The sequence below is a fragment of the Crotalus tigris genome, unplaced genomic scaffold (genome assembly GCF_016545835.1).
Source record: "Crotalus tigris isolate CLP2741 ecotype Arizona unplaced genomic scaffold, ASM1654583v1 scf7180000017771.5222438, whole genome shotgun sequence".
Taxonomy (NCBI): domain Eukaryota; kingdom Metazoa; phylum Chordata; class Lepidosauria; order Squamata; family Viperidae; genus Crotalus; species Crotalus tigris.
In genome coordinates, this window is record NW_024096622.1 from 3,504,620 (window position 1) to 3,625,044 (window position 120,425).

The following is a 120,425-nucleotide window of genomic DNA, read 5'->3' on the forward strand; positions in this document are numbered from 1 at the left end:
AGCTAAAACTTAAATACTTTGGACAGGTAGGCCAGTGAGTCCAACCCTCTACTCAGTTCAGGAATTCAAATTAAAGCACCATGGATAAATGGCTATGCACTCTCTGCTTGAACATATCCAATGTAGGAAGTCCATTGTCTGTCCCAGTAATTGGATCCAATGGTAGGATTTTTTTCCTTAACATTGGATTGAAATTTGTAAGCTAAACCAAATATTCTGTATCTTGTACTCTGGAACAATAGAGAACAAGTCTTCATCTTTTCTGTGTGTCTTTTTTTTTCAGGGATTTGAAGAGTGTTGCCACATCCAGTCTTATTTTCTCAAGGCTAAGCATATCCAGCTCTTTCAATCTTTTTTTTCCCAATAACCTATTTGCTAGTTTTCTGATCATCCTCATTTCTCTTCCCTAAATCTGTTACAATTTCTCTGATTGTTTCTTGTAGTATGGTGCCCCAAACTGGGCATAATAGCTAAAATAGGTCTGACCAAATTAACAAAGTGGATTTATTCCTTCCCATATTTTGGAAACTATTGGTACAGTTTCTATTGATACAGCTTAAAATTGCACTTTTCTTGCAGCAACATCACATAGCTGACTTATACTCAGGTTGTAATCAACTACTATTAGTTTTTTCACATATATTTTCACATGTATTATTACTAAAGCCAGATGTGTCAATCCTATGCACTTGTTTTTTATTTGCATTTGCCTCTACTAAATTTTATATTACTTTCAGCCCTTTTCTAGCCCATCAAAATTTTTCTGAACCTTATTTTTCTCCAGTACAGGAGATGGATAATCCACGGATGGGTTTTCTCTGTCTGCCTGCTCTTGAGACCAAGTAGCCAAAGCTTGACACGCCCCCACTTCCTGTGGAGTCCATTCTTAACTTGGTCTCTGCTCGAAGAAGACTCGTTTTGGCGTGGCTCTCAGCTTATCAGGTTAGACAAGAAATCCATTGATTGATTATCCCTTGATAATTGGCTTCCCCTTCCAAAAAAATTGCCACCTATAGGAATTTAACCACAAAATTTTCTGGGGATCAGTCCTGATCTCAAACCTAAAATTAAAAAGGGGATTGGTGGGGAGGGAAATTTCCCCACAGATATCAGCCAGCCCCAGGGCTCTGGGGGGTGAAAAGGGGGGGGGAAGAAGGCATCAGCAGAGACTACTTGCTGAACCTTTTCCCCAACCACTAAGTTTTCCTTGGGATCATACCTGATCCTATATTAAAATTGAAAAAGGGGGTATGGGGGGGGAACTCCCCACGGATCCCAGTCAGCCCCAGGGCTCTGGGGGTGGAAAAGGGGAGGGAAAAAGGCATCAGCAGAGACCACTTGCTGAGCTTTTCTCCCCAACCTTCCAAGGGATTTTTTCCTCAAATTGGGGGAAAAAATAACAATCTCCAGGTCCGGATTCAAACTTGAATTCGGATCATCGGAGATTCCCTAGCAGCCCAGGGCAACCGCGGGCGCCATTTTAGTTGCCGTTTTCAGACAACAAAGGCAATCCCTGACTGGGATTCCCTTAAAACGTCATCAGCGCGCCAAATTTAAATCCCCGGGCACAAGCAGCTTCTGGGAGGCTGTGGAGCTTATTTTCAGAGGGAAACAAAGCACAGGAAGGGAGTAAGCCCCAACCAAGAAACGGAGGCTAGAGAACCCTCCTGGGATCCGCAAAGCCCTTTTTCAGGGAGAAACGAGCTGTGGCTGCCATCTCTTGCCAGAGAAAGGCAAACCGAGCTTAAGGAAGCTCTACATCATATCTGGAATCACTGATAGAGGCGGAATAGGAGCACACAACCAGCGCTCCACCCCCGATACACACATATAATAATAGGACAAAATATAATAATAATAAAAATAGATACATAAATTTTAAAAATAATAATAATAATAATAAAAAAAAAATTTTTTTTAAAGCTAAAAATTAAGCGACTGCAGGGCCAACAGGCCTAAAGACAGAACACACAATATTATCATCATCACCATTATTGTTGTTGTTGTTATTATTATTATTATTATTATTATTTTATTGTTGTTGTCCCTATTATTAGTATAATAGTAATAGTATTAATAAGAATAAATTCCGCTCTAGGTGACCGCCATTTGATACCTGCTGTGTATTAAGTCAGGCCTACAGACCCTTTTGAGGTCACCACTGATATTTTTTGCCTCCCTTTTCCTTTTTCTACTGGTGCACGTTGCCTGGTCACCTAAGGCCTCCGGGCGGAACCCAAAGAGTGGTTCCAAACGTGCCTTCAGTACCTCCCTCAGCTACCGTGACCTTAGCCCAGAGAGAATTTTTTTGTTGTGGTCGGGTGATCAGGGGAACAGTCCTGGTACTTGTTCCAATTTCGCTCCTGCCAATACTTGCCTGCCTGAGCGTCTTCTCAGTTTTTCTGGGACTGCTCAAGCGGAATGGAGGGACCCTCGTTGCCTCATCCATGAGCACGACCCCTCCATCTCCCAATTACGGCTGCAACACACCTTCTGACCAGAAGGCGGCAGGCAAGTGCAAAGCGAAGACAAAACACTCGCTCAAGAGGCCCTCCAAGTTGGCGGAAAAGCAAGCCAGCCGTAGGCACCAGGCCCTGGAGAAGGAGTTCTCCAGAGCGCAGAGGCAGGCCCAATTGGAATTGGTTCAAATAGCGGCCACCGAGATGGAATTACCATTGGGTCCATCCACATCAACCCAGAGCGCGTGGTCCATTCCAGGAACACCGCAACCACTGGATCCGCCATCTACATCAGCCCAACAAACAACCACGGCGGCAGGCACAACCACTGAGTCCAACTCTCCACCTGCGGTCACCACACCCAAAGGTAATGACATAGGGGACATCTGGGCAGATGGACGGCTAGAGGCCCTATTAACCAAAGTGGTGGACCGAGCCCTAGCACAGCGCTCCGCCCACCACGACCAGGGGCCCTCCATCTCAGCCATGCCACACTCGGAACTCCCCTCAGAGTCCTCAGGCATTCAGGAACCCGTCTCCCCGGCCCAGTCCTCCATGAGTGGTTATTCTTCACCACAAGAGGAGGATCAACCTGGGATCTCTATGTCAGAGGATGAGGAACTTCCCCCTGAGCCCCCCTCAGGGGGATTATTTAATCCCAACCGCTTCCTCACGATACTACGCAAGGCCACAGCCATTGCGGACATGGGGACGGATCAGTTTTCTCAGCCGCAAGCGACACCGGCCACCACATCCAGACCCGTATTCGTAGAAAAGGTGACAACGCAACACCATATACCTTGCCCCGCCATTTTCCTGAAAGGGATCAAGAAGCCATGGGACTCTCCCGCTTCCTTCCCATCAGTGAGTGGTACGGACAAAAAATTATACAGCACTGCCACAGACCTCAATGAGGCCTTAGAAATTCCTAAAGTAGATGAAGCCTGGACCCCCTTGGTCTCCCAGACAGCCATGGCTGGGGACCTAGTGGAGGCCCTTAAGGCAGATGACAAAAAGTGGGAACAAGCCTTTCGCAAAACCCACCAGACAGCGGCATGGGCCATCAAAGCAGCCACCTCGGCCTCCTTTTTTGTCCGGGCCACCCTCATCTGGTTGCAACAACTACAAACCATAGTTCCTATGGAGGACATACGAACACACCAGGACCTGGCTAAGATGGTAGCAGCCACGGAATACGCTGCAGACGCAACGTTCCAATCGGCCATTTTTTCATCCAGATCCATAGCATCCAACATAATTGCCAGGAGAATGCTATGGCTAAAACACTGGCAAGCTGACACCAAGGCTAAGTGGCGGCTAGCGACCGCCCCTTACTCAAGCAACGGTCTGTTTGGGGAGGCCTTGGACCCCTATCTTGTAGAGAACAAAGACAAGCGGAAGGTCATGGCACACTTGAACAAAAGGTCAGACAAACGTACCACACCTTACTTTCGTAGGCAGTCCTTTCGCCAACCGACAACCACGCCTATCAGTCAGGCACCCAAGCCATTCACTCCCAGGCAGAACAAACCGTACGGCCGCCCCTACGACAGACCGGGGTTCCAGCCCAGACAACAAAACCAGTCGAGACGACCCTTTCGTGGAACGGGTCGTCCGTACCGGAAGACAAAATGACTCCTACATAGACCTACCCATTGGAGGAAGACTAGCTCACTTCTTCCACCAGTGGGAGCAGACCTCCACGGACAACTGGGTACTACAAACCATCCAGTCCGGGCTGTCCCTGGAGTTCCTGGTCACACCCCCAGACCGACTCATCAACTGCTCGGTCTCCAGGAACCCCACCAAACGCAAACTCATGCAGGAGGCCATCCAACACCTGTTGGACATTCAAGCCATAGAACCGGTCCCAGCGGAATACAGAGGCAGAGGATTTTACTCCATCCTCTTCGTGGTTCCAAAGACTTCAGGAGGATGGAGGGCAATCCTGGACCTAAAAAACCTCAACCGCTACATCACATACAAAAAATTCAAGATGCAATCCCTTCAGTCCATCCTGGGAAGCATCAGAGAAGGAGACTTCCTGGCATCGATAGACCTCACGGAAGCCTACCTTCACATCCCCATCCACCCAAACCACCGCCGGTTCCTACGTTTCTGTTACGGGGGAAAACACTTCCAATACAGAGCTCTCCCCTTCGGTCTATCTTCGGCACCCAGGGTATTTACCAAGATACTAGCAGCGGTAGCCGCCAAACTGAGAAAAATCCCAATACGCGTCCAATGTTACCTAGACGACATACTAATCCAAGCAACATCCCTACAGACAGCTCAGGCGGACGTAAGGACCGTCATTCGCGTCCTCCAATTACACGGATTCTCAGTAAACTTTCAGAAGAGCCAGACAGTTCCCTCGTCCAGGCTGCTGCATCTGGGGGCCATGATAGACACAACCAACTGTATGGTCTATCTCTCCCAAGACCGGGTGGCCGGCATCAGGGAACTGGCTCGCTGGGTTCACAGGCAACGTTCAGTTCCGATACTAACACTTTCCCAATTATTGGGCAAGATGGTATCGGCCATAGCCATTGTACCCTGGGCCAGGCTCCACCTACGGGAACTACAGTGGTTTCTGCTCCCTTACCAACGGCAGAACACCAGCGCATCCAACCACCTAGTCAGGGTCACGGCACAAATCCGCAGGGCGCTACGCTGGTGGTGCTCTCGGGCCGTGACCAAGGGGTCACCCTTCAAGGAACCAGTCAGAGTTACCATCACTACAGACGCCAGTCTGTATGGTTGGGGAGCCCATCTGGACTCCCAGTTTGTACAGGGACGTTGGTCCGCCACGGATTTGAGAAACAACATCAACTGGCTAGAACTCAGGGCTATCCACCTAGGCTTGCAACAATTCAAAGACAGAATCAGAGGCCACCACGTTCTAGTCCTAACAGACAACGTAGCAGCCAAGGCGCACATCAATCGGCAGGGGGGGACCAGATCAAAAACCCTGATGACAGAGTCACGACTCCTATTCAGCTGGGTAGAGCCCAATCTGAAGTCACTAAAAGCGGAACACATATCGGGGGTCAACAACCAGCAAGCGGACTTCCTAAGCCGCACCACAGTGGACCCTTCGGAGTGGGGGCTACACCCGAACTTGTTCCTAGACATCTCCCGCAAGTTCGGGTACCCGATCCTCGATCTGTTCGCATCATCAGACAATGCCCAGCTCCCCAGATTTTACTCTCGTTACTTCAACCCGCGAGCAGAGGGGACGGACGCTCTGAGAACTCAGTGGCCTCAGGGTCTGCTTTATGCCTTTCCCCCACTACCACTCATACCGGCGGTCATCCGAAAGCTGATTCAGGAGCGGGCAGAAGTGATCCTAGTAGCACCATATTGGCCACAGAGACCGTGGTTCGCCGACCTGATGAACCTGTCTCAGTCGCCCCCATGGAACATTCCCCCTCATCAAGTGTCCCTACACCAGGGAACCATCAGTCACCCGGAACCCCAATGGTTACAACTGACCGCCTGGCACTTGAGCGCCAGATAATGGCACAGGAATTATTCTCTCCTGGGGCCATTACCATAATTCAAGCTTCACGCCATCCGGCAATAAACCGCATTTATGAGTCCACTTGGAAAATTTTTTGCCTTTGGTGCAGGGAACGGCAGTTTGACTTACACAAACTCTACATCCCTCAGATAGTAGATTACCTCTTGGAGGGACTAGACAGAGGCCTCGCCCCCGCGACCATCCGCAGGCAAGTGGCGGCCTTGTCCACCCTCCTCACCTGCACGGATTCGGTTCCCTTAGCTCACCACCCCAGGATCCGCGCCTTTATCAAGGGCGCCTATAACACCAGACCTCCAGTAATTCACAGGTACCCGTCCTGGGAACTACCGCGAGTCCTTCACGCACTCACTCGGTCACCATTTGAACCATTGGCGACCGTTTCCTTGCGACACCTGTCGCTAAAGGTGGCGTTCCTGATTGCCATCACATCGGCCAGACGAATTTCGGAACTGGCCGCACTGTCAGTCAGAAACGACCTATGCATTTTCCACAAGGACAGGGTGGTCCTTAGGTTAGATCCTGCCTTCATACCGAAGGTGAATTCACTCTTTCACAGGACACAGGAAGTAATTCTCCCAAACTTCTGTCCAAATCCAACACATGACCGGGAGCGGCAGTGGCATACATTGGACGTCCGCAGAGCCTTGCGGCGTTATATAAAGCGTACAGAACCCTTCCGCAAATCGGAGGCCCTATTTGTGTCCTTCCAAGCGGGCACCTTGGGGCGGAAAGTTTCCGCGGGCACCATTGGAAGGTGGATCCGAAGCTGTATCGCAGAAGCTTACAATGTATCATCCCTGCCGCCCCCAAGTCATCTCACAGCCCATTCCACCCGAAGCGCTGCAACTTCGGCGGCATGGGCTACCCAGGCGTCAATCGAGGAAGTTTGCAGGGCCGCGACATGGTCCTCGCCTTCCCCGTTTATACGACACTACAAGATAGACCGCTTTGCATCGGCGGACGCCTCCTTTGGTAGGAGGGTCCTCCAGCAAGTTGTCTCAGAGATCAATCTACCGGCCTTATCTGTTTCCCACCCCTTGGGACAGTGAGGCTTTGGTACGTCCCATCCGTGGATTATCCATCTCCTGTACTGGAGAAGGGGCGTTGGTCTTACCTGAACGCCTTTTCTCAGTACGGAGATGGATAATCCACACCCACCCCAAGGCCAGCAGGCCGCTAGTAGGGAGCTGAGAGCCAATACCTCGTCAATCATCAGCCAATTCGCCCTCGTTAAGAATGGACTCCACAGGAAGTGGGGGCGTGTCAAGCTTTGGCTACTTGGTCTCAAGAGCAGGCAGACAGAGAAAACCCATCCGTGGATTATCCATTTCCGTACTGAGAAAAGGCGTTCAGGTAAGACCAACGCCCCTTCTCATTAGCTATTATGCCACTTGCAAATCTTATAAGAATTCCTCCCATCTCATTAATAAAATATTGAAGAATGGAGGATCCACAGCTTAACTTTGTGGTGCCCTATTAATATATCCACCTTTCTCATATCATGCAGACCACTTTCTATCATATTGCAATCATAATGTTATGGGAATATTCTATTAATTATTTTGTTGAAATCCAGATATAGGATTTGTGTGTGTGTGTATGTGTGTGTTTGTACACACAGAGAGTATATTTCCCACAACCCATTAAAGAAGTTGCTACATTAAAAATGGTATAAAGTTAAGCTGGCAAGATGTATGTTTAAAAAATGCAGGTTGACATCTAGTAGTAACTGCAATATTTTCAAGGTGCGAATCTTATCGTTTGCCTTAGAATAGTCTAGTATTAATAGAAAATTTATTGTTCTTTTGTACCTCAAATCCTTCTTAGATTTATCATTATTTAGATATAGATAGAACTGTATATTTCATTACTTTCTCTGATACCATTAGCAAAGATTGACAGGTTGATCTTTATAGCTTTAAGTGATTGTTCCATTCATGCTGAAGTCTATCTGGCTGTGCCTAAGGCGAAGTAAGGCTTTCCCTTCCTGCCAGCCAGTTTAGTATACAGTATGTAATCTCTGCAACTTCCTCATTCCAGGATCATGGGAAAGGAGACAGTGGTATTTAAATTCCATGTTTATCAGTATCAGAAATAGAGAGTTGGTTGTTACTACTCCAATTACTACTCCAATTATTTTAGTGTGTTAGCAAGAGTCACAATAAAAGAATCTATTTTGACACTAAACTTTGTGGTTTTTTCATATAAGTTAAACTAAATGATGTTGAAATAAATTCCAGGAACCTCTTCACACAGTTTATTCAGCTCCTCAAATAACCCTTAATTTTTTTAAAAAAACTTAAGTTTCAGTGTTTGGTGTATGCAGAGATAAGGCATACATTTAAATTTATCCACAACAGACTGAGCTATTTCTTAATAGAAATACATTTTTAGAGTAGGTGGGGGCTTAGCTATTTTTTAAAAAAAAATATACAACGTCGGGAACTTTAAACTGTCTTGAAATGAAACTTTAATGCCAAAGAATAAAGAAAAACTAATTGGGTAGCCTGATGATGGTGTTCCAGGACTGCAGATGCGCATTATGGGTGATCTGGAGGTTATGACCACTAGTTCAGGAACTGTTCAAGTTTGCAATAATGCTGAATGATGGGGAGTTATGACTATTCCTTAGAGTTCCAGTCATTGCAGTATCCCCACGATCACATGATCACGATTTCAACATTCCCTGTTGGCTTCCCACAAACAAAATCAAAGGGAAAACTGGCAGGAAGTTGAAAGTCACTGACATGAGATCCTTGTTTAACAACTGCAACCAGGACTGCTAGAACTGCCATTGCTAGGTGGATGCAGTTACATGGCATTGAACTTTACAACCGTCTCACTTGGCAAATGGCAATTTGAGTCCCAATTGCCATTGTCACTTGAACACTACCTGTATAGGAGTTGAATAAGCTCAAAAGCTCACTATTCACGGTCATTTTTAAGAACTAGTTCTAAATAGCTATATAGCTATTGCAATTACTATGTGTACAGTAATTCACTACATTTACAGGAAGTTTCCTTTAACGATGGTTGGTCATTTAGTCTAATGTAGTTTGACAACATTATGTTTTGTTTCTGAGACTGCAATCTATCAGCTTCTTATCCTCTCCCCCCCCCCCCCCCCGTAGAAAATAATTGGTTGAATATCATATATTTGGCTTGGCAAGTCACAGATTTTACTGACCTAGTTTAGATAAATCCATCCAATCTTTTTCTATCAAAGTTCACTGTGGATTATCATGGAGTTAAATCCATGTAATTAGTCAGTACCTGAACCCCAATATCACTAGTTAAAACATCCCATTTCCCTTGCATTGAATCTCTCTTTACAGTGTGTCTTAGCATATGGCTTATTAGAGGGGAAAATAATAAAACCTTTACTTGTTACATAAGAACTTTTATTTCATTGGTATCAAGAGATATAGTAGAAAATCAGCAAAATAAAAAAGCATGAACATCATGGAAGAAACAAAGGCATGGAAAAATCAGTTAGATTTCAGTGATAACTATTTAAGCTGACTTGCATATTTTTATGGCTATGAAAATATTTTTTAGATCTTTGTTCCAGTATTTTGGTTACAAAAAATACATTCTTCTTTATCCATCCTTTTTTAATGAATAACGTGGTGCTTTATAAAAGTGGGGATTTGCCTTTAATTTTATATTGTTATTTATACACTCAGAAATTAACAACAGTTATAAGGCAATAAACATATAGTAAACATAGAATAAAAATCCATAATATAAAATTAAAAATTACACAGTGAAAGCAAATATAACAATAATAAACCAATGTTATTATCTCATTCTCTATAGATTTTTCAAAACAATTTAGTTTTGAAAAACTTACAGAAATGTGGTAGCATAACCTATGATAATGTTAGGGTTAAATTAAAAAGTTTAAACAAGGTTTTCAAAAAAGCATACTTTCTTAGGTTTTTACATTCTGGATACGTCTGCTTACCGAATTTCTCATATACCTCTTGTCTTCTTACACCTTCTTTTCATTTCATGTTCTGCTTTATATGCCATCATTCCATTTTTGTCAAATTAAGCTTGGAAACTGCACTGAAGGCTAGAAATTTGGAGGTAGCAGGATTTTCAAAAACTGGAATTTCCCATATGTTCTGGTTAATCTTACAGGTTTGGTCTGTTAGTACAGTGCTTATAAGGGTCTACAGAAAGATGTAACCCAAAGTTGAAGAAAAGTTGATATAAAATCATAAGCTCAGTTGTGGTCATGAGATATTCAATTAACAACTACACTGCTTAACAGCCAAGTTGCCAGGACCAATTATAGTTGTTAAGCAAGGACTATCTGTACACAAACTTACAACCAGAAACTATATACTTAAAAAAGGAATTAAAAAATACTATAGTTGACACTACATATTATAAATTAATTACCTACAATATAAGGCATTACATCACATTTGTAAAATTAATTAATTCTTTACTTATATGATATAGAGAATGGCAACCTTTCTCTCAAACTCTATTCCAAAGAAGTACATTATGCTAGGGATGAATCATTTTAGCCCATCTTATTCCATGTATGTTAACATAGAAACTAGGCTAATAGATTTTGTTTGAAATGAATGTTTATGCTTGCTAGAGAGAAATAGCAAAACAGTCTTTAGAATGACAAGATTTACTGTCTAATAAATCCTATTGCATTGTGCTTATTTGCAGGCATGTGGGTTTGAAGGAAAAAATATATGCAAATAATGATTCAAAGTAGTATATTAATCCATTAACAATCTCTTGAGCACAATATTCAGTGTTAGCTAATCTGACTCATAATGCTATCCCCGTGGATTCAGGGAAGATTCTTTGGGGGGATTGAAAGGTGTTGGTGTGCATGTTTGTGAGTGTAGAAACAGGGTCAAGTCCAGGGCGAGAGCCAGAAACAGCTGGGACAGGAGAAGGGATTCAAATTCCTCTTGACTTCTTGGTGGCAGATAGAGCTTTGCAAAGTAACCAAAGTGAAACCTTACTTGTTGCTTCAGAACATCTCTAGCCAATCCGGCTGGTAGGTGGCAACAGAAGTATTTCTAGTGTTTTTCTTACTTTGGTGCTGGGCTGAGATTTCTCTGTGTCTGCATCTGTGTGCAAGTGTACGTAGATAGAGGGTATCTGTTACTTTGAAGAACTTAATTTTGCTCCTCTGCAATGTCAGGTTGGTCCAAAATAAAGCAGAAGTCATCTAGGATTTGATTGTGGATCAGAAAGTTTACTTGATTTTTCTAACAGATATGTTCACGGGAGATAGACAGCTAGTATGTGTCCACCTTCTCCTGCCTGGATACTCTGTAGGAAGTAGTGTGACTATGATCCATATAAACAGCTTATCAGGGTGCTTGTGAGAGACCTGGTTCATACTGAGGTTGCACAGTTGGAGATAGATTTGGGATTTTGTTGTCTTATCAGCTGTATACTTGTGTAATGGAATACCTGATTGAACTGACAGTTCTCCTGGCCTTGAAATTAGTGCTGGAGACCTCTATAGTTATGATGTTTTGCGATGTTAACATCCACATTGGGATTGGTTTGTTTGTGCAATGACAATGCATCTGTCCCAGTTGGGAATAGGGCCAACACAATACGAATATCTTATCAATAATTTTGTTTTTATCAGAGGAGTATTCCGTAAGTGGGGACACCTCAGGTTTTCCTGTTGTTATGATTGAATAACCTCTGCAGGGAGATTGGTCTAACTAGGTCTAGGATGTCCTGTCATTAAAAGTTTTTGCGTCAAATTGGATTCTATGAAAACTAGGAAGTGTTTGTGACTGAATTCACTAGAGATTTGTTGATGCCATGATTGGTATCTGGAATAGGAACCTCAGAAAGGCTGTTAACACAATTGTACTAAATGCTCTCTCTGAACCACTTCAAAGCTAGCCCTATGGTACCAGGGCCATCTGATTTTTAATTTCTTAATTCCAATAAAGGAGAATATTTGTAGCTCAGGGTTGAAATGAATGGTCCTTGGTGCTCTCTGAGCTTTGTTGTTTTCTTGCAGATATTTCATTATCCAAACTAGGTAAATCATCAGTGCACTGATGGTGTTAACCTAGTTTGGGTAGTGAAACATCTGCAAGAAAACAGAAAAGCTCAGAGAGCACCGAGGACCCCTAATTTCTTGATTGTTTGAGAAATTGTAAACTGCTGAAAGACTATGGAATTTATTGTTATAACAAGTTAAATAAATTTCAAGATAAGAGTTTTAAAATTTATGTTTGAACATTGTATTCAAAGCAATTAAAAGCTTGGATATGTTGAGAAAAAAATGTTTTTACTGGAATGTTGGAAACAGTATTAGGTAATAGGCAATAAGTTAACATTTCAATTTAAAAAAAAATAATCACCTGAAATGCCAACATCATAACTGCCAATCTGTCTCAAGTGGAAAGTTTTAAACATGGAAAAGGGTTCTAGCCCATTTCTCTTATAAGTATATTCAGAGTTCCAATCTTCCTTTATTCTCATTTCTCCCCACACAAACTATTTGCCATAAAAACTCTCTGCATGCATAGAGGCTCTTCAACAATTGAGGAGCCTGATTTTCCAGAATCCGCATTTATATGAACAGCATCGGTCAATAGAAGTTATTGCTGTAAACACTCACCTTCTTTTTTTTGCCTAGACCAGTGGTCCAAAAAAGAATGATTACCGGTAGATGATATTACAATAACTTCCCCATTTTCTTCCCTCTAGTGCAGCTACTTGCTTACTTCTGAATATAAGAAACCTTCCCTCTTACCTCCAATTCACAAGTAGGCATCTAGCAAAAATCTTTTTTTAAAATAATATTTTATACTACTTTTCATTAAAATAATGAAGAAGTAATAATAACAATAATAATACCATCAAACATCCACATCTGCCTATCCCAGGTCCTTGGTAAGAACTCGATAGGTAGACAAAAATGCCAAATCCAGTCTGAACATCTGGCTGACTGTGCAATGATCAATAATAATAATAAAGTTGGAAGGGACCTTGGAGGTCATCTAGTCCAGCCCCCTGCTCAGGCAGGAAATTCTATACCATTTCAGACAAATGGCTGTCCAATCTCTTCTTTTGAAGCTCTGCTTTTGTAAATACAATACACATTTAATATTTTAGCAATTATATGTAACACTCATCCCTAGTCAATAGTCTACAAATTATTTCTGTTTCAGTTTTTCAATGTAAAATTTTAGAATGTACTCATTTCATCCTGAGTACGTTCTGCTGAAATTTTGTCATGTTCTCTATTTCACACTATGATAATCAAATTAATTTCATTAATGAAATTCTAAATTCTGTTATTAATGCAGTTCTTGTGTTTTTAATTTTTTGAAAAAAAATGTTTTAAAAGCACAGGGCCTTTTACAACAGCCACTTTTTATAAGGATCTATCTTGTCAAATCATATACATGGAATTATCTAATGTGATAAACAATTTTATTAGAAACCTGTTTCCAGAACAATTTTAAGTGTACAATAACTTGACAAAGCAAAATGCTAGAAGAGGGGGGGAAAGATGAAAATTATTGGATTACAACCAGGAAATTCACTGTGAAGATCTGAACAAAGGCAAAGGTCTAGAGCAAAACTCTTATGAGTGATTTTGTGGAGTTAGATATACATTTAGAGCATAAACAATGTGAAAAGAAATCAATGTGGAAAAGCAACATCAACATGAACATTAAGCATCACTGTTGAATTATGAACTTTTTAGTTGAGGTAGTACTTTTAATATGCTATGGATTCAAAAGGATAATAAAGGTAATGTAAAAGAGGTGTAAATCCCTTCCCCCATAACATGAAGTTTCACAAACAATAATAAGAGCACGTGTATATTGCAATTTTATTTCTTCTGCTCAAACAAAACAGCGTTAGCACTTAAGAAATTTTAAAATGACACAATATGGTAAAAATAGCAGAGAATTAACTGAGAAACTCAAAAAGAAGTAAAATTAAATGCATGAAATTGTAACATTCATTAATGTTTCATCTTCAGTTTTGATTGACACTTGATGCTTGCAAACCTTTTAAACAATGAACTTTTTTTTTCATGACAACTCTGAAGAGATTTCAGCACCAGCTCTAAGATTTGTACATTCAGTTTGTATTCAATTGACTTATTAGCCATTTGTGTATGATAGGACAGGTTTATCACAGATCAGATCACAGTGTTGAGGAAAGCATTGCCTTCCTGGAATTAAAAGTGATCCCCTAAACCATATTCAGCTTAAGGCATCTACTTACAAAAAGCACAGGAACCATCATTACATTTTCAAAGAAGAATTATTAAAAGAATCTAATAACCTGTAGCTAATTTTACTTACAGAATTATCTGGCAATGGCATAATTGTCACTATTACAGCCTGATTTAACAGTTTAATTAGACTGAGATTCCTGAAATGGTTCAGTTCAGGATCATGTTAACTATGCATGTTGAACGACAAGGTCTCAGTTTCATTTTTTTCTTTTTCCCTTTACACAGAACTCATTAATTTTAGACCAAGGCACAAAACGTTTAGTGCATTAACCAGTTTCATTCACAATATAGTAACTTAATGTTTTTACCTTTGAACCACTTACATGTTTAAGATTCTGCGAGCCCATATTTGAATTTTCTTTACAAACAAAATCAAACATGATTTCTGACAGGAATAAGCATTTTAGCTTATACTGTTTAAACATACATTACTTTCGAAAGATGAAAATGCCTCCTCTTAATTTCAAGCAATTATTTGCTTTGAGATTTAAATGCCTTCAATTAAAGAATGTGAAAAAAAATAATTTAAAGTCATGGCCACTGATTACATGTTATAAGCCATATTTCTGTCTTATACAAAGAGGGAAAACAAGACTGTTTGTCTGAAAACAGCCAAAATGGGCTGTTCATTTGCTTTGGTGTACAATACTCAGAGAGGATATGCTAGTTAAAGCTTTGTTGTGAACTAAACTGGATATTAACTGAGTAAATTAAGAAAGCAAGTAATTAAACTCCAACATTATTTTGAAATCAGCATAGATCATAAAATCAGTATTCCACTACTGCAACATGGTGAATTTAAGATGTAATCAGGAATACATATATTTTTTTCCAAATCACAAAACAGATTACACACAAAAGTTTAAAAAATTGTAATGCAAATGTATAAATGGGGAAGGAGATAAAACTGGATATGTAATATTTTTCCCTCTAAAACTAGATTGCTACATCAATTCTTAAGACCTTTTTCCATTTTTTCTTTTCATTTTTTTTCTTTTTTCCACATATCAATATTTAATTGTGAAATAAAATCCAATGCATGGTGATAAAAATAGAAGAACCCAAAAAATACCAAGGGAGTAATACTTTTCCCCCCAATCCCATTTCTTCCCACTTTACTGATACTGATCACTTACAAATTCAGGTTAAAACAAACTTTGTTAAAGTCAGTGATGGAGAAGAGTAGAAAAATAACACATGATTTATTTATTTTAGGATCATACCAAAACTTAATTCAATGAACAAATGCAGGTAGCCAATGTGAAAATAATATGCTATTACTTTTCACTGCCTGTTTTAAAAAATTCTTCTAAGTATTATCTTGACGCTTAATGCTTAACTTTATATCAAGCTGAAAAAAGAAGCAAAAAGCAGGTTTTCAAGAACTGCTACTGAAACATTACTAAGTTTGAAATACAAATGAAATGATACAAAAAGTATTAAGTACCTGGTTCTATTTAACATGTTTACTGATAAATCACATTTTCCTTATTATTACACATGCATGCAATATAAGGAAAAATAGTGCAGCAATTAATACAAATTGTTTAAATAAAAAAGTTGCCCCAATTCCCAACCCAACACCTCCCCAAGTTTTGCCTGGGCATTAACTAGGCCTTATTGTAAAAAGGCTATTTCATATTTGTGGCATGCAAGAATGGTTTAAATTAAAAGCCAACTCTGTGGTTATTTATGTTACAAAAATGTCTGCATGCATAAATCTTAAAAGCTCAAAAACCTATGGTAAGTCTATAACAATCTAACAATTTACATTTGATCATATTGATTTGTATTCAGGAGAAGTCTCAGATTTGGTAAAGCATATCATTTTAGGAAGGCATCTATATCTTCATAATCTGGGCAGCATTTGCATTTTTCTTTAAAAAAAACTTCATGAAGGCTAATCAGAGAGGCTTGCTTATCCAAAGAATCCAATATTCAATATACCATGATATCCTGGATCTCTCATTCATCAATATTGGGTCTTACAGTATCTATGCTGTGAATTGAAGTCATGCTTTGTTTTTAATCAAGGAAATATCTAATGTGATAGGAAGACTACCTGAGGTACAATTGTTTATCAATCTCACTTGCTAAATTCTCTACTAAAAAAACCTCTCTGAAAAGCCTCCTTAAGTTTTTCTCCTTTTTAAAATTTAATACACTGTAAATATGCAGCTTCAATATTGATATGAAACATTTCAATGCACCTGCCTAACAGGCTTATGATTTTCTGCATAAATCATTGCCACAATTTAAGACTATTTTCCATCTTGTTGAAAGTCAGAAAACAGCAGCAAAAGGAAATAGTGTATCACCATGTTGTTGTCTGAAAGTTCAGAATCTTGTTTTCTCCTTCTTCCAAGAATATTTTTCCATTATCTTCCAGCAGCTCACAAAATGTAGCTGATTTTGTGCAAGACCAGTGGTCCAAACATATTAGTCCTAATCTTTCTACACTGTATTCGACTTGTTCAGTTCTTGTCGAATTGCTGATTTGAGCAATGGGAGAGGAAAAAAACAGTCTGTTAATTGGTGAAGAAAGATGTGAATGGATACTTTTGAAAAACTTGTCCATTAAGATATTAAAACTGATAACACCACAATATTACTGTATTATAGCGTGTGATTCACAATATTTACATGTTTGATTTATTGTAAATACAAAATGAAGTGGGAAGATTGTAGAACACTGTATTTGGACAAATAGCACTGTTTATTTTAGAGATTATGATCAAACTGAATTTTGATGAAATTTAACAAAAACATAAAAACAACCATTCATGATACATAGTAAAGTAAACTGAATAGAAGAGGCATGAAAACATGAGAGGTAAATTTAGGGTTATGTTGCCTAAGAATAATTATAACTATATATGGGAGAAAGATTTTAGGGAATCTATTTATTTGCTATTACTATTCATGGGTATCAGTGATGGAAATCCAACCGATTACTATTGTTGCTTCTGCTGGCCTTAGTGTGGCTGCAATATAGTAAAATATAAAATGATCAGTTAAAAAGATCATTTGAGGGGAAGGATTGTCTGTAAAATCCAAGTTATGTAAGTGATGAAAATGTACATAATCATCTTTTGGGTAATCTACACAAATTTCATATAAATTACAGTACAAATATATTGCCTGATTTGCCACAAATTGCATTTTTCCATTATTTCAGAATGAAGCCGAAATCTAATATTCTATCCATCACATTCAAAGCCATAATTGAGGTGTTTTTGTACTGCATCCCTTGTCTATCTTTCTATCGTTTGGGGTGTGTGTGTCAAATAATGACTTGTTTCTCCCTGAATTTTCTTTGAATTTTTATGATGTTATTTACTTTTATCTATAATAAATTGTACTTGAAATTATTTATATTTAACATGTCACTTCATGTGAGATATGTGGTCATATAAATTTGACAAAATAGATTATTACTGTATATTAATAAGTTTCCATTATATTGTTTTCTTGTTGTTAAGCTACAAGATATGAAGATATGGTTTCAAAAATCAGCTAAGAAATGAAGTTATTAAATAAAATGACTGATACAAAGCTTAGCGAGTTCCTACTGGAACTGAAAAATCATTACCTGAGCCATTCAAATCATAAAAACTGAAATTATAGTGAAAGACTAGGAAGAAAAAATGAGACAAATGGAATTTTCAATCTTCTAATGCATTCCTAGAATTGCATAGGAACCTCCCTCCACCAAATAATCACAAATTTCTATACTTACCATCAATTAATTCTTCTTTTAGTTTTGTTAATTCCTTCCTCATTTCCTCTAAAATATCCTGTGATAATAGAATAAGGCTAACTTTATTTTTTTCAAACATATTCTGAACAAAAATAGTGTCTGTTTCTTAATGTAAAGTAAATTCATTAAAATGTATTAAAATTAAAGTTTCAACATTCTCCTTACTTTTATAAAGGATTCATATGCCAACAAACGTGTAGGTTCACATGCCCAAATTGCACAAATGTTGATATCTAGTTAAAACATTTTTTAAGTCTTTGGTGTTGGGGGCAATGTTTCTGTAGATCTTACAATATAACATTTTAGGAGTACATAGTTCAAATTCTTGGTTATTCACTAATAATTGTAACATATTTTCATATTTTTTATCACAAGCACGCTGATTCAATACAAAAATAAAATGCTTAATTTAAAAGTGGACAATAGAAAATATCTACCTGTTTCAATCTGTCATAGTCTAGTCCTTCAGACTGTACTCCATTAGTATTTGGTTGCCCAGAAGATGCAGATTTTGGTCTAAAAACAAAAACAGTATAAATTATGACATTTCCATACTGCTCATCATGATTGTAATTTTTCCAAAGAACTGAACAGTTTCTTAATGCATATTTGAAATTGGACATGTTAACCAGGGATTAGAGGGATTGAGGTACACAATAGATGGACGGCTAAAGGTCAATTTTCCCAGTTGCAACTAAAATAAGCTATGTAAAATTGGTTATGTTATAAAAATAGAAATAAAAATAAGTCTGCAAGAAAATCTACAAAATTTGAATAAATCTTCAAGAAGGGCTTCATTCCAAAATTTCCAATGTTTCAATAGCTGGTTTCCAAGAAAACCAAAAGCATGTTTTTCCTTTCCATACCTTAGCACATCACAAGGGATATTTTCTATGATTTAAAAAATATAAAAGACAAAACAGCAAAGATGCTTTATTCCTTTTCTTAACTTTATGGTTCTGAATATACAAGCTACTAGTCAAATCTAACTTAAAACTCTTCTATTCCAGTCATTTGTGGGTAATATAAATTGCTTTTAAAATAAGTGTTAAATACCTTGAGATAATAGGTGATTTGCTTCCATTCATTGTATTTGTTCTTTCCCAAGGCTTTCTTGTTAATTCTACAGGAAATAAAATGTCTGAATTTTAGCCTTATATGCACTGGATAACTCTAAAACAGTGGTTCTCAACCTTTTTAATGCCGCGACCCCCCAACCGGTCGTAAGTCAAGGACTACTCAACTGGTGCAGCACTATTTGCAGAATGGGACTTTTGGTGGGCTCAGCAGGGCAGAGACAGCCTGGACAATTCCTATTGGCTTTTGAAAGCCAATAGAATTAGACTCTATTCAAGAGAGTCTATTCTATTGGCTTTCAAAAGCCAATAGAATAAAAGGGTAGCACAGCTAAGGAAAAGGGGGGGGGAGAAATGGTGGACTGCGTTTGGCGACCCCTGTGAAATGGTCGTTCGACCCCAAATGGGGCCCGACCCACAGGTTGAGAACCACTGCTCTAAAAGAATTACCACGCTTAAAGAGAATAATGTTTTGTACTACTTTGAATAAATCACTACTTGGTAGAACAAATGTAAGCCAAACCAAAAAAACTTTGGTTGTTCCAAGCTTTGAACAAAGCAAAATCCAGATGAACAAGAAGAGCAAGACTGATTTGTGTCTTCCTATTTCTTCTATTAACTGTCCCCATTATGGCATATCCCAATGGTCCACTGGCCCCCATTTACCCAGCAACTTATCTTTTTACTCTCTCTTCAACTACTTATTCCAGCAACTAATCTTTTTACCCTCTCTTCAACTGCTTATTCCAGTGTCCCAGAACCTTGTATTATATCAATCTGCCTTCTGCCCTCTCACACTGTTAATGACTCTGGACAGCTAACACCAGGTAAGAACACCATACAAAATAAAAACAAAAATAAATATATAAAACTGATAATGACTACCAAGGTAGTCAATTAAAAGCAACCATGAGCTCCTAACCGACTCCTAATCCCTATGCCTGTAAAGTCTTTAAAGCTTTTTGGAAAACCATCAGGCTAGGGCAAGTCTAAACATGGAGGGAGGGGTGTCCATAGGGCAAGCACAGGGACAGAAAACTCCTGCTTTCTGGGTTTGCAGGATGATATTTTTCAATGAAGGAATTTGCAGTGTGTTTCTAGTGAAATGGGTAGAAACAATTGGGGAGAGGAGGTCCTACAAATAACCTTGCCCCATCCCATGTCACAGGAAGCTTTATAGGTGACAACAAATGCCTTGAATTGCTCTTGGAACCATTCTGAGAACCAGTGGAATGTACCTTGTTTTTCCTCATTCTCCTCCAACTGTCAACTTTGAAAATGAGCCTGGCTGCAGCCATTTTCCTTACTCATTTTCAGTTGACACATAGCACGGAGGGAGGGGGGTTTACCAGGTGCTTCGCTAGACTAAACAGATTTTCTCTCTTGGGAACCAAGGTCATTGGCTGCTCCTGGGACTGCAGGCTGGGCATTTTGTGAAAAGCCTGCCAGGGAGATATATTGGGGGATGTAGTAGCTTGCATAGCTTATGGGGTGGGATTATTTAACTTTGTATTGGGGATTGTTACATGTCTATTCAGACTTGGTTTCATTTTTGATGTGCCGATACTTTGTATCAATAAACAATTTTTTTGAGGAACTTGCAAGCCTCGGAGTTTTGCTTTATTTGTCTCTGTCGGAACCATGACATTAAACCAAGTCTCCTAAAAACTTCATTTTTGGGGGTGCTGGGCCCCAACCGCCTACCCACTCACTTTTGGGAGAGCGGTAAAGACTCAGTGAAGACTCGAGATGGAGGAGAAAGTTGAAACCGTTGCTAGCGGCAATGGGACTCAGGCTATCAGAGCGCAGGCTGGCGCTCCAGCCATCTAGGAGGCGTCACTGGCAGGGGCTTGGCCAAAAACCAGGTTGATCCAACCTGAGAAATTGGTACCGCAGACAGGAACTACAGCCTTAGTGGACCTCTTCCAAGCCGAGGCTGCCCCTCAGCGCAGGAGCACTCTTGTAACCTCTGGAGAGGAGCTTTTATTGCTGCCGTCCCAGGGTTGTCTGTGGACAGCAAGAAAGGAAAGAGCTTGATGGGATGGGATGACTCTGGAGAGTGGAGATTTCAGAGTCCACAGCCCCTTGCTCGAACAGCTGAAGGAGAAGTTCAGCCGGCTGGAGGTAAAAGATATGATTCTTGTTGCCCAGAAGGTGGGTGCCCTGGAGAGAAATGCCAAAAACTACTCATCTCTCCCTCCCCCTCGCCGGAGTTCCAGCCCAACTGCTGAAGCCCGTGCTGCTTCTCCCACCTCCCCACCAGCTATGATACCGAGCCCTGTATCCCAGCTAAGCCTGTTGCCATGGCCTCAGGATGCCAGTCCTGGAGCCCAGCCAAGAAAAGTCCGGAGAGTGGTTTGACCACGTCCCCAGGATCAGCAAGCCACCCAAGCCCAGCAGCAGGCGCAGGTGGCCCCAAGATTTGAGCCACCCCCAGCAAGCCCACCTTCAATGGGAATCCCAAGAAGTTGACCTTTTTCCTAAACCAGGTGTGGGCTCATTTGGATCTCTATGCTTATGCCTATCTGGATGGGGCTATGATGGTGAATGCTGTGGCGCTGAATTTAGAGGGGGAAGCGGCTGACTGGGTGACCAACCTCCATGATGAAGGGGCTCCTGAATTGCACGACATTATTCATGGAGCAACTGAGGGGTCATCCCAAGTCCTGATGACCGAGAAAGAAATCTACCGCCTGAGGCAAAGAGGTCGCCCCACAAAGGAGTACGTCTGTGAATTCAGAAGAGTTGCTAATTGGCTGGGGCAGTGGCCTGAATGGGTCACTGGTCAATTACTTCCAACGGGCTAGATCGTGACTTGCTTCAAGCCTGCATCATTCGAGGTTTTTCTATTACGCGAGTGTTACCATATGGCAGTGGTGCTAGACATCGAACTGAACCGCCCCAAAAAGTCAAGCACCACTGAGCCCAAACCACCGTACATCCAAGAGAAACTATGGCCAATGTCCCAAGCCTGTGCCTCCCAAGCCAGGGCTCCCATCAAGTGCTACCAGCGCAGTCAGGTGGGTCATCATGCAGTGGAGCACCCCGCTCCTCACCCTCAACCCAGCATGCCAGTTGCTGCCACAAAACCACAAAGAGCTCCCAGAGGGGGAAGAGAAAAACCAACTGGGCACATCAAGGCCCAGGCGTCATTTGTTGGAGGGAGGGAAATACTTTTGAGGTATGGACTGATCACAAGAATTTGAAGGCTCTCCAGACCCCCAGCAAATTATCCCCCAAGCAAGTTCAGTGGGCTCAATACTTTAACCATTTTAGTTTCACTTTAAAATATTTTCCTGGAGGCAAGAACCTTTTGGCTGATGCCTTGTCTAGAACGCTCCAATTCAAGAGCAACCGAGAGGAAGTAATTAATTCCTCTGCCGCAATCTACTTCCCAATAACAACCAGATTGCACACACCGAGACCCTCTGCTGGTCCTGGCAATCGATCGCTAAAGGAATTGAAGGAGAACTTAAGAGACTGATTCCTGGTTTAAAGATAACAAATCTATATTGACTTTAAGGGGGGTATTCGCTTGGAAAGATTCTAAGTTATATCTCCCAGAAGGTCTCAGACTCCAGGTGTTGCAACGGAGTCATGACGTTATGCAAGCTGGTCACTTTGGATTTTTAAAAACATTGCATCTAGTGCGCAGGCAGTTCTGGTGGCCGAGAATGAAAAAGGACATTGAGAGTTATGTAAAAAGTTGTGCCACTTGTGCTACCATGGAGAAGCATCCTGGAAAATCACCAGGTTTATTGCAGCAAGTGGCCGACCCCTCTCAGCCTTGGGAGGAAATAGCCATGGATTTTATAGTAGAATTACCTGAGAGCAAGAAAAACACTGTGATATCGGCTTTGATTGATCTATTTTCCAAACAGGCTCATTTCATTGCTTCCTCAGGACTTCCCTCTGCCCAGAAGCTAACCAATATTTCTGAAGCACATATGCCAACTCCATGGTGCTGCAAAGAGAATTATTTCTGACAGAGGGGTCCAGTTTACTGAAAGTTCTGGAAGGAGTTTGTTAAACTGATTGGGTCCTCCCAGGGGCTTTCATCTGCTTTTCATCCAAATACTAATAGAGCTGCTGAGAAAGCTAACACAATGGTGGAACAGTACCTCAGATGTTATATAAATTACCAACAGTCTAATTGGGCTGACCTTTTACCTTTTGCAGAGGTAGCTTACAATAATACTGTGCACAGTAGCACTGGTCTCACACCATTCAAAATAGTGACGGGTCAAGATTTTGTGCCCATGCCTGAGTTCCCACAGGAACCTCCTACTTCTCAGACTTTGGACCAATGGGTGACATCTTTCCAGGGGGGTTGGGTGAACATGAAGAAGGCATTGACCAAAGTTACCATTTACAAGGAGCAAGCAGACAATGACGTTCCCCTCAAAAATCTTTTTATGTTGAACAATTAGTTTATCTTTCAACTAAATATCTACAATTAAAGTTGCCCAGCAAAAAAATGGGCCCAAAATTCTTTGGTCCTTTCCCCATTATCAGAATCATAAACCCTGTGATGGTGGAGTTAAAACTTCCACGATTGTTGGGGAAAGTTCACCTAGTGTTTTATTGCAGTCTTTTGAAACCTATGTCAGAATCTACTTTAAGACCTATTCCAAAAGAGCCACCTGGTCCAATGGTGATAGAAGAAGAGACGCATTATGAGATAAAAGTATTCTTGATTCTAGGCTGTACAAGGGAAAGTTACAATACCTTGTCCAGTGGAAAGTTTACCCCCTTTCAGAGGCTACATAGGTGAAATGTACAAATGTAAAGGTGGATAGATTGATAAAAAAGTTTTATGATAAATACCCTCACAAGCCTTGAGGGGATACCTAATCTGATTTTTGTTTCCCCTGCAGACTCTTTTTTTCTGAAGAGGAGCAGACTGTCAACTTTGAAAATGAGCATGACTGCAGCCGTTTTCCCTACTTATTTTCAGATGACACATAGCACAAAGGGAGGGGGGTTTAGCAAGTGCTTCACTAGACTAAACAGATTTTCTCCTGTGGGAAGGCTGCTCCTGGGACTGCAGGCTGGGTGTTTCGTGAAAAGCCCGCCAAGAAGATGTATTGGGGGACGTAGTAGTTTGCATAGCTTTAGGGGTGGGATTAACTTTGTATTGGGGATTGTTACGTATCTATTCAGACTTAGTTTCACTTTTGACATGCCGATACTTTGTATCAATAAACATGTTCTTTGAGGAACTTGCAAGTCTTGGAATTCTATTTTATTTGTCTCTGTCTGTTGGAACCATGACATCAACCATTTCTCTTCAGATAAAACCATCCTCCTTTATTCCATTCCTCTTCCTTTTAACTTTTTTCTGTTCCCCATATACATTTCTGCTCAGATCAAAAAGCCTTGTTTTTTGCATTGATTCAACCAGACCTTTTTATTCATGAAACGGCCCAAAACCTCTGAAGCATGCAGACTTCATGGCTTGAGGCCAGTATTTGAAGGACCACTCTCCCTCATTAGTACAACTAGTCCAGCAGATCGGAAGGCAGGATATGTTACAGGACCCATTTATTAATGATGTATATCTGGTGGGACCATGGAAAAGGATCTTCTTGCTGGTTGCCCCTTTTCTATCGAAATATAATCCCCCCTGAGATATGATTGGCCCCCAACTTATTTCTTTTCTGAAAGGCCCTGAAGACATGGTTTTGTCCTTAGCCCGGGGACCAGGAATGGAGATTGAGTCAATTAAGTGTTGATTTCATTTTGTTGCTGCTGCCATTGGTAGTGAGGGAGGGGTATGGGGGAGTTATGTTGTGGATTTTTTATGTAAACCATCTGGAGTCTAAATAAAATAAATAAATTTTGGGAATGGGCTGCCAATCCAGTTGTTCTGTAGATTAAATGATTCATGCACTGAATGTTTGATAAATCCATTATTAGAAACCTTTTAATAAACACTTTAAATATATAAATGCACTGAATTAAAAGGAATACAGATTATGATTCTGTTTTCTTAAACCAAAAGGATACAGAGCTATATATTTTTTCTTAAATGAACCATATTAAAAATAAGCAAAAATCTCTTCAACTTCAAAATTATTTACCACAATTTATGTCACATATTTCAATACTGTACAAGAGAAAGTTATCAGCTATGCAAACTCATGTTACACAATTTATACAACTTACCGGGTGTGCTTGTTGAAGGAGGCTTGGGAACTAAAGGCTCTGGTTCTTCCTGCTCAATAAGATAAAAATATAATATTTTACAAATCTGCTTAAATTTGTGACTAAAGGAAAAACACCTAATTCCAAAACCAACATGAAAATCATAATTCTAAAATCTCAAGCTCTATTAAGTTTGAAATATTTTTCAATTACACAGATTAATTTCTATGATTATTTAATTGCAGAATGTCATATAATTTGCCAGGGTATTTTCAACTTACACTTTTTTCTTCTTTTGTTTCTGTTTCTGATGACCCCTTCTCAGCAATTCTTCTCCTTCAGGTAAGGATAAAAGAGTATTTGGTTACCATCTGCCAATATCTGACTCTCTTATTCATCTGTTCTAACATAAATTCTGATAAGAAAAATGATAAAACAGGAAGTCTTGGTGATATCACTTTTAGTTCTGTGAAAATTTTGTTGGGTCCCAGTTTTGTGTAGGGATTAAAGGCACTAGGAGGTAGTGTGTTCTAATCCTGCCTTATGCAAACCAGCTGGATTACTTTGGGCTAGTATGTCAGCCTTAGGAAGAACACAATGACAACTACTTCCAAAAATAGCTTCCCAAAAATATTACACTAATTACTCCAGATAGTCATCAAGAATCACAAGTTTGTTCAAAGGTGCATACATTTAAAAAATACTAGTTAAATTCTTACCTTCTTGCAAGTAGAGCACTCATTTCTTCCATTAATCCACTTCCTCCAAGTGGCAGTGGCCCATTTCCACGACTAGTATCTGTTTTGGGTGAAGCAGAATTTGTTGCTCCACTTGGAATAGGAGAATCTTCATTCTATATGTGTGCAAAAAAGCAGTGATAATGGTAGCATTATTATTAAGAACATAGTGACACTAAAGTATATGGGAAAGATACTGTCAAGCTGCCCATTTATTTATTTATACACAGAGAGAGGGGGGGGGAGAGAGAGACTAAACATACTATATTTAACATGGAGAGTTTTATAGACACTTCTTGCCATTTTTGTGAAAATCTAAAACTAAGATTTTTAAACTGAATTTAAAAACTTGAATTTGAATTGTACTTACCCTTGATACTTTTCTGAGTTTGGCTCCAGCAAGAGCAGCAGCCAGTCCTGTTAAAGGTCGATAATCTTCATACATCATTCCCATGGAAAAGCCAGTAGCAGGGAGAGGAGGAGCAGGAGGTGGAAGAGGAACCTGAGTAGGAAGGGGAGGAGGTGGTGGTGGAGGTGGCCCTAAAGATGGAAGAGGTGGAGGAGGTGGTGGTCCAGGAGGAGGTGGAACTGCTGATGGGGACTGAACAGAGCCAGATGGGAGGGGGGGAGGGGGAGGGGGTGCAGGTGGTCCTTGTGTAACACCTGTTGAAAAATACATACATACAGAAACCAAATACAGAAATTGAGATACCAAGTAAAATCCAAAAGAACTAATTCTCTAGTGCTTCAAATGAAAAAAAAAAAACTGTATATATCCTAATGTGGCTTTCATTAGGAAACCAGTCAGTGTCATTTCAGAAAAACATTCAGCCATATTAATATGCTTCAATTAACATGAGCAATTTAGTTTGGAAAAACAGCACTCAAAATTTCTTAAAGAGAATAATGATGAAAATAATATTTATGTCAAGTATAACAATGGAAAAGCTTTTATAGTTAAAACATATAGATATATATTTTTAAGCTGAATTACAGCAATATCATAATATAATTTGTTCCTTCTTTGTATACCTAAAAAATGCATTTTCCATTCCTTCAATTCTATTATTTAAGCATGTTTTAAATACAAAATACCAGAAAGTAATATTTACATTTCTATTCACATTTCATGCTTTTGGTTTTTCCTCCAGAAGTATTAATAAAACATATATTAGTGTGTTAGAACATTTCAATCTGTTGATGGAATGATTATTTTCCCCAACAGCATTAATGAAAACAAAAATATTCTATAATTAGGATATAATTTTGCCTGGAAATATAGATTATCACAACTCTCTTAAGAATTTGCCTAATCTTGAATTATAAACTTATTTGGAAAAAAGAGATTCCTTAGATGTTTATGTAAAAATAATCCTACATAGTGATATTTACCCGATAGAAATATGACCTTGAATTAGATATTTCTCCCAAATATAATTAAATGGAAGAAAAATTAAGCACGTGAAACCATTTTGGGCACTCCAGCATTTTCTTATTTTATTAGAGCTGACAACCTCAAAGGCAAAAAATTCTCAAGATTTATTTTCACCAACAGATTTGTACATGTGACATTTGTATGTGTATATATGTACACAATGGCCAGAATCTGTTCTTCCTCTCCCCCTCAAAAAAATCCATATTAATGATGATTAATTAAATTTAATTATATGTAAAAAAAGGCTCCCTATTTGTTAAATTAATTGACTGATTCTCCATTTTCCATCCCACATAATTCCACAAGCTCATATAAACAAAAAGAATTTATCTGAAGGAAGCTGTGTTTTATAAGCTTAAGCCTATATATGTTCACCCTATGATAAGTCCCACAAAGTTTAATACTGCTTACTCATAAGTAAGCACGCATAAGCTGCTATTATACGAAAAGGGGCGTTGTCTTACCTGAATGCCTTTTCTCAGCATGATGATGTAGAATCCACTGGTGGGTAATCTCAGCCTTCCTGCTCAGTTGAGACTAAGTCAGAAATCTGCCACGCTCCTTCTAGGCTGGACCTTACCCAGTTTTTGACAAAGGCAAAGCAAAACATGATGAAGTCCGACGCATTGGCTCCTCCTACACTGACACAAACTCAGACGGCCTGTGGATTCTACATCATCATGCTGAGAAAAGGCGTTCAGGTAAGACAATGCCCCTTCTCTAGCATGATGATGTAGAATCCACTGGTGGGACATACCAAAGTCGCTCATGCCCCTACGGTGGGGGGACTAGTCTGGGCTTGTGTCTCACCAGATGAAATCACTTGTTGCAACACCCTCCGGCCAAATGAAGCATCCACAGAGGCAAACTTGTCCAGCTTGTAATGCCTGATGAAGGATGAAGGTGAGGACCAAGTTGCCGCCTTGCAGATTTCCTCAATGGACGCCTGGGTAGACCAGGCCGCAGACATAGCCGCACTGCGAGTGGAGTGGGCAGTGATGTGTCCAGGGACCGGTAGGGATTGAGAAAGATAAGCACGGGCAATGCACGCCCTAATCCACCTCCCAATGGTTGAAGAGGAAACCTGACCCATGGAAGAAGGTTGAAATGACACAAACAAGGCCTCTGACTTACAAAAGGCAGAGGTCCGTTTCACATAATAATGCAGAGCCCTGCGTACGTCCAGTTTATGCCACTGTCTTTCCAGTCTATGCGATGGATTGGGACAAAAGTCCAGAAGTACCAACTCTTCGGTCCTATGGAACCAGGTATTGACCTTCAGAATGAAAGATGGATCTAAACGAAGCACTACTCTGTCGTCATAAAAGGTGCACAGGTCACTCCTAACTGAAAGGGCAGCCAGCTCCAAAATACGCCTGGCTGACGTGACTGCAATCAAGAAAGCCACTTTCAGAGAAAGGAGTCTTAAGGAACAAGACCTGATAGGTTCAAACAACATTGAAATTAGTGCTTGCAGCACCCATGGCAGGTCCCAAGAGGGGTAGCAATGAACCGCCGGTGGCCTGGCGTTAGTCGCCCCCTTGAGAAAGGAGCTTACCACTGGATGCTGGGCTAAAGGGACCAGATTGTCACAGGTAAGAACTGTGGATAAGGCCGCTACCTGTCTGCGGATAGTGTTAGGTGTTAACCCCTTATCCATATCCTCCAACAGATATTCTAGAATATTGGGAATGGTGACAGAAAGGGGTTGGAGTTGGTGCTTAGTGCACTAGATGCAGAAATTTCTCCACGTGGCATCATATATCCTATTAGTCGAAGGGTGTCTGGGAGTCTGGATCATAGAGATCACACTGGACGAATGGGATTGTCTAGCTAAATTTCTCTGCTCAAGTACCAGGTGGCCAACTGGAGCCACTGGGGATCCGGGTGTTGAAGGGCCCCCTGGCTGAGGGAGATGTGGTCTGGAGGAATCCTCCATGGCGGTGAGATGGAAAGTTCCACGAGGTCGGCAAACCACGGGCATCTCGGCCAGTGTGAAACAACCAAGATGACCTCTGCCTGCTCCTGAAGCAGCTTGCAGACGGTTGCCGGAATCAGTGGAAGGGGAGGGAATGCGTATAGCAACCCCCTGGGCCACTTGCTGCGAAGAGCATCCATTCCCTCTGCCCCTGGGGACAGGAACCTGGTGAAGTACCTGGGCAGTTGAGAGTTGTTCGGGGAGGCAAAGAGGTCCAACTGGGATTGGCCGAATCTGTCCGAGATCTCCCTGAACAGAGCTGGGTCTAGGCGCCACTCTGAGTGGTCCACCGTAGACCTGCTCGGGAAGTCCGCTTGATGGTTTGCCACCCCCGATATATGCTCTACCTTGATCAAGCCTAGATTGGCCTCTGCACAAGAGTTCAGGCTGTGGGCTTTGAGCATAAGGGACTTGGATTGGGTCCCTCCCTGCCTGTTTACATGCGCCTTTGCTGCCACATCCATCAATACCAGTACGAGCTGTCCCGCTACTATGGTGGAAAAGTGGCGGAGTGCCAGGTGAATGGCCCTGAGTTCTAGCCAGTTTATAGTGTGGCTCAAGTCTGAACGGGACCATTGACCCTGGGCTAGATGTGTCTGGAGGTGAGCGCCCCAGCCAAAGAGGCTGGCATCTGTGGTCAAAGTGAGCCTGGCAGGCTCCTTGAAGAGGGATCCCTTGGCCATTGCCGGTGAGGTCCACCACAGGAGGCACGACAGTGTCTGGCTTGGGACTCTCACCCTCTTGGTGGAAGAGCTCATGTTCCACTTCTGAAAGGGGAGAAGGAACCACTGGAGTTCTCTGGAATGCAGTTTGGCCCAAGGAACGATCCCCATACAGGAGACCATCTTTCCCAGCAGTTGCAACAGTTGGACTAAGGGAACCACCCTCTCTCTCCGAACCCGCTGAATAAGGGTCCTGATGCTGTTCCGGCGTTCCTGGGAAAGGAAGACCTCGCACAGATTTGAGTCTATGACCGCCCCCAGGTGGAGGAAGCGAGGTGAAGGGACCGTGTGACTCTTCTGGAAATTCATGGAGAATCCGTGAACTTGTAGAGTCCTGATGGTGATGTCCAGGTCCGACTGGGCCGAACGGAAGGAGCGGGATTGGATAAGGATATCATCCAGATAGCATTGCACGCACACTGGGATCATTCTCAGATGGGCAGCTAATACCGCTAAGATCTTCATGAACACCCATGGGGCCAAGGAAAGGCCAAACGGGAGCACCTTGTACTGGAAATGCCGATGCACGTAACAAACCGGAGGAATCTGTGGTGTTCGGAAAGGATCGGGACGTGAAGGTAAGCTTCCATTAGGTCTATGGAGGACAGGAAATCCCCCCTCCTGATGCTGGCCAGGATGGACTTGAGAGTCTGCATCTTGAACTGTTTGTAGGCCAAGAAGTAGTTTAGTCCTTTCAAGTCCAATATCGCCCTCCAACCCCCCGAGGCCTTCGGAACCACGAACAGAATGGAGTAAAACCCGTCCCTTCTGTTCCGTGGGCACTGGTTCTATGGCCTCTATCTCCAGTAGGTGGTAGATGGCCATGGACATGAGTCTTGCCTTGGTGGGGTTCCTTGTGTTGGGGCACGCTAGGAAGCATCCTGGAGGGATGGACAAGAACTCCAGGGTGAGGCCGTGTCGGATGGTGTCTATCACCCATGAGTCTGTGGTGATGGCCTCCCAAGTGTCGCTGAATAGGGATAGTCGACCCCCTATGGGAGAGGTCTCCCTGGAGTCATTTGCCCTGTCTGTAAGGGCGGCCTCCGGAGCCCCGAAAGGACAGTTTGGTCTGGTACTGGGGCCTGGCTCTGGGGTGCTGGCGATCCTGCTTGGGGGGAAAGGACTGAGAGTTACGGGACCAATCCCAGGACAGTCCGGCCTGAAAGGGCTGTCTCCAGTCCCAGGCGGCCCCAGCTCGAAAGGACTTCCTCCGGAATTCTTGTTGTGGCTTTCTGTCTGCTCTTTTAGAGGGATGTGCAAGCACCTTGTGTTTGTCCTTCCCTTCTATCAGATATGGTTCGAGGACAGAGCCGAAAAGGTGCGTGCCATTATAGGGAGCGGTTGCTAGGCGCCACTTGGACTTCAGGTCAGCCCACCATGTTTTAGCCAGAGAAGTCTGCGGGACGAGACAGTGGCCGAAATAGATCTGGCGGAGTACCTGGCAGAGTGAAGTGATGTGTCCGCCATGTATTCAGACGCTGCGACTAATTTGCCCAATGTCTGGTGTGCTCGCACCTGGTCAGGGGGAATAAGTGCCTGGAGCTCGCGGAGCCACAAGATGGACAACCTGGCAAAGGATGATGATGTCGCCGCTCTGATTGCCCACGCCGAGGCTTGGTGCACTCTACAGAAGGAAAATTCGAATCTCTTTTCCTCCGCTTTCAAGGCCTCTGCCATGTCTCCTGGTATGGTGGAGGAAGAAAACAAGGAGGTTAGGGGAGTGTCCACAAGTGGCACCTCCAGGAGGGAAGAGACGTTGAAAACGTCTCTTTTTCCCAGTCCTGCTGGGATTGGGGAGAGTGTTCAGGGAAGACCATTTCCTTTCCACAGAAGAAAGGCGGGCAGGGAATTTGTTTCTCTTCGACCACCTGCTCTGAGAACAGAGAGTTCTAGTCTTGAGTGGTGGTGGCCGCTGGCTTAGGCTCCTGTTCGGGAGTGATGTTGGCTGTAGAACAGGCCTTCAGTAGCAGTGACCTGAACAGAGAGGGTCAAATAGGCCAGATGCCGGGGATGGATCTGGAGCCGCTTCCTCGTCCTCTGACATGGGCATGTCTGCAGTTTCAAAGTCCATAGAGTCATCCTCTCCTACTTGGGAGGATGTGTCCGAATTTCCCGAACTGGGAAACAGGGTGGGTCCTGTCTGAGGCAGCGATGCCGGGGGAGGCGGGGGCATCTGTAAGGGCCGTTGACCCGTGGAGGAGGCCATGTATTGTGCAAAGGCCTGGTGCATAAAGGCCTGAAATTGGTCCGGCCACATCCCCTGCCGGTCTGTTGGGTGGATGCCAGCTGCCATAGGAATATAAGTGGCTTTCGGGCCTTGTTGTGTTGTGGGGGAGGGGGAAATTCCCCGAATGTTTGCAAGAGAGGGGAGAGTGGGACCAACCTTTCCAGTTTCCCTGAGGAGACCATGCCCTAGGGGCATCATGGGGAGGCGCGAATTGAGGCTCAAATGGTGAGTGGTCCAGTAGGATGGGGGAAACCACTTCTGCTCCACTGGAGGTGAGTCTTTGAGCTCTGGAGAACTTCTTCTCCAGCACCTGATGTCTCTTCGAGGCCTCTCTTTCAGCAGCTTTGGAGGGCTTCTTAGTGGATGAGGCCTTTGCCTTAGATTTTTTCCTTCCCCCTGCTGCCAAATCAGAAGATCTGCACTTTTTTTCTGCAGGGGGGGAGCAGAAGAGCACTGCGATGGCTGAGGAGTTGCACTGTCTGCCATTGCCACCTGGATATTCCGGGCAGGAGATGTTTCGGGGGGGGGGGGAATGAACGCAGAGCTGGTTGTCAGAGAGGGAAACCCCGTGCTCTGAGCAACAGCAATGGCTGATAGCCAGATAGTCACCTAGAACTATCTGTTAGGCCCTGCGGCACAGTGCCAGGCTAAATGGGACAGATGGAGTCTAACAAAATTCCTCCTCTTGTAATGGACGTTGAATGTCAATGACCAAAGGCTAAGGCCCTGCTGGTAAATGTACTTTAAATAAATTTCCTCTGGCCCAGTCCTTGAGCCTTGAAGGCTCTGTGATGCCTTTGAAAGGCCTGCTGTCCTGTCAGAAAGGCCAAAGGCATGCCAATTATTTGAGAGTCAAGATTCAAAATGGCGGTCGCACCACTGATTTTGTTCTGATAAGCACACTGGGCAGGGAGACATTGCTCCTGCATGAGTAGGATGCAATGGAGCATGCCCCCCCCCGATCCATGCCTGTCACAGCAGGATAAAGTGAGAGAGTCTGGATTCAATATATAGAAGCCTGAAACGTTGAGGCTGGGGCTTCATGAGGCTCTCAAAATGGCGGCCACTCCAAAATTAACAGCCGTTTGTGAAGCGTCCAGGCCTTCCCTGCCCTGGGAACCCCAAGGGGAGCTTGCTGACTGCTTTTAAAGTTTTTTCTCTCCCTCTGGGGCCGAAAACGAGGGACTTGCGGTTTCGCTCGTTGCGCAGCCTTCGCTGCGATCCAGATCGTTGTTCAGAATTTTAGAGGCCTTGTGGCGACGGCGCACTCCAACAAGGCTGTCCGGTCTCCCAAGGCTCCGCGGGGAATCACCCGGCTGAGGCTAACCCCCGTGCCTCCTGGAAGGGTCCAATGTTACCAGAGAGTCCTGTGGGTCTGAGGGTGGAGATTGGCTCGGGTGGAGCCTGCAAGGCTTGCTGGAGCCGAGGCTGCAGTCAGCTGCAAGCTAACTCAATCAATTTGGAGCCAAACTATCCAGTAGGAATTAAGGTTGGAATTTGGAATTAATTATTAATTATTCAATTAATTAACCTAATCTAATATTCAGAGGAGCCAAGAACAATTGCGTCCTGCTAAGCTAAGACTAAGTCAAAAACTGAGTAAGGTCCAGCCCAGAAGGAGGCATGGCAGATTTCTGATTTAGACTCAACTGAGCAGGAAGGCTGAGATTACCCACCAGTGGATTCTACACTCATCATGCTGAAGAAAAGATGTTTCACTTAGTCTCCTCTGTGTAGCAGTAGTGGGGAGAGATTTGTTGTGTATTAGGAATAATGTTTGAAGATAAATGCCTGTAATGGAGAGCCTGTCTCTATGTCGAAGTTCTCTTCATGATTTGATAATTCTGTTGGTTTTTTTTTAATCAGGATATCAACTCATGGCAGACAGGCTTTCCATTACAGGCACTCTGTACATTGACCAGGATCTTCATACCTGTTCCTTCTTGAAGAGTTTCTTCTGCCTCTATTACAAAATTTACTGTAAATGTAAGATAACTCTCTCATTTCAATCCCATTTGGAGGGGGGGAAAACCCATCATCTTCCTTTCGGGTAAATATAGAAAAACAATTAATTTGTTACAAAACTGATTTATAAAAACATATCAGTTAGACTCCTAAGAATTTTCTGTTAAATATATTAAATAAGAGGAGCTTAAAGTTATCCATATACACAGATGACATGAATTAATACGCCTGCCTGCCTGCCTGTTTGCCTATCTATCTGTCTATCTATCTATCTGTCTGTCTGTCTGTCTGTCTATCTAACTATCTATCTATCTGTCTGTCTATCTATCTGTCTATCTATCTATCTATCTCCGTTTCTGATCCACCCTATGTCCAATGGAGTATCAATGGAAAGACTCTCAAAAGAAATATTCTAAGGAAAAATATTAAAATATGAAAGCTGCAATTCACTGTCAGAATTTTTCATTTAATCAAGTTTATGTTTACTTTCAGTAAATCCCTTCTCCACAAATAACAGTTTAGAAACTATTTCAACAAATAAGCAAACCATTCTTCCAAAGTATTTTTCCAAAGTAAAACACTGATACATTTAACATTTTGCTAAAAAAAAAAAAAAAAAAAAAAATTGGATATTAGAAGAGCTTTAAAAGTGTTAGTTCTTCAGGATAAATCACGTTTGGGATGCAAATTAGTTTGAGTGCATTTTTTATTAGTTAATTAGTATGAACATCAGAAACCTTACCCTGCTGAGACGTAGATTCAGCCGGCTGAGAGGCTGTCTGCAAGACTGGCTCAGAAGCAGAGGAGTCTCCCAGCATAGAGTTTAGAGAGTTCTCAACAAAGGCAGGGGGAGCTGCAGAGGGAGAAGGGAGAACACTAGGCTTGGATGAGGGAGCTGAGGCATTGGGGGAGGTTGGAGAAGAAGCTTGAAGTCCAGAGACTGAGAGAGGTTGAAAGGAAGATGGTGGTAGTGGTGCTGGACCTGAGGTAGGTGGTGAAGAAACTGAATAATTTGTCAATTCCGGAAGACCATTAGGTGCAGTGGGGGATATATGAGATAACTGAACAGTAACAGGAATAGGGAGAACAGGCTTGGGGCCAGTGGCTTTGCCTGGAGGGCTGCTAATCATTACAGGAGGTGAAGGAGGAAGGGGTGCAAAACTAGAAGCTGACCAAGTAGTTGACTTGGTAGTTGGGGGCAAAGAGGGAGGGGGGTTTACAGGTGAAGGTGGTTGAGAATTTTTATTTACTGGACGAGGAACTGTAGCATAATGGGGAAGAACAGGGTGGAAGGCAGATCCCAAAGACGTAGCAAAACGTGATGCAGAGTGCCTTAGTGGTGGTGTAGGGGGGGAGGAAATCGACTGTGTAGAAGTCACTATAGCATAGTCCGGGGTAGATTCTGACATTGCTTTAGCATATGAAGGAGGTGGTGCTGAAGGAGGCTGGCAACTGGCATATTCAGGAAGTGAAGTATTATACAGGGAGTTGTCAAAAGTTGGAGCTGGACAGAAGATAGCATCAGCAAAGGCAGGATAAAAGAGGAAAGAGAGAAAGAGAAAAAGGGAGCTAATGAAGCAACAAAACCAGCATTCAAACGATATTTACAATGCAGACTATAGTTAGTACCAGAGGATTAGGCACAAGTAAATTACTGTTAGGAGAGTTTATATAGTATCAATTTTTAATTCATTTTTGCCATTCGTATTTGCATTAGTATCTAAAATTACAACTTTGTTCTATAAAAGAAGCTGCACTACAGAGTGTGCTTTCAAACTAATCATAAAAATTAGCTGGTTGGAATTAAGTGTAGTGATTTCCCTCATTTATTTATCTACATGGCTGCCCTACTTAGCACATGACTCAGGCTGGTGCACATCAATAATAATGAAACAGTAAAAAACTACATAATAAAATGAAATCTTAAAAACATAAAAAACAATAACATACAAACACATAAATGCCAGGAAAAAAAGTGATCCTATGAAAAATACCATTCCTGGACACTAAGTTGGGTCGAGGTGACTATGGAGGCACTGCCATGGTGAGAACGGTGAAGACTGATTGTAAATGGCACTCATTCAGTTCCATTCCAACTTTGAAGGGTTGCTGATGAGTGGTCAGTAAACAAGGACTGCCAGCACATTTCCTGGGTCCAGCCATATGATTTTTCCTAAGCATAAACTGTAATGATCTTCCCCAAGAAGGTAAAGTTGGAGACAGGCCAGAAATTACCCAGAATGGTCAGATTCAAGACTGGCTTCTTGAGGAGAGGGTAAACTACTGCTTCCTTAAACATAGGGTGAGACTTCTCCCTCTATCTTAAAAAAGTATTCATCACCACTTGGACCCAGTCACATTCTACCTCCCAGGAGGTCTTAACTAACCAGGAATGACATGGATTTAAAATACAAGTGAATGCACTCATAGCTCTAAATATTCCATCCATTTTTTCAAGCCTAACAGGATTAAATTCTTCCCAGTTAACCATGTTAAATCATGTCTCAGCCAATTGCATAGAACCTGCACAATCAGAATCCAAATCCATAAAGTACTAAGCAATTTTATTTTAAAAATTCCATGAAAAATCCTGCCTGGTTGTCAACCCTCCCAAGTAAATCTAATGGGGGGGGGGAGGGGGAAACAACTAGATGAACTAATTCTACTTTATTGTAAGACTACATGAACAGAATCTTTTAAGTATGAAAGTACAAACTTCCTGTTGCCACTTTTAACTGCCTGACTAATAAGAGTGGCCCTTCCTAAGTTTCTATCTCTGACCATTAAACCAGTGGGCGCTCCTCCCTCTCTTGTCTGATTGTTTTGTAGCCAGCATCTCTTCCCCAAGGTCATCCACACATTCCATTACACTAGTACAGTGATGGCGAATCTTTTAGAGACTGAGTGCCCAAACGGCAACCCAAAACCCACTTATGCGTTGTCGAGTGCCGGGTGGGTGTGGCCCATTGGGTGGGCATGGCCAATTGGTTGGGCGTCACTGCGGTAGTAACAGCAGACTGGGTGGTTCAATCAGTCAATTCCAACTTTGTGAGATCTTTTTTTTTTCCGCAAGAAGTTGAAATTGATTGATTGAACCTTTTTTCTTTTTCTCTTTTTTTTTTTTTTTTTTTTGCACGTGGCGGCGGAGGCTAAAGCGAAAAGGTTTTATAAAACCCAGCTGAAGGCCTAGGACTGGGGTGACGGTGCGCGTGCTCACAGAGAGGGCTCTGAGTGCCGCCTCTGGCACCCGTGTCATAGGTTCGCCACCACTGCACTAGTACACTGGTCATCAGCAAGAATCAATTCATCTTAAATAGGCTGTTGGATGGCAATTTTCATATCAAGAGACAAACAGAAACACTTCCCAACTTCCCATTGACTTGACATTAAAACGGATCCAGAATGTATCAGGTCATTGATGAACTGAACAGGTATATAGTTGCTATGATGGTCATGAAGTCTTGAGCCACTCCAGTACCAAAGAACGGCAAAATGAAGTTCCCCAGAACCATAAGCCTGCCACAGTCTACCAACAGCCCAACAACTGAATTGAGCAATTCAGACAAGGATACTGCAGAGATGCAGAAATTACATCCATTTCCTAACTCACCAATAAGATCTTTAGAATAGATAACTCTAAATAGGTATCTAGCAGCCATTCTTTCATCCTTGCCCTTGAACTAAAGCTGATGCTTGCATCCTAGGAAGACATTTTTATAAAACCAGATGACTTGTTTCTATGGTCCCTCAACTTTCAGTAATTTAAACCAGATTGGCCTTCTTCTTCAAAATAAGATATTGAATGAGAGCCCTTATTATTAGCCAATCTGATATTAAGCAGCAGTAGACTGAGACCAGGACCATCAAGAATGATCAGATCTTCGGGTTCATATCACGGAGTTAGAAGACAGAAAGCACACCAAGGGTGCTTTCTCCATGAAAAGCCCGCTGCCAGTCTCCTACCATATTCCAACAACCATCCTAGGTCAGACCTTAATCATTTTGGGGGTTAGTGATCTTAATTGTTTTTACAGAGGAAGAGGGTATAATTTCATTATAGGAATAATATAATCTTGTTCCCAGGGCTTTGATTTAGTTTAAATATGAAACTTATAGGAGCAGCTGCACCTTTTTGCAGCCACAACTATTTTCAGAACTTTCAGGACTGCACAATTGCAGCAAAAGTCCACAACTGCAGTAGCCATATGATCCTGGAAAAAAATGATTCTGTTTTAATTTATCTCAGAAAAGATTATGGGTTTATGTTCCAAAGCAACTCTGCTGAATCAAAGTAATGCAATTGTACTGCAATGGTGCTAGAATATTTGTGAGCTGTTTGAATTTTCCATATTTCTGCATAAATGTGAGCTAAACATGGCTGTTTCTTTATTTTTAAGTGTGAAGAAACAGTCATGTTTGACTCACATTTTGAAATAAAGAGAATTCAATTGAACAAATGAGTCAAAAACATGATTTATTAAGGAAAATGGCCCAAAGCTACACATTTGTATGTAGCAAAAGTATGTGAACCTCTAGGACAGCGGTTCCCAACCTATGGGTCGTGACACCATTTGGGGTCAATCGATCATTTTACGGGGGTCGCCAAACAATGCGATCTGTCATTTTCCCCCCTCAGGGGGCGCCGCCACGCATGCACGCCGCACATGGGGGTGCCGCCGCGTATGCGTGCCGTGCCACGCATGCGCGGCACGTTCGTGTGACGGGGGTCGCCGTCACACAAACATTGAGAAACGCTGCTCTAGGAGTATCAGTTTATTTGAAAGAGAAATTACAGTCAGATGTTTCATTCAATTGGATGATAATCAGACTGAACAATGGTGTGCATGGCAGGGTTGCAAGAAGAAAGCCGCTATTCTCCAAAAAGGACACTGCTGCCATCTACACTTTGCAAAAGACTACCTGGATAAGTCAGAAGGCTTCTGGAAGAATGTTCTGTGGATAAATGAGACCAAAATAGAACTTTTTGGCTTCAGTGAAAAATGTTTGCCAAAAATAAACAGAGTATTCCAGCCCGGGAAATCTTATCCCATCTGTGAAACTTGGTGTGCTAGTATCATGATTTGGGACTGCTTTGTTGCCTCTGAAGTACGATGGCTTGCCATCATTGATGGAACTATGAATTCCGAATTGCACTAGCAAATTCTAGAGGAAGATGTCATGGTATTAGTCTATAAACTGAAGCTCAAGGGGAAGAGGATCACACAGCAAGACAACAATTCAAAATACGCAAGGCCTGTGATCAGAAAATGGTTAAAGCATATGAAAGTTAATGTTTTAGAATGCCAGCTCGAAGTCCTGACATTAATCCTATAGAAATATTACTGTAGGAGCTAAAGCAGGAATTTCATACAATGAAACTCACCAACTCCCTGAGTTGAAGCTGTTCTGTAAGTAGAAATAAGCTAAAATTTCTCCAAGCCAACGTGCAGGGCTAATCAACATTCAGAAACCATTCAGTTGCGTTTATTTATTGCTGCCCAAGGCAGGAATACCAGTTTCTGAAAGCAAAGGTTTGCATCCTTTTGCCACACACAAATATGTAGCTTTGATAATTTTCCTCAATGAACAAGTATAATGTTTTTGACTGATTTGTTTAACTGGGTTCTCTTTATCTAGTTTTAGCAGTTGTGTGGAGAACAGATTGTGCTATATGCAAAAACACCGAAACTTCAAAAGGGTTCACAAATTTTTAAGCATCACCATACTTATTCACAAGTAAATCCCACCGAGTCCAATGGAACTTTCCCTCAGATATCTACAAACAATAAAGGCTCCTTTAGGATAATGTTAATTCCTAGTAAATATATAAACATGTCAATCTGGTTTGCTTGATAAGAATACAACACAAAAGATTTACTATTGCTCTTCTCTAAGATGAGACTTCCCAATCTGGTCTAAAGTTCTGTTCTTCCCGATGGTCTACCATCCAGGTACTAACAAGCTTTTAGCCTCCTTAGCATTTTAAAATCAGACAAGGTTGGCTAGGGGCTGCCTACTACTACAGACTGTATCAAATTGCAGCTAATATGTCAGATTTCCTTTAAAGAAAGTAGATATCACATTTCAAATAAATAACCTTTGAAAAGCATAAAAAATGAAAGTATTCTTCCTGAAATGGATAGCTAAAAATAACGCTACTGAGACAGGAAATACAGTAGGGCAAAGGAACTGCTGTAAATTCAATATGTAAATAGCTGTAGGTGTGTTTGTCAGGATTAAGAAGACTTTTTAGATTAAAAGGCAGGATGTATTTTTTTCTAGCTGAAATAACTTATTGTTTTAAGCAGTTGAATAATGAATAATAAGTGTGGGAAGGAAAGCTAGAAAAATATTTTAAGCTAATACCCATTTGCAAAGTTGCACAAGTTAATCATGTTTTATTATTAAAAAGGTTCTACAAAGCTATAAGGCAATAGTACTACATGTTTAGATTCATGTTCTATAGCAGTGGTTCTTAACCTGGGCGATATCACCCCCCCAGGGGGCGATTTCATTTTTCAGGGGGGCGATGGAACCAAAAGGAGCGACATGGGGGCGAAGGAACAAAGGGGGGCGATATGGGGGCGATGGAGGAAGACGTTTTGGGGACACTTTTGAGACTTTTTCATACAGTGAATCGCTGTATATCTGTCGTACAAAAACTTCAGATCGCTCGCTATTAGTGGATTGAATTGTGTTTTCAAATGTTCCTCCAGCTAGCTTCAGTACAGAACGCCGTACATATGTGAATATGCATCGCTTATCTTCATGCGCGTTGCACAGCAGCCTCTGCCCTTTTATATTTCTTTTTGCGTCTTAAATTTCATTTGTAATTCAATCATTAAACATTACTGTTTTTCTTTTCGGGCATTTCACTTTCTTGCAATTGAATTTTGTTTTCAGTGGTCATTACATTTAAGTGTCTTGAATAAATAAGATAATAATGAAATACATGTATCACGAAGTTTGGGAATAAAGTGACGGGTGGCACCACATTTTTTCACACAGTTGAGATATGGGGAAAAGACTGGAAATAAATTATTTGCATCGATGTGTCCTGATGACAATTTTAAAGAAAACAAAACAAGTGTTTGCATAAATTGAAGAATTATTTCCTATGTTGTGATTGAGAGGTTATGTTGGGGGAGGGGGGGGTGATGACAACTTCCTCATTGGCTCAAAGGGGCGATTTGTTCAAAAAGTTAAGAACCGCTGTTCTATAGCACGATGAGAATGAACTTGATACCATTTACTCTCCAGGTTTACAATCATGTGAAAAAATAAATATATCCCATTGAATTTTTCAACCTATTTTAATATACAGATATTTGATCATTTCAACAATATTGATAAAGGAGATATAACAAATATCATGCACCGTTCACACTTTATAGACCATTGCATAATTTAAATAAACATGTAGGCAACTTTTGCTTGTGAAAAAAGTAAATATTCCCTCACAAACATACATTTATCTCTATCTCACATAGCTAAAATTAAAATCAGATGCACCAGATCGGGTACAATTTATTAGAACATCATGAACATCATCTAGGCTAGTGGTTCTCAACCTGTGGGTCGGGACCCCATTTGGGGTTGAACGACCATTTCACGAGGGTCGCCAAACAACGCAGTCCGCCATTTTTCCCCCTTTTCCTTAGCTGTGCTACTCCCTTTTATTGTATTGGCTTTTGAAGGCCAATAGAATAGACTCTCTTGAATAAAGTATAATTCTATTGGCTTTCAAAAGTCAAAAGGAATTGTCCAGGCTGTCTCTGCCCTGCTGAGCCCACCAAAAGTCCCATTCTGCAAACGGTGCTGCACCAGTTGAGTAGTCCTCGACTTACGACCGGTTGAGTAGTCCTCGACCTACGACCAGTTGGGGGTCGTGGCATTAAAAAGGTTGAGAACCACTGATCTAGGCAAACATAGAATCATAAGCTGGAAGGGACCTTGGAGATTTACTAATCCAATATCCTGTTCAAGGCAGGAAACTTATACCATCCTGGTCAAAAGGTTGCCAGTCTATTGTTGAAAACTTCCAGTGATGGAGCACCCACAGTTTCAGGAGGCAAGCTATTCCACTGATTAATTGTTCTGTCAGAAAAATTTTCTTTAATTCTAGATTGGATCTCTCTTTAACAAGCTTCCACCCATATTTCTTGTCTGCTATTTGGTGCTTTGGAGAATAAGTCAATCCCTTTTTCTCTATGATAGCCTTTAAAGTACTGAAAGACAGTTATCATGTTCTCCTGCTCCCAACATCCTTCTCTTCGATGGGCTAGAAGAGTACCCTAGCTCCCTCAACTGTTCATCATATGATTTAGCCTCCAGACCCTTTATCATCTCTGTTGCTTTTCTCTTCTTTCTAGGGTCTCAGCATCTTTTCTGTATCATGGTGATCAGAACTGTATGCAGTATTCCAAGTATGGTTTCACAAGTACAGTATAAAGCAGTATTATCACTTCTCATAATCTTGATGTTATCCCTCTATTGATGCAGCCCAGGACTGAATTGGCTTTTTTTAGCAGCTGTGGCATTGCTGGCTTATACTTAAGTGATAGTCCACTAGGATACCTAGATCTCTCTCACAGATATACCTATTTTGTACTTATCATTTGTTTTTTTCCTAAGTGCACGATCTTACTTTTCTCACCACTGAATTGCATCTTGTTTGACAGGCCCAATGCTCAAGTCTGTCAAGCTCCTGAATCTATCTTTTAAAATGTTAGCAATTCCCCCCAATTTGGTGTCATATGCAAATTTGATGAATTCCCCTTTTATCCCCTCATCTATATAATTTATGAAGATGTTGAAGAGTACAGGGCCAAGACAGAACCTTGAGGTAACCCACTGCATGCTTCCCTCCATTTAGATGTAGTTCCATTAAGTACTATATGCTGGAGAAACCTGTCTTATTTAAACCTCAGACATTTAGTTTATTTGCCCTTTGTTGCGGAAGTACACAATATCACTATATCTAGACTGAAAGAGCTCAGAATTTCATCATGCGACCTTTGAATCTCAGTACAACTGATGTGAAAGTACATAAGCCTACCATTAGAAAGAACTGCCAAAAATTACCTGTACAAGAGAGGTGTGCTAGGAGGAAACTTTTGCCATCCAGAAAACGTATCAAAGCAAGACTAAAGTTTGCTCATGAACTCGTAGGCAAAGACCAGGACTTATGGAACAATGTGTTTTGATAGATGAGGCAAAGATTAGCCACGCTACCAAAAGACGTGTTTAGCAAAACCCAAATATGTCATTTCACCAAAAGAACCTTACCAAATGTAAAGCATAGTGGTGGAAATGTTAGGATTTGGGGCTACTTTGCTGTTTCAATGCCTGAGCCAATCACCATCATGGAATCCACTATGAATCCTTCATTATACCAGAATGTGCTTGCGGATAATTTGAGAGCAACTGAAAGTAGACCTTGCAAAATGAAAATGGCCCTAAATATTCCAATAAGTTCATCAAAGAATTGTCAGGGGAAAAAGACAAGGAATAGAGGGTTCTGACATGGTGAAGTCAAAACCTGGATTTAAATCCTATTGAGATGCTATGGTGTGATTTTATGCAGGCTGTGCATGCAAGAAACCCTCCAAACATCACATAGTCGGGGAAAAAAATCTGCATAGAGGAGTGGGCAAAAATTTCTCCCAGTCAATGTCAGAGACTGGTAGTTATAAGAAATACCAACTTGAAGGGTTTTTTTTCTGCCAAGAGGCAATACCAGTTGTTAGAACCAAGAGTTTACAGTACTTACTTATTCCACAGAATTAAATGATGTATATGTCAATTTTTGTTGAATAAATGATTGCAAAGTCAATTTTTAATTCAATTATATCATCCTTATCTTTATATACTGTTGAATGAAAATAAAATATTGCTATATTCAAATATGTTTAAAAAAATAGATGGGGTGTATTGATTGAGTTCTTCACATGACTATGTGTTCAGAGTTATTCACAATAACAGCCAAAAAACTCTGGTTCTATTTAAAATTTATGGCAGTTTAACTGTCGAAATAAGCCAATAGTCATCCAAACATTAAATTGTATTTTATTTTAGCTATGGCTTTTAATTAGTTTTCACAAATTCTATGTGTATAGTATGGCCAGGTTAAGACTAGATAACAATAGCTAGCTCCTAGAAGCTGTTCTTATCATTCTAAAATATGGGTTAGATTTTGCACCACATAAATCCCTGAGCCATTCAACTTCAAAGGAAAATTCACACACACATTTACTTCTGTTGAAAACTGAAAATAGTTTCACACTGCAGATTTCTACAATCATTTTTGAAACAGAAAGCTTTGAAAGAATGCAATCTGCATAATAACATTCCCAAAACAAGTCTGATTCAATTTTCTGTTCACATAAAACTTGTAATAATCAACTATGTACTGACAATACAGCCTACATCCATGGAATACACAATCTAAAATACTATATATATAGCTGCCAAAAAATTAAGAAAAATATTTCACGTGATCAGCCTAATAACATTATTAAACTCTCATGCTTCTCATGCAATTACAGACAACTAGCTGTTAAAATTTATCTTTCGTTATCAAATTAGTAAATAAAACAGCCAGAGAATATAGCTACGAAATATATAGTATATATAGTTTCAGCTTAGTTTATCATTTGTATTGCCTCATCCATGCAATGTTTCCCCTGTATGTCCAATTGATTTGAAAGTAACTTCAATCATATGTTTCTCCTCTAGGCCCTGAAACCACATTGCCCAGACTGAAAGCTGAAAGCGGCTGCCTTGTTATTGGGCCTGACAGAGGATGCTACAAGTAAGAGAAAAGGAATAGAAAACAATAAACGAAGAGACAAGAATAAGAAGCCAGTAACAGAAATAAAGCACTTGAAATGAAACAAAGCAAGAGATCTTAAATTCTGGCAGTAGGATTAGTACTAGTAACAGAACTACTGAATAGCAAAACCAAGGACTTATATACTTATTTGAAGGACAAGGTACAGATATTTTGGAACAAAGTGAATATTTACATTCTAGTCTCACTGAAATTGTATCTGCACAGCAACCATGATGTTGTCCAAGTGTCATGTTTTCTTTTTTTATGAGATTTTCCTAATTGCATGCCTCTGATTGTACAATATGTACAAAATGAAGCCAGAAAATCTATGTTTATATTAATGAGCATTGGTTTTTTTTTACAAAATTGACTATTTAAAAGAAATAAAATTTGGAGAACACTGAAATCTGACACAATGCAAATATTTATAATTTTAATTCTCTGAGAAAAAAACTTTTTTTTCAATAAATAACAGCTCATTCTCATTCATTATCCTAATTCATTCTAAAGCATAGAAACCATAGTTTTTGTGCAGAAAATGGGAGAGTAGCTTATTAAGTGAAAAGACTACTTGCTTACTAATTAACATTAAGTAAGCATTTTTTGAGATATGACAATCCCTCCAGATACTTTACATTAAAAACTGAATATGAATATAGTCATATTGAAATACTTTACATTTCAAAAGCAGAATAGTCTGAATATAACTGCTTTTGTTAATTAGGTTACTTACAAGTAATTGGGAAATAATTTTAATCTTTATCGAGCCAAACTAATCAGAAATCTGCATTTTAAAAAATTTGAAATTCTTACCAGCACTTGATAGTTTCCTTTCTTGTTCCCATTCCAGTTGTTCTCTTTCTAATTGGTCTTGCCGCTCTCTTTCCTGTTTTTCCCATTCCAATCTCTCCCGCTCTTGTCTTTCCCGTTCTTGCCTCTCTCTCTCTAGGCGCTCTTGCCATTCTCGTTCTCGTCTTTCTCTTTCCTGACGCTCCCTCTCCAGTTGCTCCTGTTCTAATCGTTCTCGTTCCAGTCTTTCTTTTTCTATCTTTTCTCGTTCTAGCCTCTCTCGCTCTAGTCTGTCTCGTTCCAGCCTTTCGCGTTCCATTCTGTCCCGTTCCAGCCTCTCCCTTTCCAACTCTTTTTGTCGTTGCTGTTCCTGCAATTGTCTAAAATAAAGAAAATAAGAAGAGTTAAATGAAGTATTTAAATCAGAATAATAGAAACTTGGTCATTATTTTTTAAATATACAGGATGTTATGGTAAGAAATTTGGTCTTATATACTTTAAACTATAAAGTATTTCTTAATTTACACCACAGTATTTCTTAATTTACTGTTTAGCTTGTTTTTTGATCCAGAATTTATTAGTTAACATAAATAGTGTTCTGCTGCTATTTCCATAATATCTATGGACGGATATTTGTCTGCACAATTCTGTTGAAATTTTTACTAATCACATCTGCAATACTCAAAACTGCTCTGGAGGATAATAGATCTTTAGCATGTAGAACAACATTCCAAATTAAACAGACCTGTTTTAAAGCTGGAGTACTATGTGACAACTTTCATCTTGGAGATTTATTTTTAAAAACCCTCTGGACATCCACAAAACAGCAGAGTCCAAATGAAATGGCAGAATGGAACATACCTAAATCTTAATTCTGCATGCTCGTCATAAAACATTTAAACAGAGGTTTTAAAAGGACACATTCTTTTTTCATGTTTTAATTTTTATTAGTTTATCAGACAATAAAACACGAAGGAAAATGAAAATAGTGGGAAACTAGGAGAAGAAAAAGGGAAGAGGAGAGAATATAAGGTAGAGGAGGGGAAGAAGAAAAAAAAGGCATGGGCGTCTGACTCTTTTTATCACAGTAGAAAATAACAACATTACAGCCACAAATTCAAAAGCCTCAAGTCTCAAAAATGGTACAGATCTCCAAAAAATTGTAACAGGCTGTGGTTAAAAAGAGCCTCTTTTAGCTTAATAAAGCTAATAATCCTATAAAATGATGAAGAAATGAAAGATATGACTTATTGTCTGTTTGAAAACTAAATTCCAAAATGGCTGCTTTTTCAACAGTGAAGTAATTGGTTCGCCGGCTGCTCTGAAGCACAGCTGCTGAGGCTTCCTGCAGACCGCTGCTGTATGGAGGATCTTGTGGGGTGATTCTAGGACTCTCCCTAACTCAGGAAAAATATATAAACAAAAGGAACATGGTTCTCTTGTTAGTAGTTGGAAGCTTTGATCCAGAGGGAACTTCCCTGTGACTGGACCGTCAGCCATGTTCATTGGAAGCCCCAAAAAGGCATTAACAGAACAGCAGAACAAAAAAATAGCCAAGTACAGCTTTAAGGAAAACAGAGCTGAAGCATATTGTATTTTACAAATTTAATAAATAAGTCAAAACTTATTTATATAAAATTCTAAATTATGCCACAGTCTAAGTGATGTTGTACTGTGGTTTTTTTCACTCTTTGGGTTTTTTATTTTTAAAAGTTGTAAATACTTTGTAGCTATCCAAGAAGACAGTTGCTTTGGAGTATACTAGATAATAACTAATGATATCAATGATAATGCTTTCAAGAGTTCAAATAATATTTGAAGATTATTAGATGGTGTATTATAGCAGTGGTTCTTAACCTGGGCGATATTGCCCCCCAGGGGGCGATTTCATTTTTCAGGGGGGCGATGGAACAAAAAGGGGCAATATGGGGGCGAAGGAACAAAAAGGGGGCGATATGGGAGCGATGGAGCGAGAAATTTTGGGGACACTTTTGAGACTTTTTCGTACAGTGAATGGCTGCATATCTGTCACACAAAAACATCAGATCACTCACTATTAGTGGATTGAATTGTGTTTTCAAATGTTCCTCCAGCTAGCTTCAGTAAAGAACGCTGTACATATGTGAATACGCATTGCTTATCTTCATGCGCATTGCGCAGCAGCCTCTACCCTTTTTACATTTCTTTTTGCATCTTAAATTTCACTTGTAATTCAATCATTAAATGTTACTATTTTTCTTTTCGGGCATTTCACTTTCTTGCAATTGAATTTTGTTTTCAGTGGTCATTACAATTAAGTGTCTTGAATAAATAAGATAATAATGAAATACATGTATCACGAAGTTTGGGAATAAAGGGTGGCACCAAAATTTTTCAAACAGTTGAGATATGGGAAAAAGACTGGAAATAAATTATTTGCATCGATATGTCCTGATGACAATTTTAAAGAAAACAAAACAAGTGTTTGCATAAATTGAAGAATTATTTCCTATGTTGTGATTGAGAGGTGATGTTGGGGGAGGGGGGCGATGACAACTTCCTCATTGGCTCAAGGGGGCGATTCGTTCAAAAAGGTTAAGAACCACTGTATTATAGGATTAAATATTGTTGGAATATAGCCAAAAGAATATATAAAGCTTGTAAAGGGGCCCTATAGTAAGAAGAATAAAGTAATATAATACTTTTAGAATATATGAAATATTAAAACATTAAGAGGGTCTATTTAAATGAAAAGTTTGGATATTTAAAGGTAATGAATTTTGAGAAAACTATGACTGATAAAGTGGTTTGAATACTGAGGAGAAACTAAGCTTCAATAAGAATCTTGAAAACAGGACATATAAGGATTTAATAAGATGACTTTTATAAATACAATGGAAATATGTTGATATTATTATATGCATAAATACTAAAAATGTTTATATTCAACTTGGTTTGTACTGAAAATATTAAGAATTATATTTGTTTAATATAGTCAAAAGGAGAATATTACAGGAAGAAGAGAGGATCAAGAAATATATTACCAACATATTGATTAATTGTAGACAACACACTAAAGATTGTTATTGTAAAAAATAAAAGAGTTCAAATAACATAAAGAACCCAGTCAAGTATGCGTTATGGCTAGACCATAGGGAATGAAGAATGTTTTTTCTCTCCCCCCCCCCAGATAAAACAGTAAATGTGAAAATTACTCGGCTTGCATTTAAAGTATTTATATATTGTAAAAAGTGTTTATACATTGTAAGGTAACAATTTAAGCTTCTTGGGGTGAAAATAATAAATAACTACATCATGGAAAGTTAGAAAAAGATGTAAACAAAGCTTTGAATGTTAATGCCACATATCATACTTCAGAAGTAAATACCTTTAGATCTGATAACTTATGCTATATGTGCTCAAGTACTGAATATTCCTTAAAGCAAATATATTGAGAACATGAGAAAAATTAGTAACTGCTGATTTTTTTGAAACAGATGAAACAAAGTAATATAATGCCTAGCCTAAGAGATTACGCAAGGATGATAAATGCATTAATGCTTAATATTCACAGCTTTACTCAGACTTAACGGTATATTCAACAAATGTAGAGATATCTATGGAGTTGATAGATAATATTTTTAAAAACTTGTAAATCTTCCAAAGATTTTACAGCACAGTCAAAGGATTTAGCCATATCTTTAGCTCTGCAGGAAATATTTTATACTTTCGAAATAATACAAACCCGAAGAGCTACTAGGCCACAAGGGAGTTCCATCAAGTAGCAAAAAAAAAAAGTTTCTCCTATTTTGTTAACAGTGGTATACTGAAACTTTAAAGAGGTTTTGCCTTTATGTTATAATGAGGCTTATTTATCATTCAAAAATGGGGAAAGGGTCATTTGAATTGTGCAAGTTATTATCTGATACTATTGTTAAATGGTAAGATTTTAACAATTTTTACAGAAGGTACAGCCTTCAAAAATTCATCCTGTATAATCTGGTTTAATGAAAGAATGTCAAGCCTCTGATAACATTAGATTACTGGTAACTATTAACAAAGCACTGTATTCTGAAAATAATGAAATAGCCTATTGGCTTTGAAGGACTTTCATATGATGTTCTGTTAACATGCAATTGTTCTTTCTGCAGACTCAGAGACAATAAATGCATATCAAAATTTTACTCCTGCCTTAAATATCTCATTCAGTCACTGGAATTCCCTGATAATAGATAGGTAACTTTATTTTGGTCTATTATCAGTTTCAAATAGAAAGATATAAGATCTAGCTGTAGAGAAATAACATACTTAAGTATAAATAAAATAATGCAACATTATACTCTATTAAAGGAGAGTCAGTTTGATGTAGTGGTTAAGGCCAACTAGAAAACAGGAGACCCTGAATTCTAGTCCCACTTTAGTCAAAAAGTCAACTGGATGATCTTGTGCTAATCATTCCTTCTCAGTCTTAGGAATCCTTTTTGAAAAAATTCAATAGCAGAATACTATTATAAATAATGCTAACGTTTCTGGTTTGTTACACACAACCCTATGCAAATATTTCAGACATAACAAAATGCCAGCATGGTGAAACATAATCATATCAGCTGATATTTTTTCTTAAAGTAATAACCTTTGTTTATTTTCAATGAACAATAATATAAATTCAGTTAAATCTGCTATTTACATGGAAAGTTTAATACTAATTCAACTTTCTTCAAAATACAATTGATTACTTACAGCAGAAGCCAATCAACATTTGGTCCATTATGTTTCTGAATGTTAAAGAGATGTCTATACACTTTCATATTCTGTAGTTTATATAGTTATTTTTTACTGTTCCCCTCTTTATATGTACTGGCATATTGTAATAAGTTTATTTATAGGCATTAACTAAACTAGGTATCAGCTAATATAGCAATGATTTACCTTCATGACTCTATAACACTTCTAACGAGGATACTATATTAACATCATGAATCATTCAATGTAATAGCATGAACTAAATGTTCTATTTAAAAACAAAAATTATGCCATTCCATTCTAAGAAATTTAAGTAAATTCTAATAAGTATATCCATAGAGAATATATAGACCAATGTTTCTCAACCTTTCTTCACCCATTCTGTTTTGCTTGTGCCCCCCACCACCACGTGCCCTTACTGGGAAAAAGAATACTATTTACACACACTGCTTATAATGAATAGACTTTGTTTTAATTTATAATAATTTTAATAATGCAGTTTGTAATATACAATTATATACAAAGTATTACTTTTTTAAAAAAAATATTTAGTAAACATTTAAAAACAGGTTGAACACAGTGTGACTTTTCTGGCTGTTATTTTGCCATACTTACTATACCATATACCATATATCTTCCTAGTCATTGATCTTTTATACCATTTACATATTGCATTTTATACTATTTACATATTTATATATTTACATACATATTTATGTCTATTTATAACAAAACTTCCATTTCCATTCTTATTTCATATTCTTTCTGATCTCTATCTTATGTTCACTTTGAGGTTGGAAATCTACATTTTCTCTCTTCTAGACGAGCTTTCTCTGTTCTGGCTTTTTCTCCTCGAGTCTAACCAATAGTACATCTTATTCCAAACTTCGTAATACTCTGTTTCATCCTTGTCTTTAATTTCTAAGGATCTATCCATCTCTGCACATATCAAACAAAATTTAATTAGTTCACTTTCCACCGAGGAATTTCCGTTTTTCCAGTTCTGGGCATACACCAACCTTGCTGCTGTTATGATATGCAACACTAGATATGTCTCTCCTTTGTTAAACTTCCCATCTATCATTCCCAGTAAAAACAATTCTGGTTTGGAATCTATCTTCAGTCCCAACATTTCCTCCAACCAAGTCTTTATTAGCCGCCAAAATTCTTTGGCTTTGGAACAAGTCCACCACATATGATAATAAGTGCCTAACACTTTCTTGCACTTCCAACTTTGTGGTGATATATCTTTTCTCATCTTTGCCAATCTTGTTGGGGAGAAGTGCCACCTGTAAAACATTTTGTACAGTTTCTCTTTATATAAGGTAGCCAAGGTTAACTTTCTATTTCTTTCCCATAACATTTGCTATTTGTCTAAGTCAATATTATATCCGAAATTTTAGGCCCATGTTATCATCACTTCTTTTACCTGCTCTTCTTCCATTTTATATTCCAATAAATATTTATATGTTCTTTTGATTGCTTTCTCCTCCGTTCCTAATAATATTTTATCTAGTGTTGTCAGATTCCTCCATATACCCCATTCCTTTTTGTCTTTCTTATAATGAGACTGAACTTGCAGGTATGCCCACCATTCCAATTGTACCCCGTTTTCTCTTTAATTCTTGTCTGGATTTAAGTTTCCCTTGTTCATTTAGAATATCTCTATACGTAACTACCAAAGTGTTATTTTTTAACATAATTTATTAGTCAATTAATGTGACCCTTAGGCTTAGTGAACAGATGCAAGCAGGTTTTTTTGTCAGTTTCCATTGCATTCACTACATCCAAGCAGTTGTGCATTTGTATTAACAAATAAATAATGCTACTGAAATCTGATTCTTTCAAATACAAATAGTCCTCAATTTATAATTGCAACTGGGACCCAGACTGCTATTGCTAATTGATATGATTGTAAAATGTGACATCACATAACAATGGCAATCCAGACAGTCCCATTGTTGTTGCAACCTAAGATGCACAGTAGTTAAGTGCAAAGTAGTAGGAATCCTAGGTTAAGAGCACATGGATGTCACAGCAAAAGCTGCACATGCTCAGGAAGGCTGAAGAAGATTGGCACTAGGTACAAGAATATGCGTGAACACCAGGAGGCTCAGAAAGGAGGGCACAAAGAGGGCAGGCGTGGGGGTAGGGTCTAGGTCTAGGACAACTCAATGCGGCCAATTTGCCGCAGTACAACTTGATTCAGGACAATTCAACATTGCATTAATCGTTTCATTGAGGTACTTTTATTATTGGTGGCCAAGTTTCTGTCAAAATTATTGTAACTCTTTTATTTTTTTGGATCAACTTTGTTTTATTATTATTGGCCAATGTTCCATCGAAATTAATTTGTTGAATTGTCCCACGGCAAATTGTTGTGCAATAAGTTGGCCATAGCGAGTTGTCCCATTCTGAGGGGATGGGTGCAGGGGGGCTGGAGAAAGAAGGTTTGACTGTGTGCAAGTGCATGCAAGCACAGTGAGGCACAGGGTGTGTGCAAGCACCAAGAGGACAGGGAAACGGGAGGGGACATGTGTGAGCACAGAGCGGCCCAAGTAAGAGGGCATTTGTGGGTGGGTAATGTGAAAGTAGGTGCAGGAGAGCCAAGTAACAAGTGCAAAGGGTAAAGGAAGATATGATACATATGAGTGAAGAAAGTTGGGTGTGTGGGAAAGGGGAGATTTACCCAAGTGACTTGCAAGCTTCCCTGCCAGCTTCCCCATTGTGTTTGTTTATGGAAAGCAAGGAGGGAAGGTTGCAAATGGTGATCACCTAGGATACTGCAATCAGTTTTCCTGCATGAACAGGGGAAGTCTATTCTATTCCTTGCAAGCCGGTTGCCAAGCACTCAAATATTGTTCACATGACCGTGGAGGCACTGCAATGGCTTTAGCATGTTGTAATTTCAAACCATCAATGAATAAACAATCGTAACTTGAAGACTACCTGTATGATATGGGAAATTTCAAGAAAAACAATTTTCCCCTTTCCCAAAGCTGTGGAAATTTTTTGAAAACTGCACCATTTAACCCAAATTAATGTTTGTCTTGTTTAAAACTTGCTTGGACACCTGTACCACTGTGTAGTTCTCGGTGTGTTTGTCTGCTTTAGTTGCATCTTCCTAGACAACCAGGTAGAAAACAAAGGGGGCTTACAAACCTCATGCCTCAACAGGCTATGTGTGTGAGTGAATGACCATAAAAGCCAAACGCAGGCACATACAGTAGGTAACACCATTTCATATACAGGAGTGTCTTCAAGTCACAACCATTCATTCAGCAACTGTTTAAAGCTATGTAGGAACTGAACAAAGAGGCATATGACTAGTCCTCAAAGTTCTGGCTGTTGCAGTGTTCCTGCAGTCATGTGAACAAAATTTGAGTACTTGGCAACTAGCTTGCATTAACAACGGGTTATAGCATCCCATGCTCGCATGGTCACCATTTGCAACCTTGCTGCCAGATTCCAACAAGCAAGTCAAAAGATAAGCTAGCAGGAAAGGTTATAAGTCTCTTGGATAACTCTCTTCCTCCATCTTTCTTCACTTGCATACACCATGTCCTCCTTCCCCCTTCAATCAAACATGTTTTTTCCCAGCCTCGTGTGGCACTTGCAAGCAACCTGCATCCTCTTTCTTAGGTCTCCCTGAACTCACACACATCTTACAGTCTCTTTCTTGGCCTCCTTGTGTTCACACATACCCTCTTTTCCAGGGCTCCCTGAGTTCACACGCACCTTGAATCATTCTTCCTGGACATTCTTACATTCAAATCAAAATCACTTATTTGTTTTGAGCTGCATAAAAATGCAAAATTCAAAGATATTGGATAATATCTGCCAATTACATAAAAGGCTGTGCAAAAGTTTAAATGTTCAGCACTCATCATCAAGCAATACATAACAAAAAATAGGGGATATAAAATAATGTCAAAGTTTCTGGTGAACAACAAAAATTGTTAAGTTTCAATAGTTGTATCCTTTTTAAAACTAACCTTCTCTGGTTTTCCAAATCTTCTTGTGCTGGGCCATTTTGCACTTGTGGGGGAATTTGTGCATTTTGTCGAGGCAACGTTGGACCTGAGGAAAGTTAAGTTATATTTTATATTTTATTATAATATCATTTGTAAAGGTGATCCATCTTTTGAAGAAAAAAAAGTTCCATCAAGTTTTGACTTTCTACTAATGCAGGGGTCTTCAAACTTGGCCCTTTTATGACTTGTTTACTTCAACTCCCAGAATTCCTCAGCCTGGCATGCTGGTTGAGGAATTCTGGGAGTTGAAGTACAAGTCATAAAAGGGCCAAGTTTGAAGACCCCTGTACTAATGTGTTATTTCTGATAATTTTAAATAAAACCATATTCAGCTCATCAAATTTGGTATCCCTATAAAACTGCCTTCTGTTTTGGGGCAAGCAAAGTTTGAAGTCAAGTATTCACCTAAATAAAATACTGATAGAGGGGAGAAGGAAGTATGATTGCCAGAAGAATCAGTAATGATTTCTGAAGGAAAGTAAGGATGCACTGCTTTTATTAGTATCACAAAACTGAATAAAAGCCTGCATCCCTCCCCTTTACTAAAGGATGAAGTCCATGCCTCTAAGTTTCATTCCAAGAAAAATACCACAATAAGCCAATCTTACAGGCACACAACAGATTTGCATTTTAAGTTATATACATCTATAGAAACTTAAATTTGCTGACCATTGTTTAAGAATCTAATTGGATGATACATAAAATGGACTATCGTATTTCATGCAATCTTTTTAAAATAAACAAATCACAATGCATGTTGGGACCATGCCATAGTCAAGATGGAAACTAAACAAAAATTGCCTTCAGAGATGCTAGTTATTCAGAACTTTCTAGACCTAATAGCATAAAAAATATTTTAGATACCTTCACTGCAGTAACTAGTTTGATCTGATACTGAATTCAGAACATTGGTCAATATCACTCAATACAGGATTTCTATATTTTAATAGACAGCCATGAAAGAAAAAGTTGCACTCTTAAAAAAGTTCTTTAAAGTTCTTCCTCTTAAAAAGAGGGAAGGATGGTTTATATACACAATGCAGTTAAAAAGCAAAAGAATGAAAGAAGTTGTATTATATATTATCCAAGCCTAGGAAGACAGTTGAGATTAATATATTGAACAAAAAATCAACTAGCCAGTATCATTCACACATTCATCACTAGATATACAGACCAATCTTTCTGTCTAATCTTGCTGATATTTCTCTGTAGATGGCAAATATGAGAATACTTTAATGCTATATTTTAAACAATGATTTCTACCAAATAAGAAACCTCTTTTTAAAACAACATGAAACCTTTCAAGAGCCAAATTTTTTCAACAAGGTGTTCTTTGTTTCATGAGACTAATAAATTTACAGATTTGAAAATTTAGAATGTTGAATAAAACCATCTGCTTTTCTCCAAACAATGGAAACGTCTTTTACCTCATTCACTAGACTTGCAGGATTTTTATTATTTTAAAATTGAAGGCTGCCCCATGCGCAAGTTCACATGGATTTCAGGCAACATGCAAGTTAGGACAATCTGATACCTCCAAATTAATGAACTTAAACCATCAGCAGCTGCAGCTACTGCAATCAGTGGTATAAGTTGCTAGAAATTATAGTGTTTCGCTATGTGATTGCCTGATCTGTTATCTTATTCCCTTCCCAATTTTGAAGTTTTCTGTTAATTTCAAACTGTTTGGTAACTGTAATATTGTTAGTATCTTCTTCTTAGTTCACAGTTCTTTAAAGAGATAATGATCCAAAATCACGCCAACAGGAAAAATTCTTTTCCTGCTTCGGTCTCTTTTTGAAGAAAGAAAACAATAAGAAGCTGCAGCTGCACTTAAGCAAGCTGAATCTGTATCTAAGTTAAAAGTCCCAGTCTCTAAGGAACTTCAAAAAGCTATTTTAACTCTAGATTTCTCAGAAGATTTATAGACCCCCAGAGAATCCATCTACTTTGGATGTTCTTGTAATTTTAAAACTGCTTTCTCATGATTTGAAGCAATTAAAAATTTATGTAGATGCTCTTAATATGTCTTTTGAGACATAGTTTCTTCCTCTTAGATAAGAATGTGCTGGAGCTTCAAGAAACGGTAACTGGCTCTCATGAGTGTCTTTTGAGACATACTTTCTTCCTCTTAGATAAGAATGTGCTGGAGCTTCAAGAAATGGTAACTGGCTCTCATGAGTACTGATTAAATCAACCTGAATTTGCTGATAAGTAGTACATCAAAGTTTTTGGTGGGCTGCAGAAAAGAAATAAGCTACCCAGAATGAATTGTCCTATTTACTGATTTCTGAAGTAAAACTAATGTACATTTGTAATGTTCTTTATGATACCAAATCAAATCAGTCTTTAATATTTGTGGAGCCTAGATGATCATATCTACATATGTAATTACATTTTTCTAACTATAATTATCTCCAATAAGAAAAGCGTAAAAAGGAGAAAGTAATAATTATGAAATTGTTGGGTTTATTATTTTCCTTATGTGGAATTGCATATAGAATATGGTACATAGTGTACATGAAACATCTCATTTTGGAAATACATACTTTCAGATTCAGGTATAAATTACAAACTGTCTATATCACCATTTAAAAGTTAAAACAGTTTATAATATAGATATGGGATACACAAACAGAAATTGATATAGAAATGAATAGTACCCTTACCAGAGTCTTGTGAATTTAACACTTCTAAGGCATGCATCATGGCACTTGCAAAGACATTGGCATCTTCTTTGCTGCCAAAGTTGAGACCATATACTTGTCTAGCATCCCGCCACTGATGAAAAGTCTGTGTTGCTTGATTGTATTTTAATCCTTTTGGAATGGCACAATTGATTACCACCTAAACAAGCAATGGAAAAGTTATGCCCTGATTGGATTTATTATAATGCACACAATTTTACTCTCTTGTTCCAAAACAAAATGTATTTAATTTTGTAGTTGAAGACTCTAAAATAACACAATGATACTTAGTATACAATCTTCCAAATAATTGCTAAACATGAATATTTAACTATGATTACAAATAGGATGGGATAAATCATAAAAGACAGAGTCCATATGCTATGGATAATAGAAAAAGTTTATATCTGCATAAGATGCTGAAAGGATCCTAAACACAGATTTTCTTTGGATTTATTCATGATGGAACTACCAGAAATGATGATTTCTAGAAACGTGCAAGATTAATAACACATAAAAGCATATTTTAGCATATAAAAAGCTGAGTTACAGTCCAAAGTAAGGTATAAAGGTATAAAAATGCTTGTATGTAACCTTTTATGTCAAAAGTAGGCTGTGTATGTGTTAACTGTGATTTTTCAGGATGCTATCTGTACATGTATGCTCTGGGTCTGCCTGCTCATAAGTACAGTTTCATTTCCCACATCCATTTCCCTTCCACAGTAGGTCAGAAAAAAAGACTATTTGAAGATTGGCAGGTTGTATCAATAAAAGGACAGCACTAAAAATTGTAAATAAACAATGTAAATGCTTTTCTATGATTGTGTCACATATCAGTAAACAACTTTTACATATGTATAAAGAGAATGATAAAAACATTGTCCAAAAGTATCTTCCAGAGTACTGGAAACATACATGGCCTACACTTCAGAACTCTCATCACTTTTTTTAAAAAAAACAAAAACAAATTTTATTAGTTTTTTAATTCTTACAACAAAGTGCTCAGGACACACCGTCATGCTGGGGTAGTCAAATATCCAACAATAAATCCATATAAAATAACCCAAGTAAATACATTAAATATTCCCTCTCTATTTCCCTCAAATAATATAATATATTTAAAATAATCCATCTCTACATTAAATTTCTATAAATCCTAATCCTGTTTTTAAACTTTATTAATTTACAATTACCATAATCCACTTTAACTTTAAATAAACATATTATCACTTCAGGTATCCCTTCCAGGTGTATTCTAATTCTTAATCTCCTAAATCCTTAATTTTATCACGAATCTCTCTTATTTCTTCTTCCACTACTCGATATTTATCCTAATTAAAATAAAATATAACTCTACCCTATACATATACCATCCATCAATCAGTCTATCTCTATAACAGAACAAAATAATACCAAACCTTAAACCATTTCAGTCCATTAGGCAAAATTCAAATCTCATCTAAATAGTTATCATATCTAGAAACACCCATCTTATTACACAAAGCATCATCTTACTAAATTAACATACTCAATTAAATCAATCCAAATCACTATAAAACCTCTTCCATTTTCATTCATTCCATTACAAAATAGTTTTCATACAAATAAACCTATTGTTCCAAAAATTACATTTTTAATCTATTTAACATATATATTCTAGTAATCACCAATTTTTCTCTCGCTTCTAATTCTAAGTCTTAAACCTTAAATCAATCCATATTTCTACAGTGCCTTTTAATCCATTACATATAGTTTTAAATTTTTCTTTTCAGTCTTATTCTGGCTTTCTTTTTGTGCCGGACTGGTTTCCATAACAAAGCTTCTGTCTCAGCAAGTAGATCTCCCTTTGTCACTTTTAATATCATTTGAGTCAGTAGAAAACACCCCGTCCTCTGTAATGGGCATGTGGCTCTTTTGTCATTTCGTTGCTTCAAAAGTTCCAGTCTCAATTTTTGGTTCTTCTGATCCTCGAGAATATGGATGGAATGCTTGTAAGGTAAAATAGATTCCTCTTTAATCTCAATTAGTTCTTCTTCTGGTATATTTTGATTTGTAACATAGTCAGATGAGGTCTGGAGATCAGTTTGAAGGTTTGGAGAATTTGGAGTAAGGCTTCTGGCTCTTATTTCTGTAATAATCTCTTTCATTTTAGCGCATACTTCTTCAGTAGCTTCATAAATTTTTTCCACTATAAGTTTACAGTTTAGTTGTAAATAAGGTTTCTCCATTTTAGTAGTAGTTGAAGAGAGTTCCTTTTATCATTTAGTGGAGGCTATATATAAACAATATCCACCCCCACAATTTCCCACAGCTGGATCAGCTTATCTTTTCTCTTCAAGAATAGTTTGAAGGTCAAGCCCACCTCATCTCCAAAGAAAAACAGATAACTGCAATATTAACTTCCACAAGATGTCCTCAATAGGTTACAAAATCTTTCTCTTTTAAAGGAAAAGGTGGAAAAAATATTCTTCCAGTTTAAAGTGATAGTAAAGCTCTAAAAAAAAATTTTTTTTGTACTCCAAAGTAAATGAAAATAAAATATAGTCATTGAAATTACTTGTTCTGTTTTTTTATTCAGGCGCCTTTCTTCCCACGCATACAAACGCCGCTCTTTCAAGGCAGGGAATTAATTCCAACAGAGCTTTTACAGGCAAACAATCAAATAGGGTGAAGAGAGGAGAAGGAGAGGTCTCACCCAGATCATCTGTGGTGGGTCTTTCACGCTTAGATGTACCTGTGACTTTCGGCTGCTGCAGCTAAGGAATTGGCCATCTTGCAGGACGATCTTTGCTCCATCGACCCTAAGGAGTTAGCTGGAGCCATGGAAGAAGCTGCTGCCCTCCCGCAGTCACCAGCAAGCCTCCTCCTCGGTGGTCGCCCCTCCAGGGCAACTTTCGACCCACTAGGGGGTCTACTAGCAAAGAAAACACAGCCAGTGGAGAGACAAGTCTCTTCACACGACCGGAGTCGCCATGAACTGGAAGCGGAAGTCAGAACTCTCATCTCTTGAAGAAATGGGTAAGGCATTCAGATACTGTTAACTGTTTAGTAACTCTTGAAAAGCAATGTTAGCTGTGCCCCATTACACAGCTCAACTGGATTAGTCATCCACAAAAACAAAATTTGCAACAGCTACTCTCTAACTATTGTTGTTGTTGAGTCCATTAAATTGGGATTGCTTTAACAGTTTTGAATCTCTTTTCCCCAGTCTTTTCACACCAGTACCCATTGGCTTTAGAAAAAGGAATAAGACACATTTTATTTGTGTGTGTGTGTGTGTGTGTGTGTGTGTTTTGAGGTTTTCGTGGGTGTTTGTATGTAGGTCTTTGGTTATTCGGGTTTTCTCCCGCGTAAAATTGGAAGTGTCTTGGTGACGTTTCGACGAAGTCCCATTCGTCATCTTCAGGCTGGTGTTTTCAGCTTCGTGCTTCGAGGAATTTGCTCCTCGAAGCACGAAGCTGAAAACACCAGCCTGAAGATGACGAATGGGACTTCGTCGAAACATCACCAAGACACTTCCAATTTTACACGGGAGAAAACCTGAATAACCAAAGACCTACACACACACACACACACACACACACACACACACACACACACACACAATTGGTTTTTTAGTTTTAACAAAAAGTACTTAAGACACACGGTGGTGTTTGGGTAAACGAACATTCCAAGGTAAAAAACATACAAAAACAGCTCAACTTAATACATTCACTATCATCTCTCTATTTCTCAAAGATAGCATAATAAATTTAATATATTCCATTTCTAGCTTAAATTTCTATTACTACTCCACCTGTTTTAAAGCTTTATCAATTTAGAATTACCATAATCAAATATTGTTTTACATCAACAAATTATCACTTCAAATATCTCTACCAAATATATTGACGTTCTTAATCTTTCTCAGCCCTCTTTTTATCACCAATCTCATTCGTTTGGAATAAGACACATTATTGATGACATATACTGAATGAATCAGAAAGCTAAATAATATAAAAAATAAGTCAATGCATGCTTCATGTATTATAGAAATACCTCTGATTTGGTTAACTATGTCAAGTCGTGCAATGTCCCTAGGAAAAATGGAAATCCCATAATGCAAGACCTACAGACAAGTCAGGAAGCAACAGTCCAGATGGAACATGGCAAAACACGGGTCCAGGTCAGCAAAAGTATGAAAAAAAGCTGTGTTCTCTCCCCTTATTTAGTCAAACTACGTCCTAAATAAATATTGAGAAAGGCTGGATTAAATGAATGTGGTTTTAAAACTGCAAGTAGAAACATCAATAATCTATGCTGTCTACACTACTTTGAAAGTTGAAAATGCGATCTATCTGCAAGCTTTAGAGTGAAAGTGAAAAGAATGGGCGTACAAACTAATGTCAACAGGTAAAGCTACCAAACTTAGAACTGACAATAAAAATAAAAGTTGTCAACTATTAACACTAAAGAAGCCAGTAATTAAGAAATACATCACAAATGAGACTTCCCCCAAGATGGCGTGCTGAGCAGCAGGGTGATTTTTTGTCTCCTGCCAACAAGCAGCTGTTTAATACCATCAAAGCTGACTATTTGACAGTGCACGAATGGGAGCAGCAAGGAATGATCTGAGATGGCCCTCGGATGATCATATACCTGCTGGGAAAAGGGAACTTGACGATCACAATTTTCAGTAGTAGAGATTGAAGGGTTGGGTCTTCCATCTTTTCCTTTCAGCTGTTTGTTATCTTTAAGCAAGTTTTGGCTTTAACTGCATATTTTAAAAGTTTTCTTTACTTTTTGATTTATATCTTTAACTGTTAATTGACTAGTTCAGGGGTAGGCAACCTTGGCTCTTTTATGACTCGTGGACTTCAACTTCCAGCACTCCTGTGCTGGCTCAGGAATTCTGGGAGTTGAAGTCCATGAGTCATAAAAGAGCCAAGGTTACCTACCCTTGAACTAGTTGAATGCTGACTTATCCTTCTGCTGGATTTTAACAAACTTTTTTTCATTGTTTTTCTGTTTATTTCAGAGTTTTAAATCACTTTCATTTTTGCTGTAAAGAAGTTGATTATGAGAGGACTCATCCCTGGGTAGTGAAAGTTATCCGCTTTAATTTACACTTATACTGCATTTTTACTATAAGAGTTATATATTGTACTAGTTTTTAAAAACTGGTCTTTTTTAAACTTCTGATGGGAAATTTCTTATTTTTTAAACTACTTTTTATTGTAGGAAATTTTATCTCAATTTTTCTCTGTGATCATTCTGTTATGCTACATTTATTTCTCTTGTCCTTGAGAATAAAACTGTTTATGCTTTTGTCAAGAAAGCTCAACTACAAAAGAGTTTTGAACTATATTAAAATGTAAACAATAAATCAAGGATCTGAATACTAGACATTATATATTTACAATGTCTACAAAAAGAGATAAAGACCTTTGGGAAGCCTTTGGAAAAATGATTTTTAACTTACAAGCTCTAATTGAAAACTTAGATAAAAAGTTTGATAAACTAACAAAGGCTTTAAATCAACCTCAAGACAACACCCAGATACAAATAACAGCAGCTGAATTAAATTCACAATCAAGTGGATTGGAACCTAATCTGTTGTTGGGAGTTGTGAAGGAAAAAGAGGCTGGTTTGAGAACAGCAGGCTTGGAGGAGAAGGCTGAAAGATTACAGATCTTTTGCATAAAAGAAATCAGAGATGATAGAACTGAGTAGTGATGCACTGGGCTTTCTTAAGAAGATGGCTGGAGTTTGGAGAGTGGATTTATTATATTTAATCAGAAACCAATTGACGAGATGCTGTGTTTTATTTACAAGAAGCTTTTCTGAACAACAAATGCTGTGGAGATACTTATACCATAATAGAGACTTATGACTGGGGAATGAGATGCAATTGTTGGAAAATATACCAACCAAAATCTTAAGGAAAAATTTTATTATTAAGAATCAAAAAGGAGATTTGATACTGGATGGATCAGAGATAAGGATTGTGATTTGTGGTATGTAAGAAACCATTGTAGACCCCCTACAAGTTAAATAGATTGTTAACAGAGTTTTGAAGTTTACCTGTTAACTACCCTTCGTATATACAGTAGATAGCTAACTGGTCAAATTGGTTGCAAACAGACTTTTAGAAGTTTATAAATTGTGGACCTGCTTCACAAGAGAGGAAATTATTATTGCTGCAATATACTTATCAGTATTCAACTGGGTGGATAATATATGTATATGCGTCTTTGTCTTTTTTCTTTTCTAATGCACATTTTAATGTTTTCCTTTTTTTGTTTCTGTATGATTTCTTTTTTCTTTGAAGTTTGTATTCTAACTTTCTGAATAAAATAAAACATTTATGGAAAAAAACAAATACATCACCAACTTGCATTTGGCAAATGCAAAGAAAGGTTTGGAAATAATATCCAGATGATATGGTGGGTCTATACCTACAAAAAGTAGGATCATATCAATAATGGTTGTCCCTGTGCCACTTTATGGAAACAAAAACTGAATTTTGAAGAAGCAGAATAGAAGAACTTTGGTGTGGGGAAAAATCTATACAAGGGATAGCAAAATAAACTAATTATTGCCCTCAAAATAGAAATAACCAGATTCAAATCATCTAACTATATGCCATTGTGGGGGTCACAGTTAGCAACCATACAGATAAAGTATTTCCCTGGCAATCTGTTCCTAACCTAGTCCTTCAGATTTGCCAATGATGCACTCATCACCACCTTAATCCTAGATGTCCTCTTCTCTTTCTTTCCATCTTTCCCAGAATTAGAACCTTCTCCAGAAACCTTGATTTTTGTATAATGCATCCAAAGTAGGATAATTTGAGTCTGTAAACTATTACTATTAGTATTGGGGGGCATATTATGTAAAGACCCAGCTCTCTTGAGAAAGCTAAAATACTGAGCATGTTAGAAGGAAAGACAAGAGAATAAATAGCAGCAAGGTGGATGAGAACTGCACTTTTGAGGATGTAAAGACAGATCACTCTGAAAAAGATCTATGTCATCCCAAAAAATCAAATTGGATATAGATAGATAGATACCAATTTGATAGCACATTGATAGCACATTTTAAAAAAAATCAGTGTCTTGAAAAATCCCATTTTTTTCTATGTCAACTGAACATCTGTGTGAACTTCTATTCTTATGTGGGCTTTTGAAGTCTCCTTTTTGTGGGTATTGGTATAGCCAAGAAAAGTTTAAAAATACCTAACATTTGGAAATGTTAAAAGGGCAGGAGCTTGTCAAATCTGAAGAGGGAGGATGTTCTAAAGCAGCAGTTCTCAACCTGTGGGTCGCAACCCTTTTGGGGGTCGAATGACCCTTTCACAGGGGTCTCCTAAGATCATCGGAAAACACATATTTCCGATGGTCTTAGGAACCGAGACACTGCTCCGCATCCATCTCCACACGGCCTCCTCCGCCATTTGCAGAGAGAGAGAGAGAGAGAGAGAGAGAGAGGCACTTTTGCTTCTCTCTCTCTCTCTCTCTCTCTCTCTCTCTCTCTCTCTCTCTCTCTCTCTCTCTGGCAGACACCTCCTGCAGGGCTCCTGATTGGCCCTGCGTCCGGGTGCCCCAGAAGCGAGGCCAGGGCCTCATGGCCTTGAAGCCACCCGGGAAAGCCCCGGGATCCCTGCTGGGAGCGGCCTCCTGGAGGCTCCACTGACTGGGCCAGCCCTCCCGCAAGCTGCGGCCCAAGTGAGACCAGTCCCTGCGATCCCCAGCCAGCCCAACCATTGGACCCTCTGGCCGGGAAGGCGCGCTAGAGTCCAGGCTGCCAGGAAGGAAGGAGATTCAGCAAAGGTAGGAGAGGAGAGCTGCCTCCTAGGGCCCAGCGCTGGCAGCGGCTTCCTTGCCATCCTCTTCCTCCTCCCCTTCTTCCTCCTACTGCCCCCAAGGCAGCTCGGGCAGGCGCCGGGGCAAGAGGGGTGCCTGGGGGAAGCAGCTGGGCTGATGGAGGGGCTGGCGGGCCGCGTGGCACAAGCCCCCACCGCAGCTCCATCAGATGGGTGGAGGGCGAGGCCAGGTAGTGCAGGGGTGGCAGCAGCGGTTTTCTCACCCTTCTCCTCTCCTTCTTCCTCCTGCTGCCCCCAAAGTGGCTCAGGTGGGCGCCGGGAGGAAGAGGGATGCCTGGGAGGAGCAGCCGGGGTGGTGGAGGGGCTGGCGGGCTGCACCGCAACAGCCCCCACCGCAGCACCATCGGATGGGTGGAGGGCAAGGCTGGGCAGCGCGGGAGCGGCGGGGATGGTGGCAGTTGTTTTCTTGCCCTTCTCCTCTCCTTCTTCCTCCTGCTGCCCCCAAAGCGGCTCGGGCGGGCGCTGGGAGGAAGAGGGGTGCCTGGGGGGGGGCAGCCGGGCTGGCGGAGGGGCTGGCGGGGGGCTGGCGGGCTGCGCGGCACCAGCCCCCACTGCAGCTCCATTGATGGACAGAGGATGAGGCCAGGCAGCATGTGGGCAGCAGGGACCCCCGATGATGCAGCAGCGGCTGCCATTGCAGCCGCTGCCTTCCGTCCTGTTCCCCCTCCCCACCCATTCAGCTGAGGACATGGCGGAGGCTGGGCCGGGGGCGACGGGGACCTCTGACGATGCTGCCGTAAGAGAGAGAGAGAAAAGAGAAAGAGAGGGGAAAGAGAGAGAAAGAGAAAGGGAGGAAACAGAAGGAGAGAGAAAGAAAGAGAGGAAAGAGAGAAAAAGAGAGGAAAGAGAAAGAGGGAAAGAGAGGAAAGTGGGAGAGAGAGAAGAGAGGGGAAAGAGGGGAAAGAGAAAGAGAAGAGAGAAAGAAAAAGAGAGAAAGAGAGGAAAGAGAAAGAGAGGAAAGAGAAACAGGAAAAGAGAGGAAAGAGAGAAAGAAAGGAGGAAAGAGAGAGAGAGGAAAGAGAAAGAGAGGAAAGAAAGAGAGAAAGACGGAGAGGAATGGCGCTTCTCTAACCAGGCTGGGCGGAGTCGGCAGAGCGACCTTCCTGCCCCCCCTCCCCAGCCAGCTGGATGGGGGATTGGGGTTCACCACAACATGAGGAACTGTATTAAAGGGTTGCGGCATTAGGAAGGTTGAGAACCACTGGTTTAAGGGAAAGAACCTGGAGCATGCCTACCCTCTCCACTCTGGTGAGATGGACAGATACCCTCAGATAGCCTGGTCTCATGACATGAAGTACTTTTAAGGTGATAACCAGCACCCTGAATTGTACCTGGAAAGAAACTGGGAGTAAGCGCACAACAGGGATATAATATGGGCAAACCAAGGGGCATCCAACACAGCATGCATCACTGCATTCTGAACTAGTTGTAACTTCCAGGTGGTCTTCGTGAACAGCCCCATGTACAGCATATTGCTGGAATCCAACAGGAAATGACCATCACAACTGGACTGTTTGCAGTCCAGGAAAGGGCACAATTGATAGACAAGGCAAACGTGGGCTAAAAATTCCCTAGTCCAGCTGCCACCTGCTCATCAAGCAGTATGTGTGAGTATAGCAGCAACTCAAATCTGCACACCAGCCTGAATCCAGTCTGGAAAGGATCCAAATAATCTGCTTCATCCAGGGCTATCTGTAACTAAGCACCAAACAGCTTCTCAGCTTTTCCTAAAAAGGGAAGGTTGGAAACTGGACAAAAGTTGTCTAAAACCATTGGGGCCACATATGGCCTCTTGAGAAGGGGGCACATCACCACTTCCTTCAAAGCAGGTGGCGCATCCATATCACTACTTCCTTCAAAGTGGTATTTGTTTTTTTCTTTTTAATAAATTTACAGACAATTCTAAAATTCTGTTTTCACTTTGTCATTATGGGGTACTGAGTGTAGATTAATGAGAAAAAAATGAATTTCAACAATTTTGGAATCAGGCTGCAGCATAACAAAATTGATGAAAATGAAGGGGATCTGAATATTTTCTGAATGCACTGTAGTTACTTAGAGAATCTGCTTTGAATCTGTAGGAGGCAGAGTGTACTAATCTCTGACATAGGCGTAAAGAAGCAGAGATCACATCTGAGGATTCTGAAACTAAATCAAGACTCCTTTTTCGTCTTGAACTCACCGTACTGGTTAGAAAATCTTAATCCTTTCTGAATACAAAAATCCACAGATACAATACCAATATGTTAAGAAGGAAAGTTTGAGACATGATGCTATTGTGCAATGATTAGAAGCTAGAAACATATAGGGAGATCCAATATTTCAGCAACACATATTCTTAGCACTTGGTTCCATTGTGCAGTAAAGGTGTGAAGATTTCTTCATAAAAGGCTGACCCTCTACTATAATATATGCTGTTTCCAGAACTTGATCTCGAATCCATGTCAGCTGTAATGAGCCTTGGATTTGCTGGATTAAATTAAAGCAATATGGGCTAATGCTTTATCCAAATTATTATTAATATGTCTCTTACTTAAGCAAAGTATACAAAACAGCATCCACTGACTTAAGGAAAGACATTTGTTCCCATAATTGTTGCATATTCAATGATCATGACTCTAGAGTACTCAATGAGCATAGAGGAGATGCCAGAGACTCAGACATGGCAAATTTAACAACCAAAGAACCAATTTTTTAAAAAAATAATTGCTCTAATATTTAAACTGAGAATATATCAAATAATATTGGTAGTAGCATTTTCAAACTTGAAGAACTGAACAGGAGATTGGGTCCCAGTGTTGGGGGGAACTTAACTCCTACAGCTTTTCTCAGCTTCTGCTGAATGAGACTGTGGGCAGGCATATACATGTAGTCCTTATCTTAGGACCATAATTGAGATTCTAAGCAATGCAGTCGTTAAGTGAGTAGCTTCCAATTTTATGACCTCTTTTGCAATGATTGTTAAGCAAATTGTTAAGTGAATTTGACTCCAAATGATTTTGCTGCTTGAATATCCCCTGGGAAGGTCATAAATGATAATCACATGACCTCAGAAGACTGCAACTATGTAAATACATGCCGGTTAGCAAGCATCCTGATTTTGATCATATGACTGCAGAGACACTGCTACCATCATAAGTGCAATGATCAGTTGTCACTTTTTTCAGCACTGTCATTAAACAAATAGTCGTATGTCAAGGACTACCTGTATCCACTGATATTGTACAGAGAACATAACAAAAATCTTAAACTACAAAAGCACTTTTTCACAAGAGTGTAACTTACAAGAGTTCAGTATATAAATAGATTAGGAATGTGATTTAAAAATCAAGACAGCTCCGAGAACCACAGGCATTGTAATTTAATTTGGTCAGAATGTGATGTGACCTCAAAGAAGATATCAAAGAAGATTGAAGCAGCCAGAAAACAAGGCGTAAAAATGTAAGACAAAGGGTAATACAAAATTGGTCATCTTATAATAGTTATAATAGTGAAAGGGTAATAGTAAAACCAAGGCCCCAGCTTCAAGGTTTGGATTTAGTGATTATTTTATTACTGATATAGAGATAATCTTATCTATGAAAATATAATTATTCATAAGTGATAATGTATCTTTTACTGTATAATCCTTTGGAAACCTGCACTTGGGACTCACGATCTGGTTATTTAGATTAGAAACCCAATAAATCATTATTTCGAAATATAAACAACTTCATTTGGGATCTCCATTGCTTTGGTTCATCTTTCAGTGCTTTGCTTTTTTTCTCACAACAATGCAATCAATTCATATGAAATCAGTTAAATCTCTGTTGATATTAATGAAGGCTGGAGAATGTGCAGGAACATATATTGAACATATATTCCAACAGGAAAGCATTAGCAAGAGACTTGGAAACAGCCTAGCTGCAAAAGGTTAGACATTGCCTATCTCCCATTATGCAAAAAATCAGACTTGAGTTTTCCTCAGTGGGACTTAACGAAAGCCATTGCTTATGGATGTAGTTTCTATTTATAAGTAGCCATTCAGATTTGTCTGAGCTTGTTCTTGTTGCTTTTAGGTATATAGTTTTCCAGGATGAAAATGAAATGACAGATGTACCAATACTAAATCTGTAACATATGCTGCAAAGTAGGGGTGGACTTTGTACCCCCTTATTTTTATACCACATTACCGTGAGATTATCTGAAATAACCTCAACCTCTCAGAAGTTAGTTTTGGATGTCTAAGAATATCTTCCAAGCTGCACTGAATTCAAGTTTTTTTGTTTATTGTTGTCCTGGACTAAGTATTTGGATGCAGATGGCTCATCTACTTTTATAAACCAAGATGTATCAGCATTGACAAGAAATCTTAGAAAGAGAGGCATCATGAGACTTAATTCTCATATGGCTATCAGATGTGGCCACTGCCAAAACAAGATGACAATTGAGTTTAAACGAAACAAGATGACAACTGAGTTTAAAAATAGAACTGTCCATCTCATAAATAGTTTAGGCAGAATTGTTTCAAATCCAGTTTCCAGGGAAAAGCTTGATAGACATGAAGGAAACATTTCCAGGAACACTTCCAGGTCCAATTCAAGGTATTGGTTATGTTCTATAAAGTCCTACATGGTATGGAGCCAGTCTATCACTGGAACCAGCTTTGTCTCATCACATTGGCCTATCCCATTGGGTCAGTTGGAAAAGGCATGTTGCAGACCCCTTCAATTAAGCAACTCTGACTGACAGAGTCTAGAAAGAGAGCCTTCTCTGCCTCTGCCCACACTCAATGGAATAGTCTTCCCCCAGAGGTGAGATGGGGCCCCACTCTCCTGGCCTTCCGACAGGGAGTTAAAACATGGCTCTGTGGCCTTGTGTGGGGACCCCAAAGGACCACAGAGTTGTGGGGTTGGTTGGTGCCATGACAGCCCGCCCTTTGCCTTTGTCAGCTAATTTTTAGCAGGGTTTAATTATTCTTCTCTCCTTAAAAATTTATAATTTTTTAAAATTTTTAGTTCTAAAATTTTAACTTTTAGCATTTTAATTTTTATATACTGTTTTATATTTTGTTGGTTGATGTACATCATCCAGGGTCCCTCTAAGAGGGAGATGGATGGTTCAGAAATGTTGAAATAGAACAAACAAACAAATAAGACTGAAACCAGCCATCAACTGGATTCCTTGAATCAGAGTAGAACCTAAAGGAGGAGCTACATTATATCTGTCTCCAAAGAAAAACAGAGGTGCCATATTTAAACATAATGACCAAATGACACTACCATATAGATTGCAACTGATATCCAATACAGTGTTTTATCTTTTTTAGGGGGATGTACCGTGTTTCTCTGAAAATAAGACCCAGCCTTACTTTCTTTTGGGCTCTGAAGCACTAGGATTTACTTTTGGGGAGGGCTTACTTTTTGCCGGTACCAGTGAGCCACGAGTAAGAGTGGGGCAAGGCCTGTGCATGAGGTGGAGAAGCAATGCATCAGTGAGAGTGTGGTGGCAGACCATGTATGGTACCAGGGCAGGCAGGCAGGGCACGTGCCCTTCCTGTGCAGCCCCGGGCCGGCCGTGCTGGGCAGCAACGAGAAGGGTGCCGAGGTAGAGATGGCCAGGCCAAACAAAGCGGCAGGTGGAGCACCGGAGGCTTGGGGAGGGAGGGTGGTGAAACAGAGGGGGTCCTGCCATCAGCACCCATCCCTTTCCTTACCTGACTCCCAGGCCCGTGCCGTTTCTCCTTCATGATCTGCCGCTGCCACATGCAGGGAAACAAAAGAAGTTTGGGGGGGGGGGCGAAGGCCAATCAATCAATTCCAACTTCTCGTGAAAAAAAAAAAGATCTTGCAAAGTTTGGATTGATTGAATTGAATTGATGGGTGCTAACAGCAGGATGCCCGGCCACTTCAACATCCTCCCTCCCCAAGCCTCCAGCCTCACCACCCCCATCTCGGCGCCCTTCCCGACACCACCCAGCACGGCCACCCCGGGGCTGCAGGGGCTGGCCTGGTACAGGAAGGGCATGCATGCACCACCTGCCTGCTTCACCACTCTCCCTCCCTCAGCCTCTGGGGCTCCATCTGCCACCTCAGTGCCCTTCCCGCCACCACCCAGCACGGCCACCCAAGGCTGTGCTTGGAGCCTCTAGGAGCTGCAGGGATCCGTATGTGCCCTTTTCGTACCACTGTTTTTGGCTCCGCATCTGTGCATGTGTTTGCCTTGCTGTTTTCGGCGGCGCTTTGGGGGGATAGTCTATCCCTATTCACAGCGTGGCTGCCATCCAATCGCTGTGCCGCCTCTCAGGAGGGTAGCATCAGCTCCCAATGCAGCAGTGGAGAAGACGGAAGGCAATCCCGCCCGCCAGATCAGTCTGGCAGGGATGGGGTGGGAAACTGAGTGGCACAGAAAGCAGCACTCAAGAGCCTCCAGGAGCTGCAGGGATCTGGGTGCACCCCATGCAGTCGTGCTCCTACAATGCACAGCCTCTCCCTGTAAGCAATCTGGCTCGTCGAGAGTCAGGTTGGCCATCGCAAGAGGCTCATCCCGCATGTGCAGCAGAGCTGGAGCAAGTCACACCTCCCGTGACAGCTAACCTGATCCCAGGCGGGCCGGATTGCTTCAGTTGTGAGGAGCCTACCCTAAAGTTTCCTGAAGCTGATAAGAACTGTGGCCCACCACAGGTGAACAATTTAGCTGAGCCGCAAAATTGAACTCGCAACGGCAGCAATGGCAGCAGGTAAGGCAGGGGGAGGCACGCAATTTGGACTGCCAAAAAAACTACGGTGCGATGGAGTGGGCAGGGTTAAGTAGGGCTTACTTTTTGGTGTAGGGCTTATATTAGCCCAAACCCCCCAAAATAAGCTAGGTCTTATTTTTTGGCTAGGTCGCATTTTTGGAAAAACATGGTATGTAGAAATGCTTGAAGTAAATGGAATTGCAGCAACAATAGGAAAACATCTCCTCTAGTGGTATATTGTGCCTGTGAACTAGATAAGCTGCAAGAGAACAATGGAAGAATTCTCATAATTAATCTGGAGGCTAACATGCTATACAAAGAGAAATAAGTAAGCTAAGTAGCAGATAGATCAGTATGAGAATAGACAGTAAGAGCCTATTATTTAGATAAGGGAATAAAATGATACCAAGGAAGCAGAGGAACAGAATGTATGTCATGCATTTAGAAAAAAAAACCCTCTTGCCTCAGAAATGACAAATAGTAAAACAAAAGATAGATAAATGGATCCATTATTATGGATTACTATGGATCCATTACGATAAAGCAGCGAAAGACTAATGATAAATACCATAGGTATATTAATGTATCATCCTGCAAGTCTATGGATATAAATCACATTCTGCAAGAGAGAAAGGACAGATGTAGTTAATACTATCCTAAAAAATGAGAGGTAGGATGAGAATGGCAAGTTCAGTCCTGTATTTTAAAATACTAGAAAAGAAGATTAAGTATGTTGTAACATGGGAGATGCCTTAGAAATGACAGGGCGATTTGGGTTGAGGTTAGCCCAGAAGATAGCATGATAACTCCATAAAATAAATGGCAGAAGCCAATAGCCCACACTTTTTTAATTTAGGGGGAAAAAAACCCCATGCTGTCCACGAATGATATGAGGGAATATCAAAATCAAAAACATAATCTGAAGCTTTAAGCTGGGGTCTACAATTCTTCTGTGGTAGGAACATAGGTAGTATGCATAATGATAGTATGCATATTCTGAAAGACTGATGGCTTTTGATCAAGACCCATCTACATTGAGTTATGCACAGAACCAAAACCAGATCATATGAGGTGAAGTGGTATGCAATGAGGGAAACTGGTATACCTGAGAAAACAGTGAACACAGCAGTGTCCCCAAATAGAACTCCCTTCCTTGTCCTATTGTACAAAGCCCAGAGCAATTAGCAAGCAATGAGGCCCTTGTTCAGATCCATAATCTGCCATAGCAAATATAATTATATAAATTATTATAATATTAATTTTCAGAGTCTCTGATTTCTCCATGAAATAAATATAAAACTAAAATTGTACCCCACTAGCAATTTAATTCTGGAAAACATACATCCTCTTACTTATGGAGGCAAGAATATTTTCAGTAAGATCTACAGTAATGAAATAACCCTGAGACCATAAATAAATTATCAAAACAATTTTATTAATGGGAGGATGAAAAAGTCTTTAAACAAAACAATGTGGTTTTTTTAAATCAAAAGGTACATTTCTAAGTAGAAGATGGAGACCAAAAAATACCCTGGATAAATCAATACATGAAATATTGGTCCCAACCAATCCTATAATATTCCTTATATTCTACTTTTCCAACACTCAGCCATTAACACTTACTTCAGTTAATATTATCTGATCAATATAACAAATTTTAATTGGTTTCCTAATTAATATTTAGAAAACCTTAATGTCTGAATAATACAATAAACTTTCCTTTCATCAGTTTTCTCCTTGCACTGGTTTTAATCAACTAAAAAGACAATGTTTATTATTTGTAAAAAAAAAAAAAAGATTATTAAATAACTCACCTGATGATCCTGAATCTTCCTGCCAACTACTCTGAATGTATTGTTGCCTGTATGATGATATATATGAACTCTGCTAAATCCAGTAGACCCACCAGCTGGTACCCACTTCTTATTGGCATCATCGTAGACCATTACAGCAGCTCGTGCTTGGCAGATGCTCTGCTCACTATTAAGGCAAAGAAAAATAAATGGGTAGAAAAGAGTACAAGCATAAATCTGAAATGTTTTCATGAAAATAGCATCCTCTGACAAAGACTTTATTATAGCATTCAACTCAGCTCATCAAACTCAATTCTAGAATTTCTTTTATTTCATTGAAAAGAACTTATGTCATATTTGGTTAAATTTTGTGTCACATGATATAAATAGTTCTTTATTTATTTTATTTATTTATTTTCAAATATTTATATGCCACCCAATCCCAAAGGACTCAGGGGAATATTTATCAATCAAGGTTGACATGAGGGGTCCTTGGTGCTCTTTGAGCTTGCTTGTTTTCTTGCAGATGTTTAATTACCCAAACTAGGTAACATCATGAAACATCTGCAATAAACTAAGCAAACTCAGAGAGCACCAAGGACTTCTCAAACAGTTCTTTATTTTGATAAATATATTTTTCTTAGGGAAGAAATTTTTAAATAACCTATTTGTTCCTGAATACTTATTCTTCATGTTAATCCTATTTGACCATTACTTAGCCCACATAAGAATAACAAGTAATAAGGTTCACAGCCCTAATAGAAAATAATTATAAACCCCCTAATAGTTACTAGCCTTTAAAAATATAGATTTAGTCATAAAAAAAAGACTGATAAGAAAACAAACCACAGGCTAAAAGTTTGCCACCATGATGGTTTCTTTACCCAAATGCCTATTTTTTTCCTTCTCCACTGCTTTAGTTGATATTTATTTTTCCTTCATTCTTCAGCAAAAGTTGGGGACAGAGGAACGTGTACAATTTCCTCTTTTCTTCTGTATTAATGTGGACATATCACATCAGCTTCAACTTTGGCCATCAACTTATTTATTTATTTATTTATGAGACTTATATACCGCTTTAAGTGCAAGCACTCTCTAAGCGGTGTACACCAGTAAGCAATGTATATATATATTTACATTGCCCCCAACTTCTTTGGTCCAAAATGGTTTTGGCCCTTATGTGAGACACAGTTAGTGCCTGAAGATAACAGGTAAGGCTGAAATACAGTACAAACAGCATACATACTTGCTTAATCAATTCAATAAATTTCCATACATGCCAATATGGAACAAATGAAATGACAACTTTGAAACACTATAGGACTAGTGGACAACCCCACACCAGCTGTTAAATGCTTGAGCAGAGGGGTCAAGATGTCGCCATTTAATCAAAATAAGAAATTCAAACACATGTATCATTAATTATATCTAAAATCAAAGGCTGCAATTATATTTTTCAGAACTACCCCTAAAACCTATATAAGCTCATTTTTTTTCTGAGCATCATAATCAAACTTTTTTTCTAGACAGATATTTTACTTCAAGAAGTCTGCCATTTGATAAAGCATTACGATACTTTTACAATATATCAGAAAACACATGACCCTTCAGTCATCATTTCAGAGATATTTTCTTACCTAACAACCGCGCACTCTGCACACTCCCCATCCCGTAGTGCCTTTCGCACACTTCTGCACTTCCTCCCCAATGAAGAGGTTGGAAAAAGTATGCAGGTGTGCATGGGAAACTGCAGGGGCAGGGAGGGCATGCAGGGGGAGGGTGTTGCAGGTCAGGAAAAGTGCACAGGGACATCAAGAGGTGTTAAGTGGGTCAGGAGGGTGCATCGGGGGTGGTGACACAGATCAGGAAAAGTGCACGGAGGTGTATGAGTGGCCAACACAGTGCAAGCACAGAAGGACTATGAAGGTTGCATGGGTTGGGGAAACTTATCCAAGCAACTTGTAACCTTTCCTGCTGCTTCCCCATTTCTGACACTCCCTGCAAGCTTCCAACAATCAAAGACTTTGCTTGTGGGAAGTTGTCAGGGAGCGCTGGAAATGACCACAGCTGACTATGGCAGCATTGAAGCAGCCACAACTTTCCCAAATTTCATCCTGACAGGAATAATGGGTCCTGGCATTCTATAATTTAACCCATTTGAGGTACCTTGGTTCAAAAATTGTTGCCCTATGATGCACCATTTCGCCCAATTAAAGGTTACAAACAGACACAAGAGTTTTAGTAGTATATAGGTCAGTTTTTATTCATTTATTTATTAAACTCAAATATAACTCCAGAAACAAATTTTAATGAATTTAAGATAGTGTAAACAAAATGTTGACTCAAATCTAGAAAATAAATAACAGTGTACTAAGCCAAGAAACTATACCACGTCCCTCTGCATTTTTAATATAATCTGCCCATTCAAGTTCTATTCTTCTACAAGGAAAGCTACTACTATGACTTAGAGGCATAATACAATATGAACCAGAAAGATTAGAAACAATGTCTACTTAGTTCAGCCTCAAAGAAACTTCAAGGACATCTGTTGTGAATGAGAGAAACTAGCTTATGGTATTTGATACATAGTTTCCCACCTGTTATTTGCTTAGCTTTTTTTTTTACTCTTAACAGTTTGACTTCCAGATCAATAAAAATCTGGCTTTTAAAAATAAAAGGCTTTTAAAAAGAGTTAGGTCATGCCATCCTTAAAGGGCACTGAAACCCAGTCATTTACACACATCTTATTTAAAAACAACTATAATCAGCTTTCTAACTGCTCTTTAAAATTTATGTAACTGAGATACAGATTTCTACTTTGGAAGTTAGTCTTTAGTTAGTTAGAATATAATCGTGAATTTCTCTGCTTAGGTAAGAAGCTCCATTTAGTTAAACAGGATTACTTTTATTTTATTTATTTGTATCCCGCTTTTATTATTTTTACAACTAACTCAAGGCAGCAAACATATCCAACACACCTTCCTCCTTCTATTTTCCTCACAACAACCCTGTGAGAATGATTGGCCCAAAGTCACCCAACTGGCATCTAACCATTACAAATTTCTCCAAAGCATCCATTATCAGTAAATACATATGAAGCAGCCTTATTTAATAATTAGGTGGCACCAAAAGTGACTATTGTTAATATTGACAATGTTCACTATATCTGGTGCAAGTTTTCAGCAATCATCTAAGTCTTGCCCAGGATGTTCTGTCCCAACCAGGTCTTCCAACAATATACCCATTATTCATCATTATATACTGGTCCATAATACATAATGCTCAAGATTTTTATTAAATTAGCTTTTCTGGAACTTATGGTAATTGAATATATTGTCCACAGTTAAACCTGTCTATGGAAATTCTCAGTCATCCAGGTCATGGTTGTCCCAAAGGTGCTTTTTTCACAAGGCAACTGGAGTTCCTTGTTTTTCTTGAAGATGTTTCACTTTTCATCCAAGAAACTTCTTCAGCTCTGACTGGATGGTGCAGAATGGCAGGATTTATACTCCTTGCAGACAGCTGGTCATTTGCATTCTTTTAGAGAGTTGTTGAGGCCATTTGGAGGTTTATCTGTGTCCTCGGGGTCACCTGAGGGCAGCTGTCATTTTTCTTAAATTTCTTAAAGAAATTTCTAATTTCTTTAAACAATTTTAACTATTTCGATTAAAACAAATTAATGATAAACCATCAATCCAATGCAGCACCATTTGGATTTTACCTGTCCTCAAATGCATTTTACAGTTCTCCCAAAATAAAGAAGGGCTAGTCTGATTATCCAGAGTAAGCTATGCCATGTAAGGGAGACATTGCTGAGAAAAGTCTAACCCAGAGTCATTTAAGATAGCATTTCTTTACTGGTAGAATTCACAACGAAGTCTTACTCCCAAATCTTACTGAAAGGGCAGACTCAACTATGCGAAGGCACTTACATTATTTCTCTCCCTGCCTTGACAAAGCTGAATCTATCCATCCATGATAAGTAGCATCTTAATTGTACTTGGAAACAGTTTCTGTAGTAGAGCATTACAAGAGGAAACAGACTGCTGCATATTGCACCCACTGAAGCTTCCAGGCGATTTCAAGGACAACACCCTACAACAATCCAGCAGAAAGGGCATGGGTGACAACAATTAAAGCCACCCGATACAGGAAAGGCTTGAAGCTAGTATAGATGTGATTATGCAAAAGCCTTCACTGCAATAGAAGACAATGTCTATCAACCTGTATTTCTACAAATTCCTAATCTCTCCAACCCAGGATCTGCTCTCATCAAGGTCATATAAGGGGAGACTTTTCCAGAACTAGTATTCTGGATGGAATGATATTCTAATATCACCACATATGAAGTTTCATGACACCAATAGCAGTCTATCCACACTGCCCAGAGTCTTGCTGGATTATAGTGGCATAAAAACTCCAGTAAATACTTTATCCAATTCACTATCAACTTCTCCAGTCCAATTAGCTAGCTCACCACCTCCAATTAGCTCACAACCTTCCATTCTGTACTTTTTCTTTCCAACAAACAAATCTACTTCCTCTGGCAATCAGATACCACTGTACTCTAATGCCCCTTCTAATTCACTGCTCAGTTCTTGCCTCAGTTCTGGAAAACAGGGAGCCCTCCACTTAATGCCCCATTTAACACTTTGCTGGATGTGTCTTCTGAGGAAGCCAAGCAGCTGCTTGTTGACAGTCACACATGCCAGGTTCTATGATCGCCTAACAAATGTTTTTGAAGAACTTCAGTATTTAACAGCTGCTGTATAATAAATTGCCAGCAGTGGTAGCAGCAGCAGTTCCCACACAGACTCACCCATGAGTCTGAACCAACTCTTCACTAATGTCAGCAACTTTCTTTTATTTTTTTTCTAACACCATCCCTTCTTTATTCTGCACAGGCAATGATGCAGGAGATCACTGATTTCTACTGATTTCTTTAGACCTCTTGCCCCATTTATGCTTTTTCACCGTTTACTTTCTATATTAATCTCATACAAAAAATGTCCATTCTGATTTGGAAGCATCACTGCTTCAGACAGAAAGGCGGTGCAGAGAGTGGTGAAAATGGCCGAAAAGATCATTGGCAGTTCCCTCCCTCCCACCCAGGACATAGCACAGAAGCGTTGCTTGAGCAGAGTCCGTAAGATTATCTGGGACACTACACATCCTCTTCACAACTTGTTTTCCTTGTTACCTTCTGGGAGGAGGGGGCTTCGTGGTATCCGTAGCAGAACATCCAGATTCAGCCATAGTTTCATTCCATACAGCATTAACCTTGTGAACTCTCAAGCTTCCTCCTTCCGTTATATATTCAAGATGGACAGTATTTAATATTTATTTGCTACGTATATGTAGGGATGTGGGTCTATACATATGTTGTTCATAGTATGTTTAGGTGTGCGTCATGTATTTGTTTCACTTTGAGAGCGGGCAACTAAATTTCATTTTTGATGTGTGCCATTGTGCCCACAGTAAAAAAAAAAAGGACAATAAAGCTTATCTTATCTTATCTTATGTAATGTATCGGTCTCTCATCTCACATTCTCACTATTTCTCTGCTGCATACCAGAAGTCTGTCTTTCTTCCTTCGGTTTCAATATCCCTTCCTTATTCTTTCTTCTTTTCCATTTCTACACTTTTCTTTCCACATTCCACACTCTTCTGTACATATTCTTCTGCTTCACTATCTTTATCTTCTCCACATTTAGAACTGTCCACTTAAATTCCTTCAAAAGATTCCTGGCCTCTGGCTCAATTCAAATCTTCCTCAGTATATCTGAATCCTATGTTCTCTATCCATGATCATAGAGAATGGTTTGCAAAGCTGTTACAGAGAGAGACTCATTCTATGTATCATTTCCATTCACTCAAAACAATAAATGAAAGAATTTTGATTTTTTAAATATTTCATAGGTAAAATTAAATGGCAAGGTAATACAGAAATAATATAATAAAATAATGAACTGAAAAAGAAAAAGAAAGAGAAAAAAGATCCATATAACAAGTCTCAGCTAAAAATATTAATTAAATTCAATTTAGGCACTCACACCCCCAACTCAACTGACTCTGGGCATCTCACAATAACATATATTATATAAATTACTACTAGCAATGTTGGTAATTTATTATATGGCAGCTGTTCAATATATAGCAAGCTCAGTTCTTTTAACACATTATTAATTGTAGACCATCTAAAAACAAACTGCTGTTTAAAAACATTTCAAAGATAGAGAATAAATGTCTGGAATCCACTCTTTAACATCTAAAGAATTAATTTATTTCTACCCTCAAGCTCAACAGAGCCAAAGTTCTTTATAAAATGAAGACCAAACTTTCAACAAAGGGTCCACCCTAGCCCAAGACTTGAGAGTCAGATTTTAAAGACTTGTTTAAATAGAGTCCAACTAAGAGCCACATAAAATTGGGAGAATATCATTCCAGAGGGCTTATATAGCAACAGAAGCCCACTTCTGGGGTCCCATCAGCTTATACCATTTAATTAAATGGGCTCTGAAGCAAATGAACTTTACCTAATTGTATGGTAGAGATAGAAACTCTATGAAAGACAGAGGGTCTAACAAGGATCTATGCCAGTGGTTCTCAACCTTTTTAATGCCGCGACCCCCAACCGGTCATGAGTCAAGGACTACTTAACCGGTCGTAAGTCGAGGACCACTCAACTGGTGCAGCACCGTTTACAGAATGGGACTTTTGGCGGGCTCAGCAGGGCAGAGACAGCCTGGACAATTCCTATTGGCTTTTGAAAGCCAATAGAATTAGACTCTATTCAAGAGAGTCTATTCTATTGGCTTTCAAAAGCCAATAGAATAAAAGGGAGTAGCACAGCTAAGGAAAAGGGGGAAAAAATGGTGGACTGCGTTGTTTAGCGACCCCTGTGAAATGGTCATTCGACCCCAAATGGGGTCCCGACCCACAGGTTGAGAATCACTGATCTATGCCAAGGGTTCCCAACCGGGGGTGCGAGACAATATCCCAGGGGGTGCAAAAACTTGAGTTTTCAAAAGTATAGTGTATATGCATAATTTGTTGCTGTTATTTCAAACTTTTGTAAGGGGTGCGAGAGTTTATCAGAAATGTTCTAGGAGTGTGGAGTATAGAAAAGGTTGGGAACGGCTATGCCATAAAGCAAGGCTTTTCAATCGGTGATACGTGACCGTTCTAGAGAAGTGTAGTGGGGGAGGGGAATGAATAGAAGTAACCCAAGCCTGAGGGAGAGGCAGCTGCCTTTGGCTTTTAGAAAGTTTTCTTTGAAGGTAAACAGGCTTAATTTCAAGCTAAAGCTTTTCCCAATTGCTGAAATTCAGTCTTGGGTTGCAACATTGTGAGATGTGATACGCCTGAGGCAGCTTAAAGAAAAAAAATGCAGTTTATGTGTTTCTTTATTTTGTGAGCCTTTCTTGCTTTGCACTTGATTCTTGTGTCTTTAAGGGTACAATAAGGGATTGGGGGGGGTGCATTCTTACTACACTATGGAAAGAGCTCAGAAGGGAGAGAGGGAGAAGGGCTGACCAGCTAGCTCAGGGGTCTACGAACTTAGCAACTTTAAACATGGATAAATTCATCATACATTTGTCAGTGCAAAGGGAAAGTGATTCAGCAAAGGAACAGCCACCAAATAAATTAAAACTGGTACTTTTTTCCTTTTTTTCTACAGTTTGTAATATTTTATTAGATTATAGAATAAAATACAAAAATACAAAAGCAAATATTAGGACACAATGGGGAGGAAAAGGGGGGGAAAGTGAGAAGGAGAAGGGGAAAAAAACATTTTCTCCATTGCAGTAGAAGGAAGCATTATCATTAAACCTCAATTTTTTACTTTTCCATAATATTATAAATTATCCATTTCTATAACAACAAATGAATTTAATCAGTAAAACCCAAAATCTCTTCCCCTTTTTTTAGTCATCATGTTTTTGATACCTTACTAACCACTGGGGGTACTCAAATATTGTCATGTCCTAAAAGTGGTACAATCTGTGAAAAGGTTGAAAAGCCCTGTCATAAAGGGCTTTATACATGACAATGAGTATACTGAATTGCATCCAGAATCCTACTAATAACTAGTGCAGCTCACAAAACAGAGGTATTACCTGGATGTACTGTGGCTGGCACACCCATAACTGCCCATGCCACTGTATTCTGGACCAGCTGTCTTCATCACTCCAAACCAATATGGCTTTGTGAAACGGAGTGGAACGATGGATGCCAATCACGCTACTCAATTGCTTTTAGAGAAGCATTGTGAGAAGACCAAGCCTGTCCACATGGCATCCTTGACCTGGAAAAGGCCTTCAACCACATCCCACACAAACTCATTTGGCATACTCTATGATCCCACAATGTCCCAGAAGTCCACATCCAGTGGATTCAACTATTGGTGTCACTAGCATGGTCTGATGTGCAGTGGGAACATTGCCTCCCTTCACTATCAACCTCGGAGTATATCAAGGATTGGCACTTTTGCCCCTACTAGTCATCCTTTGCATGGAGACTGTGATGCTTGACCTCCAATCACCCCATCCATGGTCACTTCTTATGCTGACATTGTCTTCTTGGTGAATGAGCAACATGAAGACCTCCAAGAGCAAACACAGGAGTGAACAGCTTGACGAATTTGGATTTTGACTGAACAAAATTTGACCCAGAGGATATCGTGGTCACTGGTATCAAAGGCTATTGAGAGTTCAAGAAGAGATCACTATCTCCATCCAACTCCCACCGCATGTCATTCAAAGTTCCAGTTTTCATCCCATATCAAGGCCAGATAATCTATTTTGCATAGCCATATAATTTTTGCACTACATATTTATATTATGTTAAATAAAAGAAATAAATAACAATTTGAATGTATACATTTTGTTCAGTTATTTGAATGCGTATTTATTTCAGGGATTTATACCCCAGCCTTCAATAAAATACAAAACTTACATTGTCTGCTAAACAAGATTGCCCTGTTAAAAACATGGGTCACGACCCTGCCTATCCTAACTATCATAGAAAAATAGACCTAATTATGCTATAAAGCTACACTTGATAACAAAACACAATAGTTTTTGGTTTAGTTGTTCATATATTTAACCAAGTTATTTGAATAGACAACATATAATATTGAAAATAATGCATAAAAATTTCAAATTACGAGTTCAGATTGTTTTCTATCGATTAATTGTAAATTACAGTCCATCAATTTGGGCATCACATAAATAATTTAAATTTCCTTATTTGCAGTTGGGTTTAGTTTCTTCTGTGTTGCACTGACAGCCCAACCAAAATTTTGCCACTTTGCTTATCCCTTTGACAAGATCAGTTAAGGAACTCTATGCCTCCACATGAAAAGGTAGAACAAAGCAAGCCAATTTTAGCCACTGTTGCACAGAAATATATAGTGCAGCAGTCAAAAAAATTGTCTTATTATCGTCCTTTCCCGTACTAAAGCATAAAAATATAGACCTTGACAATTTGTTCCCAATTGACATAAATGCCCTAAATGTCCCTCTATTCTTCCAAACTTGAAAAGTTTACCAGACAATCTAAATCAGGCATGTCAAACTCACGACGTATCGCAACTTTTTCCCCATTGCCAGCAATGGGGTGGGTGCAGTTTTGGTGTGACATATCAGGCCCACGCGCTTGCAGTTTGACATGCCTGATCTAAATACTATCACTTTTTAGTTTCAACACTGAAATAAAGTTTGCTTATATCACATTCACCATAGAATGGTAGTTTATTTACATAGTTAATTTGTCAGAACCTGCTTGGTTCAGAGATTACATTACTACATCTGAACAAACAAATTATGGTTTGCAATTGTTTAGCAACAAGGTCTGCATATTAAACCTATCCATTGATTTTATGGGTGAGTAAAGTCAATTTCAATTTGATAAGATATTGCTTAATAGTATGGTTGGATTTATAACTCTATAGCAACTTAGCATAAAATGATTATTTCTAGAGAGAACATATGTCTACATATGCACAATTCCATATGCAACCTCTTGACCTCTGTTTCTAAACATCTCAGATAATTGATGTTTTTTAAAAAAGCTGTGTTAAGTTTTGTAAAATTACTGTCAGAAAATACTGTTAAAATAAACCACTTCTACCTATATATTTTTATTATATGCTGATCACGGAATTGCTGCAGAGGTGGTCTCAACTTAAAACAGTTTGTTACCATTCAAAATTATAATAACACTGAAAAAAGTGATTTATGACTGTCACACTGTTGCAGCATCCCATGGCCACATGATCAAAATTCATACGTTTGGTAAGTGACTCATATTTATGACAGTTGCAGCGTCCCAGGATCATGCGATTACCTTATCTGACCTTCTGACAAGCAAAGTCAGTGGGGAAGCCAGATTCATTTAACAACTGTGTTACTAACTTAACAACTGCGGCAATTCACTTAACATTTGTGGCAAGAAAGATCATAAAATAGGTCAAAAGTCACTTAACAAATCAGAAATTTGGGGTTATATTTGTGGCTGTAAGTTGAGGACTACCTGTACTTTTGCTTCTGGAAAATCAGGTGCAATTATCAAGTTTTAAAAAATGCCAAGTGGCACATAAACTTTTGTAATAAATAAACCAACATTAAAGAAGAACATATATAGCAAAAATGACTATATCCAAAAGGTATATTTAACATATCTAATCAAATTATGAACTAAATCTTCTCAGAGATTATATGCCAAACATTTTCTTCATAATTATGCTTACATGTGATTGTATTGGCTTCAAAATATTAAAACCTCTATTATTAGTACTGAAAAGGGACAAAAATCTTGACTTTAATACATTATTGTCTGGAAGGATATATTAAGCTGCCAACACAAAATTGTAAACAAAGAGGTAAACAATCTGTCTCAGCAAATTTATTAATATCTGTTACTACTTAATGTTTCAATTTATGAGATAACTAGTCCCACAAATTGTATTTGTTAGTTACTACCCTCAATAAGACTTCTACTCAGAAGTTCCATTAAATTATATTATACTTGGAAGAAAATGGAATTTGTTAAATATGATACAGTGTGGATCATTTTGATATATCAAATATTATCTTTTAAAAAATCAATGGAAAACATACATTTCCAAAGCAAAGGAAACATTTTGACAGTTTGCTGAATTTAGAACAAATATGATCAATCTTTTTTCAAAGTAGAAACTAAAACTATTTATGTAATACAACCATTGATAGAGAAACTGAAATACTTACATTCAAAGGACGTGTTGATTTATTTATAGTTTTTACCTTGAATGTATGACTTGAAATTGTCATTTTTTAATTTACAAATATTTCTGTATTAAGGTGCATTGCTTCTGCTACTGCCTGTAGTCCCATATTTAAATATTAAATAAACAGATCATAACAATCCTTGATAAAATATAAAATCCTTCCCCAAATCTGGTATTTTCCAGATTTTCTAGCAAACTATTTCTATCATATGCAAGCACTGGCCATAATAGCTTTCCTTAAGTGTAGCAAAAGAAACATTGAACAAAGTTAACAACAGCCCATAAATATTCCAGTGATATATTTGTTTAACAGATCCTCTCCTTACTAGACGTAACAAACCGTACAAAATAAGAACTGAGCAAACAAGGAGCCTATCAACTATATACTGAGTACTTTATAGTCATCAAGAAATTTAAAGCTATTTAGTTAAATCTGATCAGATAGTGATGTGGGATACCCCCACAAACTAAGCTATATGAATTGTGAACTCAAAGTTACAAATACAAATATATTTGTTTGGCAATTATATTCCAGAGAGAAATTTTTGTCAAATTTCCAGGGAAACAGATCTTTAAAAGCCAAATATTACCCAAGAAAGCCCTGCAGATTGCAGTGGGATTGTACGCACCAAACCAACAACAGGAACAATTTTATAGATTATTACATCAGAAATTAACTTTGTTGGACTATAGATCTGTGATATTAATGGGTGATTGGAATGGTGTGTTAGATACACAAAGAGACAAAAAAGGATCTTCTACTTCTTTTAAACAGGCTAAATTACCTAAAGCTTTTTTTGATTTGAAAGAGGACTGGGAACTACGTGACTACTGGCGTGAACGCAATCAGGAGGAGAGAGACTTTACTTTCTTTTCAGATAGACATCAATCCTTTTCAAGAATTGACTTTTTTTTTATTACAACTGATTTATATTTTAGGGTAAAGAATGTTAAAAATTTTCCTAGGACATTGACGGATCATAGTCCAGTCTGGATGGAGTTGGTTGATGAAAGAGAGGAGAGGAGATCGTGGAGGATGAATCAAAATTTATTTAGACAAGAAAAGAATGTTCAAAAATTAAAGGAGCACTTAAAGGATTATTTTGTTTTAAACATGTATAAGGGAACTTCAATGTCAATGGTATGGGGTGCAGGTAAAGCCTTTATGCGTGGGATTTTGATACAAATGAATAACGCTCATAGACAAAAGCAGATTCAGAAATGTAAGGAATTGGAAGATGAGATTAAATCAAAAGAAAAAAAATTGATTTCAAATCCCACAGATGAAAAGGTCAAAGAATCTATAAAATTGCTTAAAACACAATTCAATATGTTGATGGCTGATCAAACTGCAACTAACTTACTGTACATGAAACAAAATACATTTTGCAATGCTAACAAACCAGGGAGATGGGTTGGCTTATCAATTAAGAAAGAAACAGAGACAGAGAATTATAGATAAAATAAATTATAATGGTAAATTAGTATATCATAAGGATTTGATTAAGAAATTTTTTTTAGATTATTATCAAAAATTATATAAGAGTACTAAAATACAGGTTTTAGATATAGAAAATTATTTAAATGAAGCCAACTTCCCTAAATTAACAGAAGATCAGAAACAAGAAATTAATGGTTTAGTTACTAGTGAGGAAATTGAGATAGTGATTAAAGAATTAAAATTAGGTAAAGCACCGGGTACGGATGGTTTGACATCTATTTATTATAAAACTTTGGTGCAAGAGATGATTCAACCTTTAAGAGAACTTTTTAACAATATATTACAGGGTTTAGAGATTCCCCCGTCATGGGGTAGAGCTTTTATATCTTTAATGCCAAAAGAAGATCAGGATCTTACTTTACCAAAGAATTATAGACCTATATCTCTTTTAAATGTAGATTATAAGATTTTTGCAAAAAATTTAGCTAATAGGCTTATGAGGGTTTTGCATCAGGTTATACATAAGGATCAAACGGGTTTTATAACTGGAAGGTACATGAAGAATAATGTCAGACAAATTATTAAGTTATTAGAATACTTAGACAAAAATAATCAAGTTCCTGCAGGATTGATATTTTTAGATGCTGAAAAAGCTTTTGATCAATTGAATTGGCAATTTATGTTAAGATTAATTGAGAAAATGAATTTTGGAGAAAAATTTTTACAAGCTTTTGGTCTTATTTATCAAAAACAAACGGCACAACTTATTGTTAATGGGGGTTTATCAGAGGTCTTTACAATTGAAAAGGGGACTAGACAGGGATGTCCATTGTCACCACTATTATTTGTTTTAACTTTGGAAATATTGTTGATTAAAATTCGAGAATCACAGGAAATAAAAGGAATAGAAGTTAATAAAAAAGAATATAAATCAAGAGCTTTTGCAGATGACTTAGTGGTCACCCTGTCCCAACCTACTTATTCTGTAGTAGAATTATTACAATTGATATACCAATATGGAAGGGTTTCGGGTTTTAAAATTAATAACAATAAGACTAAAATATTACCTAAAAATATGACCATTTTGGATAAGCAGACTTTGGTTAAGTTGACAGATTTTGAGGTTGTTGACAAGGTAAAATATTTGGGGGTTACTTTATCTGTTTCCAATGCAAAATTGTACAAAAATAATTATGAAAGGTTATGGGTTAGGATACAAAAAGACTTGAAAAATTGGGAGAAATTGCAATTATCCCTTTTGGGAAGAATTGCGGTGATTAAAATGAATGTCCTGCCAAAGTTTCTTTTTTTGTTTCAAATGATACCTATTTTAAAGAATGAGATTAATTTAAATGAATGGCAGAAAGGTATCAATAAGTTTATTTGGGCGGGGAAAAAACCAAGAGTAAAACTTCAAATAATACAAGACATTCACGAGAGAGGTGGACTTAAGGTACCGAATTTGAAATTGTACTACGATGCGGTGGTTTTAACATTAATTAGTGATTGGGTTAATTTAACAAATGTAGAAATACTCCTTTTGGAGGGTTGGGATTTACTTTTTGGATGGCATGCCTATTTAATTTTTAATAAAAAAGTTGATAGGGTTTTTAAATCTCATATTATAAGGATTTCTCTATTTCGGGTTTGGAGGAAATATTACAGAAGTGATTTTAAAATTCCATTATGGGCTGTACCCTGGCATGCGATAGAGGGGATAAGGAGAGGAGTTAAGATGGATGGTGTTTCTTATGCACAATTACTTAGATGGGATGGTAAAAACTGGCAGTTAAAATCTTTGGAAAACCTAGCACAAGAAAATATTATATATTCATGGTTTCAGTATAGACAAATAGTGGATAGATGGAAGTTAGACTGTAATGTGGGTTTGGGGTGCTAGTGGAATTGGATTCAGAGGCAGAATTAATTAAAGAATGTATGATCAAATGGGCACAAAATTTTGGTGAACCAGTTCTACTAGACACCTGGGAAATTATTTGGGTGAGGAATGTTAAATTTACATAAGCCCAGAATTTAAGGGAGAATTTTTATAAAATGTTTTACAGATGGCACCTTGATCCACAAAAAATGCCTCGTATGTATCCTGACTTACAGCCTAAATGTTGGAGATGTGGTTGTTTGGATGCTACTTACTATCATATTTGGTGGTCGTGTAAAAATATAAAAGCCTTTTGGATTAAGATATGGTGGAATATTCAAAGAATTTTTAGAAGGAGGGTAAAATTTACCCCACAATTGTTTTTATTAGGTATTGTTACTGACTGTGATATTAAAGAGACTATATTGATGTTAAATTTAATTACAGCCGCAAGGCTGTTAGTAGGGCAATGTTGGAAGAAGGAATCTCTGCCTACCTTGCAAGAGTAGCTTTTTAAAGTTTCTTATTTGGCAGAAATGGCAAAGATTTTGGCTTTCTTGAAGGATCAATCGCAGGAGAAGTATTTTGTGGTACGGAAAAAATGGATAGATTTTATACAATATAAGTTGGATGTTAAAAAATATTATTTAGCTTTTCAATAACTTATATTTAAAATTTAAAATATTTTTAGATCTTATTTTTTTCTTTTTCTTTCTTTTTATTCTTTTCTCTTTTAAGTATTATTTTTGATAGTTATATTTCCCTATATATATATTATTGTTAATTATCTTATAATTTGTTTAATTAATGTTTTTAGTATTTAGATTTAATTATGGTTTATACTTTCTTTTAGATTATTTGAAGAAATCTTAATTAAGCCTATGTTCAGCTCTGGGAAGCTCGGGGGAGGGAATGGGAGGGTTGGGGAGGTTTGGGGATGGGTTGTTTTGTTTCTGTAAAATTTTTAAAAACTTAATAAATATTTACAATATAAAAAAAAAGATAATAAAAAAAGAAAGCACTGCAGAATGACACCAAAAAGATAATAGTGAAAAGAAAAACTGATTCCTATCTCTATCACTACTTGATAATGAGTTCTTGCTCAAATTTGATTGCATTTGAGAAGTGTTATCCTTCATTTGCATTCCAAGAGAAAACATTTATGATTCACATACAAGCAATTTTAACATTTTAGCATTTACCATTCATATGTACTTCTACTTCTCTCATTACAAAATAAATTTAAGCAATGCTAGTTAATAAACTTATTACAGAACAATACATTATTTTTCTAATTAAGGTAATGATAAAATACTTTCTTTTTAAGAGTGGAAGTGTTTACATTTTGAATAGCTATAGTGGCAATGTATACATTTATAATGTTGCTTAAATTCAAAGTTTAATAAATGTATAGAAATTATATAGCAGTGATGGCGAACCTTTTAGAGACCGAATGCCCAAACTGCAACCCAAAACCCACTTATTTATCGCCGGGTGCCAGGTGGGCATGGCTCACTGGGTAGGTGTGGCTGTGATGGTCATGGCAGACTAGGTGGGTGTGGCCAAGGTAGGCGTGGTCACTTTGATGTTGCTCGCAGGGAGGGACGCCTATGAGGGCTGGGCAGGGTTGGGGAAGATCCAGGGGGTCTCTGGCAGGTGGGACGGTGGGCAGGAAGCTGATCCTGCAGGGTGAGCTGAGGCGAGGCAGGGCAAGGGTGCCATTGTCGCAGGGCAAGGTGAGGCAGGGGCCGGGGCAGCTGCTGCCTGACACCATCGGCCCCCACATACTGAGGCCAGCGAGTACATAGGGGCTGATAGTGTCCGTCAGCAGCCACAGCCTGGTGGCCCCTCGACCGCCACACTCTGGGGCTCTGCAGCCCACCACCAGCAGTTCAGAGAAGCTGCCTCTGAGCTGGACGGCCGGCCGACAGCTGAGGAGGCAATGGAGTAGGTCGTGCCTGGGAAAAGGAGAGCATGTGAGGCCAGAAGGGATGGGACAGGGGGGAGGGAAACCAGCTGTGCTGGGATGCATCCGGCCACATGAGATCTCAGCGAGTTAGCAGGCGACTGAAGAGGGACAGTTGCCATCTCTGCGGCATGGCACACATGCCCACAGAGAGGGCTCTGAGTGCCGCCTCTGGCACAGGTGCCATAGGTTTGCCACCACTGTTACATAGTATTCTATATACTGTACTGTATTCTAACCACTGGCCAAGGTGGCACAGTGGTTAGAATGCATATTGCAGGCTAATTCTGCTAACTGCCAGGAGTTTGAGTCTGACCAGCTCAAGGTTGACTCAGTCTTCCATTCTTCTGAGGTCAGTAAAATGAGGACCCAGATTGTTGGGGGCAGTAAGCTGACTCTGCAAACAGCTTAGAGAGGGCTGTAAAGCACTATAAAGTGGTGTATAAGTCTACGTGCTATTGCTATATTGAAAGCAGAATTCAAGATCAATTATTAATATCAATATTCCAATATAAGCTTATGTTTAAAATTGAACACACCACTAGCCTTAACCCTAATAGCTCTTCATATAAACCAGCAGTTCTCAACCTGTGGGTCGCGACCCCATTTGGGGTTGAATGACCATTTCACGGGGGTCGCCAAACATTTTTTTCATCAGCCAGCGCAGGGGGCGCGCGCGCATGCGCCCCACGCAGGGACGGCGCCACGCATGCGCACTGTGCAGGGGGGGCGCCGCGCATTGGGGCGGTGCCGCACATGCGTGCCACACAGGGGGCGGTGCCGTGCATGCGTGCTGCGCAGGGGACGCTGCCACGCATGCGTGCCGCACAGGGGGTGCCACCGCGCATGCGTGCTGCACAGGGGGCATCGCCGCACATGCGCAGCGCCTGCTTATGACCGGGGTCGCCGTATAAAAAGGTTTAGAACCACTGATATAAACTGATCTACCTATAAATATTTCAGATTATTTATAATCATTTTTTCTTTTCAACAACCATTTCTATTTTAAAGCTTATCAAGAGCAGCTGAATATAACATAGATTGAAACAATTTTTTGAAAGGCAGCAATGATAATTTCCCACAAGTAATTTAAATAATTAACAGCATATTATCTTCATATTTAACCCATTTATGCAAATATGTGTTAATGGTGAAAACTGAGATTGTAGTATTATCTTACTGTAAAACTATTCCAAAGAAGTACAGAGCAATTTAGGGCAGTGATGGTGAATCTTTTGGAGACGGAGTGCCCAAACTGCAATCCCAAACCCACTTATGCATTGTTGGGTGCTGGGTGGGTGTGGCCCATTGGGTGGGTGTGGCCCATTGGGTGGGTGTAGCTGCCGTGGTAACGGCAGATTGGGTGGGATTAAAAAGTTCAATCAATCAATTCCAACTTTGCAAGATCTTTTTTTTCCTGCAAGAAGTTGAAATTGACTCGTTGATTGAACCTTTTTTTTTTTTTGCACACGGCAGCGGAGGCCTAAAGCAAAAAGGTTTTATAAAACCCAGCTGAAGGCCTAGGACTCGGGCAACAGCGCGCGTGCCCACAGAGAGGGCTCTGAGTGCCATCTCTGGCATCCGTGCCATAGGTTTGCCACCACTGATTTAGGGTGTCTTTAAAACTCCTGAAATTCTGTACTAAAATTCAAGTCCTGTACAAATTCCTCTCATATACAATTCAATGCATGAACTGAATACAATTTAGTGTACTGGATGGAAATGACTGATACAACACCCCCCCCCAACATTAAAAAGACAAAGTATATTTGGCTTTTTAAAATATTTTTTTAAAAAATAGCTAAGTAATAAAACATCTGGAAGCAAACAACCAAACTCAGAGAGCACCAAGGATTCCATAGTTCAATCCTGAGTTACATATATCCTCTTCTGCTAAAAAAAAATCTTGCTAAGGAACTGGAAGTAGCAGTAGTACATGCAAGTGACTGACAGATCTTCTCTCAAATCAGAAGTATGCCTTAATCAGGCTGCTATCAGTTGCAGCATGTTGAGATTGGTGTGAACTTAAATTAACTGTTTGTCCACCTAACTATTTTCCAACTCCCCTTACAAGTTGTAAGATGTTTTGTGGATAACTTACCCATTTTGTTAAAGAGATATATTTTTATTAAAAAAGATGAATGACTCTCTTATACTATGCTTACCACCAATCATTACAAAGGAACATTATTATTTCTTTCCACCAACTTTTTTTTGCAAAAATCTCTTCAACGTGCCTGCTTGAAACTTGCTACAGATATTCTTCATGCAATTTTCATTATAATCTATCACCAAATAAAGTTGTCAATTGTCCTTAAAAAATGAAACAAAATGGAAAAAAAATCTAGCTCAAAAACTTCTCTACTTTCCAAATATCCAGCGAAGTTCATCCTGCACTAATAAAAAACAAAGTGCCATAGGGTTTTTTCCATCTAGATCAGGCTGTCAAAACTGCCAGCCGGCAGGCCGGATGTGTCATGCCAAAACCGTACCCACCCCATTGCTGGCAATGAGAAAGAAGTCATGATATGTTGCGACACATCACATGATGTCGCGAGTTTGACACCCATGATCTAGATGATGGCATTTTTCAGATTTATTCTCTAGAATCCAAAGCAGTTAAGACATGTCATCCATTAAATAACATATGAGAGATGAATCTCCAAACTGAGGATATGATCTCAAGACAATTCAGACAATTCTTGCACATCTCTAGTCAAAGCCTTTAAAATTCATTATATAAATTTCCAGAATGTCTCATAATTTAGTAGTCACCAATAAAAGATCTAAAAAGAGAAAACTATATTAATTCTGCATTATTAAATTTCCTACCTCATCTTTTTGGATTATAGATAGTCTTCGATTTACAACCACAATTGGGACAAGAATCTCCATTGCTAAGCAAGGTGGTTGTTATGTGACTTGCACCCAACTTTATGATCTTTTTTGCCATTGTGATTAAGTGAATCCCCCATTGACTTTGTCAGAAGCTAGCTGCAAAAGTTGTAAATGGTAATCACATGATCCCAAGATGTCATAAATACACACCAGTTGCCAGGTGTTTGAATTTTGATCACTTGACCATGGGAATGCTGCAACGATCTTCAGTGCATGCTTATAAATCACTTTTTTCAGTGCTGTTGTAAATTTGAACACTCACTAAACAACTGGTTATAAGACGAGGACTACCTATACCAGTTTTTGTTCAGAGTACAGTGAAATAATTAGAAGCAGGGAATGCCATAGCATTTTCGCATACAGTTGTCCAGAATCCTAAACAAGAAAGCCTGCTGCCTATCATAGCACATCAAACTTTAAGTACTATAGCCTATTTTTATGGTGCCTTGATTCTAAAAGAATGTAACCAAAGTTGTTACATATTAAATAGAAGGCAGAAGAGAGGATTTCATTATTTCCTGAGCATAGACAAATCTTAGCAATACTGGTTTCATATAAGCATATAATAAAAGTTCTTCTACATGTTAAACTGTAGTCATCAGTATTTTAAACAACTTTTCAATTTTATGGAGAGGGAACAGATCAAAGTTTACCCCATAAGTCCAATAATCTCAACACAGAAGTCCAAAGTAAAGCACCTTCCCTTTACTTGTTTTTTATTCATGTCAGTTACATTGGATATATTCAGTGTAATCAACTACTTTTTTTATGATTTAATTTTGCTAATAAGTTAGGAAAAAGTAACTTAAAATCTATTGTTAGGTGCCCTGCAGTCTTCTTCTTTATGACATTGTTTCAAGTTATTTAAAAAATGCTCCACACACAGACACACCAAACCACATCCCAGTTGTCTTTTCCTAAAGCTAAATATACCCAGCTTCTTCAATTTCTCTTCCCAGAACTGAAATTCTAATTATCTTAGGTTACATATCAAAAGAATATCTGTTCTCAATAAATAGCAGAAAGGTGATATTGTTAAAAATCTATTTGACCACTTGGAGAATCCAATGAGATTCTCCCCACTGATACAGTTGACCAAAAGCCAAAAATTATCAGACCTTTGTTTGGATTAGGATAATCTCTGTGTTTACCTTTTTAATCATACTTACAATAAATCCTATGAATTTACAGTCTATTTTTCAGAGGCATTAATAGAGCAAAACTTAAGAAAATAGGGCATTAGATTAGCAGACTAATAAAAGAAGCCAATTTTGTGTAGCCTATGTTGTGGTAATTTCTAAAGTCATTATTTACAAGGAATACAATTTGCTTAAATATACTTAAATACATGTTATTTACTGGAGCACATACTAATACTTCTTTTTACCATGTGTTCAGTTCAACTCATCATATAGACACACCCTATAATTAATAGTGGCCACCCTATTTGAAATCTTAAAAGCAATACAAGTTCCTGAAAATAGTTTTTGCAGTATCTAGCCATAACCCCACAAAGTATTAAAAAACCAAAATATTCTGACTGAAATGTTTTAAAGATACCAAACATTTAAGATATACATTCAAATTCAGTTAAACCATAAAAATACCCTATATTGTCAAAAAGTACACATATAGTTAATTGATTTTTCATAATACAAAAAATAACTTGGAAAAATCTTCACACCAAAGCACACACTGCACAGCCAATGGCAATTCAGAATATTGCAGATTTATAAGCAATAGTATAGGAATCAAGAGGAGTAACTTGGCATCTTGTTAAGAGAAGTTTTGAAGATTATACAGCTCACATGGAGAGAGAAAGGGCACTAATTCCTTGGGAGTTTAATAAAGTATTTAAATTTTATGTAGAGTCAGATTCTTTTTATCTCACCAACATATTAACTGTATCATGTGAATTTTATTGTATTATAAAAGCTTACCAACATTTACATGAATTTTATAAAAATAATGTCAACTATCTGGAAAGAAAGGATAATTTATGCCTAACCTGCACTGTTTACATTAAGAGGATAGTTTCCTTGGAGCTGATTTAGAGCCTACCAAGTCCCATCTCTAAGTATTGCGTCAAAGCCAGAGAGGTGGTCACAGAATGCAAAATACACAGGAAAAAAAATGTTTCAAAATGAAAGGAATCCCGGCATGGGTTAAGGGGGAGGGGGAGAAAGACAAGAGAATACCGACTAGTAATGACGCTTTGATGGGGCCCCTTTAAAAATTCTACATGCAAATACATACCGTTGCTGGGGTATTATGTCAGTGACTTTTTCCTATTTATTGATCACACAAAGAAAAACCCAGTATGAGCTACTGCAATGCAACACACGTCAATTTGAGGGGGGGGTATTACTTTTTCATTCCTCCATGTAATATTCTGAAGCAATGGTTACAATCTAAAAAGGTGAATATTTCGCTTTTAAATGCACATAAAATCTCGAAAAATAGCCAGGCCCTCATAATCTTCGCTCCTCGAGTTCCTATCCTTCCCTCCTGTTTTTAAAAATGTTCCTTTAACTCCTTTAAATGCAATGACCTCACCTCCCTCCCTCTTCCTCTATCATCCCTATACCTTTTTTTTTACGACTCTGCTAATGCAACAAAAGCCGTACATGTCAAATGAGCCATTGGTCCTGGGAACACAGCCTCACCTTTCCTTTTTCATCCATCGACTAACATACAGTCACAAACTTCCCCCACTTTCAAGAAAGGAAGCCCAAATACAACACTGGAGAAATAGAAATTCATCGCCAGATACCGGGGTAAGGGGAGGGGGGGAGTGAATAATGAACACTCGTGTCCAGCAGGGGGAGGGAGTGGGGAACACTCCCCCCCGCCCCAAGCCGACTCATGGTGGTCTTTCATGCATCTTTCGTCTAAACTGAGGTACATTATAGTACACGAGGCTTCCCTATTAGGATTCTCCTTCTCCATTTCGCCGGGGTTTCCCAGTCAAGCCCTCGTTTCATTTTGAGGGGCTGGGCCCCTTCTCAAACTTAGCCGCACATCGTTTCCATCAAGCATTCCCCCCCCCCAAAGCTTGCCCAATGCTTGGGGGGGGAGACGCCTTCCCCACCCTCCCCAGTGATTTCTCTCGTTCGAAGAAGCCTCTACTTCACCTCATGTTGCTGCTCAAGGTCCGGGGGGGCGTTTCCCCCCCCCCACGTCCCCGCCGCTCCTCGCTCTTCTCTTATGAGCCGGCCCGGTTGCTCTCTGTAGGCGCCGAGGACCCAGGAGGAGGAAAGAGGGGGGTCTCTCTTTCAGGCGCCAGCCAGTCCCTGCCTTGGCAACCCTCGGGCTGACTCGGCTGCCTGCACCCTCCGATTTCGCTGCTTGGCCCACCCCGACCACAGCGGGGAGTCGAGGGAGGGAAGGAATAGCAGGGAGAGGAGAGGGAGGGGGAAGGGAATAAACCGACGCTAGAAGCGCCGCGAGGCTGGCGCGCGAGGGGCGGGGAGGAGAAGAGAACAAGGGAAGGTTGGAGAGTTGGGAAAGCAGAAAATAACGCAACGCGCAAGCGGATCGCTCGAGACACACCGGCTCAGGGAAGGGGGGAGGCGCGGCGGCAGGCACGCAGGAGGACGCCAAGGGGTGGAGCGGAGGAAGCCGCGCCACTTAACTGGTCTGCATTCTCCGATCGTTGCATGCGGCTTGTAATGCGGGACTGGGAGAATATAGAGATTTAGACGGCTGGAAAGATGTCAGTGGGCTGGGCGTATATTCCTCGGGGATTGTCCGGGTTCCTGCGCGCATTGAGTGTCAGTAACCCCCTTCCATTCTTCGTTTACAGTCGCTGGTCGCTGGCTACAGCCCTTCACCATGCTTTAAACCTGCAGTCTGAGATCAGGCCATTGGTGCGGCGCGATTATACATCTGTGATTGTGGAGTGTTAATTCTCTTCTTGATTATTCCTATAGAGTTGCGGTTCTAAAACGTCTCTTTGTCTGATCCTCTGAATGCATCCTACACTGCAATACATTTGTTATTTGCTGAATATTGTTGGGTTGCATATATTCAAGCAATATGGTTGATGTACTGTGGAGTTTACAGTTAGCCTTATAAGATTTCTTAATCATTAAATCAAGCACCTTGTCATTCAGTCCACATCAACTTTTAGTTTTCTGATAGTTTGTAACTATGTTTTGTGTACGGATTATCTCAATAGGAAAAGCATTCCTGTTTTACTTCCTAAGCTTTCCTAAATTTATTTGGGGGAAAACTATTGTTGGAACTTTTTCCAAATAAATTTGCATAATTATTTTAACTTAGCTTCACACTAAGTAGGTTTCACAGGATTGGACTATACATTTAATTGCAATCAAATATCTCTGCTCCTACTCAAGTCCATGACTGACTTTTCTAATAACAATACTATTGTGATTTAGCTACCTCATAATTTTCATTTATATATCATTTTTTCTTCTGATTTGATTTAAAATAGAAACTGAACCATACTGATGGCATTCATCTTGTTTGATTGAATATTCAGTGAAGATACTAGATTACTGTAACTAAAAAAAATATCAAATCTTACAGTATTACTGGCTGACAAGTGTAGAAGAGTTCCACAATAGCATTGAGGAAAGTATATGGCAAGTGGAAAACATGAATCTAGCCCAGAAATATAAGAAAGGCTGAGGCAGAAACTCAAGGTTGCCCCACCTTGATTCTCTTTGTTATAAGAGGGAGAGAGAAATGTATTGGTATGACTTTCAAGAATTTATTATTCCATCCTAGAGCAATAAAGTATAGAGTTCCAATAGTTCATCGTATCTCTGTTTCCTGGCTTACTTCAAGAAGCTGGCAAGACTTCATTACATCAATAGTTCCTTTCCCATTGTCCAACCAGACATCACTTAGCATGTTCTGGAGACATGTTTTATGGCTGTCAGGCTTCTCTGTGTTCTCTAAGGAAGAGTAAATTTATAGAAATTGTGTTTTCAACTACCCAACATCAGAAACTGATAAGGAAGGGCTTAGAATTGCCTCACATTTGAATGGACAAGTTAATTGCCTGACTCTTAATTATGGCATACTGTGGGAGTTACATTAAGCTCTTCCACAAACTTGTTAATCATGGAGCAGAAGTCCTTCAGGAAATAATGACTTACCAAGAAAGCAGTTGAGATGGCCTTTTCCTCCTGCAGTTATAAATTCTTTTCCAACTTCTTCCACCACAAATCACAAATCCAGTCTGTCTAAAATGCATCATGTGGGGTCATTGGTGCTCTCTGAGCTTGTTTATTTTCTTGCAGACATTCTATTATTAAACTTGGTAACATCATCAGTGTGCAGTTCAACCCTGAGCTACAAATATTTTCTAAAATATATCAAGGTAAGTTTAAGGGTAATTTGCCCATGCTGGGGTTTCCTTCTAGACCAAAACAAAAAACAAAGGGTAGCAACTCTATAAGGAAAGGGACCCACTTCCCTTCTTTGGTCTCTTAGTTGACCAAGGCATAAGGAAAAGAAACAGGTTGATTCTTCCTCCTCCCCTCAGTATCAGGTGGAGTGGGGAAACTATGATTAGGAGACCTACGTTCCCTCCTCACCTTTTACCAGCAACAGAAGAAGAAAGCAAAATGGAACAATCCTGGTCATCCTGTGTGATGGTGCCATGGAGCTGGAAATTTGACCTAGAAGTTTGATGGACCTTTTACTTCAGCTAATAAAGAAAAGGAAATGTTCCCAGCCAGCCTCTTCTCAGGTAGATAATATAATACTCCAGTTTCTGGCAGAATAGGAGCTTGAACTGCAGTTAGCACTTCATAAATCAGCTACCTTTCTAATGATTTCTCTACAAGTTTATAGCTCTCTAATGCTAATTATGCTAATATATAATTAATAACTAATGCAGAAACTAGAAGGTATCTCACTGCTGTCCATCACAGGCAAAATCTTTGCCTGCATTCTCCTGAACAGACTTGTCAGTATCTTCGAAAGGAACCTTCCACAACCACAATACGGCTTTTGTACAGCAGGCATGATTTGCTGTGAGGGAAATCCAGGATTGCGTTATTTTTTCTATTCTTCATTCTGTCTTCATTGACCTGGCAAAGGCATTTGACACTATAAACAGGAAAACTCTCTGGACCATCCTGAGACATTATGGATGCCTGAGGAAATTTGTAAAGTTGATTCAGTTACTATATATAAAATGACAGGACAGGTCGTTCACAACAATGATATGTCAGCTGAATTTGCCACATCCAATGAGGTGAAGAAGTACTAGCCCCAGTACTATTCAGTCTGTTCTTTGCTTGCATGTTGTCACTTGCTGTCCAGGCCTCAAAGTAGGAAGTTTATGTTGTACTAATTGGACAGCTCTCTCTTTCACTTTGCCACTTGAATACATGGATGAAGTGCCTCTGTGTTCATTCAGGAAGTTCTCTTTGCTGATAACTGTATTCTTCTGGCACCCCAAGATGGTGAACTACAGTATAGTTGATGCTGAATAAATTCTCAGACACTGCTCTCAGTCTGACTATCAGACTGACAAGATTGAAGTACTTTACCAGCCCATGCCAAATACCAAGCTCGTAGAACCAAAATCACTGTTGATTACACCCAGCTGACAAATGTAAACAGCTTCAAATACTTGGAAGCATGATCTTGATAATTTGACTCCAGGATCAGCAAAGCCAGCCAGGCTCTGGGGAGAGATTGTGTACTAGAGAGCTTATTCAATACAATGCCCATATCTCCACAAAGCTGAAATCTACAGAGCTGTGGTTAACCCTTCTCTCCTATATGCATGTGAGTCCTGCATTCTGTACCAATAACACATCAAACAAGTGGAGAAATTTCACATGCCCACTCTCTGCTCCATCCTTGTAATTCTTTAGCAAGGTTGTCTCCAACCTGGAGGTCTTGGATTGGCCAAAGTCCTCCAGCATTGAGTCTATCATTATCAGACCCCAGATGCAGTGAGTGAGATATGCAATCAGAATGGATGACCATTGTATGCCTCATCAGTTGCTCTATGGTGTACCAGAGACTGGGAAGAAACATCAAGATTACCCATGCAAGCACTACAAAGATGCTGTGAAGGAAACCCTATGCCACTGTGACATCCAATCATGGGAAATAAAAGCTGCAGCTGCTGACAGAATCTGTTTTGAAGACAGGTGTCACCAAAAACAGAAAACCACAAACAGCATCACAGAATAATGCTCACAGTTGTAATAACAATGGACTTCCAGAGCCTCCGTTGCGCTAGACTCTGCAGTTCCAGACTGGGACTGTAGAACCACCTCCATATGCACACATAAACTGCACAACAGGATATAATAATAATAATAGTAAAGTTGGAAGGGACCTTGGAGGTCATCTAGTCCAACCCCCTGCTCGGGCAGGAAACCCTACACCATTTCGGACAAATGGCTGTCCAGTCTCTTCTTAAAAACTTCCAGTGTTGGAGCATTTACTGCTTCTGGAGGCAAGCTGTTCCACTGATTAATTGTTCTCACTGTCAGGAAGTTTCTCCTTAGTTCTAGGTTGCTTCTCTCCTTGATTAGTTTCCACCCATTGCTGCTTGTCCTGCCTTCAGGTGCTTTGGAAAATAGCTTAATTCCCTCTTCTTTATGGCAGCCCCTGAGATATTGGATATCTTCTTTGAATCCAAAGGACTACTTTTATAATGCTAGATTAGGGAAGATGCCTTTGAAAGCTGTATTGATCACAATTCTGGGACAATACATACAATACTCCAATTGGCAGGGGTAAGGTTAAAACATGAAATCTCAGTTCATTTTTACTGGCCAGAAACACTTATTCTGGAAAAGTTGTTGAGCTGGAATTGTTAAACCCTGTGTCCTGTTCTTAGCAAAGAACTGAAAAATAAGTACTCTTCCTATTCCACTCATGAATATCACTGTATATTATATTTCAGATAGTTTGAGTAATGTCTGATACGTTACTTTGAATTGGTTCATATAAAAGAAAGCAGCAATTTGCTTATGTCATCATTATTCATGCTACTTGTTTTTAGCATGTAATGACACTGTCCTTTTTTAAAGCCTCTTATTTCCCCAAAAGAACTGTTGGCTGATGTAGGATTTCTGAAGAGATTAAAGGCTTCACATCACTATAAGAACAATTAAAGTAAAAACTGAATAAAGACTTGTCATGATAGAAACCAGAGAAAGGATATCTCAGCTTAAAGACATTGTGTCAGTTCAAAATAACTTTAGGTAAGTTTGATTAAATGAAGTTGACTTATTCTGCGAGCTGACTCAGCTTTTTTGATTCCAAACTAATCTGGGAGAATCTGGCTAAGTGATATTTTTGCACTCTCCTCCAGGTCATCTACAGGGAATTTTGGTTGCATCACCCTGATCTCAGCAAGTTCCCTTTGAGGCTGGCAGCCTCATTTGCAGGTCACTTACAAACTGCTTTGAAAATAATGGTGACATGGAAAAGCTCTAAGTTTTTCTTTCTTTACAAGTGAAAGAAATGCTCTAAACGGAATGAATCTGAACAAATGTGCAATTAACAATATATGCTGGGATATATGCTGTTAGCCATGCTTTAATCCCACTAAAATCAAAGGACCAGTTAATCATAAAGCCTAATTAACATAATATGGAATCCACACCCTATGATTTAACTATTTATATACGCTGAACAGAGAGCTCTTTTTAAGTGATTGTCTATGAAGATATGAAAGTAATCAAGTAAGTAGAAGACAAGGCTGAAAGTATAGTTCATGCCTTCTAGTTATAGGGTCTAATTGGGATTTTGAAATGTGCATGGCTGCTTTGCAGATTGAAAGAAATTTCAGAGATTAACGGTAGTGAGAGAAGAAAATGGTTCAATATTTTTTATAGTTACCTAGAAAATTAACAGACGATACTATAGTTTGATGCATCAGTTTGATGATAGTAGTCAGGAGCAATGAAGTCTACATATTTTTAAAAATATAGCTCCTGACAGTTTCAGCAACATATCCATGGAATTATTTTTGACAACATACAGCAGTGCTTTCCTATTGCCTTACTCAGTGATATTTTTGACTTTGCAATCTGCCCTACAGTCTTGATAATTGCTGGTGATCTCTCATTTAAGTACAAACCAAAAACAGTCCTGCTTAACATTTAGGAATGAGGCATGCTTGGCTAAATGGTGCTGCCTACCTGGGTCTACTCTTCTCCAAAATATTTTATAATCCTACTCAACTATATCATCAGCTTTTTAAAAAATGCTCATAAATTGCTTTAAAATAATATTTTAAACTTTCAGTGTTTACAGGACAAAAGCCTGAGAGATAAAAAAATTATGAATTAGAAGGATTGCAATAAATCCCTTTGTTGTACAGAGGTATAAATAATATACTGCATCAATGGCCATATATAGAGAAGTTGTCCCTCTCCAGTCTGCTGTCCTCTAGATATGTTGTGACTACAACTCTCAGAATTCTGATTCTATTAGGGGAAGATGATCCAGGAGATATGGTTTTAGTAGCTACTCAATAATGCCCTTTCAGTTCACAATTTTGTCCTCTTAGAAGGAAAGTTAGACACTTATATCTCCACTCACAGTTGTGTAATTTAAAAAAGTATATATTTTTAATATCACAAAGAGGTTCACTTTATAGAATTCAGTCTTTTTTTCTATTGCTGTGGATTATGCAGCTCTTATGGTTACTGTACTGGGAATATGCTAGGTATCATTGACACTTTCAGTTTCAAGTACCTTGAAGTTCAACCTCCTTTTCAGAGTGATTAACCAATATCTCCTATCCATTCTATTCATACTGTCATCTTCATGAAATTGCCCCTGGACGATCTTACCATTTCCCAAAATAAGTTGGCAATCCATTGATTTCAAACCATCAATGCTGCATTGTACTATTGTCCTTCTATGCCAGAAGAATGAAACCTCTGGTATATGCTTGTCAGGTTGATTCTTTCAGTCTGATTTTACTGAGATGGATAATGCTTAAGTACATTTCATAAATAAAGGTAAAATAGTTCAACTGAGAATATTCTTGTCAGAGTTACTGAAGTCAATAGATGTTCAGTCATACTCTGATCTTCAAGGACTGGCTCAACAAAAATACATTTGAGAATGATTTCTAAAGTATATAAAATGTATTAAGATTAAGCTAGAAGATGAATATGTTAAAGAGTGTATGGTAAAATGGGCAAAAAAATTTGGGTATAATATAATGCTAGATAAATGGGAGAATACAGTATATGAATTAAAGGACTAAAATTTACATTAAATTATAAAAAAAATTTTTTTTATAAAATGATGTATTGTTGTACTTGACCCCAGATAGACTAGCAAAATGTATAAAGGGATTTCTAATAGCTGCTGGAACAGTAGTCAAATCCAGCTTCATTATATCAAATGTAGTAATCTTGCAAATATGTGAAAACATACTGGATAAATATAATAATGACAATGCAAAAAATATTACAAATACAAATATTAATGAAACCTGAAAGTTTTATTTTAGGTATGATGGACACGTCAATTGAAAAACAATTTGGGATGCTATTCCTTCACATGGTGACAGCTGCCAGGATTATACTTGCCAAACACTGGAAAGAAAAAGAAATGCCGACTGTTGAAGAATGGATTTTGAAATTGACTGAATTAGTAGAAATGATAAAACTAACTCCTTTGATTATAGATAATGAACTAGACAGCTATATAAGAGACTGGAATCCATTTGTGGACTTTCTACGTGCTAAATATAATAACAGAAGATTAACAGAGATTAAGTGTAATGTATTGAAGATTAGTGTAATGTTTAGCTCAACCTGTTGACTGTTTTTTCTTTTTTTCATATATATATATATATATATATATATATATATATATATATATATATATATATATATAAATGTTCGTTTGTTCAAAATCTTAAATCTCCAAAAGTTCTTCACCGATTGCTTTGAAATTTTAACACAACATTGCATTCGAATATGCATGTGTTTTTATATACCTATTATATAGATGTCATACCTGTGACAGGTAAAAACATGCTTTTTTTGAAAAACAGCAAACCAGACAGTCTCTATATCTGCACAGACAATGGAACAACAAAAAATATTGTATACCCACAAGCATTGTGAAATTAAACATATTACAAATGTGCACTTTCTCTTTTCTTTCTTTTCCATTTAACCAGACTGAGCCACAGCAACGCGTGGCTGGGTACAGCTAGTATATATATATATATATATATATATATACACACACACATATACATATACATATGCACACACATACACACACACACACATATTTGTAAAAAGGGAGGAGAATTTATTGCTTTTTTCTTTTCTTTCAGCACTCAGCCAGGGTGGATCCTACATGTTAAATGTTAAATTTAATTGACCACTTTTTCTTCCTTTTTGTAGACTATTTTTTTCTATTTTCTTGTGGTTAGGATTGAATGCATGCTTTTGTTTTGTTACATTTTGTTTCACTGTTCTGTACTCTATTCTCTATGATAAAGCAATAAACTTATAAAAATACATTTGAGAATGTTCATGCATGAACAACTTAGGTTTGAACACGGCCTTTTAATTTTAATAGTCCAGTTTTGAGTCTTCTTTCTAATTGGCGCTTTCATTGTTAATTTTTAATTAGAATTTCTTTTAATACTTCCTTGTGGATTTGTTTTGATGCCTTGTTTCTAGTTATATCTATTTGTTTGATTAATTTGTAATGTTAAATACATCGTTTGGAGGTGAAAACACAACATAGAAATGACTGATTACTGTGTATAAAATAAATAATTATAAGATGTAAGTCACATTATGCAATGGTTTTTTGTCTTTACCCATGTCCTCACATGCCAAGACCATCTGGAGCTATTGTTTTATGTTGTTGACATATGACTCAGCTGCCCTTCCCTGAGCAAAATCTATAGTAAGGCAGGTTGAACTAATTGAATCAAAAATGGCAATGCTAAAAATAATTCCTATTATTATATTATACTTGATGCATGGTCTTCATTCCCTTATATCTTCCTGCATTCCATTGTGAAGGCTTGATGATGTCACTTCATACTCAAAGTGTTAGGCTAAAACAGAAAAATACACAAAAAAGGTAATGTAATCATTTGTATTTTTGCAGTGCACTTTTATTATTTGATTTCAGCATTTACTGTAGTATGTTATCAATCAATTGGAGAGTTGTAAGAGAAAGAAAGGGGAGGCTTCTGAAATCTACTTGGTAGAACTGCTCTATTCAGAAAGGAGCCAGACCAGTCTCATGAATTCACAGAGGGAGGAGGTGAGTCAAAAGAACTAGTTGGTCTATGTAGAGGTCAGTCTATTGCTTTATGACATACTCCTTTGTTTGGCTCAGGTATGCTGTGCTTACAATATTTTGCATAGAAAACCATAGAAAGTCACAGATTGTCTTTGACCAGTCAATATCTTATGGTGCAACCCTCCTCACAGGGCAAATGTAGGCACATGATGTATGCTGATAAGCTCCTGGAGAAAAAGGCAAAATATGAATCTAATGAACAAACAAAATGGCTTTATTTGCCTGCATACTACCAAGCATGAATGTAGGTATACCCTTAAGATTTTCCACTCCTTGTTATTGTACTGAAAAATGATTCATAACCATGGAATACAAAGAGATTTAAACCCTTATGAGGACTAATTTGGTCAATGCTGGATTGAAGGATTGATGCCTCTGTTGTGTCACGTTTTGCTTAAATGGCGAAAAAGTGCTGGGTATATGCTGGAGACATAGCACCATTGTTTTGAGCTTACTGGATTTTTCTTTTTGTCAGTGGCATGTGAATCTTGTCAGGCATATTTAATTGGTTTATAATAGTGATGTGTGTTTTGTCCTGGATAAAGCACATATGTGGTACATAGCTCTTTTATTCACCCATCTCAATGTGATTACACCAGACCTCATATCTATGTTGCAACTATTGGTAATAATATATGGTTGCACAAGCCCATACTCATGTATGCATACAGATGTGGAAATAGTATGTAGGGGAGATTTAAAGAAATGAAGGTGATAACAACATGTATGCAGTAGGACATTGATTAATTGCAACATGTATGCAGTAGGACATTGTATGCAGTAGGACATTGATTAATTGCAAAAGGATCAGGGATTCCTTCATGCTGTATGCAGTAGGACATTGATTAATTGCAAAAGGATCAGGGATTCCTTCATGCTGCTACGAATACTTAATCTTAACTTTTCTTTTTTTAACTGGCCCTACAGATGCCATTGTGTGTATGTAAGACATACCACATAAAAGCACTCATATAAAAAATCTGAGTTCTAAATATAGCTGCATGCAAATTGAGATCCCAATGTCCTTTTTGTGTTTATCCAGTGCTTATTATCTCTTAGGAAAATTACTTGATCTACGCATTGACAAATTAGCCCAGTTATTTTACTAGCTTTAAAAAATTTGTAAAAAAAATCAGAGTGTAGTTGATTGCTTTAAGTCCCATTTTTTCTTATATAAAATAGGCATTTTGCAGTTTAGCTCTATAGACATCTTTGCCTGATATCCTCCATTTAAAATAATCCTGTCTAGGGTTTTATTACCCTAGAATTCTATTGTTTCACTTGATGCATATTTTTAAACCAGTGTCTTTTTACTGAAATGCCAAACTTATTTTTTGGAATATAGATGAAACTTATCCCAGACACTGAGCCTTTCTCTGCATATAACTCTGATCTCTAATAAAATGTTGCATGTATGAAAAATATAGTAAGAATAAATAATAAAAGATGCATGAGTTTGCAAATTATTGAAAGCAAGAAGTATCCATTTGCCACCCTGAAAGACCTGGTAAAAATAAGTGGATCCATCAAAAACAGATCCAACTATACACTCCATAAATTGAATTCAGTTGTTAGACACCTCTAATGGAAAGATAAGCTTCAATTTAATAAATCTATTAGATTACCATGTTTATGCTACTAACAATGAAAGAGAGAGGTCCTGCATTCAAAATGGCATGGTGCATAATCATAATGCCTCCTCAAGAGAACTCATCCTTAGTTTTTTTTAAATATAAATTCTGCTTCAAGCAATAGAGTTGGATGCCACTGCGGCATTATTTCTGTTTCCAAAGTGTGGGCCTTTATCCAGCAAAAAAAATGCTTACCAGAAAACATTTGGAATGACTTTCTGACTATGCTACAATATGGGATATGTTACACTTGATTCTAATTTGGTGTTAATGCCAATGGCAATGTGGCAGCAGGCCTTCCCCTCCTCCAAAGTTGCCATGTGCCTCTGGTATTGTCTGCTGAGTCTCTGAGCAAGTTGCCCAGGTAACCTAAGTGTTGGCGCCAGCCCTGGTTTTTTGTATTCGCTCTGCTCAGTAATACAGGCAGATATAATGTTTCCTTGCACAGCAGAAATGTAGAAGTTGACTATCTTTTTATTAAGAGGCCAGGTTAGAATCATTCTAGATACCAACCGAGAAGATCCTTCCTACATGGACTTTATTTCATTCTGTGATTCTTTATTTCATTAACACTCCTATGTTAAAGAGAATAAACTTTTTATAAACTTTTGAAATATTTTTTTCATTCTAGCAGGAATATATTTCTATTGCTTCTATTATTTGTTATTAACAATTCCTCTATAATGTCTCTTCTAAAATGTTTCTCACATAATAACATAGCAATTATACATTAAGTTATAGCATGCTTAGATTCTGAATTCCTGATGTATTGGTTTCCTTGTCATATAATTTATTCTTGAAGAGAGTGCACTGCAAATTTCTCACACTTTTGGTATTTCCTACCATTTGCATTAACATTTTCGTTGTCTGATATCACCAATCTCATTCTCTTACATGCAAATCTAAGTCCATATTTCTCTTTCTGCCTTTTAATGGTATTATTTATCAATCTCTTTACATGTATGTATATGCATACATATAGAGGTATGAATATATGCATATTCAAGTATGTACATATAATACACACAGTTATATATTTCTGTCAATTTTTTTCAGTTATTTTAGAAATCCTGCACTTCGTTCTTCATTTATATTGAAGAAGTGGCTTGACATCAGATTGAATAGGATTTGGAGAAACCAAACTTGCAAGTCCACATAATTAATTATATTGTCACAATCATTGATATAGAATATTATTTATAAAAGCCAACTGCAGAGTCAAAGTTATACAGTATATACTAGATTTGAACCTAGATTAAGTCATAGTTTTTAGATTATACAGTGAATCAGTGGGTTAGCCCTAACAAGTCTTTGTTCCTCAAGAACCCAATTTTTGATTGAATCAGAGAAACTGAAATAATCAGCTAATGGCTTTTCTTTTCATTCTTTTTTTTCTAGTGTATTGTTTCAATATTGCAGTCAGCCCAGATTATATTGGAGTGAGCAGCCATAATAAACCTAACAAAATAATAACAATAATAATTCAATGCAGTAATATAGAATGAGGAACAGAATTCTGCATACAATTGCATTCTTAGGATAGTCATTGAAGAAGAGATCAATCAATCAATAATCAATAGATTAATGTTGATTATTAGTATTCTAAGGACTTTAAAGTATTGATATCATTTAATTCAATTTAGAGAGAGTTGTACTGAATTATTGTCTGTGTACTAAAAAAAAGTCAGAGGTCATCTTTGTTATATGTATGTGTTTTATGTATTTTTGTCACTTTTTAATTTTGCCCTTTTATTCCCTTTCCCCTTGATGTTAGTTTGTATTTTAATGTTTTTTTAAAAAAAATAGTAAAAGTATTTTTAAAAAATAAAATAAACTTGATTATAGTCATTTGTGAATTCAAAAAAGAAGAAAGAAAATAACTTCTGAAATAGTAAATACAAATTGTAATAAAACTGCATTATTATAAAATTGAGGTGGTCAATGAAGGAGGGCTTTGAAGGGGACAAAATTGTTTGGACACCAGTATCAGAATTCAAATTAGTCTCTTACTCCAATAAGACATGAGAAGACACTGGTCCCCCTCCAGACTGGAAAGCTTTAATGAGGCAGGTATCATCTCTGCACAAGCCAGTTCTGGATGCATTGTTTGAAATAATTAATTCTTGATTAACTGAATTTGAACTGAATTTTAAATGTATGGTTCTTCTATGTTTTAATGTTTTATACAGTAATTTTGATTAATCCTCCTAGAGTCACCTTGGTGATATGAGCAGCATAGAAATTTAATAATAAATAAATAAAAATTATATACCGCCAGCATGGGTTGTGAAACTCTTGAAGGTAAGATGTCCGGATGGCCTTTTCTTAGCTTTTCTTTTCTGAGCAGGTGTGCTCAGAATGTCGGGCAGTATGGGACTAGCTTTGTCGTGTCTTATGGTAAAGGATATGACTAAGTTTAGCTCTCCCATTATTTCCAGCTCTGTATGCGGTCAAAGGAACTTTTTTGAAAATGATAGTAGTAACAAGAGCTCATCCAATCCAGCTTGGAAAAACATGTAATTCCATTCTCTCTCAATATATCACAAAGAAAATATGAGCAGCTATACATTTTTTAAAATTCTCATTAAACTGAGATTGAAGTAACATTGGCAGACAAGTTACAGTTTTGTAAGAAAATTGAACATGCCAAATGTCATAGAGATTGATGCAAGTAGGCTGAACTATGCTTCTTTAAAACCTACTAAATGTCATCATTTGGGGAGAACATGTGATGACATTTGCAGTGGTAACTTAGTGGGAACAGCTATGCCAAAGTTCAGACTGCAAAGGAAATGGCATTCACAAGAAATCATGACTCTTCATAAATAAGCTAGAGATCATTGTTAAAGGCTGAGAAGGAAGCATAGGGATTAACTTTCTAGTCTGTTCTGAGAAATAAATTATTTAATAGATCAAATCAGCTAGCAATACAGTTTGGAGAAGATCATTGTAATCAGGATGACAGACTGACAACTATCATGCATATCCACAAGGAGTAAATAATACAATTACAAAAGCTCTTTATATCATGTTCCATCCATCTGCTCAGATGCTACTATTGGGTTGACAGAGGTGGTCTGACTGGAATGCTCATTTCAAAGCATGGCTGTTAGTCATTATATCTAATTTCTCTCCCTCCCTCCCTCCCTCCCTCCAACAGTTACTATCCTATGCTTTATGTCTATGGAGGTTCTCAGTCATTCAGGGCATGGTTGTCCCAAAGGTGCTTTTCATAAGGAAAATGGACTTTCTTTCTTTATTTTTCCTTGAGGACATTTTGCTTCTCATCCAAGAAGCTTCTTAAGTTCTGACTGAATGGTGGCGAATGGTGGGGAATCCTTTCAGTCAAAACTGAAGAAGCTTCTTAGATGAGAAGTGAAATGTCTTCAAGGAAAAAAACAAAAGAAAGTCCAGTTGCCTTTTGAAAAGTATCTTTGGGATATCCTATGTTTTACTATCTGTTTCTCAGAAAAACAGTTTAGACCAGAGATTTGTTGAGGATCAATACTGCAATGGAATATAGTATGTCATGTTCAGACTCATCTGCTCTACTCCAGGGAATGGAGCAGATGGAAATTAAATCTGTTTCCCTTTGTCTTGAAATCAGAGGTCAGCCACATACCCTACCACCTGTGTGTGCGTATGTGGATATATATATATATATATATATATATATATATATATATATATATATATATATATATATATATATGTTTTCTGAGGTTTTCGCGGGTATTTGTATATAGGTCTTTGGTTGTTCGGGTTTTCTCCCGCGTAAAATTGGAAGTGTCTTGGCAACGTTTCGACGAAGTCACATTCGTCATCTTCAGGCTGGTGTTTTTAGCTTCTTGCTTTGAGCAGCAATGTGTGGTTTTAGCTGTTTCTTCCTTTTAACTGCCAGTGAGGGTATGAACTGATTGGATGGGAGCTTGGCTGTGTTCTGATTGGGTGGAGGTGTGTTCTGAATGGTTAGGGGCTTGGCTGTGCTCTGATTGGCTGGGGGAGTGTTCTGTTTGGTTGTGCTCAGGTTAGTCTGAGTTGCAGAGGGGTTTAAGATTTGGGGTTAGGGAGTCGTTTGTCAATAAGGGCAGGTTTCCAAATGGCTGGTAGGCGGGAGGTATCATCTCGCTTGTTCATGCTGTGTGGGCGTTTTTCTATCTCGATGGCTTCTCTGATTATTCTGTTATTAAAATGTTCACTTTTGGCAATGGTTCTGGTATTTTTAAAGTCAATTTCATGTCCTGTGGCTTTAAGGTGTTGGACCAGGGAAGATGTTGGTTCCTCTTTTTTGACTGAGTTCTTATGTTCTTCAATGCGTGCACTTATTCTTCTGTTGGTTTGTCCGATGTATGTGGTGGGACAAGTGGTGCATGGGATTTCGTATACTCCTTGATTTTCTAATTCAATTTTATCTTTGGGGTTTCTAAGGATGGTGGATATTTTTCTGTTTGTGCAGAATGCTGTTTTGATGTTGTGTTTATGGAGGATCTTACTGATTCTGTCTGTGGTGCCTTTTATGTATGGGAGGAGGGCTTTGCCGTTTTCTTGTTCTTTGTCTTGGATTTTGGTGGGGGTTTCTTTTTGGATTAGGTTTGTAATCTTATTTCTATGGAATCCATTGGATGTTAGTACATTGGTGAGAGTGTGTAGTTCGGGTTTTAGGTGTTGTTCGTCAGCTAAGCGTTTTGTTCTGGAGATGAGTGTCTTGGCTACAGAGTTGATCTGTGCTGGGTGGTGGTGTGAGAGAGCGTGCAGATAGCGGTTTGTGTGTGTTTTCTTCTGGTAGATGGTGTGTCCTAGGGAGCCATTGGATTTCTTGTAGACTAAGACATCCAGGAAGGGAAGTTGGTTGTTAGCTTCTGTTTCCATGGTGAACTGTATTTTGGGGTGTAGGCTGTTGAGGTGTGTGAGGAAGTTGTCCAGTTTTTCTTTCCCATGTGGCCAGATTATGAAGGTGTCGTCTACGTATCTGAGCCAGAGTTTGGGTTTGTGATCCGATTTTTCTAGAGCTTGGGTTTCAAAGTGTTCCATGTAGAGGTTGGCAATGACAGGTGAGAGGGGTGATCCCATGGGTGCTCCTTCTGTTTGTTTGTATTTTTGTCCGTTATAGATGAAGTATGTGTTGGATAGGCAGTGGTTGGTCAGATCTAAGATGTGTTTGGGGGGGTTATATTTGTTTTGAATAGCTGTCAAGGCTTCTTTGATAGGCACTTGGGTGAAGAGGGATATGACATCGAAGCTCACTAGTAGGTCGCTGGGCTGTAAGCTTTGTTTCTTTATGATCTCTATAAACTGGAATGAGTTTTTTACGTGTGAGGTGATGGATTCTGCATAGGGCTGTAGTTGTTTGGCGAGAAATTTGGCTAGGTTTTGTAGAGGTGAGCCTAAACTCTATGGTCTCCCCAAGATACACAAAGAAGGAACCCCACTCAGACCTATAGTCAGCTCCATAGGCTCACCTCTACAAAACCTAGCCAAATTTCTCGCCAAACAACTACAGCCCTATGCAGAATCCATCACCTCACACGTAAAAAACTCATTCCAGTTTATAGAGATCATAAAGAAACAAAACTTACAGCCCAGCGACCTACTAGTGAGCTTCGATGTCATATCCCTCTTCACCCAAGTGCCTATCAAAGAAGCCTTGACAGCTATTCAAAACAAATATAACCCCCCCAAACACATCTTAGATCTGACCAACCACTGCCTATCCAACACATACTTCATCTATAATGGACAAAAATACAAACAAACAGAAGGAGCACCCATGGGATCACCCCTCTCACCTGTCATTGCCAACCTCTACATGGAACACTTTGAAACCCAAGCTCTAGAAAAATCGGATCACAAACCCAAACTCTGGCTCAGATATGTAGACGACACCTTCATAATCTGGCCACATGGGAAAGAAAAACTGGACAACTTCCTCACACACCTCAACAGCCTACACCCCAAAATACAGTTCACCATGGAAACAGAAGCTAACAACCAACTTCCCTTCCTGGATGTCTTAGTCTACAAGAAATCCAATGGCTCCCTAGGACACACCATCTACCAGAAGAAAACACACACAAACCGCTATCTGCACGCTCTCTCACACCACCACCCAGCACAGATCAACTCTGTAGCCAAGACACTCATCTCCAGAACAAAACGCTTAGCTGACGAACAACACCTAAAACCCGAACTACACACTCTCACCAATGTACTAACATCCAATGGATTCCATAGAAATAAGATTACAAACCTAATCCAAAAAGAAACCCCCACTAAAATCCAAGACAAAGAACAAGAAAACGGCAAAGCCCTCCTCCCATACATAAAAGGCACCACAGACAGAATCAGTAAGATCCTCCATAAACACAACATCAAAACAGCATTCTGCACAAACAGAAAAATATCCACCATCCTTAGAAACCCCAAAGATAAAATTGAATTAGAAAATCAAGGAGTATACGAAATCCCATGCACCACTTGTCCCACCACATACATCGGACAAACCAACAGAAGAATAAGTGCACGCATTGAAGAACATAAGAACTCAGTCAAAAAAGAGGAACCAACATCTTCCCTGGTCCAACACCTTAAAGCCACAGGACATGAAATTGACTTTAAAAATACCAGAACCATTGCCAAAAGTGAACATTTTAATAACAGAATAATCAGAGAAGCCATCGAGATAGAAAAACGCCCACACAGCATGAACAAGCGAGATGATACCTCCCGCCTACCAGCCATTTGGAAACCCGCCCTTATTGACAAACGACTCCCTAACCCCAAAATCTTAAACCCCTCTGCAACTCAGACTAACCTGAGCACAACCAAACAGAACACTCCCCCAGCCAATCAGAGCACAGCCAAGCCCCTAACCATTCAGAACACACCTCCACCCAATCAGAACACAGCCAAGCTCCCACCCAATCAGTTCATACCCCCACTGGCAGTTAAAAGGAAGAAACAGCTAAGACCACACATTGCTGCTCAAAGCACGAAGCTGAAAGCACCAGCCTGAAGATGACGAATGGGACTTCGTCGAAACGTCGCCAAGACACTTCCAATTTTACATGGGAGAAAACCCGAACAACCAAAGACCTATATATATATATATATATATATATATATATATATATATATATATATATATATATAGTCAAACTCACAATTTGGATTTCAAATTTAGTAAGAGATCAATTATCCATGAGATTCAAAATACACAGAGTTGCTATTGCAAAAATATCCTTTCTGTGTTTTAGAAAAAACACTGCAAATATGTTGCCAGATAAATTAACATTTCTATAAAAAGACAGAAAATGTCCTATAACATTCTATAACTCTAACACAGGTTATTATTACTATAGCTAACTTTAAGCTTCAGGGAAAAGTGCAATCTATAAAAGAAATTATAAAGAGCAATTCATAAGAGCACCCCATTTTAAAATTTAAGAGTATGACTTGACCACCATGGAGATAAAACATTAATTCAGTACTCTGGGAAATACTTCCTTTATACCTCTTTCTTTTGCTTCTGAGGTAAAGTGGTCCCACTTCATCTTTTGCTTGAATCAGTCTAATTTCAGCAGCAAGCAGCCATGCTTCATTATAACACAAAGATGGAAAATAAATTTTACATACATTTTGACAGCTAGGTTTCCTGTTTTTCTGAAGACACCAAGAGGAGGTAGGTATATTTAATATATTTGTCACCTTGAATTATAAATAAACAAACAAACAAACAAATAAATAATCTAGTGCAGCAGGCCAGTGAGTCACCTTTCAATATTCATACCATTCTCTCCTACTCATCCTCATTTTTAACATCACATACTTCCTACTCATATGATAAATAATCTGCTAAGTGGCAGTTGTTATTGCCAATTTTCCCCCTTTTTTCCTCAGAATGTCTTTGATAATGTACATATTACTTGGGAAAACAACCAGCTTCAGAATTAACTTTGAGTCTAATTCCTTATTGCCTAACTAGCCTAGGAGTCAAATTCATATCACTGGATGATGATATTATTAGTAGTTGTTTAATTGTTTTTTTCTAAATTAATTAGTTTGTTGATATTTTTTTTACTTTTGTTTTTTTTAATAAATTATCTTCACATCTTTATCCATTATTTGTTCCCTGACCTATCTCCAGAAGTGTGAACTTCCAGAATTTTTAGCAGTGATTGCTTTAACTACATGTTGAAGTTTACACTGAGATTTATGACTTGAAAAACATGATAGCTGTTGAGTCCTCAGTTAATGGCAATGACGGTGCAAGACATTCTGTGGTTTCAGGAACTCTTTATTGGTCTTCAGTAGCCCCCGTTAAAACACTGAACAGAACAAACCTCTCAGCCTCTCTTAAAGATGATCCCCGGGCCAAAAAGCAACATTTAGGCGCGCAGTGCGCCTTGCGCATGTGCGCGAGCGCTGGCGCCAGCCAGTCTGGTCCCGGGCAGCTTGCAACTGCCCGGGACCATTGCAACGTCCCGAGCCTGCCTTTGCAGGCTCAGGACACAACACCCCTTCCCCCCCGGCTAAGACTACATGAATAATTACACGCGTGTGGTGTGTCCACCCTTGCTCAATGGTACCATGCTATTGTTCTGGAGATTAATTCCCCAGTGTCCCCTTTTCCGGCTTCCACAGAAACACCCTCTTACTGTTTCTGCTTGGCCAGCAGAGTTATAAAATCTTCAAGATATTTGGGAGAACTCTTATCTCTCTGTGATCTTCGTAGGCCCTGATAATTCCCAGGTACACCTTGTCCAGAGGAGGCTATAGGTTCACCCCCTTTCTCAGACCCTGGTGGCCCCCGTGGACCATGTCCCATTGCCTGGCCTGCTTGCTTGCCCACCGGGCTCATCAGACCAGGACTTTGTTCTCTCTCTAACCTGGTTGACCTGCCTAGTTGCAGGCGTTCTGGCCCCTCTAGAAGGCTGCCACTGTTGGGCAACTCTGAAGAGCCTCTCAAGCCCACACTGGACCTAGCATGAGGCTGCCTTCCTCCACTCCCCAGTTCCATAGTAGGACTGTCTGTAATTTCAGTACTGTCCCAAAACTCAGTTGCCCCCTCCATTGAACCAGAGGGTTCAGGATCTGGATTTGGCCCTTCTATCACTTCCCTGTGGAAGTGTCCTTTTCTGGGGACGGTGGCCATGTTGGGCCAATTGCGTTGATTGTGTGCCAGCTCTCTTGCAATGTTTGGGTTATTAGGATGCTCCCGGTTATTCTCCCTGGCTGGAGAGCTGAAAGGTGTAAGTGTGTAATGATTATGCCCTCGGGGTGACTCCCTGTCTGGAGTATGCACTGTAGCCTGTGTGCTAGCTGGTTCCCCTGAATTCCTGTTCAGAACACTCGCGGAATCTTGTGATAGGCCATCTGTGGCCTCTCTGTTGGTGCCTGGCTGCCGCCAACACCCCTCCCTTTGCCCGTAGGGGTCCCCCTTCCCCCCTGGAAAAGAACCAGGAGTCTCTGAAGGTAAGTCCAGTCTTGTACGCAGCTGGTCGATATGCCGTCGCAGGATACGACCGTCATCCAAGGAGACCTCGTAGGACAAAGGACCTGTAACCTTGCAAACTAGAGCAGGAATCCACAAGTGACCTGGCCCGTAGTTACGGGTCCATACTGGGGCACCCACTTGCAATTGCCTCGGTGCCCTGGGTTGTGTACCCCTAGGAGGCAGTCTGTCTGGGTGTAACCGGTCAAGTTTAGTAGTCAGTTTGCACCCCCAGTGAAGTTCAGCTGGGCTTCTCCCCGTAGAAGTGGAAGGTGTAGTGCGGTAAGCAAGGAGATAATCAGCCAACCTGCGATGCCAGTCCCCATAGGTCAGTTTCTTTAAAGCATCCTTGGTGATGTGGACCATCCGTTCAGCCATCCCGTTGGTGGAAGGGTGGAAGGGTGCAGAGGTGGCGTGACAAATCATGTTGGCCTGTAAGAAAGCTTGGAATTCGGAAGAAGTGAATTGAGGGCCATTGTCAGACACCAAAACATCCGGAAGCCCATGTGCAGCAAAAATCCCCCTCAGTACTTGGATAGTCTTTGCAGTGGTGGTGGAAGAGACAGGTACAACCTCAAGCCATTTTGAATAGCTATCAACCAGGACCAAGAAGAATTGACCCTGAAAAGGCCCAGCATAATCGATGTGCACCCTAGACCATGGAGACTGTGTTTCTTCCCATCTATGCACAGGAGCCTGAGGCATTTCTGGGCGTGAGCGCTGACAAAGGTGGCAAGCGTGCACCTTAGTCTCAAATGGCTGCGCGCAAGCACCTTCATTTGTACAATGCCAGGATGACCCTCGTGAAGGGAACCTAAGACCCTAGACCTCATTGAGATAGGAATGACAACTCTGCTGCCCCACAGCAGACAACCCTGAAAAGTGGATAACTCGTTCCTTTTCAGCCAGAAACTCTGAAACTCAGCGCCTGGACAACTCTCTGGCCATCCAGACAAAATTCAGGATAAGACACAAGAGAGTGTGAGATCTGTGGCTGATTCAGCAGCCACATCCCTGGCGTTTAGAGGTGATTCAGGCAGTGCCTGAATTGAAAGGATGTTGATTGCCGGGGTAGGATCAGCCTCTACTACTTGTAAGGGTAATCTACTGAGGCCATCAGCATGGCCCATTTCTTTGCCAGGTTTGTGAATTAAAGAAAAGTCATAGGCTGACAGGAATATTGACCATCTGAGCATCCTGGAGGAGATGATGTGGGGGGGTCTGTTTGTTAGTGGTAAACAACCCCAACAAAGGCTTATGGTCAGTGTAGACCGTGAAATGTCTGCCATGTAAAAAATCATGGAATTTTTTAATTCCAGCAACAACAGCTAAGGCCTCCCTATCTATCTGGGCGTAGTTTCTTTCAATAGCAGACAAGGTTCTGGAGTAACATGCAACAGGAACCTGAGTTCCATCTGGTCTGAGGTGGCTGAGTACTGCTCCTACTCCATAAGGAGAAGCATCACAAGCGATGCACACAGGAAGAGTTTCATTAAAATTTGCAAGCACATTGTTGGATGTTAGCAAGGCCTTAACCTCATTGAAGCTTGCTTCATGTGCTTGTGACCATTGCCACACTGCCTGTTTGTCCAGAAGCCTATGAAGTGGTTCAGCTACATTAGCCTTATTAGGAATTAATGAATTATAAAAATTCAAGAGGCCCAGAAACGCTTGTAGTTCAGCTTTGGACTTAGGCCTAGGAGCTTGCATGATAGCTTTTAGCTTGGACTCAGCAGGATGAATCCCATTGGCATCAATTTTGAATCCTAGAAAATCTATAGAAGGCACCCCCAATTTTACATTTGTCCTTTTTAAGCTTAAGTCCTGTTTTCCGGAACCGCAGCAGGACAGCCCTCAATCTCTCAGCTAAATTTTGGGTGGAGTCTCCTGTAATTAAGACATCATCAAAATAGGGGCAAACCCCTGGTATACCCCTCAAGTATTTTCCATTACACTTTGGAAAATTCCAGGAGCCACGTTTACTCCAAATTGTAGTCTCTTGACTTTGAATGCCCCCCTATGAGTTACAATGTGCTACAGCAGCAGCTTCATCAACAGGTAACTGTTGATAAGCTTGTGCTAAGTCAAGCTTTGCAAAAACACGCCCCCCCTTGAGGGGGCCAGAATATGGCTGACTACAGGTACAGGATAGGCATGTTGTTGCAATGCCTTATTTAGAGTGCATTTGTAATCTGCACAGATGCGGATGTCCCCATTAGCCTTAAGAGACGTGACTATGGGAGTTTCCCAAGGACTGGAGTCAACAGGTTCTAAGACTCCTTGCTGAATCAATTTGTCCAATTCAGCATCAATTTTCCCTTTTAAAGCAAAAGGTACCCTTCTTGCTTTTACTCTGATAGGAGTGACAGTGGGGTCCAATTTCAAGGAAACTGGGGGCCCTTTGTATGTGCCCAGCTGTGGGCTGAAAACATCTGCAAATTCTTTGCAGACTTCCTGTAGATCTACTGTTTGCAAGCTATTGAGCCCTGTAACTTGTATTCCCAAGGCCTCAAACCAATCGAGTCCTATGAGACTCGTGCGCTCACCCCCCACTATCAATACATCTAATGGACATTCAAAATCCTTATACTGTATGTTAAGGGTGGCCTCCCCCTTAACACACACTTTGGAGTTTTGAAAGTCTGTTAGCACTATATTAGAAGGCCTAAGCTTGGCCTGAAAACCACTACCAGAACAAATCTTTCTGAATGTGTGAATGGAAATGATTGAAAGTGCAGACCCAGTGTCTAGTTCCATGACCAATGGAACCCCTTGCAACTTCACCTTAAGTGACAGTTTCTTTTTGAGTGGCTTGTGTGTTCCTGTCCTATAAATGCTTCTTCGTGAAGCACAGAAACCCACCCTGTTTTGGCTGGGGACCCTGGTACCTTTCAGGCACAATTCTTCTTGGGGTTGTACCTTCTGATGGCCCAGACAAACAGCTGCTATGTGGCCTTGCTTCCCACATGCTCTACAGATTGCAGAACGGAACTTGCAGTCGGTCCTCTTGTGGCGACCTCCACACCCGAAGCACTTGAGTACAGCTGAAAACTTTTCTTTGCCTTCCTTCTGCTTCCCTTCTTTGGTTGGGTAGAGATGATCTACTTCTTCATCAGGTTCCTCTTCCGAGCTTCCTTGGACTCCCTCATAGTGCACGAAAACAGCTTCTGGAGTACTTCTGATAGGCCTCATATTCTTGATTGCCCCACTTGCTGCCTCTTCTGCAGTAACCTCTCTCAAGGCATCTTGGAACGATATGTCCTCTTTAGCAAAAAGTCTTTGCTGCACATCTCTGTTTCTCAGCCCACATACAAATCTGTCTCTCAGCCTTTCCTCTAAGTCTTTAAACTCACAATGCTTAGCTGCTCTTCTTAATGCAGCAATGTACTCTTTAGCTGATTCACCAGCCCGTTGATCTCTCTGTTCAAAAGTATGTCTCCATGCAATAACAGATAATTTGGGCTGAAAATGCTCTTTTAATAATTTCTTTAAATCTGTGTAGGTAACAGATTCAAGAGGTGCAGGGGCTACTAAATTTTCAGCAATTTCAAATGCATCTTGACCACAAACACACAGCAGGGTGGCGGCCTTTAAGCCATCTTCTCTCACTTGATTTACTCTGAAATAATTTTCTGCTCGGGCCACATAAGATTCCCATCTTTCTGGATGTGTAACATCAAACTCAGAAAGTTTCCCTATCTTTGCCATCTTCAGTAAAGCAGGAAGGGTCTATCAGCCAGCTTACCTCCAACAAAGCTGTATTGGCAGGCAGTTGCTGA

At 39.2% G+C, this 120,425-nt stretch overlaps 1 protein-coding gene across 3 annotated transcripts; it reads right to left on the minus strand.

The window, feature by feature from the left end:
* Positions 1–13,438: 13,438 nt before the first annotated feature.
* ENAH (ENAH actin regulator) lies at positions 13,439–96,806 on the minus strand. 3 transcript variants are annotated; one of them, XM_039341709.1, is made up of 14 exons: positions 96,354–96,806; positions 73,785–73,950; positions 57,371–57,548; positions 54,663–54,747; positions 45,970–46,325; positions 35,065–35,826; positions 26,366–26,658; positions 25,978–26,111; positions 25,540–25,594; positions 25,280–25,328; positions 19,092–19,158; positions 18,473–18,551; positions 18,015–18,072; positions 13,439–16,767 (listed from the first exon to the last, which is right to left on the minus strand). In XM_039341709.1, the coding sequence occupies exons 1-14, from the start codon at positions 96,356–96,358 to the stop codon at positions 16,730–16,732; spliced, it is 2,325 nt and encodes a 774-aa protein (XP_039197643.1). In that variant the 5' UTR covers positions 96,359–96,806; the 3' UTR covers positions 13,439–16,729. The 3 variants fall into 3 exon arrangements, with proteins under 3 accessions (XP_039197643.1, XP_039197644.1, XP_039197645.1); XM_039341710.1 differs by having other exon boundaries at positions 35,065–35,175; positions 96,354–96,795; XM_039341711.1 differs by lacking the exon at positions 35,065–35,826 and having other exon boundaries at positions 96,354–96,793.
* Between the last annotated feature and the right edge of the window lie 23,619 nt (positions 96,807–120,425).

Excerpts from the sequence above, each read along its gene's own strand:
- ENAH (XM_039341709.1), bottom strand. Across the intron at positions 25,329-25,539 it reads AAACAAAAGAAGAAAAAAGT|GAAGAACCAGAGCCTTTAGT; the intron begins GTAAGTTGAAAA and ends CTTATTGAGCAG. Across the intron at positions 18,552-19,091 it reads AAATCACCTATTATCTCAAG|ACCAAAATCTGCATCTTCTG; the intron begins GTATTTAACACT and ends TTTTGTTTTTAG.